This window comes from Sycon ciliatum, chromosome 1 (assembly GCF_964019385.1).
Source record: "Sycon ciliatum chromosome 1, ocSycCili1.1, whole genome shotgun sequence".
Lineage (NCBI taxonomy): Eukaryota > Metazoa > Porifera > Calcarea > Leucosolenida > Sycettidae > Sycon > Sycon ciliatum.
This window is the reverse complement of record NC_088643.1, coordinates 64,303,022-64,447,200: the sequence shown is the minus strand read 5'-3', so window position 1 is coordinate 64,447,200 and position 144,179 is coordinate 64,303,022. Positions and strand designations below refer to the sequence as shown.

The following is a 144,179-nucleotide window of genomic DNA, read 5'->3' as shown; positions in this document are numbered from 1 at the left end:
TTACTTATGAAGCTGCGTGATGCGTCCTACAAGATTTTAAATTTTATATGAATGTTTTGTCCTCACTTTCTTCAGAATATTTGAAATATATGCTGGCTTCATTCCAATATTCCCTTTGTCGCTGAATATGCCATATACGCCAACAACAACACCACCAGCAGCAGCGCCAGCAGTCTCCGCAGCAGCACCAGCAGTCGCCGCAGCAGCACCAGTGGTCACCGCAGCAGCACCAGCAGTCGCCGCAGCAGCAGTAGCGACAGTAGCACCAACCAGCTGGAAGCACAGCAGCATGATCAAGAGCAACAGAAACTTGGGATTGGCGCCACAATTAACGACTTCCTGAGCGCGAGTCGTGGCCTGTCCGCTGCCGCTGCCGGCACACCTGTAACCCCCCCCCTCTTCACATCCACAAACGTTCCTCTGCGGAACGGTCACCAGATTCGCTGCCGCAGGATGCAAAGCGAGCTGACCAGCATGGTGCGCAGCCACCCCAGCAGGATGCACAGACCCACGAGACCACCACCCAATGTAGGCCATGCACCAACCCAAATAATGCCAACGGTCACAATGAAAACTAAGGCCCCCTCACTCCGTCTCCTGCTCACGAATGCATTCAGCATCTACAACAAAATGGATGAGCTTCAGCATACTCTGAAAAGCCTGCATGTAGACATCGCTGTCGTCACCGAGACCAAACTATCGCCCGACAAGGCTACAGTTGCGGAAGTCTCAATCCCTGGCTATTATCCCCCAATACGTCGAGACCGGACAGCGCAAGGCGGTGGAGTCGCCATATGGCTGAAAGAAGGGATGGCGTACAAACAACTGGACATCAACTCTGAGTGTGAAACTCTTTTGATTAGTGTTGCTGCACCGTCAGGCATGGAATTGGGCATCTGTGCTGCCTACAGACCTGGGACGAGTGCAGACAGCGACTGCAGTATCTTCACCCAGCTGGAATCTGACATCAACAAAGCCCAGCAGTCCTGCTCACACATTATTGTGGCAGGGGACTTCAATGCCCACAACCGGGACTGGCTTGGAAGTCCACGCACCTCGGCTGCTGGAGAAGCTGCAGAAGACATGTGCTGTGTACATGGTCTCCGACAACACGTCACCTCAGCCACTTGTGGAGAAAACACCCTTGACCTCGTCATGTCAGATGTGCCTGGAACTGTGTCTACCACCACCCAACCACCTCTTGGCAGATCAGACCGTGCTGTTGTCATAGCCGACTTCCAGCTTACTGCATCTGTAGACCAACCCACCACTCGTACAGTATGGCGATACGAGCTGGCTGACTGACCCCGCCCCCTATCTTCCTCCGCACTACTGACTGGGACACAATAATCGGCGACGACCTAAACCTATCATGTGAGCTTCTGACCATGGGAATCACTGAGGGAATTCAACGCTTTATACCATCCAAGGTCTTCAAGACCAGACCGCAGGACCCAATCTGGTGGGCGCCAGAATGCTCTGCAGCAGTTGACAGAAAGCGCAATGCCTGGCGGAAATTCCGCGATGACCCCAGAAATGGAGCGCTCCAGTGTACATACAAGCTAGCATGCCTTGACTCAACAAGATGTCTAGCAAGAGCCAAAGCCAGACATCTCGACCATGTCAAGCAACGGCTCCGGACGGGCAGCCTGCAGGACAGAGAGTGGTGGAGCCTGATTAAACGAGTTGGAGGGCATGGCCGGGACAGCTCCATCCCATTCCTGGTTGACCCCGATGGCATGGAATGCACCAAAAGCCACGACAAGGCTAACGTCATGGGGAAGTACTTTGCCGAGAAGTGCAGCCTAGACGATGACTTTGCAGAACAGTCGGGGCCGTTCCCGCATGTCCGCCAGCGCACCGCAAATACGCTTGCAACAGTCCACTTCTGCCAAGCCACCGTACGCCGGACACTCCGAGCCCTGAATCCAAGTAAAGCCACAGGGCCTGATGCAGTACCCGCTAGAGTGCTGAGAAAATATGCCGACTCTCTGGCCCTGCCCCTATCCCAGCTGTTTACCCTGTGCTTCTGCAGTGGTCATCAACCTGCCATGTGGAAAGTTGCCAACGTCGTACCGGTACACAAGAAAGGCCCCAAGTCGAACCCCAGAAACTACCGACCGATATCACTGCTGCCCATAATGTCTAAGTGTATGGAATCCATCGTGAACCGCAGCCTGTCCAACTTCCTGAAGAAGAATGACATCCTTTCTCACAGGCAGTTTGGCCTTCGCACTGGACTGGGAACCTCTGATCTGCTGATTGCTCTTCAGCATGAGTGAAGCCTTGCAGCTGCCGGTGGAGGCCTCGTCAGGGTACTCGCAGTAGATATTGCCGGGGCCTTCGACAAGGTCTCGCACGACGGCGTCCTCCACAAGGCTGAGCGGTGCGGCATAAGTGGCCCCCTCCTTGCCTGGCTCCGGAGTTACCTGACAGACCGCCACATCCGTGTCGTCATAGGCGGCCAGTCTTCACTCACCCACCGAATCCAATCTGGCGTGCCGCAGGGCAGCATCCTCGGCCCCACCCTCTTCCTTCTGTACGTCAACGACGCAGAAGACCACCTGCCTGATGGGGCGAAGCTGGCTGTATACGCCGACGACACAACTCTCTACAAGTGCATCACCACCCGACTCAGACTGCCAGAAGAGACAGCAATTCTCCAGCAGGCAGTAGACTCACTGGCAGCATGAGGAAGCAGGTGGAGGATCAAGTTCGAGCCCACAAAGTCGCAGGCATTGACCATCAGCAACCACCGCTCGCCAACCCCCCCCCCCCCCCCCCGAAAGCAACACGCTTCCAAGGAGCAGTCGTGCCAGAAGTAGACGAGCTCAAGCTTCTTGGCGTCACCTTCGACAGGCAGCTGGCATTCCGCAGCCATATCCGACAGCTTGCAGTATGCGGAGCCCAGCGGCTCGGCTTCCTCCGTAAGGCATTGGCTGTGCTAGAATCAAAGTACCGGGCAATCGTGTACCGTGGCTTTGTCCGCCCTGTGTTAGAGTATGGCATGCTGGTGTGGATGAGCGCAGCCCCCACCACCTTGGCCCGCCTCACTGCCATCCAGCGCCGTGCCCTGCACATAATTGGAGATGGATCATACCTCCCGAGCCTCGACATTCGCCGTACCGTAGCAGGGCTCTGCTTTCTGTACAAGCTGCACTTTGTGGAGGGTCCAGAAATGGTGAAAGCCATTCTGCCACCATCAGCAGCCGCACCGCAATGCCGCATGTCTACTCGTGAGACAACCAGATCTGCAACACATCATCCATCACAACTCACCAGTATTCTTCCTCCTCAGTCACGAAACAACACGCTCCGCTCATTTCCCCACTCCCTCATCACAACGTGGAATCAGCTCCCAACTACCCTTCTGCAGTCTCCCCCTTCTCGCAGAGGTATGCACACGTTCAAGAAAAATGTCAACGACCACTTGCGGTGCAGCAAGGGGGAGTGGGCCACAGACAGGCTATGATCTCTCCATCGCAGCCAACACACCAGCCTAATTATACTGACCGCACTCCAGCTCCCTTCTATCCCTCTTCGATCCCCTTCGCTCAGCCTTAAAATCCGATTATCAGTTCTCTCCATCTTCCTACGGTGCACTGCTTTTACTATTGTTTTGTCCTATCTCAATCTCAAATTCTCCCCATTATCGTTTGCAAAGCCGGTGCTTCCCTCTTGGATGCACATGTTTCTTTTCTCCTATGTATCGACGCACAGGAGTAACGATGATTCCAAGACCTTGGTCGGAGGAGTTACTTTTGCCCCCCCCCCCCCCCTTCCACTTCCATCCAATATGCCACCGCCCCCGCTGTGCAGCATCTGATGGTACTGTGGTATTCAGTACAACAAAAAAAACAAAAAAATGAACTTTCTCACAAAAAAATGCGGAAATATGCGCGAGCATATTTCCGCATATTTTGTGAGACAGTTCACATATGGCATATTGAGCGACAAAGGGAATATTGGAATGAAGCCAGCATATAATTCAAATATTCTGAAGAAAATGAGGACAAAACATTCATATTATGGACAAAATGCGTTCAAAAATGCCTTTTATGGATGAATTTGGAATGGTTGAGGCGTTTGCTACATTTCCCATGGATGAAGACTATCGCTACGGTTGCTGGGGACACGCTGCAGCCATACTATTCCGGATATGTTTTGATTTGCACCATAAGCATGATAGCCGTGAAGCCAATGAATATTCCAAGGTTGTAATTTCACTGAACTGATCTACACTTTCTGCTTATGTCGAGCATATTTTGGCATATCTTTTTGCATATCTTGCTAAGCCTTTGGCATATTATGGACGTTTTCTCTGATATGCGACGAGCATAATATGCTCTCTTTTTTAGCATATTTGGTCGAGGCCTAGCCGAGGCCTACTACAAAAGCTCAACTGATGAGGGGTGAATTCCCCGAAACACTATGTATTGAGCAGGGTGTGGTGCTTTCTTACAGGTTTGCCGACTCGAAGGTTTGATGGACTTCTCGTGTTCTCTGGATGGCAGTCGTGAGAAGGTGCTCCTGACTTTTGTGTCTAGGCTAACCATATCTATGATAGTTTCAAAAATTTGTGTATAATTATGTCAGTTATAGTAGTCCGCAATGCTGCTTTTCTAATTCTCATTATGATTAGCATGCAATGTACTACCTGAAGTACTGAATTTACTTCTTTTGTATCCTATAGTCTAATGTATCTTCTACCTCTTCTCCCTTAGTTACGAACATACTTTCTCATTTTCCATACTTACTTAGGAGACTCCCTTCGATAGGCATCTACATTGTATTTGTCTCTGGAGGATCCGTGAAATAAAAATCAATCAAAATCAATCAAGTGAGTCAGTCAAGTGTCAAGTCAAGTCGGCGGAATAGCGCGAGCTCTGGTGTGGGGAGCGAACCCTTTCTTACAAATCATCGCCGAAGTCGCAACCACTATTTCGTACTGTTGTGCCCAGCGCGGGCTTGCGACCAGCTGGTTTGGAGGTGACAGCGTTGTGAATGACCGAGGGTCCTTGACGTCTGTTCTCACCGTCCACGAGCGACACTGACTCACGCTGCTATCTGGTGTTCCCGAGGTGTTTGTCGCGCTGGAAACGGAGCGTCTCTGTAAGTTTGTATCCCTGGAGAGCACTATATAAGTGGTGCTCTTCAGGCACGATCTTCCTCAGCCTACTCAAGCTCAACTGATGAGGGGTGAATTCCCCGAAACACTGTGAATTGACAAGGGAGTGGTGCTTTCTTGCAGGTTTGCGGAGTCGAAGGTTCGATGGACTTCTCGTGTTCTCTGGATGGCAGTCGTGAGTCAGTCAAGTGTCAAGTCAAGTCGGCGGAATAGCGCGAGCACCGGTGTGGAGAGCGAACCCGTTCTTACAAATCATCACCGGAGTCGCAACCACTATTTTAACTTCCCCTTTAATTATCCCTAGAACTACCGGAGGGTGGAGGCATCATATGATGCATTTGCGAATTTCAAAATGGGATTGCTGTGATATGGTGGGTCAGAATCTCCCCACATTTTGTGACTTACATTATTTTATTTTGTATTTTGTCAGTGGCAGTGGGCTGTATCTGCAAAATCTTAGTTCAGTTCCGAAATGCCATGGAGGGGGTGCTACCTAGAACTACCGCGCGGCATCATATGACTCCACATTCTACAGGCATCAATAAGAGGACGAATTTGGCTTAGGACCACACATGAATAACGTACAAACTCCAAAACTCGGGCAGGACTTCCTTCATGAAATTGTGTTCTCTGGCAAAGTTGGTAGACAGTGGGAAATGTGCAACCGGTTGTTGCTTCGGAAGTTTGCGGGCTTTACCGGGATATTCACAATTTTGAAGATGGGGCAGATGCATTATTCGCACTTATTGACCAGAATGTGATCCATGTCATGATTAAGTGGCCAAGGCAGGAAGTAAAACAGAAAATTGGAGAGGACTCTACTTTGAGTGAAGGCAATATCATGGCATTGGTTTCGCAACTTTTCGCAAGAGGCGTCCTCTGTACCCGCAATAATCTGCTGACGGCCCTTAGGCTGGATAGGAATCGACGCCATAATTATAATCAGGTAATATCCCTAGAAATTGTTTCCAAGAACTACTCTGCTACTTGAGGTTTGATCACAAAGGTGGTCCCCGACTCCCCGCTCACGACAGCGAACGGAAATTATTTATTTGCTATGAGTCGCGACACCACTTTCTACTTTCACTCGTAGAATCGTAGATGTATTTATCACATCAGTGACAGAATGACCAACCTTGCTCAAATATATCCAGCAAGATGGCGAATCGGGAGCCATTTCCGGGGTAATAGACTGAAATGTAGAGTTTGCAGGAGGATCATGGCAAACAAATGCTCTTTTTCCATAAACCGACAAGAAGTCGCCCTTTCGCTGCACGCAATGCCAGTTGCTGGCCTCCAAGGTAGTGCACCTGTGATTGGTTCTTCCTTTTAAAAGGAACCCTTTACCCCAAGGACTTCCATTTCCACACATATTGCCAAAAATAATACCAAGTAGGTATGTTTAAGTCCGGTGGAGTCATTATGATGCTTCCAGTAGTTTTAGGGTAGTTGAAAATTTTGGTAGTTCTGAGGGTAAAACTCTATGTCTCTTAGCTCCCGGGCGTGTATCCCTGGGTTTCTTTGCTCTCGGGGCGACTCGGGCGTGTATTCCCTGGGTCTATTGGCTCCTGGGTGTGTATTCCCTGGCTCTCTTCGCTAGTTATTTATTTATTTATTTATTTATTACAGCATCTCATAGCACAGTGAGAACACCGGCCAATACAAAGAGAGAGGGTGTTAACCAACCACGGCAAGGAAGGGAGAAGGGGAGGAGAAGAAAAAAAAAAGAAAAGAACCGGCATGGATTAGTAGTGATTGCAACAAAATGAGAAACACAAAATCAAAGTCAAGGCGCGACAAGGCTCTTAAAAAGGCGGAGGGAAGAACGGTCCTTAGCTTCTTGGGGAAGTGCCAGCCACGCAGAGTACACAGTGAAAAGGGGAGAGTGAAGTAGAAAGGAGGACTTGGGTTTCGGAAGGGAAAGGGAGTTTCTCGTGCTACGGGAAGAAAACCAGTTGAAACAGTGGAGGTGAGGTGGACACAGATTGAGTTTGAGAGAATGGATAAGGGTCAGGTGACAAGATGTGAATTACGTCTCTTAGACAAGGGGGTAGTGTCAGCAAGAGCATAAAAAGGGGAAGATGGGAGCATGCGGGGTTTTCGGAGGAGGATTTTTAGAACTTTTTTGTGCTGAATTTCAAGCTTGGCAGCACGGTTTGTGGAAATTCCAGCCCAAGCAGTATCTGCATAATCAAAAATGGGGCGTAGGTAAGCTGAGTAAAAGAGGAGTTTACAAGAGATTGGGAGATGGTAACAGTGAGAAGAGAGGATTCCTAAAGATGAACTTGATCGTTTACATATGTAATCGATGTGGGGTTCCCATGAAAGATTAGAGTCAATGAAAATGCCAAGATGCTTATGGCTGGAGACTATGTCTATAGGATGGGGGAAAGTGGGATGGAGGAGGGGCGGAACATCAGGCTGAGAAGGAAAGAGCATGATTTTAGTTTTAGACAGATTGGGCGATAACCGCCAAGACGACATCCAGGAAATTACTCTTTGAATCCCGTTAGCTAGGTTACTCATCAGGCCAGTGATGTTAGGAGATGCCCGTAGGAGCGTTGTGTCGTCTGCGAACAGTGATGTGCCCGGGACAGCTGCGGGCAGATCATTGACGTATAAGATAAAAAGAAAGGGGCCGAGAATGGAACCCTGGGGAACTCCGGATAGTACTGTTGTGTCGGCTGAGGACGTCCCATGTACCGTGACGTACTGCGTTCGCCCAGTTAGGTAAGATGTCAGCCATAGCAGGGGATTGCCGTCTACAGTAAATGATCCACGAAGCTTGGCCAAGAGCCCCCGGTGCCAGACGGTATCGAAGGCCTTGGCAAGATCGAAAAAACAGATCCCGACTAGATCTTCAGCATCCCGATGTCGACACACTAATTGCACCAGGCGCGTCAGCTGGAGGGTGGTAGAATCGCCTCTGCGAAATCCGGACTGAGCTGAACTCAAACGTGACGAGACATGTCAGTACAATTGGTCGTAGAAAACGCTCTCACAGAGTTTGGAAACACAGGACAGTAGAGATATCGGACGGTAGTTTGATGCTTCGTGGCGGGACCCTTTCTTGTAGATCGGTATAACATTAGCTGTTTTCCATGCAGAGGGAAAACGACCAGTGCGGAATGATAGGTTGAAAATCAGACATAAGGGGTATGCTATTGAGGGCGCAAGGGACTTTAATACCAGATTAGTGATGCCGTCTGGGCCTGGCGCCTTGTCAGACGGGAGCTTTCGAATGTAACGTCGGATGGCAGCAGTCGTAGTAAAGACAGATGTGAGGCGGTCAGCCTCACCCGACTCCTCGGCAATAGGTAGAGAAGGGTCATCAGGCACGGCCACTGAGGCGAACTGAGAGTTCAATGCAGTGGCTTTAGCTGAAGAGGTAGTAGCCTGCTGCGTAGAACTAATGGTGAGTGTCGGGATGGCACGAGATACTTTATGATTTTTTAATTTGTTCACGAACTGAAACTGTGATGGGCGGTTTTTGTCCTGCAGCGTAGCTTGTACGGACCGAATGTATCCCCGGTATTTCGATCGAGTCAGACTCTTCACCAAGTTCCGTTGAGATCGATATACATGCATGTTAAGCTGGGTTGGGTATTTCTTACACACACTGTAGAAATCGTGCTTCGCCTTAACGGCGGCACGGAGGGGGGCATCAACTCAAGGTGGCTGACCTAAACGTCGGCATGAGGGGGAGAGTGCTTCTCCATGGCCCTGCTAAGAATAGAGTGGAAAGACGAAAGAGCGTCATCCACGTGCGAGCTGCGGAGGTGACATTTCCAGTGGACATCAGCAAGTTCAGCATTCAGGTCATCCCAAACGCAACGCGGCACCAACTTGAAATTATAACCTGGGGGTGTAGGGGTAGATGTTGGGAGGAGGTGATGTTGTAGGGTTGGATTTTTGGACGTGACAGGGAGACGGACTCGACAGATGAGCTGCACGTGGTCAGAGCTACCCAGTGGAGCGGCTGAATCAACGGAGAGGAACTGCTGGGGTGAATTTGTGACGATGAGGTCCAAGCAAGATGACCGGCCATTTGGGCTTCAGTGCGTAGGGAAGGTGACCAATTGCTCTAATCCGGAGCACCTGAAGGCGGTTTCAAGGCACTGACCCACCGGGGTTGTCTGATCACCAGCCAACCAGCTCGAGTTATGGGTATTGAAGTCACGGGTGAGGAGTAGTGTGGATACAGATAGATTAAGTGACAGACGGCAGTCTTCCAGACCATCAGAATATGCCTGGATATCCGCCAGGGTACCACCAGGAGGTCGGTAGGTGGCGCAGACTATGAGTGGACGTTGGGGTGAGTTGGCTGTGCGAAGCTCAAACCAGATGGCCTCCAAGCCCGGTTGCTGAGGATTCGCCAGAGGCTTCACCGATGTAAAGGAGCCATCTTTCACCAGTATGGCTACCCCACCATAACCTCTAGTAGGATTGGCCGATCGAATATTAGAGGTGGGACGATCCCGTCGATGAACTGTGTAGCTTGCCAATGAGAAGAGATTGGCAGGGCACAACCATGTTTCACACAAACATAACCTCCGGAGAGTAGATGTTGCACATAACAGTGAGTTCCGCTACTTTGTTGACCACTGAGCGGCAGTTGAGGGAAAGGATGGTAAGGGCAGTATGGATGGGTGGATAAAAGGGACGGGCCAGTGGATTCAGTGTTCCAGTAGTGTTGGGGAAGACAAGGTTACTATTCATTGTGAGAGATATTGTCCGGTGGGCTGGTCAGAATAGAAACGCCATTCCCTCACGGTATGACCCATTGTGTTTGGCCAGAAGGTGTGCCGGCATACAGTATCAGCATCCTTACCCTCGACAGTCACTCTGGCGGAGGCAGTTCGAAAATACTCGGAGGAGTATATTAAGCACTGCACTATTTCAACACCGCGTTCCCTGCACCAGTCTGCTATACTCGCTGCCTCACAACCAAACGGAATATCTCCCAAGTAGAAGACCTTTCGCGGACTGCGGGGTGCAGCATCCAGAGACGGAACAGAACCAGGGACATTCTGGTTCGGTTTGGCGTAACGTGATGATACCTGGCGACGGATGGGATTCCTTTGTGGTGCTTCTTCCTTTGCCTGTTTGTTTGCAGGGAGTCCAACCTCTTCTATTTCAGTAGGGTGAGGTTGGGTCCGTGTCATCCTCCTGGCTTGACGGCGCTGATTCCTTGACATGACAGGCTGAAAGGATACGTCGTCCTTATCGGCAGTACTGGCACTACTAGAAGTTTCAGCCATGAGCCCATTTGCTAGAACTTGGGCATATGGTCTAGGAACGTCTGGTGTCTTGGCTAGCTGTCCATTCTCTTTTACTGTTGATGCTTTGTCGCTTTGGAGGGATGACGTATGTGAGCATTGAGCTGCTCCAGCCAGATCCATGGTCTTCTGAGTTCTGCAAGGCTGGACTGACACACCACAGCCAACAACGCTCTCCAACTGGTTTACCTTTTTTCCCGTGTGGATAGTAAATCATTTCGCAAGCTCGTTAGCTCTGCATCTCTGGTTGCTCAAACTGCAGCAAGTTCACGTGTTAGACTGGCGATGCAATCCTGAAGTTTCTCAAGGCAAGGTACCATTGATGGCAGGCACTTCTCACCACAGGCAGGGAATTGGCTGGGCGCCGAACCTGGGGGATAAGTGCCAATACCATTTTCGCGCAGAGTAGCAACCAAGTCTGGGCGTGCTAGGTCACACGAATTAGGTATGTCCTTCTGCTCAGCTAGTTTCTGAAGCTGCGAAAACTCCAGTTATGCAATCCATTTCTCACCCTCTACGAGGCGGCTTCAGTAAATGTCCATCTACATCTACTTCGATGTACAAAAAAATAGCTTACCTATGCTTGCATGTGTGTACATATTGCAAATAAAGGCTAGGCGTACATTGTTTTTAGACCTGTATCATTCTGACATAGGAGGGTGACTTATTAAAAGTCACAAGACTTTTTGGAATAGGTACTCAAAATTGTAGGGTGCTCGTCTCGCTAACCCATCCCCCGCGCTCCCAGTATTGAGAATGTAACCAAGCTTACGAGCGCCAGTGAAGCATAATCTCATCCAGTCTTCACTGGCCGCCAGGCACAATAACCAAATTGATTTAGATTTAGAATCTTTTCCACTTTGGGCTCAAAGGAAATGATCATGAAAGCAGCGTAGGGGTTTGTAAAGCTTTTCAACAGCATGTAAATCAAGACAAACAATCATTATGTACATCAAAGCACACAATGTTGACTGACTTGAACAAGAAGGATAAATACTACTTCAACGGCTAAGAAATCAGAGAGCACCAAGAATGTACACAGCCATTGGATGCCTGGCTATGCAGCAAGAAAGCGATGAAGTATTCCATAAATCAAAAATTATATACAGCTTTGAATTTGACAAATAAGGACTGCACAAGACCTGCCATCGTGTATCTCCATGGCAATACTTCTAACGTAACAAAATTTGTGTTTTGTACTACAGCAGCTATTGCACCGTTTTAGTTTGTGTTGCAGAAAGTTAGTTACTACCGACTGTACATATGGACAACACAGACAACATTACAAGTACCTTCGTAACTGACACGTAGTGGCGCAGTGCCAGAGACTTGATGCCCAGATTCCAAAATAGTTCAGCAGAACTACTTCTAGTACTTTTCTTTTCTTATAATTATGTAGTGATGTACTGCTGCGACGCTAGTACGGAGCAGAGTACCAAGAGGGACCTTGCATGGTTGGTGGTGCACCATGCGTTCCTGGAGCTTGCATCTGCATGGCCTGCTGCGGTTGCTGCATTATGGTAGAGGGTGGAGCGCTGCTAGCGGCAGCCATAGCTGATGCCTGGAACTGCATTAGCTGCTGTGCTGGCATTTGCATTTGCGGGATCGCTCCTGCCATAGAGACGCCAGTCTGTCCTTGGGCTACAGCAGCTTGTGCTGCTTGCAGTTGCGCCTGGCTGAACTGGTCCCCATAGAACATAGGATTTAGTCCATATGGTGCAACTGGCCGGGGCACCAGCGGTTGTCCATGATATGGGTTGGCAAGAGCAGCTGGTCCACCCATTCCTGTTGTAGGGGCAATGTGCTGACCATTGGCTGCAGCCTCCGTGAAGCTTCGCTTCCACTTGTATCGTCGATTCTGGAACCAGATCTTGATCTGGGTCTCGGTCAGTCTCAGTCTGGCGGACAATTCCTGTCGCTCAGGTGCGGATACATATTGCTGGGCTTTGAAGCGTCGTTCCAACTCGATGACTTGTTGGCGTGTGAACAGAGCTCTTGGTTTCCGCTTTTTCATGTTACCCGCATCGCCATTGGGTCCATCCTCTGTGGGAGTGGATGCAGCGGAATGGCTCTGTCCACCCTCCACCTTGACATCAGTTCCGGGTGTGACTGTCGTTGCCAGGGGCGTTTCTGTGGCATTGACAGGAGGGAAAGCTGCTGTACACAGAGAATTAAGAGGGAAAAACAGCAAATCGAAAAATCGGATAAGCGTTTCTGCTACAGAAAAACCTGTTAAATTCAATCTCATGATTTTATCACCTTCAGCTTGGCATTATCTCATGTTTGAACATATAGTTCGTTACCACAACAACAGCAACATCACCACCAATAACACCGACAGAGTGAACCATGCATCGGTGCAGCTGGTAGTGCTCGCCTACAGAAGGCAAAGTACTAGTAGTTTGCATCTAGAAACTCGGATGTTGAGCCATAAATAAATGTAGAAAGGAAAAGGATATATGGATACGAGTTAAGAGTAACTCTCCATCACTGTAACTGGATACTATATACAGTCAGAAAGTGCAATAACTAGGCACAAAACTGACAAGGGTACTGAGACATTCGACGTCCTGACACTTAGCTTCAACACATCCCCGTAGCGCTAACCGACAGCCTTCCAACATGGAAGGTTCAAGGTTATGAAAAGACCAAAGAGGGGAAGGAAAGCGCAACGAAAACGAGCAAAAGCCACAGTCCCAACGGAACAAAGAATGTCGATTGTTACTGGACGATGACGAGACCAGTACGATATTTGACAAAGCGGTCTAGGCTGTCGGTTAGCGCTACGGGGATGTGTTGAAGCTAGGTGTCAGGACGTCGAATGTCTCAGTACTCTTGTCAGTTTTGTGCCTAGTTATTGCACTTTCTGACTGTACATAGTATCCAGTTACAGTGATGGAGAGTTACTCTTAACTCGTATCCATATGTCCTTTTCCTTTCTAAGTTTGCATCTAAACAAACATTTAGAGAGGAAACACGGAAACAGATGTCAAAGCGATGCCTCACCAGCTAGATGAAACCCATTCCTGGCGGCGTCGGCACTAACGGGCGTCTCAGCATCGCCATTAGACGGGGAGAGCAGTTCCGGTGCGGAACCAAGCGGGTATGGCGGCGGAAGGAAGGTGCCCTTGTTGTCCGTAATCGGCGTTAGGCTAGTAATGCCTTGGGAAGGTGGAGCAATGTTGATGACGGGCGGCATTGACATGGTAGACGGGGGCTGGGCTATCCGGCTAGCGTTATTGCCAGTTAGGATACTGGACATGTGGAACGAAGTGCTGTTCTCCATATTGGACGGATCAAAGAATGCCATGGCTGAAAAGTGAAGTCAAGACGCACTTGATCAAATTCAGCTTCAGGACTTAGGGCCTGTTGGAAGGAACTGAGTGGTTCGAAAAGGACTTCTACATTTTATATGTTAGACCTGCAACTCTGATCTGGTCGTAGAAGGGGCTATCGGCGTAAGCGAATTGACATCAGCGTGGCAAAAGGCTGCCTAGAAAGGAGGCAGGCTGCCCTCAAACACATCTAGCACGTGCTTACCTATACCGTGCCCGCTAGGCTGGCTTTATCGCGCCGCTGCCTTATAGCCTACCAATGATCGCGCGCTCGGGCTGCCACGTCCACGGGGTAGGTTATTGCCCGGTGTTTGTGCCACGCGGCGTACGTAGAGTGAATTGCGAATACGTGTAGCTAAGTAAGTAGGGGATAGACAGAGGACAACACTTACATGTAGGGCCACATACTGCGAGGTAGCAAAAGTTCAACGGGGTCAACGCACCGTCCGACCTAGCTAGGACCGTCACTGATTGTAGTGGACTGGACATGTTCTCATTGGTCCGCCATCACACGGCAAGATCAGCTTCGAAGGCACGTCCTTCAAGACAGGAATCAGGTACGTCAATATCGTACTGTCTAAACCCGTACCGTTGTGTGTGACCGTTGGGAAGAGAAAGTTGCGGGTGTGGCACAGGGGGCAGACCCAGACGTGCTGGCGCTGTGGCACAACGGGTCATGAAGCACGAGAGTGTAAAGTAAGGGCGGGCAGAGAGCCTGAAAGTTCAAGTCGTACTAACACTAACAGTAAGGACGTTTAGCAACGCGAAAGTTCGAAAGAAAATTCGAGTCTGGGAATGAGTACAGAAACAAAGGTCGAAACTTCGAAAACTTGGACGCGAAGTTGCAGTGATTTGCGAAAGTAACTTTCTCTTTTCTCAGTACGCATTTCACTACAGGGAGTAGTAATTTTACAGCCCCCTGCTTGAGACTGAGCTGCATATACGGTACGGTACTTTTGAATTTCAAATAGCTTCGAGAAAAAGTCGTTTCGCATTGCTAAACCTCACAAGTTTTCTTTTTCGAAATAGATTTTCGCGAAATATCGCCACCACCAAAAGTTGGAATTTTCGCATTGCTAAACGTCCCTAGTAACTCTAGTTCTGAACCTTCAGATTCTGTACCTCAGTTGACCTGCGAACGTGGGAGTACCCGTACGAATTGCGTAGGTTCGAACTCTGAAGTGAACTCCAACACATCCCAGCACGGTGACAGTGTATCTAGCATACCCACTACCAAGAGTACATGAAAACCAGAGTGTGCAGCTTGGGGCCTTTTCTGCTATGGGTGTCTGCAAGAGTACATAACCCCCCAGAGTGTGCAACTCCACTATGGGTGCTGTCCCGACAGAATTTCAAGTTTACGTCATTTTGATGATGCAATGCGCACTGTACACGGATTATCAGACGAACCCGGAACCTGTGGTTGACCGAAGCCGATCGATCCTGTACAAATTATTGCAAAGAAAAACGTGTGCCTGATGCGTTGACACCCGTACAGATGTTGTAAATCACTGGTGCAAGGAGCATTGCGTCATAAATAATGACGTCAACTTGAAATTCTGTCGGGACAACAGGGTATGTGGGAGTTGCACACTCTGGGGGGTTATGTACTCTTGGTGTCTGTCACGGCGAAATTCCGTGATTACATCATATTTGGCCCAGATCTGAGGCGGGAAATGGCGTAGTGCGTACAACTGAGCTGCAGTTGTGCAGAAAGAGACCTGTTTGAATCCTGCTTGTACCATAATTGTACGCACTACATCACTAAAATGATGTAATCACGGAATTTCGCCGTGACAGCAACCCATCCGAGCTGCACACTCTGGTTTTCATGTACTCTTGCCACTACACGCACAAAAGCACAGCAACCTACATCTACGCTGAGTATGGCCAGTGCTACTGCGGTCCAAGCACGGAGGACGTCATCCAGGTACCTGAGGCGCTAGGCAGTGACAGTACGAGCTTCAGAACACCATGACACAGCCGTACCAGTCCCACCTGCCGCGGGACACGTAACTGAACCCGGAGGTAAAGGAGACAACACAACTCCCCGGAAACCTTTTGTGGCTGCATCTTCTAACGACCACGTGCAACACAACAATAGCCTTGCGTCCAATACAAATGCAGTACATGTAACCGGTACTGAAGCAGCTGTAACTTCCACTCCAGCTCCTGGATCTTCTGTCCCTACCCCGGTGCAAGATTGGCACGTCGCAGGGGTGGAAAGTGTTCTACTTTTTCTCCAATAGTCTTGCAACAAACCGCCTCCGCTTTTCCCTCTGTCGCCAACCGCTTTAGTGCGCTGGAGCACTCCATGGAGAGGAAGCGTCAGCGAGGAGCCAGGAGTGACGCATCATCCAGTGCCGACTTGTCCGCGAAGGCTGTCTGCCCGACCACCAAGACAGACGACTTCTATAGTACCGGGTCGGACTGGGAGGAAGAGTGTGAGGGTGACGACGGCCGCGGTAGGAGCCGTCATGAAGTGGTGCAGTGAACTGCACCTTGAAATAGTATGCTTGAACTGCCTGTGTATTTTTTGTTTTAGGTTTTGGATTAATTTCTAGATGTAGTTCTTCCTTATAGATCTATTAAATGAATCCACAATTACATAGAGCTACTGTCGGTCGACAGAAGTCTTGTAAACTTGCTTTTCTGAATGTATGCAGCCTTAGAAAGAAGTTAGGAGAAATCCAAAACTTCATAAACTACCACAATGTAGATATCTTCGGCATTGCTGAAACTTGGCTTGATTGTTCGATTTCTGACTCATCCATTCATATACCTCATTATAGACTCTTTAGGCGCGATCGCGGGCACAGACCTGGTGGCGGTATAGCTGTATACAGTCGAGATACCCTGGCTGTTTCTAGACACGCTTAACTCGAGAGTGACACAATCGAAAATCTGATACTCACCTTGAAGACAGAATCCGGTGAACCCATCACCCTCGCTACGTTCTACCTTCCGCCTTCCACTACTGCTGTAGTATGGCAAGACCTAGAAATCAGTCTGAACAATCTAACCTTGCGACGAAACAACCGCGTGGTCGCCATTGGTGACTTCAATGTGGACATGTGCTCGGGACACAGCCGGATGCACACCATGCTCCAGCGGTTTGATCTGGAAAACCACATCCGGACACCGACAAGAGTAACGGCATCAACTTCCACCCTAATAGATCTGCTCCTCGCCCCTAACTCTCTAGTTGGAACATGCACGGTCATCAAGTTTGACATCAGCGACCACTACGCATTTGTGGCCAACATTATCGTCGCCACCCGGCAGTCCGAACGAGTCGTATCTCGAAAGAGGCGAGTGTGGAGGATAAACTGGGAGCACTTTAACGCTGACTTGCAGGACTGCAATCTTGAGATTTTCAGCAAGTCGAATGATGTTGATGCAATGATAAGCGAATGGTACGCAAAGGTTTTTACTGCTCTAGATCGTCACGCCCCTTACAACCTCCTTGTAAGCCGAGGCGCCGACCTTGCCCATAGTTGTGTCCTGAACTTGTATCTGCTGTGCGTCAACGAAACAAGGCCCACCGACTTCTTTCACGCTCTCCAAACGATGTCCGCCTGCGAGAGCAACACCGCACTCTCCGCGCAGCCGCGCGCAAGCAAGATCGGAGGCTAAGGCAGGGGCGTCACACACGGTACGACCACTACGACCATGGTCGTACCACTTTTCGTCCAGGATGGTCCACCCAATTCATCCGAAAAAGCAATACAAAAATTCAAGGATCTTCGGACTTGTACAAAACATCGCAACTGTTACCTGGTTACTTTCATTGCAAGGAGCATACAGACTTGATGCCTAGCACTAGCAGCTAGCTATTGCCCAAGACTCCAGGCGGCTATCCATTACGATAGGCGGTTGGAGTCACGGTTAGAGACAACCAGACGATGGATTCCTCACGGACGCATTCACTGCAAACTTGACGGAAACAGAGCTGAGCTGGCGGCAATCACTGGGTCCAGAACTAAAAATTTCCAAGATCTACCATGTTACAATGGCGATCAGCACGTCAAGAGACACTACATGTATGTCACTTGTCAGCTACAACATAATAATTATATTCTTTCCACAACGACACCTACCTAGTACCTCTGGCTCCTGACGATCTACTGCAAGCGGATTCGAAAATGCATTACACCCGCGAACGCAGCGCTTGTCAACGGAAAAGGGAAGCGCTTCATTCTCCGAAGCTGAAAAGTGTTTGGACTGCTGCTCCACGGCGGCAGAATATTCTGCAGCTGTTCACCGACACGACCCGCTTCACCTATATTATAACGATTTACGATCGTTTCGTTCCCCGAGTTTTCCGGTAGCAGCAACAAGAATTTCGTCCGCGACGACAGGATGAAAGTCTCTCGCAAACTAAAGTCCTGTTGCCACGAAGACAGAGAAGATTCCGCAAGCGCTTTCTTCTGCTTCCATTGTTGTAGCTCTCCGGTCCACTGGCAGATCTTTCAATCCCACCGAACAAAAACAAAGGATCTTCTTCTCTCTCTAAAAACAACTAAAATTGTTTGCGACTGTCCAGGCCGGGCGTGTACATAGTGTACGCGACGCGGCAGACTTTTGCAGGACACGACATACATGTACGTTTTTGCATAGCTAGCCGCTGGCGCTAGAACGCTCAGCACGCTGGTACTTCGGATTTTGCGATTTTTTCGAGGGCAATGGCCCTGAATCATTGAATCAATGGGTTCCATTTCAGCATTTGCCTTGCTTGGCTACCTACGATGTACAGAAAATACCAAAAATCCATGAGAAGTATGTTTTTGGAGCTGGAGTGGGGTTGTCGAATAAGTGCTAGGGGAACCCTCCTTTGCGGCTGTAGAGTGCTAAAACGTGGTCTGTTAGCCGAAAAATCCTTATTTTTCTCTCCCCGGTCGTACCACTCCCAGCCACCCTGTGACGCCCCTGTAAGGGATCAGTATTTTCAAGCTCGCCTATAGTCGGCCGGAAAGGATGGACGGAAGCTCTGGAATACGATAAACGTGGTGACTGGACGAGCGAAAAGTTCAAGCCCACCACAAGTACCTGTTGGAATCCTCTCCCGAACTTTTGGCGAAGTTGTACATGACCCTGGACGACCAGACGCGCTGTGCGCCAACGCACCAGCCGAACGTGAAGCACCAGCATTCACGGAATTTGCGCCTGTTTCGACGGAGGACATTACGGCCCTTCTCCAGTCCGTTGACGCGTCAAAAGCAACTGGACATGATGACTTGCCGGGTATTGTCCTTAGAAACTCGGCATCAATACTGGCTCCCTCGCTCAGCATCATTTTCAGTACTTCGTTATGTCAGGGGTGTGTTCCCCGTCAGTTTAAAATTGCTAATGTGTCGCCGCTATTCGAAGGTGGCGGCCTTGACCCTTGTCAGCCTACTGCGTATCGACCTATTTCTCTACTACCAGTCGTTTCTCGCCTCCTCGAGAAGATCGTCAAAGCTCAGCTTACATCCTTTCTGACCGATCACAGTATTCTCCCTGACTCGCAGTTCGCGTACAGGAAGAACCACAGTACGGAGGACGCTCTTGTGCTAGCTGTCAATCGCTGGCTGAAAGCGAAGTATGAGCGCAAACTCACAGGTGTGATATTCGTGGATATGTCGAAGGCTTTCGACTGTGTCAAACACACCATCTTGGCACAGGAGCTATCCGACATTGGGGTCGGCGGTACTGTCCAGCTATGGTTCACTAGTTACCTGAGTGAGCGGCTTCAACGCGTTGTCGTGGGCGGAAATTGCTCGGAATACGTCGCATGCAGTCGAGGGGTGCCGCAAGGATCCGTCCTCGGCCCCCTCCTGTTCACACTATACATCCGTAACCTTTGATGCTGCTTGCCCCAGCAGGTCACAAACCAGGAATTTGCAGACGACATTGCAATTGAAGCCTCGGGCAGTTGCGAACAAGTGTGCTCTTCTCTAAGCACAGCCATCACTGGCCTGTCGCAGTGGTTGGAGGACCGCGGACTAATGCTGAACCAAAAGAAAACGCAAGTTCTGTTGATTACACCAAGAGGCCCAGCCCCTGACACAGATAACATTCGAATTCGCTGTGGGAATGCCGGCCTCGCAGTTGTGGAACAAGCGCGGTACCTGGGCGTAATGGTAGATGGGCAGCTCTCCTGGGAGCCTCACGTCAATCACACAATCCAGCAGGTGCGGAAGTCAGTAGGTGCGCTGTGGCGGAACCGCCGAAGCCTCACCCTGGCGTCAAAGATCCTGTTTTGCAGGTCGATGATCCAGGGTAGGTTGTTGTACGCTTCCAACGCCTTTTATCCGTCACTTCAAATTGGCAACATGGAGCCCCTCACACGTCTAACGAAGTGCGCTATCCGCGGCTTCTTCGGTCTGCCACCGTGGTCGCGCACGAGCCCGATCTTTGAACAGCTCTGCCTCACCACCCTGGAGGACATGTTTAACATTAAGCTCCTCATCTTTGTCCGTCGTTGTCTGTTCTCCCGAGCTAGCTCCCTCTTCACCAGCTTCTTCGTGAGAGTTACTGGTGACCGCACTCGGGGAGCAGCACATCACCTCGTTCGAGTACCATTTTGGCCCGGTCCTGCGGGTCGAGCGACCATGCAGTTCATCGGCGCAGTCCTGTGGAACCAGCTCCCGCCTGATCTCCGTTCCGAGCCCAGCCACCTTCAGTTCTGTGCCCTGCTAAAAGCACATCATGGCTCCGCTTAAATGCTTTTCGGCTAGTGTGTTTCTGTGGTATAATAATAATAATAATAATAATGACAGTTCGCATTTCACTCATTGCATGAGGTCAACGCATCTGTTAACAATTTCGAGCCAAGCAGCTCTATCAGAAGCAGATTGCACAGCATCCAGAAGCGACAGATTAATGCATTGTAAGTCTTTCTTGACAACGTCGATCCATCTCAGACGTGGCCGTCCTCGGGGTCGTCGTATGTCTGTTGTGTTGATCGACATTAGGAGGGCTTGGAAAGAGGACGATTCTTCGCCTTCCCTCACTACATGGCCGAACCACAGCAGTCTCCGTTGCCTGCAGACTTGGGATAGTGGGGTCTGCTCGGTTCTGGCATACAGCGCTGTGTTCGAGATTCGTTGTGGGTACGTGATACCAATGATGGTACGTAGTTTCTTCCGGTGCCATACATTGACGACGTCGGTTAATGTTTGCGATAAGGTCCAAAGCGCACAATTATACAGCAAGACAGGCAATATCAGGCAGGAAAACATACACAGCCTGGAATTCAGGTTGTGGCGTTTCCATGGAATGCCTGCAAATGCCCGATTTGCAGCAGACACTCTAGCTGCTATGTCTTCTGCTGTGCCTAGCATACTCCCCAGCAGCTTCACCGATTTCCAGGAATCATCTTCCTTGGTCACAGTGAAATATTGAGTTTTTGCCACGTTCAGCTTCAGATTGTCATCCGAGAAAACGGGTTCACACACACGGACGGTTTCTTCCACAGATGATCGCTCGTTCTGATGGGCAGTGTGGTATAGCGGACTGAAGAATAGTAAACGTGTTTTGCAACATATGTATGAAGCTATTTTGTATATAGTATGTTCCCATTCCGTTTTTGCTTTGGTGTAGCCCTGAGGTTGATTGCTTATTTATTTCTACCCTTCCTCTCTCCATACTTCTGCCCCCCCCCCCCCCTCTCTCTCATTCCTTCTGTCGTCCACATGTATCAAAGGAGGCGAAATCGCCTGTTTGCGGTGCGACGTTAAATAAACTTCTACAACAACAACAACAACAACATGTTATCAAGAAAGTCGTAAACCTACGACTTCCTGGTGCATCTACTTGTACATGTAGTTTTACTTATAGAACATGTACAACTGTATGGAATTATTTGATGCGAACAGGCAGATTATTCCAATTTATGTGGCGTAGTAACCACATGTATGATAGTTTCAATAGTTTGTGTATATGTCAGTTATAGTAGTCCGCAATGCTACTTTTCTAATTCTCATTATGATTAGCATGCAATGTACTACCCGAAGTACTGAATTTACTTCTTTTGTACTCTATAATTCTAATGTACCTTCTACATCTTCTCCCCTACGAACATACTTTCTCATTTTCCATACTTACTTAGGAGACTCCCTTCGATAGGCATCTATTTGCCTCTGGAGGATCCGTGAAATAAAAATCAATCAATAAAAATCAATCAATTTATGCGATTGGTATGCAATTCGCCTCGAATTATGCGATTATTCGATTTTGTTAGGAATTATGTGAAAAATTATGCTAGCATAATCCGTCGATGAAGAAGGAAGGGAGCATCTCAACTAACTACACTACACATTCCGTACGCGCGAGGAGTGGAAGCAAACTTAAATTGAGCTCCGATAGTGATAATAATAATTATTATCTTTTTCTGCAGAAACCCGCGATATTCATGTTAAAACAAAATGGCGTCACGATTTATTGAAAGTGGTATAGTTGGTGGTACGAGTGTTCAAAACCATTTGAACTTCGTACTGTTCGTCTTCTTTTTGACATGCTCTCTTTCCATCGTCCTTAGCTTTTGTTTGTTGTGAGCTGTTTTGGCTTTCTCCTGTACCTCTGGGGGATGCCAAGTGATGGTTTTGAGAGGCTGGTGATGGCTGTGAGCGAGAGTTTGCCGATCGGCGTCGTCCTCGCTGTAGCGATGAAAATACTAGTTACTGCGCACCTGGCAGATATCACAACACGTCGGAGCGTCCAGGAGCAAAGGAATCTTGGGTTTTCACTGGAATCTAGTTTCTCCAGCATCGTGTAGCCCACCGTCGGTGAATGGCGGTCCAGGAAGGTCGAACCTGGTCTTCTGCATGCGAGGCACATCGTGTACGCCTGCCATGTATTGTACAAATAAAACTCATGCAGTAGTGGACTCTACAGTGATGAGTCTCAGCCTATATGCTGCAAAAGACACAGGAAATGTGACTGGTGTCTGTACACTCAGTGACTGGACGCCAACACCCCAGTCTTCTCCTGCAGGATCTGTTTGACATTGACATTATGCAGTAGGTCAGCATTGACCTGGTTTGGCAGCTATCATAATAGTATCTGCCTGGTTGGATGTAGCAGGTTGGTGTTTGCTCGTCGTCCAGTCCGGAATTTTCTTGTAACTCACGGTGGAGTACGCGCAGGGTTTGTGATCATCCCTGTTCACTTCAATATTATCAAACACAACGTTCCCTTTGTCACTCATCTTATCCTGAGTACTGAATTTGCTGACAATATTGCACCACACTTATCACAACCTACCGCCACTGCTGGCGGTGGCGACTGGTTCCCTAATGGCGGTGACCAGGCTGACTGACTAGCTTCGAGACAGCGGCCTCGTTGTCAACCCAGCGGCAGCGTAAAGGTTGATTTTATCGATCCAGCCTCAGCGCCATGTTGACGATGCCCTAGTGACTGTGTGTCATGGATTGCCTTGCCATCAGCGGTCATTGCCGTCCACCTTGGTGCAGCCCTCAACAACTGGCTCAGCCCATGGGAGTCTCAAGTGGACAAAGTTGTTGCCAAAGTAGCTCAGAAGATTGGTGCATCGTGGTGTAGGTGAGCACATAGCTAGGACTTCCCAGCGCCTATTTGTCCAGGCTGCGATACTATGTGACATGCTGTACTGCACATTCTTTTCAGCACTGCAAGGCCGGCAGCTGGACCGACTGCAGGGGCCGCGCACATGCAGGCCACCTGTTGCCAGTGCAGCATTCTGGAACGGTCCTTCCTTCTGAGATCCGTGGAATAATAACTTTCTTTGCTTCAAAGCAAGTTGCTTACCTTTCTGTTGTGCTCCCAGTGTCCTTACAACAATAACCTACAGCAATGTTTTATTTTCCTTTCCATTCCCCAACCAATGAATACTACAATGTCGATTCTATTTCTGAATACTTTAGTGTGTGCCTGCGCACGCACGTGGGTGTGTGTGTATACCTCACTCACCACTCGAAGTTCTGTTCCCCATCACTGGAACACTGCCTGTTCTTTCAGGACCTGCCATCATCTGCGGATGGGCATTCAATGATTGTATTGTGTGTGTGTGTGTGTGTGTGTGTGTGTGTGTGTGTGTGTGTGTGTGTGTGTGTGTGTGTGTGTGTGTGTTTCATTCAGAATCAGATCCGCTATCGTTGCTTTAAGAGAAAATCTGTGGGTTCACATCCAGTGCATTTGTAGATTTGCGTGCTTTTCTCGCCACGGGCGCATGCATGGGACATTGTGTGTGTGTGTGTGTGTGTGTGTGTGTGTGTGTGTGCGTCTGTGTGTATGGGGATATTGTCTGTATCGGCTTTTGGTACTAATGTTCAGGTCTGTGCTTGCATGTGTGAACATGAAATTGTTCGGTTCTGTGCATGCTATTGCTATGTTGTATATTATTTTAGTACGTGTGCATTTCCACGAACAATGTAGATGAGCGTGGAGAGTGCATTCATCCCTCATCAACCACTTCCCCTTGGGCTTACGAGAGTTTTTTCTGCGTACCTCTCATTTTTGTTTGTTTCTCTCTGATACTGTATTGATGCCGGTACCTGTACCTCGATGTGTTCCTCTATCTGCAGTCGCCTTTAACCTCCGGTCAAGTTAACGTTAATTGTGCTCTATTTATCGTGCGAATCAAAATAAACAATAACACAAGTCGTGCTAGAGTGACGACATGTGCCGCCGTGTAGTAGAGTTGATGCGATGGGACGTTATAATTAGGTGGAACAGAACACACATTGAGCAGATTGATTGGGCATCATTGATTGTGCTCAGTCTAAACAGTGAACATAATAATTATCTCCAGTGACAGACTTTAGCGGCTAGGTAGCTGGCACTGGTCGCTACTGCTTGTTTGACAGGTGCCGCCAGAACCCCTGTTGTGTCATGCTATAGATGCACATGCCCTATTCTGGGGCATACTGAGGTACTTTGATTTTGTTGACTGCATGTAGACAGCATCCAATAGTAGTACTCGTAGACCTTGGCTCTTTGTAGGTCAACCACCATCGCATGGATCGATCGGTGACTATGCACTTGGAGGTTGGAATGCCTCGCGTTGAACAGATCTTGCCATGGCCCAGGGAGTGAACTCGCTTACTCGACTATCCCGGTTTTAGTTAACCAGCATGAGTGGTGCAATTTGTCCATACCATGTTGCGAGCTCACAGTTGTTTGGGCAGGTTTTGAGCTGCACCACGAAACAAAGCGAAATAACGGCGTGACTGTAGAGCAAGGAAGCGGCGAGACGGCACTACCAGGACGAGACAGGCAGTAGAGATGTGTTCACAGCACGAGCAACCTCTCAAACCCTGCCGGTACTCCACAGTTACAAGAAAATGTCGGACTGAACGACGCGCCAATGCAAACCTGCTACATCCACCCAGGCAGATAGCTGCCAAACCAGGCCAATGTCGACCCACTGCATACCGGTATGTCAATGTCAAACAGATCCTGCAGGAGAAGACTGGGGTGATATTGGCGTCCAGTGTACGGACACCAGTCACATTTCCTGCGTCTTTTGCAGCATACAGGATAGACTCATCACTATAAAGTCCGCTACTTCGTGATTTTTATTTGTAGAATACATGACAGGCGTATTCAGTGTGCCTCGCAGGACTGCGAGATGCTGCAGAAGACCAGGTTCGACCTTTCTGGACCGCCATTCACTGACGGTGGGCTACACGATGCTGGAGGAACTAGATTCCAGTGAAAACCCAAGATTCCTTTGCTCCTGGACGCTCCGACGTGTTGTGATATCTGCCAGGTGCGCAGTAACTAGTATTTTCATCGCTATAGCGAGGACGACGCCGATCGGCAAACTCTCGCTCACAGCCATCACCAGCCTCTCAAAACCATCACTTGGCATCCCCCAGAGGTATAGGAGAAAGCCAAAACAGCTCTCAACAAACAAAAGCTAAGGACGATGGAAAGAGAGCATGTCAAAAAGAAGACGAACAGTATGAAGTTCAAATGGGTTTGAACACTCGTAGCACCAACTATACCACTTTCAATAAATCGTGACGCCATTTTGTTTTAACACGCATACGGTCGGCGCATGGCATGGCATGGCTAGAGTGCGTGTAGAATTGTTATAACGATGTCTAGAATCTGTTCCATTCAGCTGAATGAAGGGTGGTCCTGGAAGGATCATGCATTTTTCATCAGACTTCTTCTGTCAGGTGGTGTAAGACCTGATGATATCAAGCAGGTGGATCTGAGTGGAAGGCGCGGATTCTGTAGAGTTTCGTTTTCCTGCACTGCCGTTAGGGACGAGGAGGTAACCAGACCAGCTTAAAGGGGAAGTTAAGGCAAAAATTAAAATTTCACCAGTTGTAGTCTTCGGGGTGCTGAGTCGAATGGTCGTGGTCCGAGGAAGCTGAGACGCTCCCTTCCTACTTGAATCCCAATCGAACTCGCGCACTTCCACCGAAACTGGGTGACTGCGCCCTACTAGATGGGGATTTGTATGCAAAATGTCACTAAAAGCGCCATTTCGTTCTTATAAAAGCACGGATGACCGCGATTGGCCCATATGTTGTAGTCTTTTGGACGCTGAGTCGACTGGTTTTGGTCCGAAAAGGCTGCGATGCAGCGTTCCTCCTTTATTCCCAATCGAACATGGTTGAACAAGCGGTCACGTGCTGCTGCGTACGCCAGTCACCTGGTCACCGTGCCTGCAGGGTACAACTTACTAGCCTGCTTGACCTTTTTTGGGTGCAGTCCCGTCACTCGAGTTGAACCTTGGTGTGAAAGTTGTCGCCTGCTGGCGTGGTGACCAGGTGATTTGGGCACCCAGGAGCACGTGACCGCTTCTTCAACCATGTTCGATTGGGAATAAAGGAGGAACGCTGCATCGCAGCCTTTTCGGACCAAAACCAGTCGACTCAGCGTCCAAAAGACTACAACATATGGGCCAATCGCGGTCATCCGTGCTTTTATAAGAACGAAATGGCGCTTTTAGTGACATTTTGCATACAAATCCCCATCTAGTAGGGCGCAGTCACCCAGTTTCGGTGGAAGTGCGCGAGTTCGATTGGGATTCAAGTAGGAAGGGAGCGTCTCAGCTTTCTCGGACCAAGACCATTCGACTCAGCACCCCGAAGACTACAACTGGTGAAATTTTAATTTTTGCCTTAACTTCCCCTACTTGAATCCCAATCGAACTCGCGCACTTCCACCGAAACTGGGTGACTGCGCCCTACTAGATGGGGATTTGTATGCAAAATGTCACTAAAAGCGCCATTTCGTTCTTATAAAAGCACGGATGACCGCGATTGGCCCATATGTTGTAGTCTTTTGGACGCTGAGTCGACTGGTTTTGGTCTGAAAAGGCTGCGATGCAGCGGTCCTCCTTTATTCCCAATCGAACAGGGTTGAACAAGCGGTCACGTGCTCCTGGGTGCCCAAATCACCTGGTCACCACGCCAGCAGGGTACAACTTTGACACCAAGGTTCAACTCGATTGACAGGACTGCACCCAAAAAAGGTCAAACACGCTAGTAGTAAGTTGTACCCTGCAGGCACGGTGACCAGGTGACTGGTGTACGCAGGAGCACGTGACCCCTTATTCAACCATGTTCGATTGGGAATAAAGGAGGAACGCTGCATCGCAGCCTTTTCGGACCAAAACCAATCGACTCAGCGTCCAAAAGACTACAACATATGGGCCAATCGCGGTCATCCATACTTTTATAAGAACGAAATGGCGCTTTTAGTGACATTTTGCATACAAATCCCCATCTAGTAGGGCGCAGTCACCCAGTTTCGGTGGAAGTGCGCGAGTTCGATTGGGATTCAAGTAGGAAGGGAGCGTCTCAGCTTCCTCGGACCACGACCATTCGACTCAGCACCCCGAAGACTACAACTAGTGAAATTTTAATTTTTGCCTTAACTTCCCCTTTAACAAGGAGCTGGGAACTGCTCACTGCCCTCCAGATGACAAGGGAGGCTTTATGTTGGCCAAGGGACGGAAAACCTTCAGAGTGCCAAAAAAACTTGTTGACTTTTCAGGAAATGAGCTACTGACCGACTCGGACATGGAACAGGAGGACATGGGTAACAACGAGAGCAACGTGACCTCGAGTGTGAGCTGGAGATGCTGTGGCTGGAGATTCTAGCCCCAGGTCGACCAGGCAATGAGACGGTCTTACTGGGCTGCTGCTATCGACCACCTGGTGAATCTGCGGGCTACTGGGATGGGCTGGAGTCAAACCTAGACACTGCCTGCAGTGGACCGCAGACCACAACTGTGCTAGTAGGAGACTTCAACGTAATGCTGTGACTCCTTTGCATCATGTACTCAACCAGTTTAACCTTCGCAACCACGTCACATCTCCTACCTGAGTGACCAGCAGTACTGCCACACTACTGGATCTATTCTTGTCTACCACCCCGATCCAGGGTGTTTGCGAGACTATACATTTGGATATCAGTGACCACTTTGCAATACTTGCCAGGCTGCCAATTTCAGCAAGTCACCACTTGCAGGGACAGCATCAGCGCAAGACTCGCTGTTTGCACAAAGTGGATTGGAATATGTTTACATATGACCTGGAGAAGACGCTAACTACCTGTGACTCTGTCTGTGTGGATATGCTTGCGTCGTCACTCACTGCGGGAATCCAGACCACTCTGGACAAACATGCTCCACTTCGGGAACGGCGCCGCAAATCTCGACGTCCTTGCCCCTGGATTACAGATGAGTTAGTGGCAAGTGTTCGTGAACGGAACCGGGCGCATCGTCTCTGGCTCCGAGACAAAACCGATCAGAACCTTCAAGAAGCACACCGATCAGCTCGCTCCAAAGCACGGAAGTTGGACAGGAGTCTGCGCAACTTGTACTTCACTAAGAGATGTGATACATCAGATCAACGGCAACTGTGGGCTGTCATGAACGATGTCACAGGCCGACAGAAGACACAGAAAGAACCTGAAGCGCGGCTTGAGTCACTCAGTAAATTGTTTGGAGACATTGTGCATGACCCTATGCGGCCACCTGAGCTGCATATACCACATGGTCCAGCCTCTGCATCTAGCTTCTCAACATTTCAGCTGGTAAGCGTGTCTGATGTTGCACAATGCTTGCAAACTGTGAGTCCTCACCAGGGAGTCGTAGATCTACTCAAACTAGGGAGGTGACACGGCACAGAAATCCGTGTCATAGGGGTTGACTCGCACCCGTGACCCCTCGTTGTTATTTTTGGAATAGTTCAGTCGAGTCCAGTCCGAAAGGTCATACTCGGATCGACTCGCCTTCTGTACTTCACCTCCAAGCATGCCGCATGAGTGTCTAGTTTTTGAAATTATTGAGGCAGCACATTTCGTTTACAGCCCATCACTCGCCAGTATTCTTTGAAAGACTACCAGCAATTGTTTTAGCTCCTGCCATGTCCCAACTACTTGATAGCAGTGATGGCAACAGCAGCAGTTATGAGACGGCGTGTAGTGTTGCGGTAACTGTTCAGAACTGTTCAGAGTCGTATCCTAGGTTAATCCGAATACTAAAAATTGACCCAACTATTAATTAATTGCACATAACACGAAGCTGGTTTTTGAAAATTGCAAGTCGTGTATCTGCCCCATTTCTTCTTTATGACTTGCACAATACACCAGTCTTCCTAAACAACACATTCATAGCAGGGGTTAAGTACCAAAAAAGAGAAGTACAGCCAGTGATATTGTCATGTTGAAATACTACAATTTAAGTCAATTTTGACACAAATTACGCATAACACGAAGCCAGGTTTTGAAAAATGTAAGTCGTGTATCTGCCCCATTTCTTCTTTATGACTTGCACAATACACCAGTCTTCCTAAACAACACATTTATAGCAGGGGTTAAGTACCATACAAGAGAGCTACATTGTACATCTAGTCATACTGTCATAAACAGCCAGCATTTTTCCTGCAGCAGTCACACCACCATCATCATTATTTCCAGGGAAATCCTCTTACATTGTCAGCTCCTACGTCGTTAGATACAATGTAGGGGGCTGTAGGACCGGCTCGTCAAAAATAGCGAACCTGAACAAGCGTGCTCGGGACGTCTCAGCAATCGTAGTATGCCTGAGCACTCCAATAAAAACTTGATCAATGGCAAAATCGTTCGCCACAGAAAAATCATACTCTGCTGGTCTTGCGTTGCACGCTTGGAGGTGAAGTACAGAAGGCGAGTCGATCCGAGTATGACCTTTCGGACTGGACTCGACTGAACTATTCCAAAAATAACAACGAGGGGTCACGGGTGCGAGTCAACCCCTGTGACACGGATTTCTGTGCCGTGTTACCTCCCTAGTTTGAGTACGACTCCCTGGTCCTCACAAAGCATCTGGGAGTGAAAACTTTCCTGGAATTGTACTGCAGCAGTGTTCAGACGTCCTGGCACCTCCATTTACCACCCTAGTCAATGCATCCTTGACATCAGGTACTGTGCCAGTGTGTTTTAAAACATCACACATTAGTCCACTGTTCAAGAGTGGCGATGCAACATCCCCTACTAACTATAGACCAGTGTCATTGCTCCCTATTCTGTCCCGGATTTTGGAGTTCTTTGAAAAGAAGCAACTCACAGCATACCTCACGCAACATAGCATATTACCTAGCAGTCAGTTTGCCTACAGGAAAATGCACTCTACCGAAGATGCATTAGTTCTAGCCGCCAACCGTTGGCTTTTGGCCAAACAAGAGCGAAAATACACAGGTATTGTGATGGTTGACATGTCAAAAGCGTTTGACCATGTCCAACATCAACGTCTGATTGATAAACTATTCACCCTGGGAGTCAATGGCAGAGTATTGTTTTGGTTGGCTAGCTATCTGTCTGGTCTTACTCAGCGTGTCAAGGTGTGTGAGGCTCTCTCTGATGCAGTCCTATGCTCAAGAGGTGTGCCCCAAGGCAGTGTTCTTGAGCCGCTTCTCTTTGTCCTTTACACGAGTGACATTTCCGACGTCATACCTTGCACTGTTGTTCATCAGGAGTTCGCGGACGACATCATCCTAGATTATTCTGATTCAGATCTGGACACTGTTTGCAAGACGTTGACTACGGCTGTGACACGTCTGTCTGACTGGCTCTCCGAAATTGGGCTTCTGCTGAATACCGGCAAAACCCAAGTCATGGTAATTCAACCTCGGGGACTCACTCACTGGCGACATACCAGTCGTGAAATGTAAGGATCAAGCCTTAACTGTTACCTCCACTGCCAAATACCTTGGCGTAACCATTGATGACCAGCTATCCTGGCAGCCACATGTCTCCAGTGTTGTGCAGAAGGCGTCAGTCGCCATCAGCCAGCTATGGTGCCATGGGCGATCTCTGCCCATAAGAGCCCGCAGACTTTGGTACATTGGCATTGTGCAAGCACGACTAACGTACGCATCCAATGCATTCTTCTCGTCGCTGACACAGCAGCTGCAGAGTCGTTTAATCAAATCCAGCAAATCCGGAATTCGTGCAATTTTCCGACTCTCCAGCCGTGCATCCACAGCCCCCCTCCTCGTGCGCTTATCTATTCGATCCCTAACTCACATTTTTAACTACAAGGTTTTGTTTTTTGTTTTCCGTTGCCTACATGATCTTGCAAGTCCTCTTCTCTGCACCTACTTTCAGTTGATGGCTAATACAGGCCAAGCATCCCGGGATGATCGCCGAATTACTCGAGGACAGGAACAGTGGCTACTGCAAGTGCCTTTCCTTCCTGGACCTTCCGGTCGTCAGTCATTGATATTTGTGGGAAGCACTCTTTGGAATGCCCTTCCCAGCGATATTCGCCTCCACAGTGCGGCGGTTGCCTTTAAGGGGGCACATCACCCGAAAATTCGCCGAAAAATCGAATTTGTAAATTCATATTGAGTGCTACGTCAGTTGAAAGAGCATGAATAGCTGCAAATTCTCTGAAAAATGTGTCCCTATCTGACCAGCCGTTCAAGAGTTATGGCCGAAAATGTGCCCTTGCAAGGAAAGATTTTTTTGTTGCATGCTGTCATTTGTTGGCAGCACTGTATTTGAATGTGAGCAGACCGTGCGCAACTTGTCGTATAGGGCTTGAAAGTGCTACGTCACAGCATAGCAACAATTTCAAAAATTCAAAAATTGGATCCACTTGGATCCAGTTTTTGTATGGATCCAAGCACATTTCAAGCCGTCTTACTCACAGCAAGATGATGTAACCAGTGAAACTGACTGGTTTGGCTACTGGGGGCGGGGTTACAACTGGTGGCGAAGTAAAAGTCACCCCTGCATACGACGTGAGTGGGTTGCTATGCACCCACATACTGAGGCAATAGCAAAGTCACACCTTAGTGGATCCAAAATAGAAATCTGATAGTGTATGGAATCCATCGTGAACCGCAGCCTGTCCAACTTCCTGAAGAAGAATGACATCCTTTCTCACAGGCAGTTTGGCCTTCGCACTGGACTGGGAACCTCTGATCTGCTGATTGCTCTTCAGCATGAGTGAAGCCTTGCAGCTGCCGGTGGAGGCCTCGTCAGGGTACTCGCAATAGATATTGCCGGGGCCTTCGACAAGGTCTCGCACAACGGCGTCCTCCACAAGGCTGAGCGGTGCGGCATAAGTGGCCCCCTCCTTGCCTGGCTCCGGAGTTACCTGACAGACCGCCACATCCGTGTCGTCATAGGCGGCCAGTCTTCACTCACCCACCGAATCCAATTTGGCGTGCCGCAGGGCAGCATCCTCGGCCCCACCCTCTTCCTTCTGTACGTCAACGACGCAGAAGACCACCTGCCTGATGGGGCGAAGCTGGCTGTATACGCCGACGACACAACTCTCTACAAGTGCATCACCACCCGACTCAGACTGCCAGAAGAGACAGCAATCCTCCAGCAGGCAGTAGACTCACTGGCAGCATGGGGAAGCAGTTGGAGGATCAAGTTCGAGCCCACAAAGTCGCAGGCATTGACCATCAGCAACCACCGCTCGCCAACCCCCCCGAAAGCAACACGCTTCCAAGGAGCAGTCGTGCCAGGAGTAGACGAGCTCAAGCTTCTTGGCGTCACCTTCGACAGGCAGCTGGCATTCCGCAGCCATATCCGACAGCTTGCAGTATGCGGAGCCCAGCGGCTCGGCTTCCTCCGTAAGGCATTGGCTGTGCTAGAACCAAAGCACCGGGCAATCGTGTACCGTGGATTTGTCCGCCCTGTGTTAGAGTATGGCATGCTGGTGTGGATGAGCGCAGCCCCCACCACCTTGGCCCGCCTCACTGCCATCCAGCGCCGTGCCCTGCACATAATTGGAGATGGATCATACCTCCCGAGCCTCGACATTCGCCGTACCGTAGCAGGGCTCTGCTTTCTGTACAAGCTGCACTTTGTGGAGGGTCCGGAAATGGTGAAAGCCATTCTGCCACCATCAGCAGCCGCACCGCAATGCCGCATGTCTCCTCGTGAGACAACCAGATCTGCAACACATCATCCATCACAACTCACCAGTATTCTTCCTCCTCAGTCACGAAACAACACGCTCCGCTCATTTCCCCACTCCCTCATCACAACGTGGAATCAGCTCCCAACTACCCTTCTGCAGTCTCCCCCTTCTCGCAGAGGTATGCACACGTTCAAGAAAAATATCAACGACCACTTGCGGTGCAGCAAGTGGGAGTGGGCCACAGACAGGCTATGATCTCTCCATCGCAGCCAACACACCAGCCTAATTATACTGACCGCACTTCAGCTCCCTTCTACCCCTCTTCGATCCCCTTCGCTCAGCCTTAAAATCCGATTATCAGTTCTCTCCATCTTCCTATGGTGCACTGCTTTTACTATTGTTTTGTCCTATCTCAATCTCAAATTCTCCCCATTATCGTTTGCAAAGCCGGTGCTTCCCTCTTGGATGCACATGTTTCTTTTCTCCTATGTATCGACGTTCAGAAGTAACGATGATTCCAAGACCTTGGTCGGAGGAGTTACTTTTGCCCCCCCCCCCCCCACTTCCATCCAATATGCCACCGCCCCCGCTGTGCAGCATCTGATGGTACTGTGGTATTCAGTAAACAAAAAAAACAAAAAAATGAACTGTCTCACAAAAATATGCGGAAATATGCACGAGCATATTTCCGCATATTTTGTGAGACAGTTCACATATGGCATATTGAGCGACAAAGGGAATATTGGAATGAAGCCAGCATATAATTCAAATATTCTGAAGAAAATGAGGACAAAACATTCATATTATGGACAAAATGCGTTCAAAAATGCCTTTTATGGATGAATTTGGAATGGTTGAGGCGTTTGCTACATTTCCCATGGATGAAGACTATCGCTACGGTTGCTGGGGACACGCTGCAGCCATACTATTCCGGATATGTTTTGATTTGCACCATAAGCATGATAGCCGTGAAGCCAATGAATATTCCAAGGTTGTAATTTCACTGAAATGATCTACACTTTCTGCTTATGTCGAGCATATTTTGGCATATCTTTTTGCGTATCTTGCTAAGCCTTTGGCATATTATGGACGTTTTCTCTGATATGCGACGAGCATAATATGCTCTCTTTTTTAGCATATTTGGTCGAGGCCTAGCCGAGGCCTACTACAAAAGCTCAACTGATGAGGGGTGAATTCCCCGAAACACTATGTATTGAGCAGGGTGTGGTGCTTTCTTACAGGTTTGCCGACTCGAAGGTTTGATGGACTTCTCGTGTTCTCTGGATGGCAGTCGTGAGAAGGTGCTCCTGACTTTTGTGTCTAGGCTAACCATATCTATGATAGTTTCAAAAATTTGTGTATAATTATGTCAGTTATAGTAGTCCGCAATGCTGCTTTTCTAATTCTCATTATGATTAGCATGCAATGTACTACCTGAAGTACTGAATTTACTTCTTTTGTATCCTATAGTCTAATGTATCTTCTACCTCTTCTCCCTTAGTTACGAACATACTTTCTCATTTTCCATACTTACTTAGGAGACTCCCTTCGATAGGCATCTACATTGTATTTGCCTCTGGAGGATCCGGGAAATAAAAATCAATCAAAATCAATCAAGTGAGTCAGTCAAGTGTCAAGTCAAGTCGGCGGAATAGCGCGAGCTCTGGTGTGGGGAGCGAACCCTTTCTTACAAATCATCGCCGAAGTCGCAACCACTATTTCGTACTGTTGTGCCCAGCGCGGGCTTGCGACCAGCTGGTTTGGAGGTGACAGCGTTGTGAATGACCGAGGGTCCTTGACGTCTGTTCTCACCGTCCACGAGCGACACTGACTCACGCTGCTATCTGGTGTTCCCGAGGTGTTTGTCGCGCTGGAAACGGAGCGTCTCTGTAAGTTTGTATCCCTGGAGAGCACTATATAAGTGGTGTCACTAACCGGCACAAACCCGCAAGTGCACAGTTAGGAGATGAGTTGATAACTGATTTATTTGCTCGGACTGAAAGAGAATTTATACGATAAGTGAACGTGGCAGTGCAACATCGTACGGAGCACGCGCACTTCATTATTTTGGGAGAGCAGTATGCAGCAGTTGGGAAAAATGCGAGCTCTGGCATTGCTGTGTAAACCTAGAGGGTCTGAGGCTACAAACTGTGCATGTGGCAGAACTTGCCGTACAGAGTTCACAGTACAATATTTACCGTATAGACTAAGAGAAAGCTACAGATTGCTGCAGTGCCGAAACATGAACTAAAACAGGTAAAATAGCAAAATTAAACTATCTCGCTTCGCGACACTCCCGCCGCAAAGATAAGTAACACATAATTTGTGTGAAGCCGTAAGAACCATGTTAAAAGACTAGAGAGCTGAAACAGATTTCCAGCTGGAAATACTTCAATACTTAAAGAACAAAATGGAAGAAACTATATCTAAGCAATTCGAAGTTCTGGAGCTAGTTTCATCATTACTGCTACAGTATTTACGGTATGTCACAACACAACCTTAATTAATAGAGAGCTAGGTTTGCATGATGGAAACTCAATAACTGAACCGTAAGCAATGTAGATATTACTATCATAATTAAATTTAGAAAAACATAACCAAGAACACTGGCAACTGTTCAAATAAGTACCAGGTTACATGCAGTTAATTCACATGGCTACTATACTTGTCCATCTTCGATCAGATCACGGGTGCGCATTGTAGCTGCTGTTGCTGCATTGCGTCGCGGGCGTTCAGGCAGTGGCGCAATTGCAGGCTCTGTCACTTCTGCAGTGGTTACTTCGCCTGATGAACACTCTAATGGATAGAGATGGCTTACCGGCCGGTTCATGGAACTCCCAGATGGCATACGTAGCGTCACTGATCGCACTTCGCCGTCTGTGCTTTGGTGTAGCTGCGCGATTCTTCCTATTTTCCAGCAGCTGCGCGGCCGATCAACATCCTTGATCAGAACAATGCAGTTCACACTTGGCTTGAAGCTATTGGAATTTTGTTGACTGTGTTGTTGTGGTCGTAGCGACTGCAAATACTCTGCCGACCACTTCTCCCAGAAAATGTTGAGACATTTCTGCTGCTGTTTCCACAGGTTGACGAGTTGTTGAGCATTACTGACATGTGTGATGTAGTCAGGGTCATCTGTAATGACAAAGTTAGGCTGACCAAGAGAACTATGCCCCGTTAAGAAATTGGCAGGCGTGAGAACATGATCGATTGTGAAGTCCTCACCAACGTATACCAGTGGTCTAGAATTGACAATTGCCTCAATTTCAATTAGCAAAGTTTCAAGTTGACAGAATGTAAGCTGTTCAGTTCCAATTGATTTCTTCAGAGATCGTTTCACAATACCAATCATGCGTTCGTAAACACCACCCATCCAAGGAGCTAACTCAGTGATGTATTTCCATTTAATACCATTGCCCGCAATGAATTCCATTACATCATTATGTTGAATTGACTCAAGCCAGAGAAGATCAATAACATTCTTAGACAGCTTGAATTGCTTGGCATTATCACTTACTATGTACTTCGGTGTACCTCGCCGTGAGATGAACCGTCTGAAACACATTAGGAATTGCTCAGTAGACATATTGCGAACTAATTCCATATGAATAGCTCTGGTAGTTAGGCAAGTGAGGATGCATACCCACACTTTAGCTGTTTCAGTTTCCGTTTTCACATACATTGGCCCAAAGTAATCAAGACCAACAGATTCGAACCAGGGACAAGCCGTTCCTCAGGCAAAGGTGCAAATGGTGGTGTTGCAAATGGCTTTCCATGATGGCGTTTACACAAAAGACATTCCTTAATCACCCGCCTAACCATTGCTCGACCTTTAGGCACCCAGTAATTCCGTCTCAATTCAGCCAATGTCTGACTAACACCCGAATGTTTAAGTGAGATGTGCTGTTCCATTACAATTAACCTCGTTAAGTGTGAACCATAAGCTAGCAATAGAGGAAATTTACTTTCGAATGGTAGGTGAGAATACTCCAGTCTACCCTTACATCGGATTAAACCATTATCAAGGAAGAGACCCAAAGCATCGACGAGCTGATGTCGCTTGCCTTGTTCTATTGCCTTGATTTCATTTCCAAAGTGCTGAGCTTGATGATACCGAATGATAGCTACTCTTGACATTGCGATTTCTTCAGCTGTGAGATTCGTTTCACTTTCCGACTTTTCGTGTTTGAGTTTCCGTATGAATCGTTGTACCCATGCGTTCACTCTCACAAGCTTAGAAAACGAGGAGAACTTCTCACAGTTGACTACCTCATTGTGTTCATTGCTAACAAAGGCCGATTCGGGAGAGGGACCTTCGTCCGCATTTTCCTCGCAAATTGGCATTTCACTTCCCGTCGCTTGCATTGCTGGAAACATACTTTCTGGATAGGAACCAGACTTCAACCACGTTGGACCCTCCCACCACAAGGTGTTCTGCTGTAAACTCGTTGCATTAGCTCCTCGAGAAACAATATCAGCTGGATTTTCTTTCCCAGAAACATGACCGTACATGACATTATTCACCTCGTGAATGGTTTTAATTCTTCTTGCAATAAATTGCGGCCGCTGTTGATTTCCCGTTACCCATGCTAGTGCACATTTTGAGTCGGTCCATATGTGCGTCTTGCTGAGCTCGAATGGTACTTGCTCTCTAAGAAATTTGACCATCTTTGTACCAAGTACTACAGCAAAGAGTTCCAACCTAGGAATGGATGTGGGCTTGGTTGGCGCAATGCGACTCTTGCTAAATATCAGGTCGACTGAAACATTATCGCCACAAGTAGTGAGTAGGTACGCAGCAGCACCATACGCATGTGCGGATGCGTCAGTAAAAACGTGTAGTTCATACTTTGGAGTTGAACCGTCATCACTTCGAGTACCCACAAACCTTGGCAATTTTATTCCACTAAGTGACAGCAGTGAATCACACAATTTCTGGCATTCTTTGCGTACATCATCTGGTAAGATATCATCCCACCCAAATTTTCTCTTCCAAAGCTCCTGCATGATGATTTTCGCCTCAACCGTGACAGGACTGACTACACCCATTGGGTCGAATACTGACGAAATACATTGCAGTAGCTGACGTTTTGTTTCGATCTCATGAAATGCCCTTGGCGGTGGTACCCAAATTACGTCATCCTCGGTATCCCAGCCCATGCCTAGAACTTTCGTGCGGTTACCTTTGACTTGATCATACTCCGGCAGTGAAGAGATGAACTCGTGGTCGTTGGACGCCCATTGTCGTAGATTCATCGAAGCTTCGTTGAAAATCTGCTTCTGCTGCTTGTAGTACTGCTGCGCTGATTCCGTATCTTCTGCACTACCAAGTACATTGTCGACGTAGATGTTTCGGGTGACCTCATCAGCCGTAGCTGGCTGTGTTTCTGACAAATGGTGTTGGATCGTTGCGGAGAGAAGAAAAGGACTTGCTACTACTCCGAAAGGTACACGACAAAAACGAAACGTTACCAGGTTCTCGCCGGTTGCTGGTTTGGTCGGATCCGCGACCCACAAAAATCGTGTACACTCCCGATCTGGTTGGTTTAGGCCGATCTGTAAGAAAGCCTTCTCTACGTCGCTAGAGATGGCTACCGGTGACATCCTGAACCGCAGCAGTATGCCACACAAGTCGGGCAACATGACGGGACCGCGATACAGTGATTCATTCAAACTGTGGCTTTGCTTGTTAGCCTTTGCGGACGCGTCATAAACGATTCTCATTTTGGTCGACTCGCTAGTGGATTTTATCACGCAGTGATGCGGGATATAATGCACAGTGCCCTCAGGCTCCTTTGATGTGTCGACCATTTCAATCACTCCGCTTGCCAATTGCTCTTGAATTGTGTGGTGGTAGGTTGTAAGTACGTCGGTGGGAAGACGTTTTACGAGTGCACGCAATCTGCCACTGGCGAGTTGTAAGTTTTCCGGTATGTTGTGATCTTCATGTTTCCAAGGCCAGGAGACAAAATACCGCCCATTTACAAAGCGCACACTGTTCTTGAATGATTCTAGCGCAGTGTCGTCTTCCGTTTCCATTTCTTTCTCACTGATGCCAACATTTTCAAGATTCCAAAAACGTTCCAAGTCGAATTCTTTCGGTGCACATGCTTCTGCCGCAAATAACGAGAGCGCCTCGTGGCACATTAGTGTGTGATCACCATTTCCGTTCGATTTCACCTTGCCTGCCACCAAAAACCCAAGAGTGGAATCGATCAAAATGAGACCATCTTGGTATTCCAATCTTTCGCTGCCAACAAATTGAAAGTATTGGTCTGCTCCAATTAAGATATCAATAGGCATTGCTTCAGGTGTATTGCATAGAGGCTCTGCTAAGATAAGCTTCTGTAAGCTAGAGTGCTTTGCTGTGCTCAAAGGTACTTTCTGTAGTGGACACGAAATGTTGTTGATAACATTCGCCTGTATGGAAGCTAATTCACCATTCTTCTGCTTGATGTGCAAATTGACTACAGGGTATTCCTTTACCGATCTGTGTGTTGCACCAAAGGTTGCAAGTGAAATTCTGTCACTTCCCTCTTGTTTGAGTCCCAATGCTTTGTTGACATTCTCACTGACGTATGTTCTCGATGAACCCGTGTCAAACAAGATCCTTACAGTCTGTGACCTGTTGCCTTCCTCATTTGTTGCAGTAGTCAAAGCAGTTTGCATTAGAACCCTGTGCCCTTGTGTGTGAGAAACCATTGCCTCATCTTGTGTTGGTTCAAATGTTTCTGCCATTGCATTCAAAGTGTGTGCCTGTTTTTGTCCATCACCATGATGCTTCCCATCATTTGTTCGCTCTTCATTTGACTTGAACTTCTGTGGACACAGACTTCTGTGGTGGGATTTGCGTTTGCAATGGTAGCATGTTGTAGCATTCATGCAAGCTCTTGCTCCATGTCCCGCTTTCAGACAGATGTAGCATTTCATACCCAACCGTGTTTTCCGTTCATCTAGCGATTTGTACATTTGACATTCATCAGAGTAATGCTTTCCATCACAATACATACATTTGATAGTACGAGCTACACCAGCACCCGCAAGTAGAGACTGCCCTGTTGATAGTATCTTCTTTGAGTGATTGGCATGTTGCCATGATTGTTGACCTTTGCATGCGGCTGGTCCTTCTGCATTCTCTTTTGCCTTTAGTAAGTGCGATAGTGCCAAACGCAACTCACTAATTGTCCATTCATCGTTCTGTTTGGTGAGCTCAAGTTGTAATTTCACATCACTCGGGAGCTTGCTTAAGATTATTGTAATGAACACCTTTTGCGATACATCCTCATCCTGTGCTTCAAGGCTCCTGAGGTGCACTTCAATTTTGTCAACACAAGACCTCAAACTTTCGATTTTTGAGGTGCAGGCCGACATCTCCATTAAAGCAGTGTAGTGGGCATCCACCGTAGCTTGCTTACTCCCGTACCTCTTCTCAAGCAGATCCCGGGCAACTTCATAATTTGCATTACAGATTCTTAAACCTTTCAGCACGTCTTGTGCTTTCCCTCCCACACATTCACGGAGATAGCTCAATTTTTCAACTGGTGACAAGGAGGAGTTGTCATGAATAGTAGCATCGAAAATGTTCCAAAACTCTTGGAACTCCATTATGTCCCCATCAAAATGCTTTAGCTCCAATTTGGGTAATCTGGCAGTTGTCTGGGGCTTCGATTCGGTTCTAGTATCCTGCTCTACTATGGGTCTAGTATCCCGCTCTACCAATCTCTTTAGAAGATTTTGGGTTGACTCTTGGGTGTTAGCTTGCGTCCCAATCAATTTCGTAATCTCAAGCAAGGTAGAGTCTGTCTGCATTGTAGGCTGGACGCCTGACTCCAATTCCATTTTTCTCAATTTTCTCTGGAGTTTGAAACCCTTCTCTAGTGTCTCTGTCCATAACCCAGCCTCATCCTCCAAACCATTCTTAATTTCTTTGTTTTCTTTACCCTTTGGCTCATATACCTCCACATTCTCAACAAAATCATCCAAGTTAGCTTCCGTTCTTTCCAACAATTCCTTTAAACCACAAAGAAACGGACTTATCTGGTTGACGGGTTTGGTTCCTGCTAGCAGATCTTCGCCGACTGTCGTCTCCTCCTGCAGCTCTTCATACAGGAGCTTGAGAGCACGCTTGCACGTCTGGATAGCCGTCGGCAATCTTGTGTCGCCCATTTTCACAACTCAAGCCTCAAACTTTCGACAAGTGGTGCTCTTCAGGCACGATCTTCCTCAGCCTACTCAAGCTCAACTGATGAGGGGTGAATTCCCCGAAACACTGTGTATTGACAAGGGAGTGGTGCTTTCTTGCAGGTTTGCGGAGTCGAAGGTTCGATGGACTTCTCGTGTTCTCTGGATGGCAGTCGTGAGTCAGTCAAGTGTCAAGTCAAGTCGGCGGAATAGCGCGAGCACCGGTGTGGAGAGCGAACCCGTTCTTACAAATCATCGCCGGAGTCGCAACCACTATTTTAACTTCCCCTTTAATTAACCCTAGTACTACCGGAGGGTGGAGGCATCATATGATGCATTTGCGAATTTCAAAATGGGATTGCTGTGATATGGTGGGTTAGAATCTCCCCATATTTTGTGACTTACATTATTTTATTTTGTATTTTGTCAGTGGCAGTGGGCTGTATCTGCAAAATCTTAGTTCAGTTCCGAAATGCCATGGAGGGGGTGCTACCTAGAACTACCGCGCGGCATCATATTACTCCACATTCTATAAGAGGACGAATTTGGCTTAGGACCACACATGAATAACGTACAAACTCCAAAACTCGGGCAGGACTTCCTTCATGAAATTGTGTTCTCTGGCAAAGTTAGTAGACAGTGGGAAATGTGTTGCGGCACCAAGCCGCAAGCCCGAACACATGCAACCGGTTGTTGCTTCGGAAGTTTGCGGGCTTTACCGGGATATTCACAATTTTGAAGATGGGGCAGATGCATTATTCGCACTTATTGACCAGAATCGGAATGTGATCCATGTCATTATTAAGTGGCCAAGACAGGAAGTAAAACAGAAAATTGGAGAGGACTCTACTTTGAGTGAAGGCAATATCATTTCGCAATAATCTGCTGACGGCCCTTGGGCTGGATAGGAATCGACGCCCTAATTATAATCATGTAGTATCCCTAGAAATTGTTTCCAAGAACTACTCTGCTACTTGAGGTTTGATCACAAAGGTGGTCCCCGACTCCCCGCTCACGACAGCGAACGGAAATTATTTATTTGCAATGTGTCGCGACACCACTTTCTACTTTCACTCGTAGAATCGTAGATGTATTTATCACATCAGTGACAGAATGACCAACCTTGCTCAAATATATCCAGCAAGATGGCGAATCAGCAGCCATTTCCGGGGTAATAGACTGAAATGTAGAGTTTGCAGGAGGATCATGGCAAACAAATGCTCTTTTATTTTTCCATAAACCCTTTCGCTGCACGCAATGCCAGTTGCTGGCCTCCAAGGTAGTGCACCTGTGATTGGTTCTTCCTTTTAAAAGGAACCCTTTACCCCAAGGACTTCCATTTCCACACATATTGCCAAAAATAATACCAAGTAGGTATGTTTAAGTCCGGTGGAGTCATATGATGCCTCCAGTAGTTTTAGGGTAGTTGAAAATTTTGGTAGTTCTGAGGGTAAAACTCTATGTCTCTTAGCTCCCGGGCGTGTATCCCTGGGTTTCTTTGCTCTCGGGCTAGGCACCGGCGGATTATGCTGGCATAATTATTGGCATAATTTGGTGGTTGAAAATTTGGAGCATAATTTGGCATCCCTTCGGAGGTAGGAGCATAACTACATAATTGTACCACAGTTCTAGTATGTAGGCTACATAATTGTGAACAATGCACCTGATCAGTGCTGGTGGTCTGCATGGCAAAGGATTCGGAGGTCATGCAGATACAGTTTTCAATGAAAAGCAGGGTGGAAATCATGGCAATACAATATTGTAAGCTCGAACTCGTCTTCTTCAAAATTCTTTCTCACACTGATACAGTAGATGTAGCAGAAGATGAGAGTGAATCGGCCTTTATGAGGTATCCTGGGGCGGACGGGATAGTGACGGGTAGTCCGCAAACCTCCGCGTACTTGTACATTATGCATGTTACGAAGTCTCATATGACCGCTGGATTTTAGCAGCCATGACTGTGCAGGTTATGGATATTGCCAAGAGTCCATCATGAAACAGTTTATGCACTCTTGATATTGCTCTACTGATAATTAAAAAAAATAGAGGTATAGTTGATGTTCGGTCATGATGGAAGAAGAGGTGGAGCTACGGGAGAGATGAGCTGATTATTCGCAGGGTGAGGGTGAGATCGGTTGGACGAGTATGACGATTACGAAGACAGTTGTTGAACATGATAATTTTCAAAGGTAACTCGAACTAATTTGGCAATGAAAAATCTTTTTACAAACGAAGTCAACGAATGAATAGAAGAAGTAATGTTTTCCCTTTTCCATGTTGATCTCTAGCATGCATGGACACCTTGATATGGGGATACTCATGTAACATTTTGTTGTACTTATGGCCACTTGCAAGTACGAAAAAGGCCTAATTTTCCGAACTTTGAGGCTCCATAAGTTTTTGAAGTACAACAAAGTGAATATGTATCCCCGCGTGCCCAAGTCTAATAATTATGAGGATTTTGTGAGCATATTGCGAGAGTCCACGAAAGCATGATTCCATGATATCGCGAGCATAATCCGCTGGAGCCTATCTCGGGCGTGTATTCCCTGGGTCTATTGGCTCCTGGGTGTGTATTCCCTGGCTCTCTTCGCTAGTTATGCAATCCATTTCTCACCCTCTACGAGGCAGCTTCAGTAAATGTCCATCTACTTCGATGTACAAATAGCTTACCTATGCTTGCATGTGTGTACATATTGCAAATAAAGGCTAGGCGTACATTGTTTTTAGACCTGTATCATTCTGCCAGGCATAGGAGGGTGACTTATTAAAAGTCACAAGACTTTTTGGAATAGGTACTCAACATTGTAGGGTGCTCGTCTCGCTAACCCATCCCCCGCGCTCCCAGTATTGAGAATGTAACCAAGCTTACGAGCGCCAGTGAAGCATAATCTCATCCAGTCTCCACTGGCCGCCAGGCACAATAACCAAATTGATTTAGATTTAGAATCTTTTCCACTTTGGGCTCAAAGGAAATGATCATGAAAGCAGCGTAGGGGTTTGTAAAGCTTTTCAACAGCATGTAAATCAAGACAAACAATCATTATGTACATCAAGGCACACAATGTCGACTGACTTGAACAAGAAGGATAAATTAATACTACTTCAACGGCTAAGAAATCAGAGAGCACCAAGAATGTACACAGCCATTGGATGCCTGGCTATGCAGCAAGAAAGCGATGAAGTATTCCATAATCAAAAATTATATACAGTTTTGAATTTGACAAATAAGGACTGCACAAGACCTGCCATCGTGTATCTCCATGGCAATACTTCTAACGTAACAAAATTTGTGTTTTGTACTACAGCAGCTATTGCACCGTTTTAGTTTGTGTTGCAGAAAGTTAGTTACTACCGACTGTACATATGGACGACACAGACAACATGACAAGTACCTTTGTACGATCGTAACTGACACGTAGTGGCGCAGTGCTGGAGACTTGATGCCCAGATTCTAGTTCAGCAGAACTACTTCTAGTACTTTTCTTTTCTTACATGTAGTGATGTACTGCTGTGCCGCTAGTACGGAGCAGAGTACCAAGAGGGACCTTGCATGGTTGGTGGTGCACCAGGCGTTCCTGGAGCTTGCATCTGCATGGCCTGCTGCTGTTGCTGCATTATGGCGGAGGGTGGAGCGCCGCTAGCGGCAGCCATAGCTGATGCCTGGAACTGCATTAGCTGCTGTGCTGGCATTTGCATTTGCGGGATCGCTCCTGCCATAGAGACGCCAGTCTGTCCTTGGGCTACAGCAGCTTGTGCTGCTTGCAGTTGCGCCTGGCTGAACTGGTCCCCATAGAACATAGGATTCAGTCCATATGGTGCAACTGGGCGGGGCACTTGCGGTTGTCCAGGATACCGGTTGGCAAGAGCTGCTGGTCCACCCATTCCTGTTGTAGGGGCAATGTGCTGACCATTGGCTGCAGCCTCCATGGAGCTTCGCTTCCACTTGTAGCGACGATTCTGGAACCAGATCTTGATCTGGGTCTCAGTCAGCTTCAGTCTGGCTGACAATTCCTGTCGCTCAGGTGCGGATACATATCGCTGGGCTTTGAAGCGTCGCTCCAACTCGATGACTTGTTGGCGTGTGAACAGAGCTCTTGGTTTCCGCTTTTTCATGTTACCCGCATCGCCATTGGGTCCATCCTCTGTGGGAGTGGATGCAGCGGAATGGCTCTGTCCACCCTCCACCTTGACATCTCCAGGCGTGACTGGCGTTGCCAGGGGAGTTTCTGTGGCATTGACAGGAGGGGAAGCTGCTGTACACAGAGAATCAAGAGGGAAAACAGCAAATCGAAAATTCGGATAAGCGTTTGTGCTACAGAAAATCCTGTTAAATTCAATCTCATGATTTATCACCTTCCGCTTGGCACTAGAGAGGTTGCGCACAACGAAAATTCGTTAGATTTCGCCTGTCCGGGTTCCAGTAACGAAAGTAGCTCCGAAGATCCGTCCAAACGTGACCGAAACAGAGCAGATCTACGAAAATATTTTTCGTTACCTGGAGTACTAAAATACTGATATTTTACAACTCCCTGTCTTGACTCTTCGTACCCGCGCGGCCGCCGCGTCGACCCACTACGAAAACGTTCACGCGTTGTGCGCAACCTCACGGTTTACGAATATTCGTTAGTTTTTTCGTTAAAAATATTCGTTACGGCGATACGAATTTTCGTTGTGCGCAACCTCTCTATTATCTCATGTTTGCATATACAGTGCGTTATCACAACAACAACATCACCACTAGGCACCACCAATAACACCGACAGAGTGAACAATGCATCGGTGCAGCTGGTAGTGCTCGCCTACAGAAGGCAAAGTACTAGTAGTTTGCATCCAAACAAACATTTAGAGACGAAACACGGAAACAGAAGTCAAAGCGATGCCTCACCAGCTAAATGAAACCCATTCCTGGCGTCGGCACTAACGGGCGTCTCAGCATCGCCATTGGACGGGGAGGGCAGTTCCGGTGCGGAACCAAGCGGGTATGGCGGCGGAAGGAAGGTGCCCTTGTTGTCCGTAATCGGCGTTAGGCTAGTAATGCCTTGGGAAGGTGGAGCAATGTTCATGACGGGCGGCATCGACATGGTAGACGGGGGCTGGGCTATCCGGCCAACGTTATTGCCAGTTAGGATACTGGACATGTGGAACGAAGTGCTGTTATCCATATTGGACGGATCAAACAATGCCATGGCTGAAGAGTGAAGTCAAGACGCACTTGATCAAATTCTGCTTCAGGACTTAGGGCCTCTTGGAAGGAACTGAGTGGTTCGAAAAGGACTCCTACATTTTATATGTTAGACCTGCAACTCTGGTCGTAGAAGGGGCTATCGGCGTAAGCAAATTGAAATCAGCGTGGCGAAAGGCTGCCTAGAAAGGAGGCAGGCTGCCCTGAAACACACCTAGAACGTGCTTACCTATACCGTGCTCGCTAGGCTGGCTGTATCGCGCCGCTGCCTTATAGCTTACCGATGATCGCGCGCTCGGGCTGCCACGTCCACGTGATAGGTCATTGCCCGGTGTTTGCGCCACGCGGCGTACGCAGAGTGAATTGCGAATGCGTGTAGTTAAGTTAATACTAGGGGATAGACAGAGGACAACACTTAAGGCCACATACTGCGAGGTAGAATGTCATTGTCTCAGAATCTTAGCTATACCACTAGAGCCGACAGAGCTGGGTACGTACACGAAACCATCTTCCCACACTGCCACCAACCAAGCACTGTTGCACTAGTGCTGATAGTCTCACACTAGCCTAAGCCACAGAAGCCGGTCAATTCAGCTGGCATTAATGCCAATATTAGTGCCAATAAGGCTAGCAGTACCGCGTACCGGACTATAGTCCTAATCAGCAGGAGTCCTCTGGTACACATTCACTGTTACGTGTACTAGTATGGGGTCATGCGTGTTGTGTGCACCAGCACTGGGAAAGCAGGGAATGACGTTACTGTGCTGACGGCATCTTGCAGCCATTACGATTGTGTGTGCAGCAGGTTCACGGTTTCTGGACAAAGCACCAACTGTGTTTGCTTTGCCTGTCACAAACTAGGCCAGGTAAGTTCTAGATTCACCTCCAACGTTTCTTGTTCAAGCTCTGTCGCTACAATTGTCACTGTTCTCCAGCTTTCAGCGAATCACAGTAGTACAAGGCCAGTTGGAAATAGGAATCAAGGACTCCAGGTTCTGACGCAATGATCAACACATACTGGATAACGGGTTGTGATTACTATGCGCACCAATGTGTTGACTTCCTGAAGAAACAGCACTCACGTCTTTGGCAGGTGTGGTACTGTTAACCAGTGTGGCGGGCCATGAAAAGCATTAGATCGAAACAAGGTCACTGCCAGTCCTCTACAGCTCTCTACACAATCCAGCAGTGACAGGGAGTTGATGGGTACAATCGGCAAGTCCTCAAGCCATGTCGAGCTTGGCCCGGCCTCTGTCTCTAAAGCAGATACAACTGTGCACGCCTCGATGCGCTCTGAAGCAAAGGCTTTCAGTATGAAAAGAAATGGCCGACGAGTTGGAAAGAGACAGCCGTGACACTGCACATGCAGTAGGACATGAGCCCGGTTTCACGTGTGGGCCTGGACAATCATAACTGGGCCATTGGTTTGTTCTCTGCTACACCCGAACAAGATCTACACTCTACATGTATATCCAGTCTATACAAATTCTTCAATGTAGGTGTTCATTGGACCCAACACGATAATTGCATTCACACATACATGTGCTAGTACTGGTGCCTGTGTGTTGCTTTCTAGAAATGGTGTTATGGTAGCACGATCATTCATCGTTCATTGCATTGCGATAGTCCGATACTCAGTAGTGATTCACACAGAGGTCCAAACACTAAGCAACCGTCCAATCGAATCGTGCATGTGGTGAATCAGCTTCTTGGGAGCGTGATTCACAACTTTCAGTTCGCTTCAGTAAAAATCAAGCCCGGAAAAACTGACGCAATAGAGCTATGTATACCAAGACCAAAGGATCCACATGTTCATTACTCAGCTGTGGAAAGTATAAAAATGTGCAGTGCTAGTACACGTATTCTACGGAACAATCTAAAAATCTGTTTCTATCAGGGTATTATTGATTTCTAAACTAGAGGTAGCAACACACAAATCCTCTATTGTTTGCAACGTTCATTATTATGCATCAGTTCTAAATAATGAAAAGGAAACGGTAAGTGAAATATAACTGTCACCACTGCGACTCGAACCAGTTCATATTAGTTTTAGGAAGTTGAAAAGAGGAGAGATACAAGTAATTCTTATTTATTCATGCATGACTAGGGTCTATCCCAATAGTTACTTTATCTTCACGAATGTACCATGTAAAATGTTGGTATCATTCCGGGGTTTGTATTGTGATGATGACGAATGAAACCCGAATGGCATGGATGGAAAGAAAAGGAGGCAGAACCTTACATTGAGGTGGTTTTTGTCATAATCCATTTGAAGACCGGGATCCGGTGCCTGTGCAGGGCAGAGCAGCTACTAAGCCCACCACCAACAAGTGTGAGATGTTTTGTGAGGTGAACCACCAGTGTTGGTTTCCGCTCCTCTGTTTTTGTCCCCAATCTTTTCGTGCCATGTTTCCTGGTCAGTATTCCTTCTCATAAATTTGATCTTCAATTCCAAACGCAATGGGACGTTTCTCACTCATGCGATGAAACAGCAAAAACCTCAGTTTCTAAATCTTTCAGATCCTGATTTCCCTTTTGGGCAAGACCTTCACGCTCAAGAGACTGGAGGAAAAACGGCGAAATAGGGAACGACTGCAGAAAATCATGTTGGGCTTGGTGCTCGCCATGGCTTCGCATTGACCGATCACCTGCCTGCAGCAGCGAGTCCACGGGAATGGAAAAGAACACCTCGAGAACCTACACAACTGCACCAGGGTCAACTTGCTTTCAGGATTTGTACTGGGCGTTTATTCTGGCAGCCCGCGGGGCATGTCAGATGCTTGTGCACAATGTCATCTTCTTTTGCTCTGCATACGTACAGAACAACACAGGATCAGACTCCCGGAGTAGAGTCAGTCCCCAGGACGTGGACCTGCCTGTACAATCATGTACCATTAGTACTGTCGTCTGTTTCCTTTTCAAAGCGTTGTTAATTTTACACTGATGCAGCCGCGTAAAGGTATGCTTGGCTACTTTAGAAAACAAGTCTAGCTGAAGAGATTGAACCCAGTGGAGCTTGCACTCCACAGCTGAAAACAGACACCAAAATACTAGTACACCCGCCATCAGAGATCATGAAGCGTTTCAACAAGTACAAGTTCAAGCTAACCCCAAAGAACAAACTTTCATCGCAGCCTTGAATTTCTCGCCGGAGGCCTATCGGTATCCTCGTGTGCAACTTGAAAGTTTGGCCTTTACTAGTAGTACTTCTGTAGGTGCACATCATACAGTGCAGTCCAGATGCCAAATACGACATCTCAAGGGCATTTCGTGTACGTACTAAGCATCCTGAGCATATGCACAGCCCTAGCTCTTCAGTCTTGTCCTGTTGCAATTGGTCAGATTGACCTGGCAAGAGCATAGCCAGGCTCCCAGTCCGTGACTTGGTCTTTTGAGTGTGCAATGAGCCAGATGAACACCACTCATGCAGTATTGTACTGATACGCCAGGCTGGTCGGAGGCAAACACAGTCGTCACACGAGATGCCCATAATGCCACGAAGTGGACAGCAATTGTGCAAAGAGAATAGCATGATTGTACTAGCAGGCACTCGATGGCCACCATACAGAAACTGCCATTGGTACTTCAATGGACTCTCTTCAAAACGCCGGAGAGCCAATCGTGGAATTTAGAGAAACACACACAGACGATAATACGATGGGAATCTACCACACCAGTGAGGATTGTGTTGGGATATTTCAAGAAGGACTTCATTATCGCTTAGGAACATTATGCCACTACTGTAGTGTTCACCCTCCACTGTACTAGCTAGCAGTGTGTTGAGTGGATGCTCTTAGGAGTCGCACTTAGAATCTTTGGCAGAACGAATTGTTCGCGATGTATGTACAAGAACTTCGAGCATCCTCTCATGTGCAAGTATAAAACAAGGAACCGATCAGCAATGGAAAGACAAGCAATGGAAAGACAAGCAATGGAAAGACAAGCAATGGAAAGACAAGTCTTTCCTTTCGTTTCTGGTCGTGATGCGTACAACAGTTCGAAAACATGAGGGCGATATGGAGTAGCTTGACATTGTGGCGGAAGATACGATCGGAAATCACTTTGTCTCCCGTCAAGAACTGTCGTGTCCTTTTGCTTGAAGATGCGCCAGTGCGTAGGTTCGTGTAGCAGCAGCATCAACGTCACCAGCAACAGAGTGGTGTGTTGTTGGTTTGGTAGTGTTTCGGCCAGAGGCGGCCAGGAGTCGGAGGTTTGCGCAGTGTACAACTGCTTTGCTGCTCCATGGGATGAGCCCACGTACAGCTAGAACAATGGTAGGGTACCGCGTACCGGTAACACCGTCAGCAGTTGCACTCAAATACAAACATGCAGCAAACCATCATCCAATCTTCAGCTTGTGCAGACCTGTCGTGAGCGCCGACAGCGCCGACATGGAAAGGCGGCTGCCCGTTTTCTTTCAGTCTTTCAGGTCTAACCGCACTGGAGATTTCCAGTGCATTAGCTAATGTCACACCGCTAGCGGGCATGCGAACACTGAGATGCAATGCAGCGTGTCGTTGCAACTACAGTGTGTATTGTGCTAGAAACAATAGTGATTCTTGTTGGGGACGACGTGATAGCCGATGACAACTTCCTTCCGTCCATTGACATTCAGTTTCATTTGTGCAAGACTTCTCCTACCGATTAGGACGGCCCCAGATCGGAAGTGAACGATAAACTCAAACATACACGTCAGATCACACCTGCTGACTGCTTAGTGCTGGTGAACGGGATTTGGACATGGCGTTCTACTGCTGGTTTTGTAACGCTGTTGTTGGTGTTCGGCCTTTGACTGGATGAGTCTATGCTCGCCAAGCTAGAAGACTTTGAAATCATTTGGCTGCTCGGTACCCAGGGGTCTTGTATTGCAAATCGATGGCTGACAGTTGTGTTTGGGTCGCTGTCAATCTACATGAATTTGACCTCAGCTTCATGGTCGACTCTCAGTTTCGAGACTGCTGACTTCATCTGCGACTACTCACAATACCACCATATCACCATACCATACCATGCCATACTCAACGCACTGAGACGCACCGGTTTGGACGTCATGTACATAACCAGCTATCAGGTAGTTTTGAGCTGACACAATGCACAAGCATAGCTATGTATACTGCCTGCATACTACGTACATGTACATACTACTACGTGCAGTTCGTACTACTCTTGAACCCTACAATGGGTCTAGTCGCAGTACAATGGCGGAGGTGACTCAACAATGTACAATAGTTATGTAGTTGAAGAAACATGGCATGGATCGTCCTCAACCAGCGATACGTTGCCCTTCAGTAAGCAAGACTTTTCGCGCTGCTTTCCACCTGCGGAAAACCAGGTCACTAACTTACAGTTCAGTCTACTGGATAGCAATACGCGCAATACCCGCACTTACACACGTATTCTTCTGCTGCTGGATTTTCAAGCTAAAATCAGCAATGCTCTGATGCTGATTGCGACAGTAAAGTCTCATCGTGTCATGATGTGGGTCGCCAAGAGTTTGTGACTTTCAATGTGCACGTTCTCTCTGTGAGTCAGTAGAATTAGCCTACTGTTACGTGAACTTACGTCTGAACACCTACCAGTTCTAGAAAAAATGGATCTCACAAAATGGGAGATGTTTCGATGGACTTGGCAAGGAAGCGGTGGTGGTGAGAGGGGAAGAAGATGTTCTGCCAACGACATACCCTAATCATTATTTCTTGCTTTGGTTGGCAAACCAGTACGTCGCTCGTTTGTCTTTGTATCTGCTCGAGGACTACACGATTTGAGTTGCAATAATAATTATTGCTTTCTTCTCTCTCCCCCCCCCCCCCCAACACACACACACACACACCACATGTGCACAATACGCGGCGGTACTGGAGTGTGCAGCACCTACATGATTGTACACATGCCCAACAGCATACATAATACAATATGTACATGAATGCTACTACTGGTACTTTCGTGGAACATTGTGTTGGAAACAGGGGAAACCCCGGGACAGTGCTGCCGAGTAGCACCATACATGTAGCACCATGCATGTAATACAGTAATAGACTGCTTGATTCGAGTGCGGAAACGACATTACGTGCACTAAGCTGTTATGGCAACGGTGTGTAGGGCAGTGTCCGGAAGACCATCCGCCCGTACCAGTAGACTAGATGCCTTGGCCTCTGGCGACATAGTGGACAAAGGGTATCAGGGATGCCGTGCCCTGAAGGAGGCTTCTTTCTAAATCAACTCAAGAGACCGCTCGTAATGGATAGCTGCGCTGCAACAGAATCGAACTGTTGCTGCGCCCCGCAGCGCTCGTTTACAAGCACACAACCTGAGTTTGAACTTGAAGCAACATCCGCATCCCATGGGCTTACACTTACAGTGGTTATCCTAATCCTTTCGCTGGATTTCATTATCATTCCAGGGATTGCAGACCGGAGTTGCTCCCAAGGTTCTATTCAGTCCGCGCTGTTTGCAAGCCGAGCACTCAAGAGACTGAAGAGGCCGGTACTTGAGGTCGGATGGCGCACTTGCCATTTTCTCCTTTCTAAGGATTCACCAAGTTGGGCAACAACACAGCTGCAGGCACCGGTAAAGACCCGTGGCTTCCAGGTTATATCACTGCATGCACCCTTGTCCTGCATGCACGGCTCACATCATGCACAGCACATGCAAACTTTGCATTAGTAAGCAACTGGCAACGACGTCTTCCTAGGCCCAGCCCCCAGCAGAGGATATTTGTGGGGGCACGCCCTGGCAAGGTTTGCAAGCAGCTAACAGCCTTTACAGGTCATACCGTACCCAGCCCTAGGACGGCTCTGCGCTGGTCTCTTCTGCTATCACTACAACTCATACATGTACATGGTACATGCCCGGTTGAATGCAGAGAACACGTGCGTGCGTTGGAGAATACGTGTGGGTACGTGCGTGCGGGGGCGCGCGCTTATATAATATGTGTGTAGTTTCAGCCGTTGCGGTCAAACTTTTAAACCATTATTGGCATTAATGTTTCTGAGCCCAGCGTCTACCATGCACCAGTACATACGTACTAGTAGTATCTAGAAGCCAAAACACTGCCACATACATGTATGCACTGCCATTGCCAATGCCACTGGCAAGTGTTGATGGTACTGAAGTACAGATAGAGGTTGAAAATAGCATTGCCCAACTACTGACAGTACATGCATTGGCGGAACACCAGGTGTTGATCATCACTCTGATAGCACTCTTACCAATACATCAGTACGCGGACCCCATCCCAGTCCCCAGTACACGTAAATGTACATGTAATGCACCCACCACCGTCTTCCTTTGTCCATATGAAGCTGGCAGTGCTATACTGACGTCATCTGAAATAAAGGATTATTATCTTGCTACCAGCTAGCTACAAGTACGTATGTACTTCCTCTGTGTGCTACCATGCACCATGCACCATGTATGCCGGTCGCAAGAAAAGCACGCAAATCTGCAAATGCAACGGATGTGCACCCGCAGATTTTCTCTTATACTTATAGTTATAGCAACGATAGCGAACAAGATCTGAATGAGACAGATCAAGACTTGCGTCAGATAACTATCTAATCCACACAACTGGCGCCCTGTGTGCTATAGTATAGACCCTTCCAAGAGAGAACGTGCCGTACTGTGGAGGAAACACATGACATTACGTTGCACGTGCAACCTTTCGCATCAGTACACCAGACTTTCCAGGGTTGGGTGGCTGTAATTACGTACAATCCACCGGAGTCTCATGACGTACTCAGGTGACTTGCCCGCCCAACGAATTCTACACAGCCAAAATGCATTATATTTGCAAAAGGCGGCTGCTAATTCCATCATCACGGATAGACACAAAAGGTCTTGCTCCACCGGCCTTCCCTTTCGGCATGCGTGGCCACGCTCAGTGCATGGGCTACACATTCTCGTACATCATATTAAAATGCTATCCCATTGTAGTGAGTGAGTTTGAGAAGGCCAGGTCATGATCAAAGCCTAACATGGTCTTGCAGGACATGCACTGTCCTTGGCGACCTTGCTGCTCCTGCACGTTTTCCACACTCAGTGAGTCAGTCGCCGCCACTCAGTAGTACAGTACTGCAACCGTGGAGATACAGCTACAGTACACTGTACAGCCAGGGCATGCAGTGACCAGGTGACCGCAGCACACTGCAACACTGCACACTGCATGCAGCTGTGTGTAAGATTGATCTAATTCCCCTTGACTTGTGTTCACAGTTTCACGCTCTACTGCCAGCACTGTGACTGCATTAAAAGCAGCTCTATTCACACTGAGGTCAATACTGCTGACGCGTGAAGCCGTGAAAGGCCCAGGGCAGAACAATGCGCATTCACACAATGCGGTGCGGATTGCCAGCAGACATCCGTTTGATCATCTGATCAGTTGTGCTTGAAGCCACCATGCATGGAGGAGAGAGCATCTTTCCGTCTCGTGCAGTTTTACTTTTAGTGTCTGTCTCTGGTACCTTACATTCAGATAGACATGAGCATATCCGTATCATGACCCACATCATGAGTCTGATGATTGACCAGCACCTATGTATGTGGGTAACTGCATAGGTTGAGTATCTTCAAACATGTACATGGCACTATGGAGTATGGACAGTACGGGTTTGCTTGCACTGTACTGTACTCTACACTAAGCAGTGGATGTATCACACTCAGGCTTGGGCACGATTCGCCAGTCAACATAGCACATACGCAGTGCATCATTAGTGTCACACTAGCCCTGCAGTCATGCACCGCCCAGGTAAGCAATGTTGGGAGAAGCAGCGCAAGAATGGGCTTGCGCCTGGTATTCACCAAAGTTGTGGTTTGTCCTTTGTCCATTCGCTCGCAGCTGGTGCCTGGATGATCCATTGGAATCTTTGAATGATATCGTATAGTACATGTATTGGTGTCTGTCACGTGGTCTGCCTCAGACGAATAGAGAATGCATTACCAGTGACTTTAAACAATTTACCCAAGTGATCCGATGTCAGACCGAAATAGGGCACGGATGGATGGCGGAAAGCATGACCGAAGTAGGGCACGGATCGATGGCGGAAGGCATGAGGATATTAAAACACAGTCTTGCCGAAACCTAAATGTTCAGGTCAATCTTTCAATAATACTTCGTAATTCAAAACGACCCACGCTCTTCTCAAAAGATACTGAACGTGCGCGACTGGTTCTTGTAAGAATGCGGCACAAGTCCACACCACATGGGATAAGCTAGGTTTTTACTCTAGATTACAATTTAAACAAGATCTCAGGCACCAAGGAGCAAGAACGGAATTCACAAAGTCTATCGAACAGACACACTCCATCAACTACGAGCGGAACCTGACTTCAGACGATGAAGTATTTATTGCTTTCGCCCAAGGCCATTCGGCATAGAGTTCCCAGCACCTTGTTCTTAGAATGGATGATAGTACCTCAATATCCAAAACAACCTTCTTCTTAGCTGACACGGGATGCGACGGGAAGCCTAGCAGCACTACAGTTCGGGAAAAACCTGTTCACCTGAACAACATGACGAGTACCATGTAATTCTTCAACTTGGTGCCCACTCAGTTTGAGTGATGGTGTCCACTCAGTTTTCTCTCTCCAAATCATCAAGCTAATCTTGAAATGTCTTCACTTCAGGCGACATGACATTCTAGCATGGAGATGAGATCAGGGGCTTGAGCGGCCTCTCTCCATAATGTGACTAATAACTCTAGAAGTGCATACAAAGTGTTCTTCTTCCTGATCTGAGTGATTGTTTGCAGACGGGGCAGAGGATTCAAGTCTAGCTCTGGGGACAAGAACTACTCAGGAACGATCCAGCCCTAACATGTAGCTTTCAATCAGAAAACAAACATCGCTCAAGAATACTGAAGTGCGGGTACCTCTTTTCAATACTGCAATTCAACCTAGGCTGCCTCTTATCTGAGGTGTCCTCCTCTCAGGCTCTCCTTCTCTCGTGGCAGAGTGTAACTACAGACGCACACCTGTGCCTCTCCAACAAACTTGGCCAAATCAATAACGGCAAAGGGCCTTCCTCTTTGGACATCTTTCATCTTGGCCAGGCACACTCACATTTCACCATCGGTTACCCTCTCAGGGGCCCATCAAGCCTTTCAGAAAAGGGCTTCGGATTCAGCGGGCGCTCAATCGGACAAGACATTTCAGAGGGCTGAAGAGGGCTACAAATACTACTTAAATTCAGTTGAGAGGGGAGCATCCAGAGCAACACGAGTTCGACCAGGAATGATGCACTCGAGTATCTCTCCACTCCAGTACAGTGCAGTCCAGTGCTTTGAAGAATACTCTATTCTACTTAGAAGTAGGAATAATACATGAACGATTTATCTTCTGTGCTCACCCTATCGCCTCAGTCTGCGTCTGCGTTTGCTGTAATGTACCATGTAAGCGCAGCTGGAGGTTGATCGGATTTACAAGAGAGTGATGTCCAGGACATCCAACAACGGTCCATAAATGGCGACCCACTTTGACCATTCCGACAATTTCCAGGTGCTAAAAAGCTAACTTAGGAGATGAAGAGTTAGCTAAATACTCACTATTGTACATAAGAGGGTGGTAATGTTCATACAAAGGAGGTGTGCTTAAATGCACCCAGGACAAAAGGAACCTTCAGCAAACCATTCAGGCCTGCTTTAAAAGGCATGTCGTGCCATTTCCAGGACCAAAAGAGTCTTTAATCTGTCACCTTGAGCCCACGTTCTATGCAGTGATGGGTTCAGTAGGGATAGATGACTAACGCTAGAACTCAAGCCACCATCCTGCTTTCCTGCCTTTTCTCTGCAGCCTACCGTTGCTCTAGGCTCAAGGACGAAACTGGGCATCCCGCTCAAGGACGAAACTGGGCATCCTGCGCTGTATACCTGGTATGAGTTACGACTATCAGGTTCAGAAAGCTATAGTGGAACCAACACGAACATGCATAGGACTAAACAGTGCTAGCAACAAGAAAGATGAGACCCGAGCACATGTCTTTATTATTATTGTTATTATTATTATTATTATATGCATGTTCGCGTTGATGTCAACAATGTTCACATCTTCGCATATGCCAGAACCAAACGATCAGCTGTATGATATTGTAGAAGGAAGAATGCATTTTAACGGTACAACACAACGGACAATATACTTTACTATGGTGATTGCCAGCATGGTCGGTGACTACCGAAACCTATGCGGGGAAATAATAGTCATGATGGAGTGGTAGATGCCAGCATACTGTGGCATGTCTTTAACCGGGCAACTACTAGAAACCAAACGTCCCTGGACCCCAGACATCGAACCTTATCCACGTACGGTGGATAATACGAACACTTCACAGGACTAACTCTAATGTGTGGCACTACACCAAAGAATATCTGTTATTTTGAAAGGTTCATGACTGTGCTAAACTCTGTGGTGAGGTGCGTTTTGCATTGCTGCAGGATGCACATGATATCTGCATTTATAGCCCCGTGGCCCGTGCACTGCGGTAGTTGGAAGTAATTACAGTACTGTACCTAGCATGTACATGTAGCTGCTCATCATGTCTATGATCTAACATATACATACATACGGTATTACCCGGTCATCTTATCAGCTCAGGAAAATGGAGAATTACATCCTTGCTATTTACAGGAGTAATACAGACTATCAATATGCAAAGCAGCACTTGAATCAATGCCAACTTGAACGGGACCACCCTGTCCTCATGAAAGACCACAACGCCATAGCCTATAACTGCATGCTGATGGCTCTGATTGCAGCTACCAGCGCTACTCTAGTAGAGTATGCTAGCATACTCTACTTTACTCTACTTTACTGTGCTGTACTGTACGACTCATGTGAGTAGTGAACACACAAATATACACACACACACACACACACACACAAACACCCACACTCACAAACACCCACTGACACACACACACACACACACACACACACACACACAAACACACACACACATACTGACACACACACATAAGCTTTCACGCGTGCATACAATGCACCTGACTTGTGGTTTAGGAGAGCAAGTTGATACAAACAAACTGGTCGTTGGGCAGCTACCGGTACTACATGTATACAGGTAGTACTGCTAGCATTAGACTTTCTCAATTCACTATCAAGTAACTCCTAGAATATGTCACATACAAAATGCTAATACTAGTAAGTAGTGGCTTGCAATGGCACATCTCTTTAAGGGTACACAATTCGCAAGTCATGTCCACCTTACAGGATGCCCATTGAAAGCACTTACCGTCTAAAACAGGCACTGTGCCCCGAAATGAGCCACAGTGCGTCCTTCAAGGGAAGAACTGCCAATTTGCAGGTAAGGAATGCAAGTCGGTGAATACCCGGAGGCTAGTTTCAAGAGGCTAGCGCACATGTGTCCTTGGCCGCTGTCTTGAGGCCAAGCACTGTAATCAGAACTGGTAGTCCCTGACACGACCCACGGCTCCAGCAAGGTGCCCAGCCTGACACACTGCACTCCTAAGCTAATTGGCAAACCCCGGCAAATTCCCAAGCGTCACGGATATCCCATACACTGGTGTACATGATCACCATGGACATTATTACATGCAGTAGCACTGATCACGTGCTAGTCAGGTTCCTCCGCCTCTCCCTCTCTAGCTCTCTCTATCTAGCTCTCTCTCTCGCTCTCTCTCTCTCTCTCTCTCTCTCTCTCTTTCTCTCTCTCTCTCTCTCTCTCTCTCTCTCTCTCTCTCTCTCTCTCTCTCTATCTCTCTCTCTCTCTATCACTCTCTCTCTCTCTATCTCTCTCTCTACAGTACATTGTACCATGCAGACCTGTCACAGGGTTGGACCAGGCGACGTGTGTATGTGTCTTTGTGTTTGTTGCGGAAAGCCATGTAGTGAATCGATTCCAGGAAACACAGCACGCGCCATGCACTCGCATGTCCTTAGACCTGTTGATTATATGTGCCTACTGAACTGAATGCAAGGGTGTCCATTGTATCCGTACACCATTGTACATTTTACTCCGGTATTTGGAAGTGTATGCAAGGGGAAGGGTGGCAAAGAGGCTGAGAGAGCTTGGTCGGCTCAGCTAAGCTTCCCCGGAAAATCTCATCACTGTGGACTGACCCGGTCCTTGCTTGAAGTTGAAGCATGCGTACACAGAAGCCTTGCTTGTAGTTATCACTGATGTACTCGTTAATTGCTACTACTATACCTGTCGTGTGTGGACATGTGCATTGTATTGTACTACTATATGTACTAGTTGTAGGAGACTAGTGTAACTTGAACTAGGGATCTCGAACTTTGTCCCCAACAATTGGCAGAAGTAAGGCTACGCGTGGTGCTCTGTGACACTTTTGATATAGCCCAGATCCTGTGAGCACTGAGAACTCTATCGAAACGGAGGACTTTGTTGGCTGCAGAAGTACTGATGTTAGTCATACAGTGCACGCCATATTCTAAAGGTAGTGTAATTATTGTGTGTGTCCTACACGTACTTGACCCGACGTACTGTAGCTACAGGCCCTTTTAAAAACCTTCCCTCCTGCGGCGGAAGCCTTCACAGACTTGCTCCAGCTAAACAGTAAACTGAAGGCAACGGTTGATTAGGTCACCACCATTGCTGTGTATAGGTGTGGTATCAGTAGCTGAGTAAGTGGCAAGATTAGACACGTAGCCGCGTAGGTCGACCAAGTCATGCTAACTCACTACATCATCACGATCACCACATCATGCCACAACTGCACGCGGGGCACAACTTCTCACTCAACATGACAATAGAGAGGTTAATATGCACGTTTTTTCCGACGTGACGCGAAAGTTCAACTCGCAGTAGAAGGTACTTGGCTCGCGCGTCGAAAAACAACGTGAGTTCGAGTGACCTGCAGCTCACGTCGAAATAATTGGAGTTTTACGCCAAATTAATATTTGACGTGAAATTGCGTGCCACGTCGGGAATAACGTGTTACGATTGCAAAGTATTAAAGTTGGGAGTCGTAAATAATAATAATAATAATAATAATAATAATATTCGCGGGATCCGCGTTAGCATCACTTGAATGTTCAGAAACACACAAGCTTTAGCCTTCGCTTCCGCAGGCCACCACTATGCCTTTACACCTTAGTGGCGAATGCAGACCTCACAAGTGAGTCAGGGGAGAGGAGGTGAGTCTCTCAACCAATCGGGCGTGTAACGGCCCATAACCCTGTAAACTGCATCCTTGTTATCCTCACTCGAGCTGAGTGTGAGTACCCAGTTGACCGTGGATGTCGGCGCAGTTCAAAACACGACTATTTTACGACTTTTTAAATAGTCTGCACAGTCTGCAATGTTTTTTTTACCAGCAGCATACATGTACGTTGTCTACAGTAAGTTGCGTTTGGAAACACAATTATACTAGCAGTCGGTGGTATTGTCTTTGGGCATACACGGACTTTTCTCCATTGCAGTAGCTATGTCGAAACCCAGTCTGGTAACTCTGCAGGTATCAGAGTGCAGGATACAAGCCACACGCCGTGCACTCCCATATCCTTACATATTCTGTTTTCACGTATTCGATGTGCGTACTGAACTGAATGTTCATCCTGCTATTTGCAACATCGGACCCATAACCATAATAATTATGGAAAGAGTCGTACGGCACGGCATGAGCCATCGAACAGCCATAGTGGCTGGACGATCTGTGCCGTAACGAGAACCCAGTCCCAGTGCACTTCACCTCTCCGAGTACCGAGTGTCAGTTAGACTCAACTAAATGTATTCCGGGTTTACGTCGTTGGAACCTTGGGATATGGTTGATAAGGAAGGCAAAGTGCTGTTTGTTCATGGCAAAACTTTGAAGGAGACAAGGAAGGGCCTGGGGGGGGGGGGGGGGGGGGAGGGGGGAGGCGGGCGGCCGGGGAGATGTTACGTTAATGCTGTTGTGCTACTTTAGCAGTAACTGTTTCAACATGCTACGCCGTGTCATTTGAGATTGATCTACAATCGGCATGTACAATGTCATGATTGTGCTACATGACTGTACATGTACGAAAGCATGTATCTGTGTACATGCAACCAACTGTTGGCGAGAACTACGTGTACAATGTAATACACAATCCTTAGAAGTATAAATGGCTACTAACAATTTGTGTTGGTCTTCAAACGCTGATCGCATTCCATATGCTACCCAAATTGTAACAGGAAAATGGTAGAGGAGGCGTGCTCTTTCCCAGATTTCTGCAATCTAACAATAAAAAATCTGTTACTAGTATGTTGTAATTTATAACATTGCAAGAGACCTAAGGTCTTCTTCAAAACGTGAATCTTCTGAGCAGTGAAACAGACTTGAATGGAGTCAAGTAGAAACCCAGAACTGGCTTGTTGTGAAAGAAACGATAGCGTGTTGTTGTTTGGTGTGGCCAAGGAAATACGTCCGGAATGTCTGGGTGTAGCAGTCGCAATTTCACACCGGATATCAGAGCATGGATGATGAAGACAAAGCCAAGGACCTCTCGAAGTCGGTTAGTAAGATCAAAAGAGCTATCTAGCTGTTCTGCTGCTGTACTTCCCGGGTACACAACACACATGTATGCATGCTACTAACTTACTAATTACTTGGGCTGAAGAGGCACAGTTCAACGCACTTGCAATGCCATGCACTCAAACATTCTTTTCAATACGCCAGCTTTTCGCTGTAGGAATCATCACGAGGAGAATCTGAATGTTGCATTAGTGAAAACTTGACTGAAAAGTAAGATTGAGGCCTTGTTTACACCACAACGATTGAAAAACGTTTTTTGTCAAAAACGTTTTCGAAAGAACACGCCGCCACAGATTTTGATAAGAGCGTTTACACGAGAACGCTGAAAAACGTTTCGAAAACGTTTCAAAGCAAAAACGGCCTTCAAAGTGTTTTTTCAATTGTTTTCGTTCCGTCTTGTTCTTATGTAAACGGTAAAAATGTTTTCGCTACAATGGAAATGCTGGGGCGGGAGAACCGGATACTCTTGTGTGCATCTGTAGTCGAAGAGGAACGTTTGTAGTGTACTGGTTCCTTTGGTTTTTTTCCTTGGAGTTGGACTGGCACGTCTGCAACACACACTGCTGTTGTAGGCGAGAGAACAATAATATCAGCAGAGAAACTGCATGGTGGATGTAGCAGTCCTCACCTGCTGTTTCACCAGCCTACGGTTACTCCACTGATTGTTTGGACAATGGAGTGCAGTGCATGTTCAACCTTCAACGTCTAGATGAGTGAGACATCTTGATGGTGCAAGAAAAAAAGGATGAAAACATGCCGTCCCCAGGCGAACACTTGCCTCTCTCTTTGCTTTCATGCTCCTTAGTTGAACACCCACACTATTCATATCGGCCATTGTCCTCACTAGTGTTGAGATGTAATACAAACACATTGTGCGGTGCCGTTGTGCGCACGTTGCAGTGGAACACCTAAAAACGCGTATCGTTTTCGTGTAAACAGCAAAAACGTTTCGAATACGCAAGAAAAACGGTTTTCAATCGTTCTCGTGTAAACGAGACCTGAAGCACGTTGACGCCATGTGGTTGTAAGGCTACATACCATATAACTCTACTTTCTTGAACGGGTAGCTTTAACAGTTTGAATGGGGGAGGGGGGAGGGGGGAGTAATTATTTCTACAAAAACTGGTATTTCAAATTTGGACTTCACGGAGAATTTCAAAGTTTTTAGGAAATTAGAGGCCACATGCCACCTACTGCTCTTTTCTCTCCGAAACTCAACACTTGCAAGCCAGATATGAAAGAAAGAAAAAATCATCAGACACACCACCGGGACTCGAACCAGGGACCTTGCTATTCGCGAGCAATGCTCTAACCAACTGAGCTACAGTATGACTCTTATCCACAGTGATGGTAAATCTATCCTTCTTCGATCAATTCATATCTGGCTTGCATCATGCTGGCAACTCACACCAATCAAGAGGGCCCTCGGCCATTCGCTTGATATCATGGGGAGCGCATCAAACTATGTCCACTGCGAGCAAATACAAATTGCAATTTCAAATTTGGACTTCACGGAGAATTTCAAAGTTTTTAGGAAATTAGAGGCCACATGCCACCTACTGCTCTTTTCTCTCCGAAACTCAACACTTGCAAGCCAGATATGAAAGAAAGAAAAAATCATCAGACACACCACCGGGACTCGAACCAGGGACCTTGCTATTCGCGAGCAATGCTCTAACCAACTGAGCTACAGTATGACTCTTATCCACAGTGATGGTAAATCTATCCTTCTTCGATCAATTCATATCTGGCTTGCATCATGCTGGCAACTCACACCACCTCTTGATTGGTGTGAGTTGCCAGCATGATGCAAGCCAGATATGAATTGATCGAAGAAGGATAGATTTACCATCACTGTGGATAAGAGTCATACTGTAGCTCAGTTGGTTAGAGCATTGCTCGCGAATAGCAAGGTCCCTGGTTCGAGTCCCGGTGGTGTGTCTGATGATTTTTTCTTTCTTTCATATCTGGCTTGCAAGTGTTGAGTTTCGGAGAGAAAAGAGCAGTAGGTGGCATGTGGCCTCTAATTTCCTAAAAACTTTGAAATTCTCCGTGAAGTCCAAATTTGAAATTGCAATTTGTATTTGCTCGCAGTGGACATAGTTTGATGCGCTCCCCATGATATCAAGCGAATGGCCGAGGGCCCTCTTGATTGGTGTGAGTTGCCAGCATGATGCAAGCCAGATATGAATTGATCGAAGAAGGATAGATTTACCATCACTGTGGATAAGAGTCATACTGTAGCTCAGTTGGTTAGAGCATTGCTCGCGAATAGCAAGGTCCCTGGTTCGAGTCCCGGTGGTGTGTCTGATGATTTTTTCTTTCTTTCATATCTGGCTTGCAAGTGTTGAGTTTCGGAGAGAAAAGAGCAGTAGGTGGCATGTGGCCTCTAATTTCCTAAAAACTGGTATGTTTACTTTAAATAGCTCTATCGAATCTACCAAATCGGAGGATTTTTTTTATTTTATCGCTGAGTTATACAGCAAGTACGGAACACGGGTTTCGGGAGGTTAGCCCCACGTAATCCATGTAGAACACGGGTTTCGGGAGGTTAGCCCCACGTAATCCATGTGTACTTTTTACGATTGTGTGTAAACACAACATTGCAAACACGAGTCCCCTGCATGAACTTTATGTGAGGCAACCATGTTTGCATATCCAGTTCAATGCCTCCTTTCAGTATGGTGTCCTTCCACAAGCATGGAGAGATGCAACAATCTCAAACCAAACATTTCCGGACACCAGCATCAACATAACTATCATTCTGTTATCTCTTCCTATCTCGTCCTGTCCTTTTCCTTTCTCTATCTCTCTATCTCTCTATCTCTCTCTCTCTATCTCTCTATCTATCTCTCTCTCTATCTATCTATCTATCTGTCCATCTATCTCTTCATCTATCCACCTCTCTGTTTAACATTCATCTCTCTATCCCATCATCAATTACTCTCTCTCTCTCTCTCTCTCTCTTTATCTAGTTCACACACTATCTCTCTCTCTGTCTCTCTCTCTCTCTCTCTCTCTCTCTCTCTCCCTCTATCGCTTCTCTATCTCATTATCACTCATTTTCTCTCTTTCTTCATCTAGTTCTCTATCTGCCTATCTGTATCTCTAGTGCTTCTCTCTTTCTCTCTCGCGTCTCTCTCTCTCTCTCTCTCTCTCTCTCTCTCATGACCTTTTAGAACGGCCTGACCAGTGATTAGCTGGATAACATCAATGTAGTAGTTCATCCACGTGCAGTAGTAGTAGTACCGGTAGTAGTTTTTAGTAGCAGTAATTCATGTTATACTTGTGTACAAGTACATGTACATGTATACCCAACAGGCCTGTGGCCTTCTTACAGGGTGTCCAAGGAGAAATTATAAGTAGGTGGAGCGAAAAAGCAGAAAATATATGCTGGGATCGTATGACAGCAGGCAGTGCATTTAAATGGTCAGCACAAATAGATGAGAGTCCAAATAGGCCTGGCCGGGACATGGATGGGAGGAGAAAGAGACTAGGGAATGTTTGGCGTTCGATATGGGAGGTAGTGCGGGTAGCATCATTGCTCATGTGAAGTGCAGCAGTGAAAGTGGAGTGGAAGGAACACTTCACACTGGTGTTCACTGTCATGCCAAAGCATTATCATCTGCTTCCAACTCATAGCCAACAAACTGCTGGACACCCCTCACTGATCAAATTTTGGACCGGAGCCTGGGAGAGGTGGGACAAGTGCTCTGTATCTCAGCTCGCACAAATTCCAGCTGGAGGAATAGTGACAGGAGTGGAAGGAAATTACTTTCAGTTTGAACAGGAGGGCACTCTCTTATTGCAGTATGGTGACTAGTGAACTGCAAAGGGGATGCAATTTCAAGGCTCTTGAACAATTTAATTTTAACTTGGAGTGCTGCTGACAACCCAGGAAGAACTTCAAGGATCTTGGAGAGTTGACAACCCAGGAGGAACTTCAAGGATCTTAGAGTGTTTTCAATCTAGACAAACAATGTCAAGCTCCTGCGCCTCAGTGCTATACTCAGCAAGTGATTGAGATCCAGAGCATTTGAAGAGGCGAATTACAAGTGTTGAGATGTGGAAAGGGTAGATAGAGAGGAACACCTCTCCCTCTTCTCCCGATGAGTGATAGGCATTCAGGATCACACCGATGGATGACTATCTCATCCTCAGGATAAGTGACAGGAATGGCATTGGCCTTGATATGGCAGGAATGACATTGAACTTCAATATGCCAAGAAAAAAGAATTCGACCAATGATGTAAGGAAGGCAGGCAAGTGTGTTCTTCAAAATACAATGTAGATAGGAAAGTAAGCTTAAGTAACCATCAATTTAAGGGAATGATAAAGGTTTTCACTGAGACTGAGAGAGAGAAGAGGCCACTTTGTTTTGTTTGTTTGGACTATTCTAACATAAGGACTAACAACAGCACTTCTAGTCACAGTAAATAGTAAGAAAAGATGAAGGTTGAACCTGCTGCAGGACACTCTTTAGTCATTGTTGCACTACTTTATAGCGTTTAAAAATCGTGGAGGATGCATCACGCAGCTTGGTAAGTAAAAAGGGGCTTGTGAGAAGCGGCTCACACTCAATCACTTCTAAGTTCTTTTCACAAATTCATTTCAGAACAAAATCAATTCAACGGTTCGGTCATAAAGTAACCATCATCAGGAATTTGTGAAAAGCAGTGATTGAGTGTGAGCCAGTGTTGCTCATAAGCCAATCACTTTTTTTACTTCATAGCTTGAGTATGGAGCATTTCGAGCACTCTTGGCGGGGTGTGCAGCTCTTTATAAAAATGCTTTGCTTCACGGAAACGTATTTCATTGCGAAGAGCTCCGCTTCGGTCCTCTGAGCTGTGCTGAGGAGCTCTAACAGAGCAAAACAGTTGCTGTCCACAGATTTGAGTATAGCTTGAGTTTAATAACGGGCCAGGTATCATCATCTACCACCCCCATTCCTCCCCTCAGGCACCATCCCAGGCGAGGATCCGACAGGGTATGAGGTAGGCTAAAGTTTCCCCAACTCGGCCCGATTTTTTCGCCCATTCGGCTTTTCGTTCGGCTCAAAAATACATCAGATACGGCTGCAAAATCAGCTGATTGTTCAAAAATGGGCTGCAAAATTGGAATATATTGGAAAATCGGCTAAAAGATTTGTTGGCGCATTGGCTTCAAAATTAGTGGGATATTGGAAGATTTGGTAGATTTTCGGCGATTCTCAAAGGCACCTTCCAAAATCGGCGAAAAGCTTAGCAATTTTTTGATGTCTCGTTTTCGGCGAATTTTTCGGCCGGCCCAGTTGGGGATTTTATTAGTAACGATCTTCTAATGGCGTATGTTTGTTTGAGAGGAGGTCAAAGGACACGAGTCACACGACCTAAATGCACTAGTACCACAAGTAAAGGAGAGAGCTCGAGCGGTCATTCTTGCAGCAACATCATTCGTTCCTACATGTAAACGCACATTGCAACAATATTTGGTAGATTTCGGCGATTCTCAAAGGAACCCTCTTAAATCTGCGAAAAGCTTAGCGATTTTTCGATAAGTCTCGTTTTCGGCGAAATTTTTGGCCGGCCAATTTGGGGAAACCGTAGTATGAGGGGAAAGGAGGGGGGGGGGTGATAGAAGATTTCGATGGGATGATAAATTAATTTAAACTCTGGAGTTCAAACCCCTCAACATATTATGGTTTGGGCACTGAGTCGATCAGACTAGGCCAAGGAGGCCGGGGGAATCAGAGTTAGTCTGATACTGTTGTATTCTACAATTCAAGGTGATGCAGACTTGAAAAGGCAACAAGAAAGCACCAAAAAAGCCCCAACGTTGGGGAACGCTTTTAATCGAGTTATGCTGTTTTGCAGCCGTTTCACCTCGACACCACTCATTTCTCCACGCACAGGATCACAAGTCCTGAAACTTTCATTCATAAAATACTTTCATGTCATCTTGCCATATATATTTACACTTACATATCGTCCTTTGTAGCGCACACTGCTACGCTCACGGCTCAACGTCCAGATGAGGACTGCACTAGTCATCAATTGTGCAGCATATCCACGGTGTTCACGTGTCAGCCTTCTTTTCATTATTCTGTCATTCTGACAACAGAACATTCCCAGCCTCTTGGGCAGGTGGTGAGGGGGGGGGGGGAGAGAGGGGGGAGGGCAGGACACTATCATGCAGTAGATCACCACAATGTTCTTATACACGAGTAAAATTTCGAGATTTAGCCTCTAACATATTACCTTTGATCATTCAAGCAACGCTGAGCGTTGTCGGTAAGAAGGCCGAAGCTTGTTGGGATTCCCTGCTCCAAGCTTAGAGAGGATGCATGGCTGATAAAACTAAACTCTGTTGTCGATTGGGTAGCAAGAGACTTGACACAGCAATCCCCATCCTTGCTGCATCCACCTCTCTGCCAACCGGAAAAATAATACTTGAGCACTTTGAACAGCACAGGCTGGAATGGATGGCTTCATTGTTCATTACGATGTTAGAGACTTTCCCATGATTTTTGAATTTAGCTGGATTTCAATTTTCTACACCTCCATACACCAAACATTCAACAAAGAAGATACAGTATTACTCCACCGCATAAATTGCGCCAAACATGTGCAATCCCTTCTCATCAAAGATACTAAAGGAAGTAGTGAAAATAGGCAACAGACAACGCGGCTCGCGACGAAAGATAAGAATTTCCAAATCAAAACAGGTGGGAAAGGAGCATATCCATGAGGCGGAATGCCAAGACGATGAACCATGGGGAGTCACACTGAGAAGAAGACAAGGATCGAAACAGAAAACAGGCCTGAGGCTTGTAGGCAGCAACATTGGAGGTGATATGGCCAAAGGCAGCGGAATCGGAAAGTCAACCATTGACCATCAAACATTGCCTCTTTCAGGTGCGTAGTGCTAGCTGTGGCAAGTGGCATTATGTTGCCCTCTTTTAACAAGCAGTAGTTCTGAGTAACATCTTTCTGTATTAGAAGCGTGTACATTCGGCGTGTGAACGGCTGCACCCTGTGCTCTGTGTGTTCAAACAGGATACTGTAAATAATAGATATACAAATTTTTGGCAGCTATTTAATTTCGGCTATATTCGGCATCGACCCAAAACGCCTAAATTAAAACGCCGATGAAAAGTTTCACAGCATCTGTTGCACTATATCATGCCCTCTACCCCACGCCGAAAATAAATCGCCGCCGAAATGTAAAAAATCGTGAAGTGCCGGAATTTTGTATATTTACAGCACTGTGCACTACCTGTACAGTCTGTGTTACCGTATGTTGCATTTGGTTCTCGTCAGGTTATGAACAATGTTCTTGGTGTACGTGTTTGAGCCACATTGTAATCATGTCACCGCCTTCTGTAATTGTAAATTCTACCATTTCCTATTCTACATAATAGACATGATGCCACCCTACCGGGCATACACTCTATGCATGCAGTGTAGACATTGCTGAGTTGGCAATGCCCGTGTGAGCGGCTCCTGGCACGTAACCAACCCTATATTGCCAGTACATGTAGTACCTCTTCCAGCTTTACCTTTCACTGAGAACATGTTTATTTTCTCCTCAGCTGCCTGAGACCTACCGAAGGATTGTGTACCCGTTCTCGAGAATGTGCCTACAGTTTGGATATGCATCGCCCGGGCCACTAGCACGTGCACAGCAGAAGTCTCTCGCCAGTAGCATTGGCTCTGGAGCCATCTTGCAGCACATGGTTACCATGGTGACATGATGTCATACGAGTCATGATATGACTGTATGATCTCATCAAGGCGACCATGACTGTGTGCCTGATACCGAATCAATCAGTGATGCAGACAGCCTCGGGTTGTTGTCCTAATACTAGTACCACCATGACAGGCAGCTAACACATTGCTCAGTACAAGGATGCAGCACAGTATCTGTCGTCGTTATTTGCACTCCAGCCCCTCACCCCCTCACTACCACCAGAAGTCCCAACTTTCGACACCACGCATTCCATGCCCCCCCCCCCAAAGGAACGACCTTCTATTGGCAACAATATTTCCAGGGGAGGATAAAATATTGTTCATAGCAGCGATTACTCCCTGGTTCCTAGCAGTTGTGATCGGAGGTCTTGCCATAATATTATTGTCACATCAGGGGCGTCGGAATTCGGTATTCTAGGGTGGTATGGTCAGCCACCTCAAGCACAATTTACTTGGGGGGTTGGGGTGGCTCCTCTGAAGATTGTCAAATTTTAGAGCCCAAATCAGTGCATCTGCTGATGGCCACATTTTGACTTCAGATAAGCAAAAGGCAGAGCGCGTCACGGAGCACTTCAAGGATTTATTCTGTAGAGATCAATCAGCTGCTATCCAGAAGCCAGTCCCTCACCGGCTAAGTGTGGCAGTGTCTCCAGTGGAGGTGGAAACAGCGATGAAACGACTCAAAAACGGAAAGGCTTGTGGGCCGGACAAAGTTCCTGGAGAATTACTGAAGTATGGAACATCACAACTATCCATCGTAGCGGCAGACATCATCAACCAAAGCGTAGCAGAGGGTGCTGACATGTCATCGTTCATCGGACTTGGCACACTGATTCCTTTACAAAAACCAAAAAAACCTAGAGGACCCGTGACTAGCCTGCGTCCCATTGTCCTCCTGAACACCATCCGAAAAGTTTTCTCCCTTGTGGTGCTCTGCCGAATCGCAAAGGACATTGCTCGTTATGTCGGTCCAACTCAATCTGGCTTCAGACAAGGCCGAAGTACAACAGATGTGGTATGGACACAGCGCTGGATTGCGGCCAAGGCGAATCGATACAACTGGGAATGCCACATGCTGGGGATTGACATGTCCTGTGCGTTCGACACGATCGATCGCACCGAACTGTTAGACGTCATGGCATCAGTGACTGGCCCCGATGAAGTGCGCATGATCCAGCACCTACTGTTCCACACACAGATATCAGTGAAAGTAGGAAAGGCAACAGCCAATCCGCTTCTCAGCACCATCGCCCCCCCCCCCCCCCCCCCCCAGGGAGATGGCCTGAGCCCTGTTCTTTTTTATTTGTTACCTGGAGGAAGCACTGCGCCAAGTGAGAGCAAACCTTCCCTAACGCCCCTTTCGCCGACCGTCACATACCCGGAGAAACAGGTTACGCCGATGATGTGACATTGTACTCAACCAGTGAGGAGTGGTTGAAGCGAAGCCTCCCCATCATTAGCGCAGAACTCGGGGATTGGTCCCTTACAGTAAACGAGACCAAGACCGAATTCTTGCATCTGACATCAACTTCAGAGTCCTGGCGGTCCAGCAGGCAGCCAGGGTCCCTCATTGGCGACAGCGAGGACTTGGAGCAGAGGAAAGACCTCGCTTCGAGTGCATATGGTAGGATGTATAGCCTCTGGCTGAGGCGTGGGAAGGTCAGTGAGCAGAGGCGCATCCGACTGTATAATGCCCTGGTTCTGCCCGTTCTTTTGTATAACTGCGGCGCATGGGGGCTCACGGTGGCACAAGCAGAATCACTTAACGTATTCCACCGGAAGCAGCTCCGACGGCTCATTGGCATAGTCTACCCAGCCAGGATATAAAATACTGAGCTGTATGAGAGGTGCAACACGGAACCACTATCTGACATCGTGGGCAGGAGAAGATGGCAGCTAACCAGCCATATTCTCCGTATGGACAGAGATGCGCCGCCATGGATCGCGCTGATGGGCTATTTTGCAGGAGATGCCAAGGCTGGGCGTGGACGTCCAAGGACATCCATTGCGACGCGCATCACAAGCGACTTACAGAGAAGGAACATCGACTTGAAGCACAGCAATCAGCTGGAGAATGTGAGGGCCATCGCTCTGGACAAGCCTACATGGAGAAATCTGGCCGACAATCCATGATCTGGCGTCACAGGTCATCATCAGTGCACCGTATTAATAATTATCTTGATAATGGAATTTGATCATAGGAGATAGGACAGAATTGGAACGTGTAATTATACTCACATAATTATATTATTACGCGTGCTGTGGTATTATTATTATTATTATTATTATTATTATTATTATTCCCGTAGCTATGCAGAGGACGTTACTTCAGTAACGTCTGGCGCTGGCCAGGGTCCACACAGCTTTAATTTGGTATTTGTGTGTTTGTGTCACGCCTGGCGCTATCCCGTATCTGTACCGTACCGTACCGTACCATCAAACACAGCTGGCCACATACAGCTGGCCGCAATATTCAAATAGGGCTTTCAAACGCAAGATCACAACGTGAAGCAACTTGGAAGAATGAGTATGAATGCGAAGTGTATTGGGGAATGCATGTAGGGCAATAGCGCGGTTCGAATCCCAGGTTATGCCTGAAAAAATAGGAGAATTGAAAAATTTATAAGATCCCTATGCTTTTTTTTTTGCCTAGGTCGGTAGACGGTGTCGTATTACCCTCGACCGTATCTGTCCCGTACCGTACCATACCATCAAAGACGGCTGGCCGGCCACAAACAGCTGGCCACGATATTCAAATAGGGCTTTCAAATGCAAGATCATAACGTGAAGCAACTTGGAAGAATTAGTATGTATGCAAAGTGTATAGGGGGATGCATGCAGGGCGATAGTGTGGGTTCGAATCCCAGGTTATGTCTTGAACAAAAAAAGGAGAAATGAAAAATTAATTTTTGCCTAGGTCATCAAGGCAAAAAAGCATAGCGTTGGGCCCAGAGCTTCCAAGCTCTCTCGTTATTATTATTAATCAGTGCATTTTGTTGATTCAGGGAGTACCCCGGGCAAAAGTGGTGCGGTCAATACCGTAGTGACCACAGCGTGTCCTACGCCCCTGCTCATCACCGTCCTTTTGAAAGCAATGTAATTTGCCGATGATCATGGCTGCTCTAGAACACTGATTGAACGACTCCATGGTATGCGGGTCATGTGTAATTGTAGAAGTACAAATTGTGTATAGCACGGCACTCGGCCTGTCCCTTGAAGTGCTGGACTCGCTTAAAACCGTAACTCCCTCTTTTTCAGACTCTTCACAGGACATTATCACATTCCCCATCAGTGTGCAACTCTACATACCAGTCCCTTTTCTATGGGGTACGCTTCCCCGCCGACGAAAACTCACATTGTAGCGCGTACATACTGGGTCTACTGTACAGCACTGGTAAACTGCACTGACCTGCTTTTACCATGGTAACAAGGGTCCATACTAGTACAGTCATGTATTGTGAAACGTTCTTCTTGACAAGCCTATACTTGCGTCTGTTTATTAGCCAATGCCGGGCTTATATCCAGGTACAACCTGGTGGGTCTGTTACCTTTATATGCACGGAATTACAGTACAGCATGTTGACCATGTTCCAGCAAAGCACGATTGACAATACTCAAGCCATGAGTTGACTGGATTATGACTTGTTGCTTGCCAGTGCTTGGTCTTGCAACGGCAGAACAGCAATGCCAGTCACAGAGTGCTGGGTGCTCCACGCTCTGTAAACCCAGGAAATTATTTTGAATATTACACGGTGCTGGAATCGGCGGGGTGAGAAGTACACGTGTGACGGAGCCTCGGTACGTTTCTCTGTCACTTGAGGCCAAGGAGGTACACCTTTTCAGAGTTCCACTGTAATCACAACCCTTTCCCTCCAACTCAATGCATGCCACTAACAAAACAGAGAGGTTCCGGGCCGTCCAATAGAGTGCTCAATGCCGAATAGCAGAGCTACTTCCAACAAGAAGACACAGTGTCGTCTGATGATTGCCTAGTGCGTGAAACTCGGAGTAAAAACACATTCTTCATCCTCTTCTCCTCGTTGCCTGCCACTACCATGTACCATTCAGTTGACATGCTTGATAGGTAACCATAGCAATGCCACAACCGTACCGGGGGGGAGGGGGGGGGGGGTGGCACTGTCTTTCCCTTTTCCAACCCTGTGCCTACTTACATCCACCAGCACAAAGGCGAATGATACCTTTTCTGTGGCGGTGCCGGGGATTAAGGATGCACACACTGTATAATCCAGAGCACGGCCCCCAGTTTTTGCCACGAAATACAGACATCCATCCTATTTATCACCGTAAATTTGATTATCGGAGTATAAGCTGTACCCCCCCCCCCCCCCTTTGGGTTAGTTTTGAGTGTTCAAAGTGCGGCTTATACTCCGGAAAGTACGGTGCACTGTACACCCATGCACTATGCTGAGCATATACCAAAAAATCCAGCTCAAACAGATACTGCATGCAATCCCAAACATCCGCCAAATAGTGAGGCTGGTCTCCGAGGGCCTCTAACTTCAAATCCTGGGACTGCGCAGAGTGGAAAAGAAAAAGACGGGTTTCTGAATGCTTGTCATTCAGACACCAAGAAAAGCTCTATATGTATTATGAACAACGCTTCTGCAGATTGCTCTTCTTTACACCGTTATTCTTTAATGCCGGTTTTGAGAAACCCAGTGGTTCTCTAAGGTGTAGGTATCGGCGAGTTCACTTCCCAACTGTGGTGAATAGGTCCAATACAAGCTTGCTTTTGTTGACTTCCAAACAGTGTGTGGTAAACAGGTCCAATACTAGCCTGCTTCGGTTTACTTACCAACTGTGGTGGATAGGTCCAGTGAAAGTTTGCTTTTGTTCATGGTCCCACCGGACGATGATGACGCCGAGGATGATGATGATGAGGCGCTGGTGGCAGTAGCGTGTGCCATTGCCATATACTTGTACTGCTGCTCTAGGTGATCAACGAGTGACTGGGGTTGCGAGAGTGGCAGCTTTCCAGGCACTACTACTCCTGATCTTCTCAAGACTATGTGGAACTGTAGTCAAAAACACAGAGAAACGGAATATAAACACTAAACGTTAGCTCTATATAGGAACTTTCCACCTGTTTCATGCTCATGAGAAACCCTGCCATACGGCACTCCAGAACTGGTTTGGATCGTCACCTTAGAAGTGAGCGGGGCATGGTGCATGTGCATTTTCTCCTAATTCAGAACAATCATCTGGTGAGGGCTTGTGCCTGCATACATGGATGCCGATGGAGTCTCCATATGAGGTTCAGTAAAATGACAGCTTCTGGGTCCGACACGCCATTTATTCTTGTCAGGTGCCAGCGTGTTAGTCCAAGCTGAATGGTGGGCCATTAAGGTGCAGAGTTTTGATGTACTGATGGCAGACGAATAATGATGACAGGCATAAACAGTAGAGAATAAGTTGCTGCACAGTAACCTATTCCAATAGAAATGTTGAACTGGTACTAGGTAATCTCGGTAAGAGTGATCTTTGGTCTTCCGCATGATGTGCACTTAGCGCAGACTAAACAACAACCTACTTGTACTACCATGGCAACCTCAATTTCCTGAATGGGTGCCATACCCCTATTTACACATGGATCTCTGTCTTCACAATGTTCAACACGTCACTGTATATGCTACAATTTACCAGCCTGCCAACCAGTCCACATGTCTCAAGCAAATTTTCTCGCAAGGCCAGCACTACCATAGCAACACCAGTCAGGATTGCCCAGTTGCCCAGTACTACAGTGTAGCCTAAAGGATTCCATGTTGCTTGCCAAATTCTTTCCCATGCACATGTGTACTGTGGCGATTATGATTGATTGTACAAGTTGTTGACCTCCCTCCAATTTGCTCACAAAATACCAAAGCCAGCATGCAGGTTGTGGGTGTGACTCCACTGGACATTGTCGCTTGAAGTCACTCTTTTTACACACATCGCCGTGCTGGGGGTAGGCTATAAAAGATATACTGAATAGCGGTTTGCTCCTATTCGTTCGCCTTTGGAAGGGGTTGTACGTTTTTCCATGATTGTGCTTTCAAGCAGGAAACCGTGTCCTGCACAGGCAGTTCCATATCCAACATTTCCTCTGCTCCACTTTCTTCTTCCTTATAAAGAGAGAGTTTGTTCTCTTCAATAGAGCGCTGCAAAACTGCTGAATGGCAGCGACACGAACTTCTAAAAATGTTTCAATTCACCCTGCTTCAATCCCTAGCTTTGTTTCCTGGTGGACCATGTGGAGTCCAGGCCATTGCGGTCATTGCGATGGGAAACAGCCATGTTGGAGAACTTGCAAGTGATGGCAGCCTGGGACGAAAGCATTCTTCATGCACAATCGCTTCCTGCTCGTATTCCGCCAAATCATTGGCCATTAGCACCTTGTACTGCAACCAAGGAAGTGATGCGGCCACAGCTCATACAGTTGTTACCGATATCCACCTGACAGACTACATCTGCCTTCCCATCCCTGTACTGTGCATATACTGGTGACAGGTTTCAACTGAGTAATACTAATAGTGCAGAAGCACAGGCATAATGGAGCACATCCGACAAAATACAGCTCATGGACTAAAGCTGAGGTATTCTATGATGGTGTGTCAATGTGTTCGGACTTTCACCCCTACTATCATGCCCACGCCTCTGCACCAGACCACCCACGTATTGCACCGCCTGACAGCTGAAATCATAATGGTACATCTTCAAAAGCTGAGAAATGATACTACAGTACATCACGGTATAATGCCAAAGAGACTGTTTAGAATTAGTAACAAACTATGTACTCCATTAATAAACCTGCCCATTTCCGAATTTCATCCTAGATATCATCACTGCCCTCGGCACAGCCCGCATGGCATACACGTGGACATAATCCTCACCTACCCTTACTGGAATTTCATAAAAGACAATAAAATAATAATAATATAAATTATACCAGAAGAAAGGTTGTACATTGTCTTCGGAAACGACAGCTGATGTGTTAATGGCTTGATAACTACGGTTAATCAAACGCCACTGGTGCGCCCTGGCCGATTATTCATCTTGTGATCAATAATTTGATTTCCCATCCTCAAACATACCAGCAATGCAATTAATATTCAATGGCTTGCCACAGCAGACTGTTCTGGACAATGGGGTGCCAAGAAAAAGGACGACAGCTGAACGTCGTAGTAACAAATTCCGTTCGCTGCATGACCTCAAAGATTTCATACCAAGTTTGTATTGCACAGCATGGTTGCCTAACAGACGACATTCTGAGTGTTTTCAAACTGTTGAAGGACAGGGTTCCAAGCCGAAAAAATTCTCTTTGAAAAGGCGGCGAGGTGACAAAAGTTTAAGGACTGCAATAAACAGCACAAGCTTAAGCGTCATTTCACAAAGGTTTTACACGGACTCTGTTAGATTTACTGAATGTCGACCTGTAGAAATGTTTCTAATGTCGGGATGTTGCGTACAATGTAGCGTTCTTGAGCCATTGTTTCTCTTTGTCCATCCGCACCACTTTCACTAGAATTTGTTCGTGACACCTGAATAAAACCTCCGCGAAATGACGCTTTAGCTGCTTCTGTTTACTGCAATCCTTAAATTTCTCTTTGCGTTGAGTTTACTATGCACATGGAGCTGATAAGCCAGTACAGTGAAGCCCTACTAAGGGTCTCCAGTCTCCAGTACCTTTTTACGTGACCACCACAGAAAGTCGTGACTAAACGAGTATCCAACACGTAACGGTATCAACAAAACAGTCATAACACACGGTAGGAAGAAGACGTACTCTTTAGGATTTGCGCACTTTGCGTGTTCGGGGTCCCAATTTTCTCACGGGGATGCTTCATATGAACCACTCCGCCTGGTTCACGTGATTCACATGGAAACAAAACCAACGTCAACAACAGAGCATTTGCGTGTGCACCATCTCAATCAAGGGTGGGGGGGGGGCACGGCTCACTGAACGATTAGGAATGTTCATTGTTGCAGTTCAGTGCTTTGTGCTTTACATGGAATGATGTTCAAAGAAAACCAGCGCTAGGTACGTGTGCGTGGTGGGAGCAGGCCAACTGCATCATGGCCCAGCTTTGGGGGGGGGGGGGGAGGGGGGGGGGTCCCACCAATCCTGTTACAAAACAGTACTGTACTAGTGAAAGTTGATACCCGGGCATGCAGTACTAGTATCTAAATAGCCAGGACTGAGCCACTGCGAATGAACCCCGGGCTATGCCCCTGGTACAAAGGTGCGCTATCATTGATACCCTTTGCATGTAAAAGTTCGCACGTGAAGACTCTGTAGCCCTTCTAATACAATACTGTATTACCAGACCAGGAGCCAGATCCCCAGGGGTCCCCCTGTGGTATGAAATCTGGAATTGGTGGAGACGGGTATGAACATGGGTCGCGTCCCGGGCGCTATACCAGTGGTGTCGGCCCTGATCATACACACCTTCACCTAACACATCTCCCATTGCACTGTTATACTACTGGTGTGTGTGTGTGTGTGTGTGTGTGACATCCGTGATTATGGAATTCGAATGCCACTTAGGATCCTTCACCATAACATTGCACCTGTCCTCCTAACTCTGTGCCCTGGGTGGTATCCATGCTGTGGATATCAGCACAGTGGTAGCCAGTCCAGGGGAACATCAAGAGCAATTGGGAGCACCAGAAACAGCTCACCCTCTTTTCTCCAAGAGCCTGGCATGCAGGAAAGACTAGGAGCTACTCAAGAAAAATGTGTTTGTTGCCACTCAGGCTAACACTCACACTGACACTCGCACCAACACTCACAACGCAATCTGTGCTATAAAGTGAATCTGGCTCTCAAGATTCTCCAACAGCTTGGCAAGGCCACCATGCCAGTTGATTAGGGACTCCGGCAGCTACCACCACTACAGGCCAGTGGGGACTGGGTATAATGGTCATGGTTAACTTAAAGACCAGAAACTGACAAAACTGATCTCAACTGCGCTGAGTACCATCTCAAGAGCCTTGCACTGGTCACAGAGTTCATCCTGTCCATGCTCTGACCCTGGCCTCCACCACTACACTAGTCTCGACCACTACTAAGTTACCGGTAGTTGGTACCAGGTGGCTGCATCATCATTTCGACATTAGACCAGAAGCTTGTCAAACATTCAAAAAGCAGAGTTCACAAACCTGCACGAAGTATATGGACCTCTTTCATAATATCTATATGGAACCATCATATTTTCAGAGAGCATTCTGCCAGACTCATCTTCAATCGGATACCACTTCTGATATCCTCGAGATCTTCTGCGAAGGGACCAGAAGAGACTAATCACTTGCGAAAAGTGCAGGATACATTTTCTCTATACTTCAAGGTAACTAACTTGCGGTCACCTTGATACTATACGCATACGCATACATGCCGAAATCAACGCCCTGATGCAGTGATGGTACCAAGGTCACCCATGCAGCATGCTAACCTGTCTTCAGGGGAAACCCAACCGCACCCTGTGGGTGGAAAACCCCATTTCAACATATTGCATGCTGCTATTCCGAAATGAGATCGCACCACGAATTCACCCCAACGCCACACAAGACCTGGTTCAAGTACTTGTAAGTAAGTAGTTGTCACTGGGAGTAAGATTGTGTTCCATCACAATGTGTATGCACTACGATTAGACCGTTCATGAACTTCGTTTTGTCTTGTTCTAGAACCCAGCCAACACTTGCCAGCACTTGTTGCAAGTTCACGTATGTGTGTATAACTAGAATGTGTACTAAACACACCCATAGATATACATTGTACTTGGAGTTCTCAACCAGGAACACGAAAGCACAGTACAATATGCACAGTATAATATGCAGGTGAATGCACTGTAGCATGCCTTCCCGGGCTATTTTATAACATGCCACGTTACTGTCATCTCGATCACAACGCCACCTCAAGTCATTTCTTTTCAAACTTCAAAATACAAATTAGGCCAACCGGCCTCCTGTGCAGGCCAATAACGTTATTACAAAGACCAACGTTCATTTGTCATCTTCTATGGCAAAGACGTAACATGCTCTCTGACCCTAGGGTAAGCAACTATGGCTGTCCCAACATTCTGCTTTGACTGGGTGTGATGAAGAAGGTTGGGAAATGTCAGACACTGTCCATCCTTTTTTTTCCTATTTGGGGATCGCAACACTAGGTTTACTAGCGAATGTTCCTGTTAACCTAGGGCATAACACAGCTTTCCTGACTGACTACCAGTACGGGATGGGCTATTGACCTTGTGTTACACATAGTCATAGCCTAAACAGGGGATTCCCTATCCTTATGCCTTCCTGATTTGCTGGGCAACAAAAATGTGTATTGCCTGCAACAATCTTTCAACTCTAGTCTGGGGGGATTGAATCACACGATTGCCACGACCTGTCACTGATCCAGCCAAAACCTAGCGACAACGGGGACGCCCACCAAATGTTTGCTCCGTCCCCAGCCCGACAGGAATCCAGCAGAAACGCCAGTGTAGTGCGCGTTTGCAGCGAACTGTACAACATCGCTCAAGACTAGTGCTTTCAAGTGTGCTGGTTCGTGTTCCTCTACACGAACACAAGTGCAGCTCATTGAGTTTCCAACACCTGCTTCAGTTTTTCATCGACCTTACTACAGGACTATAGAGGATGTCGCCCGCAAGGCGAACGAATAGCCAAAATACAACACACTTCAGCCAACTAAAAACACACACACAACATAACCTCACCTGCCAAAACTGTGTTAGTTGTCTTCGCTTCTTTCACTCAACGTCCGGAAGTCCGGCTCTGAACTCGGAAATAATATTTCTGGGTCGCTCTCCAAATTTTCAGCTGGCGCTGGATGCGAAGGGCAACTCTCAATTCAGCCTATTGTGGCTACAAGTAGTGCTGCGCGCGGTGACTCGAAAGGGCCCACAACAAACGCGTTTTCACGAAACAGCGCACTTCACTGGACACGAAACACAGATGGCCGACAATAGCAGAACACACGAAAGAAGCGTCCGATGGCTGATCAGATTGGCATCGACTGATCACTGAACTGTAGAGTAACACTAACACTAGTGCCAGTAGTGGGGCCTCACGCGTACACCTACACCATGTACACGGTACACCCTGCTTCAGCGCGGAAGTAGCAACACGTGCTATAGTCAGGGAGCCGACCTTCAAAAAAGTGGCGCTCCAGGTCGGGCGAGATGGAGTACAAGATCTCTTCAGCAATGGGTTATGGGTCTATCAGAGAAGGGCTTTCGAGTTCTTGGCCATCCCAAAGCTGTGCACGGACATCGCGAGGACGCATTTTGTTCGACGATCAAATTCACAATTGTCAAGCATTTAGGCGCAAATGTTTTTCGTTCTCAGCCGACTTCTCGGTTTGAGAAGTAGGTGCGCACGCTCAAAATTCCAAATCAGTGACTATGCGCCTGTCCAGAAGATGACGACGCTGCAAGCTTACTTTCTCAAAGCGTGACATACATTTTCATTACGATTTTGACTTTGAATGTGAGAATAGTATTGCCATCGTCAGGTCCACTAGTCACGAAGCATGGCGCTTCTGGACAAAAGCGCAACATAGAGTGTGTACCAGCAATAGTGCACAATAATACTCGCGCCTACTCCGGCAATTCTGCAACGCGTGCAAGCAAAGTTTCAAAAGTATATTTCCAGGTCTGACTGAGGTCGAGTCGAGCGAAGATTCCGGCAGAGTAGGCGAGATGTTGCTTGCTGACAAGTCGGCCTCCGCGTCCCTGAGTCCTGACTGCCAGTGCCACAGCCGTATGCACCAGTGACCAGTCACCGGACGTGCAAGATCATCATCACCCATGTCGGTACTCTGCCTGGCCTATTTATCTGCTGGTGGTGTCAACTCCGTTGCAGTTTGCCAGCTTGTTTGTTCCGGTACTCGTTCTTCACTGGTTCAGGTGAGCCTAGCTGCTTTTGCACAAAATACTTTGTGGATCCTGTGAGAGATCATGTAACTCGAAAACGAGACGTTGTTTGAAACAAAGGTAGAATGACAATCACTGCCAGTTCCACATGCACTTCTGACAGGAACTACGACAGACGTCTACGTGGCAGCACCAAAGGAGAGCATGGGATAGGCAACATCACAAGATAGAACATACATGCGCGCACGTACTACATGTGTGCGAGCTTGTGTACACGCGCGCACGCCCACACACGCTTGCAAGCGTGTACTCACATGTGTGCGAGTGTGCATGAGTGCACACACACGCACACACATGTGACTCTCTGTTCGCACACACACACACACACATACATGTGTGCGAACATGCGCGCATTCATCACACACGCGTGCGCACATACACACAGGTGGATGCGCACATGCCAATGCTCACACACACACACGCATACACGTGTACATGTGCACGCACACACACGCGTGCGCGCTTGCACGCACACACACTCGTGCGCGCTTGCACGCACATACACACAGGTGGATGCGCACATGCAAATGCTCACACACACATACACGCATACACATGTACATGTATATGTGCACGACACACGCACGCGTGCACACACAGGTGGATGCGCGCACATGCATGTGTGCGAGATTGTGTACACGCGCGCACGCCCACACACGCGCGCAAGCGTGTACTCACATGTGTGCATGAGTGCACACACACGCACACACACACACACACACACACACACACACACACACATGTGACTCTCTGTTCGCACACACACACATACATGTGTGCGAACATGCACGCATTCAACACACACGCGTGCGCACATACACACAGGTGGATGCGCACATGCCAATGCTCACACACACACACACACGCATACACGTGTACATGTGCACGCACACACACGCGTGCGCGCTTGCACGCACATACACACAGGTGGATGCGCACATGCAAATGCTCACACACACACATACACGCATACACATGTACATGTGCACGACACACGCGTGCGCGCACACACAGGTGGATGCGCACATGCAAATGCTCACACACACACGCTCATACACGTGTACATGTGCACGACACACGCGCGCGCCCGCACACACACACATGGATGCGCACATGCCGATGCTCACATGCATACATACATATAAACACACACACTCATGCACGCGCGCGTCATTATCTACGAATCTCAGAAACATGCAACACGCGGCCAGAAGTTAATCATCACCAGTGAACTTGCTGTGATTGTGGTACCAACAACATGCTGTGCAAGAACGTCACCATCATCGGCTGCTCTGAGGTAGCATTCCAGAATGGCAATTTACAAAGCCGCTGTCTAGTGCCCTACTATCATCTCCACGGAGCAGCAGTCGGAACCCAGGAGATAACTGCTCTGCATAGCTGCAAACATCGCAAAGGTTACAGCACTGGATGCTTCTAGTGCAACGGGTCACCCCAACCCTGTACTATACTTGCTGGTGCATGTCCGAATGTGACAACCCAATCATTAGCGCCCATGTTCTGGACCGTCGCTAACGCTTCCGCCCAGGGCCTTATTACGGGCTTTTACGGTACTCGCCGATGCATGTCCGAATGTTGCAACCCGCTCAGCAGCACTACACATGTGAGCAACAAGTGGACGTCGTTGGCAGCACAGAGCAGAGGATCGCAAACCGGATGAAGAATGGATACTGTTCTCCATGATGAAGGGATCAAAAACCGTTCAACACAGATATTGCGCTACATCGTCTTGCCTGGATGTATGCGGTGCCGATGCATATCGCGTCCAAGACACTGTTTACATATCTGCATTCAGCCTTTGTTCACATAAATATGATGCACCGTAGCTGTAGTTTTAAAATGATTATATTCTACATGTTACCGCCACATTTACTGATTGCGTTTGCGGAAATTCCTAAAATTAATATACTACGTCTACTACTACTCAATTTACCACACAAAGGACTGAGTGAAGTAGGGAAATAATCATCCCATGATCTTCTACAATGTGAATGCTTCCACGTACGCGCATGTCATTGTGCAGCATCCGAAACTTCAACAAAACAATGATTCAAAGAGACGTTATTCAAGATAAGTCATGCATTTCTACGTTCACTGGTATAATCAAAGATTCCGTTCAAGGCAGCTGCCATGGTGTGTACCTTACCACCTTTAACACACGTTGTCAGTCCGCTCATTGACTAGCATGAAATCGTTTGTAGCAGGAGTACTCTTGTTTGTAGTGAGGATCAATCTACAAAACACTATTGGTAAAAACAATCAAGAGTCACCTCGATGGAGACGGACAGTTCCTACGAGACCTGCCTGTCGACATCAGGGTCAAGTGGCAAGTCATTTAGCCGTTACGCACGACAATCTCAGGAACACCAGTCATGTCCTCCGACGACGAACCAGCTACTGTATGTTTGTCTTCAGAACTCAGAACGACACAATTATACAAACAGAATGAAAAATGCTTCATCGACGGTGTGACTTTGCGTTTCGCTTCGTGTTTCTTTGTGTTTCTCTTGAAAATCTAGCACAATTGAGTCATTCGCATGAAAATGTCTGGTTACGTCAGCGAAACCCGCTGATTTCCCCATTTTTCAAGCGCTGAATGGCGCAAAAACTGTGAAATCACGGCAACGAAATAGTGTTCGACGAGCGAACAAACCTCCTTGCACCGGCATTGCTGCACAGCTTCGGGACGGCCAAGTTCTCAAATCGTCCTCTAGAGACCCTTGCCTACCTCTGTGCGAAGTTTCAAGTCCTCCCTCTGAAGTGGCATACCCCGAAAATAAAAAGCATCCTACAGATTTCAGCTCCCGGACTACTAGATTCAGACAGAGTGTGAGTGGCTTGGCACCCGTAGATCTGCACTGACTGGGGACAGTTCGCGGTACGTCCCCAGATTGGCACGAGACAAGAGAGGCGAAAATATTATTATTATCATGATCACGTTCATTATCAGCTGATGGCCCAGGGGATGTGTTTAGTTCGAGAGTAGCTCATCAAACTACGTACCGGTAATTACATGAATTAACTATGCATGCAGTTGGACGGCGCTATCACAACCCGCTCCAAGAGAAAGGACGCACGGGCACGTAGGTCTACTACTAGTAGCGTGTTGCCTTTCCAAATGTCCACTTGATACTGTACAATGTCATGAACATTGATTGTACACAGTAGAAAGAGCGCAGCTTGGTGGTCGAGTGTGCATCACCATGACATGTACCACTACCACTACATGTACCAGGATACTTAGAACGGTTCTCTTACGGTTTTGTCAAGTGCATCCAAGATCATTATTATTGTGCGATAGCCACGACTGCTACACATAGCCTCAGCCTCTGGGTACAAGAGCTAGCATGGAGTAGGGGTGTGCGGATAATGCTCGAAAAGGTGGCAGATTCTGCTCGAAAAGCAGTGAAATTGGCAAAACCATACAAACCTTATGGTGGGCAATTCCTCGAATTCTGCTCCAATTCTTTATCCACATACCAAACATGCATGAAACTTACCAGAAAAAGTACCGAATTCTGCCAATTATTTTTCTGCCGGCATTATCCGCATATGCCTAGCATGGAGCCCGCGAACTTCTAGCCTTGAAAATAATAAGAACCGAGAAATGCATCTGGATAGTAACGCTGCCTGAAAACTAGCAAGCCCGCATGGGGTCGGTGAAGATACATTCCTAAAAAGGAGCGCAAAGTGTATATACAATGTACATGTACGTATTTTGACTATGAGGAGAACTGTTGAGCTCTTGGCCAAGGACGAGGAAACAAACCCTCGCGGTAACTACTACATGTACATGTGTTGTATGTGACTAGAATGCCACGAACATGTAGTCAAGTGCACTTGGTTGGCCGCAAAGGTTGAAGGGATGTCGGTTGGTCGGCCGCATCTGGTCAGGGGCATTCTTCCCGATAGACGTACATATACAACATGGTCTTGGGCACCGATGACTGGGACCGTCTTGGCTATCATCCTAGAGGATACCGTTCGATGTACATGTACTTGTATGACTTGTACCTCCAGAATTGACCATCAGTACAATCGTCATTGCAGTAACGTTAGCTTTACATTCAACCATTCTCAACAGGGTGCTGTGCACACTGTATGCTGAGTGTTACGAAACATCCTGGCCGACGGTCGGTTTGTCACATCATTGTGGCAGTGAGGAAAATGTTATCAACTCCAAAGCACGAAAAAGGCCAAAAACTAAACCAAGAACATATGCAATAACATGTTATTTATAAAGACAGGACAAGTGAATAATTAGTCAGTCCATTGTTCATGATGATCTCCGACGGTTACGTCGGCAAGCGAGCCTCCGCCACTGCCAAAGCAGCGTGGGCTCCGCAGGAGGGTGCAAATTTCAAACCAAAATTTAAACGCCTACAACCGCGAATGCACATGATACAGGATTTCAGAAGGCTGAAGGAAATCCTGCATCTAACAAATGCCATAACATGAGAGTAATGCTCACCCCTCTTCTCCGCCAACAGATGAGCAATTCGTTTGTACAGTGCTGTTGATGCTGGACCCATTCCGCCACTGGCTGACATGACCGCCGGAACAAAGGAGGCTTGCTCAACCTGCCTCACCCGCTCCTCATAGTGCCTTCTCTTTTCTTTTTCATGTCGCTGATACACAATAGTATGTGGTGCAGATCGATTTGAGCGTGAGTGAGGATTAAAAACCCGTATATCAATAAGTGTACGCTCAAAACGACTGCCCCACAAACCATTGGGGGGGGGGGGACATCCAACCGGGCACGGTCTTCCACATTTGCGGTCCGGTAGCGAAGACGCTCCCCCGTCAGCGGTTGCAGCAAGGGCTCGATGGACACACTGGTGCACACCTCGTCCAGCAGCCGGGCCGTGACGTCCCGAATACCATTGTGTCTAATGGAGGGAAACCCTCCATAGGGGCACGACAGGGAATGCGCGACAGTTGCCTCTTGGCCGCAAGAGCAGTGTGACGGTACCCTGGCCGGTGTCCATCCGTAACGGAGGCAGAGTCCGTCCCAAAACTCTCCCTTTGTTAAATTAAAATGATATTTCTTAAGTGGACGGCACGTCAGCCAGCTCGACGACCCTTTCTCCTTCGCGACGTCTATGACATGTCGTAGCGACTCCGACGCACTGCCCGATATCGCGTCGAATTCCAGTTTCTGATGATGTCGAGAAGATGCCTTGGCGTCTCTCTTGGCCGATCTGATTAACACTACCGAGTCACCGATGGAGTCATCCCCCGACAAGATTCTCCGAGACAAAGGGTTGGTCATCCGAACCGACGAGTCGTATTGTTGGCATAGGGACACAGGGTTAATCAAACCGAGCCCACCCAGACGACACGGCAAAGCCATAAGCCGTCGGAGGGTGTCGCCTGGGGGTGCACGGCAAGTTAAGGCGGGAATCAGTTCAGACTTCACAATGTCCTCCAGCGGTTGGAACATGGGTTCGGGTACCTTCATGGTACGACAGAGGAACGCCCATCTACCCCTGAGGCCCGTCACATACGCAGAATACGCAGCCTGCGGCTGGGTTTGTGCAAATACTGCTAGCTTCTTCAGTTCCCCCATCCATTCGTCCACCTTTGTTTTGATATAGCTTTGAAGAAAGCTGTCCCTTCCGATTGCTGCGCCAAGATATCGTGATCCCTCGTCCGTTATCATTACACCAGTGTCTCGAAACAATTCAGTCGCCTCCTGGTAACACCTTTCCTTGACGACAAGGACCGATTTCTTTGGGTTTACGTAATATCCATATGCCGGTCCTCTCTTGTCCATTATGTCCCACCATAGACGGAGTCTGCGAAGACGAGCAGCAGCGGATGAATCGTCCGCGAACCATGACTGCACCGCACCCGCCTCATCCGCCAAACGTATCAAGGGCATTATTCCCAACGCGTACATGTACATTGCAAGGGGATCACCCTGTGTTGTCCCTTCTTGCGACAGGATACTTTCACCGTCCACGTAGAGATGAGCTGGATCACGGTAGGTATTAATTAGAACGGTAGCAAGTGATGGACACAAGTGCCGAACATTTCTTAAGCAAGTCTGTCGATTTAGTCTGTTGAATGCATTACTTGCATCCGCCATCAGAATTCCTTCGGTGTCATCCAGCTCAAAGGCCTGCTGCATCGCATGTATTCCCGCCTCTATACCGCAATCCTGGCCAGCGCATAGCTGTATACACCCAACCGCCTCCTGAACGGCTTGGCCTACGACGGAGAGGATGGCATTGCTTATAATGCGTCGAGCGACCTCACCTATTCCAATCGGCCGGACACCGGGTTGCTTGTCCAACGCTATCAATCTGCACGCAGTGAAAGCCGACAAAGATGCTGGGTGCACGTACGTGGAGGCTAAACGCCTTGCACACGATGCTAGTGCATCGCAAAGGCCCTGGGAGGCGTCAGAGAAACTAGCGCAAAAATGCCTCCAGTTCTCGGCGTCAACACCACTCGGCCCCGCAGCACCCTGCGTACCGAGCGCTGCACTCTTAATCGACTGACGTCCAAGGCTGCTGAAATAGATCGGATGAGGTGGAGCAGGTGGATCACCACCAATAACGGCGTCCTCGCTCATCGGCTCTGCGGGTGGATGTTTGTCTTTCAGGATATCCCGGACAGTGCGTCCGTCAATCTTGTCGTCCAACTGATGCACGCCTCCATCATCACCGCTTGTCAAGCCACGGAGCGCCTTGCCCACTTTGCCCGCGGTGACATAATCTGCAAAACGCCTAGCAGGGTCAACCGACGGACCCACTGAATCACGTTTATGTTTGTTCTTGGACGATAGAAGAGAGGTCTGTATGGTGTCCGCTTCCCGTTGCAGCTCTGCAAAATCTCCCTTCGACCACTGGTCCATGCGGCGCTCAAGTATTTTACCATATTTATTATTGTCACAGTCCGGCTTCTGCAGCATTAGCATCTGGTAGACGGCTGCAATCTTGAGTGCGATCATTTCATACGATCCCCCATCTCCGAAACAGGAATAGAACGATGTCAAGGTAGTGATAAATCGTCTTCCAATATTTCCAGACGGCACAGAGAAAGCATTCGGGCGAAAGTGAACACATTTGTTATATGCAGCCTCTATGGCTCCAGCTGTCTCCGCTGCAGACAAATCACCAAGCCTGAACGACGGGTCGGAGCTAGCTATGGGTTCCGGCTGGGGCAGATCCAAGCCGGTCCGGACATCAGCTGAGCCCTGCACACGCAAGGTCGACATAGCGGTATTCACTTCAACAGCATCCCCGGACGTGTGCCCCCTGGTCCCCCGGGAAGCAGAGTGTAAGTCACTTGTGGCTGGTACCGAATTACCACGCACAGGTCCCCCAGGCAAGGACCCGGTGTCATACACGCCCGGCGAGCATACTGGAGCAAAAGTGTCGACAGCGGAATGCGGATCAACCGCTTCCTGTCCATCAGGTAAGTTGGTATCAGCTCCGGTTTTAAAGGGTTTGTCACATCATTACACCTTGTACATGTACATCGCCCTCAGCCCAAGCCGCCAGAGTGGCCACGGGTCACGCACGAGAACAGTAGCACAAATGACTGAAAATATCAGCCTGCAAGGTGTTGAATTACCGTACTAGCTTCTGATGTATATTTCTACAACAGCTAGCAGGAGGAGGTGGATATACATGAAAATTCAACAGTACTTTCCGTGGTGTGATTTCATTAGCCTACGCTAAGAGACCAGTGAGAGATTACACTTCGAAAGGTTGAAGAGAAAACACGACGTACAATGTTGATGAAATCTGAACAGTTACACACACACACACACACACACACACACACACACACACACACACACACACACACACACACACACACACACACACACAACACACACACACACAAAGGTAACAATAGTTCATTGTTGGTGATATTTGCATGTGTCACCCCAGTGGTTGCTGCCTTGTAGGAACTCGTAGTGACACAGGAAAATTGCTATTTCGTCGCCTCTCGCATGAAACAGCAAGTCAGGAAGCATACCAATTACATGTACATGTACATGCATTTCATACTGTATTCTTTATTCCCTGTCCTTGACACGTCTTTGTTTTTTGTTTTTTTTGATATTCTAGTCGTAGACAGGATTGATGCATGTAGAAACACAGCCAAATTTCTTTGTTCTCGTGATATGACATTAAGTCATACCTGTAGATAAAGCGAGCCGAAGTTAATACTCCAGTAATGGCACTTTGAAAAGGATGACAACTATGAGAATTGTGAACCATGGTAACCATGGTACTCTGCTAATACAATGTACAATGTCCTCTCTTGTACCTTCTTGCTATTATTCACTTAAATGTGGGGCTTTGAATAAAACAAGTTGAATGTACAATGTAGCTTCCGGTGCAATCCAGGTAGTACTGCACACTGAGACCGCTAGTCATGCAGAATTCGCCCATGGTTCTCAGTGTCGATATGCCTTTTACTAACCTCGAGATTTGCATTGTAAATGTACATGTACGTGGATATTAAAGCAAAGCTGATCTTTCCTGTGACGGTTAGGCCGTAGGAACATCCCAAGAGGAAAGAGGGAGGAAGAGGATTGTCAACCAATGCAATCGTAGACTTGAAGATAGAATTAGTTAGGAGACTGGATTACATGTCCAGGCTCGGTAACGGCTGCAGAAGGCTGTACTGTAACAAGCTCAGGCTCGGTAACGGCTGCAGAAGGCTGTACTGTAACAAGCTCGGGGCAGTGTAACTAGGAGATTGTCTAGTGCCGCTATTCAACAGACCTACATGTACATGACTGTACGTCCGCGGTCAAAACCTGAACGCCCCTGTTCTGACCGCGGTGTCATTCATTCTTACTTTCCGATCTCTTCTCATGTTTCCATGGCTGACTAATCACTCCCTCATTCATATAGACCGCTGCCATTGCAAGGTGAAGAAAACGCGTTGTGCAGGCAATTCCGTTCTGCTTCTAATAGTGAGAATAGCTACGCATACATAAGAGAAATAAACACTCAATCTCCAGATAAATATTCCTCAGCCTACTCAAGCTCAACTGATGAGGGGTGAATTCCCCGAAACACCGTGTATTGAGCAGGGAGTGGTGATTTATTGCAGGTTTGCCGAGTGGAAGGTTCGATGGACTTCTCGTGTGCTCTGGATGGCAGCCGTGAGTCAGTCAAGTGAGAATTCAAGTCGGTAGGAACAGCGCAAGCTCCCACGTAGGGAGCAACACACAATTCCCCACTTATCGCCGAAGTTGCACCAACTTCGCCTTCACATTGTTGTCCCCGGCGCGGGCTTCCGAACTAGATGGTTTGAAGGCAACAACGTTGTGAACGGCCAACGGTCCTCAGCGCTTGTTCAGCACCTCCATGCGCGACACTGACTCACGCTGCTATCTGGTGTTCACGAGGTGTTTGTCTCGCTGGAAACGGAGCGTCTCTGTAAGTTTGTATCCATGGTGATGTTTGTCACGCCTCGAGAGCACTATATACATAATTATAAGTGGTGCTCTTCAGGTACAATCTTCCTCAGCCTACTCAAGCTCAACTGATGAGGGGTGAATAACCCAAAACACTGTGTATTGAGCAGGGAGTGGTGCTTTCTTGCAGGTTTGCCGAGTGGAAGATTCGATGGACTTCTCGTGTGCTCTGGATGGCAGCCGTGAGTCAGTCAAGTGAGAATTCAAGTCGGCAGGAACAGCGCAAGCTCCCACGTAGGGAGCAACACACAATTCCCCAATTATCTCCAGACTGATAGCTAAAAGACGTAAACATGTGCTAGACTACGTGTAGTGCGATGTGGCTTCTACTTGCAATATAACCTTTCCATTCTGAACAAGAATACGGATGCATTATTAATTTTGTAGTTAGCTTTCTTCATTCCATTTTGCGCACATCCCCAAAGTACAATCATGTAGGTTAGAAAGAGGGGTTGCAGATTCTTGCTGCCAGGAAAGGCAGAGAATAGATGACTTGCACAAAGACTGTCTGGGTTCGAGACGGGGCAAGTGGACCTTCTGACTCTGACTTCCCCACCTTTTGAGTTCGTGACTTTCGAAGTTTCGCTTTTTGCCTGACGAACACTGAGCTAGTTTTTTTGGCTAGAGAGTACAGTTGTTTTGATTCGGCTTGTATCGTCATGCCGAAGCGCTGCTACGCTCCTGAATGCACTAGCAGACGAGAGATGGAACTGAGGCTCCCATTCCATACGTTCCTTTTCGAGCCGGCCGGCCGGGAGGCAGAAAAAATGAGGGAATATTATTTTAGTATCATTGGTGTAGGCTGCAACAAGCACGTCGTGGTCCTGAAGTGTGACTACTTTCCCGCAGTGGAAGCGAAGTCAAGCACAACGAAAGTTTGTGGACGTCTGAGAAAGAACTCGATTCCCTTCGATTCGGCTGCACTAGCTCCAGAGCGACCCCAGTCTCCTGAGGACAGACTGCGGAGAGGCCAGGAACCTGCCGAGTCAAGAGTGGAAGCCCAAACCACGAAAATGAGGCCCGGGGTGGAAGGACTGAGTGTGAGAGCCAGATGGCCTTTAGTAGTACTTCAAGTAGTATCTGAGTTGAAGGAGAGAACAAGTGTGCTGGAGAAACGCTGCGAAGCCCTCAGGCCTGATGTGTACTAGCTACTGTTGAAGTCTCACTTGTTCCGATATGAACACTTCATCAGCCCTTACTCTGAGCAGCTGTATCTAGACTTGGACTTAGGCCAGAGACATAGCATTGTAAACCTTACTGAAGCCATTATGTATCCAATGCCTGGCTCTAGTGAGAAAGCAGTTTGGCGCAAGCTCGCAAACTATGATTGAATCAGGGAGTGGTGGAAAGTCACATTATACCTCCCCATGATTAGCTGGTAATGACGACGATGCGGCTCCGGCTGGGTCTCAGTCTTAGAAAGGATTTGTTGGAGCATCATCAAACAGTGCATTTGCCTTCATCATACACTGGCTCCGTTGCCTACAGTAATTCACATTTTGACGGGGCGCGCTGGGACGATACGGAAGGAGCGGCGGGAACCATTGGAGTGCTCATGATGCTGGTTAGCGGAGACCGATGTGTCAGGAACGGGAACGCAACCGCACTACTGTACAGATCAGGAAGCGATGGAAGAGTTGAATCTGCTCAGCCTTCCATGCCGTGTACAGGGACACAAGCGTAAAAATGGCTACATTTCAAATGTGAACTGGCGATGGCATTGTGTGGCGACGAACACAACTGCAACTTTTCAAATTTCAGCATTTCGAACATTATGCTTCCCATGATAACTCACCGAATGGCTCACATGACGGAGTTGGACATTACCAGGCTAGGATTATCATTTGCTGTATTTATGGATAGTCCTTGAGTTTTCAGATAAAGTGCTTTATCTTTTACCTGTCGTTCCTTTAGTATGGCACAATGTCCATGGCTGCTTCCTTGTCTTCATAACAGCACGATTCTGCTTTTTTGAGAAGAAATAAAACTTTCCTTTCGGAAAGAAAGCCCAGAAACGTCAACCCCCATGGACTGTGCTTTATGACTCTCGTCCATTGACGTTAACCGTCGCAATCAAAATAATAGGAGATCCTCCAGATAGGCGTTAGCCTTTGGGTAATCCTGAAATAAAGATTATTATTATTAATAACTGCTGCATGTATGTTGTGCTGTGCGAACCGTACAAGATTTTACAGCTCACCCACGCCTACCCAACAGGCTCCTATATCCCGTACCGTTAGCGTTACATTGAATATGAACTAGGCTAGCACAGTTATCCTTCGTTCTTTTGATGGCGGCGGGTAGCATGGAACTTGACGTGTTCTTGGGATCCTCGTGCCACACTTGCTGTTCCCGGATGCCATATTATTGGGTGCATCGAGGTTGCTTCTATGCTCACTGTTGTTTAGTAAGGCAATTTTTTATAACTATTTCACCGAAGAATAAGGCAAGAGTTTTTTGGGTTGGTTTGGACGCCTGGCTTCTCTTCACATAATAATACAGTCATGTACTTCCACTCAGGGAGTAGTACAATACCTGCTTCCACTAACCCTGGAAGTGCACATGCATGACTCATGAGCTGCTGAAGACAGTGACGGTACTGATCATGTACATGTACATGCCGTGCACCGTTCATTCATGCTGACAAAAAAAAGTACACTACACTAGTCTACACTACAGACGATGTTGGGTGCCCGCAGTGTAGCCTGGGTGCACAGGGTGCACTTGCCCCGTCTCACTCGCGGCTCGGATCTTTGTGCAAGTCATCTATTCTAACTAGCCCTTGGCGAATAATGCTCGAACAATTGGCAGCGAGATTCTGCTCGAAAATCAGTGATATTGGCAGAACCATACACACTTTATGGCAGGCATGTCCTTGAACTCTGCTCCAGTTCCTTATCCACATACCAAACATGCATGAGCAAATTCTGCAAATTTTTCTGCCAGCATTATCCGCCTAGCGCTACTTCTGTATTTTTAATGGATTCTGACTACATCATCCTGTAAGTTCTAAGCGTACAGTATAGGCCAACAAGTAAGTGCAAGAGCCAGTAGATATCCCCTGTTTCAATGAGGCCTGCGTGGTGAAGGTGGTGCACATGCATCTCCTCCGACCCCATACTGAAACCCGAGTCGCACGACGACAGTACAATTATTTGGACACCCTCAATTACATGTACATGTAGCTGCTTAGGACAGTTCACCCACGCCAGGCCACGAGTCCACGAGTCCACGACCATACCTAATGTGCTTCCGGCGAGTACGTTACCTTGCCATGAAAAATCATGTAGAACGATCCCCTTATTAACTTCCGGAGTCATATCTATGATTCGACCACTGCTTCATCATGTGTGCGCTAATCCGCTAGCATGTACAATGGCCTCGGCTACTGGCATTTAGCAGAGGGTACACGACTTAGACGAAGGATAATGGTTTCATCCTGGAGAGTTTCCAGGACATGCATCATCCTGACCCTATTTGCTGATGGATCTTGAACAGTTGTACTTTATGCAACTAACACACTTAGCCTGCTCTGGATTGAGGCTCCACATCATGGCACATGGCAGTGTCCCATGCAGCCACCTCACCTGATTGCCCCATGCTGCAGCTTGGTTTGACAAGGCCAAGGCCAATGGGGGGGGGGGGGGGGGGGGCCTTCAGTGACTGTCGACACATTCCTTGATACGTTACAGCCACCATGCAAGGCCAGTACAGTGTTCAACGCTTTGTGCATGTGTCGTGCGCTAAATACTTCCACTTTGACAGGTTGAGAGCTTGGACGTTTGACATGGCACTCCTGCGTCTGTGACGTCACACGCACGTCACGGTTCACTCACAGCCTGAGTTTGTCTTTCAGAAAAAGGTTTGGATGGAAATTCTGACAAGGATGGCCTACCCATGTCTTTTCCTTCTATGGGAGGTGGACCCCAACTGGATTGGAGAGGTGTCAGGGAGCCAGACGGCAGTCCTAGCCAAGGCATCTGCAGCTATCCGACCACCATCACAATGGCCAGATCTTCGTCTACCGACATGCGGCCGGCTCTTTCAGCCTGGCTGTAGCCTATCGCCTGTACTGTGTACATGTACATGATGTCGGGCTGCATGCTGTAGGATCTACCATTGCAATGATGTGTACTGGCGTGGCAAATCCCCGCAGACCACAATACTGCAGGCAGCACACCTATCCTTAGACTTAGTCTCGCCTACGACATGTGTAGTGCAGCTACAAGCACAGAAGCTACTCACCGGGTCTGTCTGACGATTCGCGGATGCTGGAATGGTGCTCATGCAATGATTGGGTTGCAAGTCGCACATGATTTGGTCAGATCAACACAAACCCGCCTGTTTGCTTCTCGGACTTTATTTGACTCGGTAGCAATGAGCAATTATTCGCTGTGAGTAGCCTTTCTCTGTCCACCATTTACCTCATTTGCTGCATGCGCTATGTGACCGCGCGAAGAATACGTCCGTGGGTGCTGGTATTCCTTAGCGTCCAGCTACAATTGACGAGGCAGCTATGTCCACAATGAGAGGTCCGCGGTGCGGTTCGGAGAAGATCTTGCTGACAATTGGACTGGTCTGCTATCATGTACTTGGGGCATCAGCGCAGAATGGTAAGCCGGGTATACAAGTACTTTGGAATCCGAACTGTTTACATATCTGTGAACGACGCCGGTATGAGTGTCACTACCTCCGTGTCACTGCCCTCAAACTAGTGGGCACGTGTGTCCTTAGCCGATTCCGGCCAGCCTGTGCTCATTTCCGCTGCACACAATTAATAATACTAGTATTTGCATTTTTGAAGCAACTCCGGAAAATTCGCTTTTACGGGCCAAATACTGCTCCTGTGTTGTTTCTTGACCTAACTAAGTCTGTGGCTGGCTAGATGATGAAAGGGTGTGTGTGGGTCATAGCTGGGTATGAACTGGATAGAATACATGTACAATGTCATGTTCACGTTCTGTTGTACATTGATGTTGGTACTGTGCATGTGAGCGACCTTAGTTGGATTGGTACCACTGGGGTAGTACAATGTACATGCAGTGGCATGCTGCTGCTGGCATGAACAGTCGTGGCCAAAGAAATCCGACCAGCGAGTCAAAGGCAGCACAGTGTTTCCATTTCAGGTTCATTAGGCCCATACGAACACCGCAAAGGCCGCATCATCGGAGTTTGGCGCTGCTTTCGGTTCCCGGGTCGGCTTTCTCTGGCCACAACTGCAGTACCAAAAGTACGTCACTCAAGTTAGGGTGTGTAAAACTTCACCGATAAAACTATCGCAATTCTTTTTCAGAAGTAGGTCACTTTCCAAGATGTTATCCATTAAGCCTTTTGCGCGTTGTACAGATGTACGAAGTTCAGTACTAGGGCGTAGGTGTGTACAGAACCGATTGGGTGTTCATTGTGTGCTATGCATGCGCATTTGACCAATTTTAACCTCATAATTAATGGCAAACAACCTCTTTTCCAGCTTCTTCACTTTGGTTAGAACTAATAACTAGCTAGGTCTTTGTCAGCAAAGGTGTTCGTTTGAAATGCCTTCAGGCCCCATTTCTTAGTGGAAATAGCAGAAAACACAATAGGGTCCTGCACATTCAACACCCATTAGGTTCTACGGGATTCTACGGGATTTCGTGCATCTGTACAACGCGCAAAAGGCTTTTTGACTGTACCCGGGAGCGCACGGCACGCGGTCAACCTCAAACCTCGCCTGCATACATAGACCTGGTTTCATCATGAAATGACCAAATTCTGAAAACAAAGTCATGCAGCTACCCATGAAGACCTGCACGCTCTTGGGGGCACGTGCTCATGGTACTGTAGTACCAAGAGTACATGAACTAGAGTGACTGAAGCAGTAGCCGGGAAAGTGTATACCTCGCCATTTACATCATTTTGACATCAAGCCTTTGCAGGTGTGAAAAATGAATCATCTAATGAGTAAAATGATGAATTCCACTGTCCTGAACCCGGTATATCCAGAGCTTTGCACTCGGCTTGTACCAGATGTATACGCTTGGTAGAACACTGAGATTTGCAGAGCGAACACATGTAAGAATGTTCAAGTTGGAACTGCTCAGAAGATTTAGAATCATACCCAAAGAGCACTTCATCAATCTCCGGGAAAACATAGAAAAATGACTGAAAGATAAAGATATAGCCACGTAAGATGCCGTTTGTATTTACTCTTTAGTACCAGTAGACTCTTCACTGATAAAGAACACAAAGTTTTCATTGCGATCCACCCGTCCCCTATCCATCAACCCCGGCAGATGAAAGACATTTGACTGTATTTTGAAACGGGTACTAGTGTATGAGCACCAGGCAGGGAGTCTGGCTTAGCATACACTGCCATACATGGAGATGACACTGAAGAATGTGCCACTAAATGATGTGGATTTCGCTCGTGGGCAGCCTGTTACCGTCACTCTTGGGGGAGAGCCGAATCACTGTACTCGCTCGATTAGAGCCCTCTCTTGAAAAGTATCTTGTCTCGAATAGTGCCCTGTCCCGAATAGTGCCCTGTCTCGAATAGTGCCCTGTCCCGAATAGTGCCCTGTCTCGAATAGTGCCCTGTCCCGAATAGTGCCCTGTCTATGAGAGCCAATGAAAAAACATAGCCCTCTCTTGAATACTGTGCGCCCGCCAGCCAGGAGTAAACTTTAGCCTCTGTTATTCTTCTCCCTCTTTGTTTTTGTGCTGGATGACATAGATATACATGTACCAGCATGGAAATAGTGTTGCCCTCTCTTCAATAGTGCCTTCTCTTCAATAGTTCCCCATCTGTAACGGACAAAAATAGAAAATAGCGGCCCAGGGGCACTAATCACGCTAGTACGGTATGCAATGACATGCTCGCATATGGCATTACTTGTCCGGGCCATGCTCAGGATCAGCAGGTCAATCCTGCGATCACCATCGTGAGTTGTGTAGACCAAGGACGATGTACAGCTTCCAAAACCGTGGTCAAAACACACATCGTTTCAGGTACTATGATCCCATGCCGTCTCCCTGTATGCTACGAATCCCTGAGGAGTACTAAAAATGGAAAGTCTGGAACTGCTGCATAGCTTTCATTTCCCAGCTTACACACTATGCAGCATGACAATCACTTTTACACTGTCTTCTAATGACGGTAAGAACTTGGCAGAAGAGCCGTGAAATTCCATTGGGTAGTACTAGAAAATAGCGCATACAGCAATCGCATGCAGCAAACTTTGCTGGCATTTGAAAGGTGGGTTTGAGATAATAAAACAGAGATTGTGCCAAATTCGATGAAATGTGTTTTGTTTTTCCAATCTGTATGGCTTCAGGGTCCAGCTCAGGTGGCTTATCTGGTGGGACTGTGGCAGGTGTGGCCGTCGGATGTTTGCTGGCTGGCGTGGGCATTGGAGTGCTTGTCGACATGTTCCTCATACAGCGGGTCAGAGAGCGGAGAACAGCGGGTCCCAGCATGGGCAGAAAATCTGCCACGGATGACCAGCTCGCTGAGAGAATTGTGACGAACCCGTATGAAAGTAGTGCTGAGCGGGTCACGTTTAACAATCCAGCGTTTCACAGAGACTCGATGTCAGACCCATCTGACGTGGAGTCTGGATCGAATCGCAGCTCGCCAGGCGACTCTAAGGCATCATCAACATTGGGAAAGATGACCAGGCAGCCATCTGTACAGTGGCCACAATGGACATCAAGTGGTAGTCAAGGTGCCATCAAGAAACAATGGCGCGAGAGTGTGGCAAGCAAGAAGTCAGAGATAGGAGATGTTGAGGCTGGAGTGACAGATGCTGTAGCAGATTTACCCAAGACGGGATGGTTCTCGGCATTGGTCAAGAGGCTGCCTAAGTTCAAAGTTAGCATACCAGACTCCCCAGTTCAAGAAGTTGACGCTCTGGCAGCTAAAGTAGATGAGGAAGGTGTACTACCGGTCACCGATATGAGCGCTATATTGGATGAAGTTGATCAGCTAGCAAGAGAGATTGACAGCATGCCATCTTCATTCCCCTCACAAAAGCCAAGTGCTCTTACCGAGCAAGCTTTTGGCCAAGTTGCTTCTGCTGTACCAGGGAGTGATGCTATGGATTCGGCTATTGCAGCGCTTGTTGATGAGGCACCTCCACAATTGCCTCCGACGCCGGACATGTCGAAACTCGATGAGCGGGTCGAGATACCCAAGATAGCGAAACGTCCAAAACTGACCGCTGGCATCAGTAGCAGCAAGCTCACAACAAGCAGCAGCAGTATGGGCAGTGCAGGAGCAGCTGCTGCCGCAGAGACCAAGATTATACCGAGTGAGACCCTCTCTGCTGCTAGTTCAGCCATGCCAAAGTTTGAACACAAGCCACTCGACTCCAAATCAACGGCAAAGCTCATGGGCAATCCTTTCCTTGCAAGTGACAAGAGAAAATCACCAAGCAACACCGATGGCAAAATGCCTGAGATGAAGAAAAGGTCCAGTGGAACCGCTCATCTGGCCGATAAATTCAAGCAAGAAGAGGCCGCATTCAAACGACCCTCACTTCGCAGTGTGGCATCAACCAAGTCCAGTGGCAGCGACTCTGGCAAATCAGGAGAGCATTCTATACCCGGCAGTGCTAGCTTGGGCTCAGAATTGAGCCAAGCAGCTGGTCCAGGGTTTACAAAAGTGTCCTTGCGAAAGGTAGATCGAGGCAAATCTCCACCCTCTGTAGCCGATGCTTCTACAGCCAGTAACTCTCTTCAGCAGGCCATGTCAGGTCTAAAGAAGACAACTCCCGAGTTGCCTCCTGATCGGCCGACACCAGAATCAAAGCCTCCAGTCCCAGAGCGACTGCCAGAGCCCCTGCCCACAGAGTCAGAGGTTGATCTGATGGAGGCAACGGATGATATGTACTGTGATCCAGACCCAACAACACCGATTCCACGCTCAGCATCTTTCCCTGCGACACCCACCAGCATGCAACCAGCCAGCGTAGATCTAGCAGCTGTGACCGCCAGCCAAGATGAATACATCTTACCAGAAGAGGCTTCCCCGGCACAGCCGTACATGCAGGAGGATTACATTGAGATGGCCGAAGGCGTTCCAAGCCCCGCAGAGCAGAACCTGCCAAGCACACGCCAGCTGCCTAAGCCGAACGGCAAAACACCTGGCTATATGCAGTTGGCAGACGCAGTGACGGGAGACAACAACGAGTATCTAGATATGACTGGCACTCTTCCTAAAGCGCCCCAGGTCGCCAAGAGGAAGATCTCCGATGCCAGGTCACCAATGGCACAGCCGGGCAGCGCCATTTTACAGAAGGGGGCTAAGCAGGCCAAAAAGGCCAAGGAGGCCAAAACCGGTGGCTTCTTCAGTCGACTTTTCAAGTCCAAAGCAAAAGCACCCGCTCCAGCCAATGCAGCAACACCAGCCCAGCAAGCAGCTCTCTCTAAACTGCGACCTGGCTGGCGTGTGGCATCTACCTCGTCGAGTGTCAAGCATGCTGATCTACCCGTACCCGCCCCGCCGGAGTGGGTACAGCAGCTGCATCAGAAAGGGCGGCAAGCCTATGATGGCAATGACATCTATGAAGAGTACGGCGGCGATGCAGACGGCGACATGTACGAAGAGCTTAACACAAGCCCTCGGCAGCATACTGTCGACAAGATTGCCAAGCCCAGTGAGGGACGAATGCTGATAACAGCGCAGGCCAAGGAGCAGGCCATAGCCGACCTGCAGGCAACGCCCATGCCCAAAGGTAACGTCAAGCGACTCACCAGCCATTGGGTAAAGAAACAGGTGTGACGTGCATAGCACGGGACTCTTTGGCTTGCATGTGTGTGTGTGTGTGTGTGTGTGTGTGTGTGTGTGTGTGTGTGTGTGTGTGTGTGTGTGTGTGTGTGTGTGTGTGTGTGTGTGTGTGTGTGTGTGTGTGTGTGTGTGTGTGTGTGTGTGTGTGTGTGTGTGTGTGTGTGTGTGTGTGTGTGTGTGTGTGTGTGTGTGTGTGTGTGTGTGTGTGTGTGTGTGTGTGTGTGTGTGTGTGTGTGTGTGTGTGTGTGTGTGTGTGTGTGTGTGTGTGTGTGTGTGTGTGTGTGTGTGTGTGTGTGTGTGTGTGTGTGTGTGTGTGTGTGTGTGTGTGTGTGTGTGTGTGTGTGTGTGTGTGTGTGTGTGTGTGTGTGTGTGTGTGTGTGTGTGTGTGTGTGTGTGTGTGTGTGTGTGTGTGTGTGTGTGTGTGTGTGTGTGTGTGTGTGTGTGTGTGTGTGTGTGTGTGTGTGTGTGTGTGTGTGTGTGTGTGTGTGTGTGTGTGTGCGTATGCCTGCAGTTGAGTAGCTGACCACCTGGACATGAGTATAATTGATTGCTATGCATACAGTTTCCCGGGCTAACATCCCGCTGACTTCGAGTTATAACTCTTATTTTATAATACAAAATTAATAATGATCGTGTTCACGTTCCTGGATCAGTCGAAGCACAGGCTAGCTTTATTGTATAGCTGCAGGAATCCATAGAAATAACAAGCAACAACTTCTTCATTTCTCCACTCAGGAATCAATGACATGGCTTCTGCTGTTGCGTTAAAAGATATAAATGCAGTTGCATAATGTCCACAGACTTCTTAGTTATCACTTTACATTGATTATAACATAATATTAGTACGTCTAATGGCATAGTAAATCTTGGAAGTTCTGATGGACCTCGTTCCATAATAATTATTGATTTGGCTCATTTGGGTTCAACACAATGCATATGCTTCAAGGCGGAATTAGAATTCATTGACTATAGAATAAATTATGGCACAAAATGATAATGTAGATCGAGACACCATGCTGGCACAGTGTTGACATCTTTTACGAGGAGAAATGAGAATAACTTTGGCACGGCGTGGTATGAACTTGAAGGAATGAGTACTAGTAATTGAATGTACAATGTACGTGTGAGAATGATCATCACGGCGTATTATGCCGCATGCCACGGAGCACGCTGCTGTGGTAAGCGGTACTGGCCAAGCTTCTCTTTCCGGACATGTCGTCAATCATGCTTTCCAGTCATCATGCCATCTTATCAATCATCATCCATTCCACTGAATCAACTGCTGGTCTGCCCATCAGCCTCCACCCGCCAAGCACACACGCCTGAACAAGAACAATAGTATGGAGTGTGTGCATGGTTGCGTTAGCCCGCGTGTGAGTGCATCCATTCACCAGTGTGACGTACATGACAAAACAAGGTTTACCTAATACAGGTCTGCTCTCGATATAACAACTCTTACTTGTACATAAACCTCGCTAGTACATAAAAAAAATCAAATCCCGCGCCGAAACAGCATCACTCCCATACAAATGTTGTTCTACACAACATAAACCTCGACATAACACACGCTACGGCGGTCCCCGACGTGCGAACTCTCGATACAACATAAATTCGCTTGCACGGTACGATCAAGCGGTAGCTGTAGCTAGGCAGTTTAGGCCAGTTTAGTCCTACATAACGTAAACCTCGGCATAACGCACCCTATGGCGCAGTCCCCGACGTATGCACTCTCGATACAACGTAGATTCACGTGCGCGGTACAATCAAGCTGTAGCCGTAGCTAGCCAGTTTATCCTTATTGTGCATATATTCTGCGGCATTGATGGTATCTGATGTCGATGGTGGTACAGTGTGTATATGTTTGCACGGTTGAACCCGCCTTGTAATACCCTTCATTTTGAGGTGCATCTTGTATTTTACACACGGTTTTCTACATAACATAACTCTCGATATAACATACTTTTTGCGTGGTCCCAGAGATTACGTTATAATATTTATGGAGAGTAGACCTGTAGTAATACCATGATGAGCACCTGTAGGTATATGCAAGCATTGCTTGATAGCTGGCATCGTCATACATGTAACCTACATGAGTTGCGGATTCCTGATAGCGAACCTTCTCTGTTTCTTTTGAAATTTCACAAGGGCATGTATACGTATGTGCACTATGGGGAAGTTCGTTTGGGATCTACAGGTTTCAGCAGAAACTACAAGTACAATGTACATACACTTCTTAATCTTTTCGTAGATGCGTTCCTTTATTTTCTGCCCCAAAGGTACATGTATAATTATTATATTACTTCATGTAGTATACTTTCCTCTACCGGCTCTGCCAGGTTTGAGGCGTATAGAAGTTAGTTGGTATTATCAAGAATACAATAAGTATTACTACATAACCTGGGGGTTATGTACTCTTGGTATTATTATAGAGATAAAAGCACATGACTGTACAGGATTTCAGTACACCGGAATCCACCCTGATTTAGCTGCTTTCAAAATATAATTACTATTAATGGTTGTAGTCAGGAGCACTGTGCGTCCTCACCTTGTAACATGCTGTCGACGCTGTACTGTTGCAAAGATAAGGCTGTGCATTGACGATCTACCAACATAATTATTAGTGAGGTTTTGCATTCCGAATTTCGGTTCGGCGCTCTTCGGTCATTTGTCGAACATCAAAATGTCGAATTTTCGGACCAACATTTGTTTTGCAAGTCGAAAATGATGTGTTTTCATTTCGTGAGCCCTAGCATCAGCAACGTCCTGTTCCGTGCTCCTATTCTTGCTGATTCCAACGAACTTTGATCGCCCTAAGAGCCGAGGGCCAAACCTGTCTCCTCAGTCGCCTCAGAAAACCAACTCCATAGCCAAGTCAAATTTTATGAGTATCGCCATAGTCTTTTCAGCCACACAGATGACGGTGAGGACACTCCAGGCGAAAGAGAGGAGACAAGCAGTGGAGGAGCAATCAGAGGTAGCTGACGACGCTGATGTCGCCTGGGCCGGGAAGCGATGCCGAGATAAGAAACCTCTTTGAATAAATCACGCTCTAGCGCTAGCGCTCTTCTACAGAAAATTCATCCGAAAAATATTTTCGGCAAAGTGAGCTTTTTCCGAACAAACATGCCGAATCTTCGCGTGCATTTTCGACCTCGCTCCCGCGTGCCGAATCTTTTTGCCGAATTTCGGAATGCAAAACCTTCGGAATGCAAAACCTCGCTATTATTAATGATAATTTTTATGCTCGTAGATCGTCAATGCAAAGACTTGGAGAGGGGGGGGGGGGGGGGGGGGGGGGCGTTCGTTTTTGACCTACAGGTTTGCATAGAAACTACTTCTTTCGGTAGAGGTGTTCGTTTTTGAAAAAAATTCTACTCAAAAGGGTAGATTCTGCTTTTCTCTACCAGGAAAAAAGTTGGTAGAGCGACGGGATTTCCAGCAAAATCAAGGATTTGTACACAACTCCATAGAAAAGATAAACATTTCACGTACGCTCGTACATATCGTGCAAACCAGGGAGTAGTACAATACGTATTGTACTACTCCCTGGTTTGCAATACGTATTGTACTACTCCCTGGTGCAAACTACTAAATCCAGTAGAACAGCGTTCGTGCACTTACCTCTACCATCTACCTCTATCGGTTAAAAACGAACGCAGCGTTCGTGCACTCACATGTGCTGTTATTCTGTACCAAACCGACATACTGTACGTACAGGCATAAAATTTAGTCGATCAATAATTTCATTGAGCAGCATTGTACGTAATGTACTTGGTTGTCGTCCCTGTACACATACACGTAATTGCATTGCACGTACAGTAGAGTCGCACGCTGAAGAAAGTTGAGCCCAAGAACGCCCAGCCTGAAATGCTAAGAACGCCACAGCCCAAAAGTTAAGAACGGAGGTGTTGGCTTTCCGGCAGCTTTTGGGATAGATATGATCCAGTACGAATTGTTTCTAAGAACATGCTATAACAAGGCAGCCAGATTGCCCAACAAAATAAGAACACCCCAGTCTAAACCCTTGGGAACAACGGTCTTGGACGCGGGACTCCACTGTAGTATCGCCAGCGTACATGTTCATCGGCAACACGACTCACGCGCTCACCTACCGATTTCACAAGGGCATACGAGTGTGGAGTGTGGACATATTTGCTCTTTTATACAGGCCATTATATGCGGCTTTAAAATCCAACCGCATCACATAATCAACAATTCAATACGGAGTAACGGGAAGGGGGCATGAAAGCACTGCACCAAGCAAGAACAATAATTATTTTATCACTGCAGTAGCTTGGTGAGTGCCAGTGGTAGAAATATGTTCAACAAAAATAATGCAGAATCTATAAAAAACAACATACAAGAATAACCAGTGATCACAGAAAAAAGCAGAAAAGTTACGGGCTATTAGCATTTGGGCCAGCTGGGAACCTGGGTTGAGTGCTTCAAAATTCCTAGGAAAGTGGCAGTAGCAGTGCTGCCGATTTCAAACCTGCAACACATGGCGACAAAAAGCAATAAATACATTCAACAATCAGTCAAAACTACTTCGAAAAGCACAGCAGCCTACAAAGCACATATTTACAACAGGCAAATTGCTAAACGTCAAACACTTGACAACAGTCAAGCCAGCCAGCCAGCCAGCCAGCCAGAGAGAGAGAGAGAGAGAGAGAGAGAGAGAGAGAGAGAGAGACCCAGTAAGGTTCAATTTTATACGTTGGAAACTACACTAGTACTCTATCACCAAGAGCCCATAACCCCATGAACAGGCAATTGTGAACATGGAGTATGGTGCACCGCACTGCCCACATCAGGCAGGTTTCACTCTACGTAATTACGTACAGATCTGTACGTCGTACCCGCCGGGGAGCGAGGGCAACTTTTATACATAAATCTCTCTACGGATTTCCGTAGGAAAGCTCTTTCCTACGTTCAGTCATCTGTAGGACATTTTGAAATATTTGTCGCATTTTCCAGATTTATCCATGGCAACGTGCAAGCCGCGCAAAACACAAGGCACACATCACGCGTGCTTAGCAGCTGTGGAGAAATCAAGTAGAGCAAAATACAACAGTGCTGATTTTACGCAAATGACGTGCTGCTCCTATGTCATTTTCATACTTAATAGCTACGGACTAGGAAGTCAGCTGGGACATTGCACCATTATTGATCTTCTACGGTTTCCAGCTTGAAGCTTCTATCCATTGCGTACAGGCTTTGCAGTACGTTACACAAATACAGGTGGAATCCTGATAAATCGAATACGGCGTGATTAGAAGTTTTTTCCTGGCATTTTTGGGTTCGAATTATCAGGATTTCACCTGTGTACTGCAATACAGTGCAGTTATGGGGCGGGTAGTAGAAAATATGTCGGTATTTTTTTTTAATAAATTCGATATCTGCAAAACGATATACACATTTTAGAGCGTACAGATGTTTACTGGTTTTGACAGCCAGAATTTATTAACATTTCACTTTGGTAAACAATAATGCGGAATGGCGTAAAAATATGCGGGCTTACAGTACATGCACCGTAAAGTACGGCCACCAGTCAGGGAAAGGAAAACCGTATGGCAGAGTGCAATGAATTTGCACGGTGCGAGAACCCGTGTACTAAGTTCACACTTAGCAGGTTATAGTGTGGAGCTCGTGTCCGCTCGAAGATAAACTGAGTACGGATTGACCACATAACGTGCAATGAGTGTACAAGGTCCATGCCGTACGACCTACAGACAGGACACCACGTCAACCATACGACCACCAAAGGACGAGATGGTGGAACGCTCCCCCAGTACTTAACGGTACTAGTACCTAATTTTGGCCAATGGTGTTATCAAAGTGCAACTTGCTCAATTTATTGCGTTCGTCTTCACGGAAACATTTCTTGTCTTAAAATAAAAGAGCACAGTGGGTGGCAAGCGAAATCCTACCCCAGGAGCAGTGTGACTACACCGACATCCAGGAATGGACAGTGCATGCATGCGTACAAGCGTACCTGTGTTTGCATTTGTCATGTATCCACAGCTGTAGGCACGATGTGCCAACCACCGTGAGCCATGTGAACACCGTGTTCCCCACCTCATATGGGGATGCATACAGACTACATACAGTGAAACCTGTCTAAGACGACCGCTCAAGGGACCTTTAAAGACTTGCGGCACATATGGATCAAGTGCTGTGAGCGTTTGCCATCGGACACTCTTGGGGCGTGTGCACTACTGATATGCGTAAAGACTCTGAATTTAAACCAAGCAGACACAGCTATAAATCGACAAACTCACCTGCAAATAATAGAAAGATCATGCCGTTGGCTACGGTCATCTCACCGTACCAATGGGGTCTGTTTTAAGTGAAGGAGAATACTACGCATACGCGCAACATCCTTGGTGTTCTTGCTGTTTTTCGGGTTGAAGTCGACGAAACGCGCTACCCGTTCCCATTCAGAACCAGGCGTGTCCTCGTCACGTTCACGAATAAATGCTTCCTCTGCAGAACTGCATGTTTGTGCAACATTCAAGCACACAGACAACACAGAAGAGTCGAGTACTTAGCATTCACTAATAGTGAGCGAGTTCTACCAACAGCAGGCAAGTAGAACACAAACATGGCATCTTGTCAACACATCAAATGAACACCAAAATCACCAAGACAAAGGCACCACATGTAAGGCACCACATGTTTCAATGCAGAAGTAGATTGGTGACCTGAACACGTGAACACCACATGACAGTTACATGTATGTACACGTTTGCTGACTTCCATTTTGGCTCCCCAGAGGAGCAATAGCTGTTAGCATTACAGGCCTGAGCCGGTCTGGACCGATGTCAATTGGACATTGTTCTGACCATGGCTGCCAGCAGACAAAATGCAGTGAGCTAACTGAGCTTACAGTAGCAGAGCCATGGCGCACGCGCAACTCACCGATTATCAGATTTCGTCTTGTCCAGCTGTTCATCTTGCCGTGCTTCCCAGTCGGCAAGATCTTGTTTTGCCTGGTCTAGCAAAGATTGGCGCTCTTCTTCTGCTTGGCGGTCCTTCTCGGCCAAAAGCTGCTCCTGGTCGGCACGCCATTTCCTGGTACATGAAACCACAAAAACACACATTTAGAAAAGCGATCCTGTCAGCGTTTCTATTATTGTGTAGAAAATGAATTAGCATTTGCAGTTTCCATTCTGGTACAATCGGGACATGTCCTTGCTGCCCCGGTCTGCTGCGACCTTGAGCAAAGAGGGTACTGTCATTCTGTGACTTATTCTGGCATGTCCTCCAACATTCACATACAGACACATGTACGTGCTGCTCATTATTCACGGTACTCGAGCTTCTGGACACAGGGTACTGTAGGTGATAACTTTTATATTGTAAAAGATACTGTAGATCACCGCATTTGCAGGAGTATAGTGTGCATTTTAGATGCACTATTTCAGACTCAAGCTGGCAGGTGAGCACTATGCACAGCTTATGAAATACATGTACAGTCAGTGAAACCTGTCTAAGACGACCGCTCATAGGATCTTCAAAACGTGGTCTCTGTTACCAGGTGCTCTCCTTATCCAGGGTCATTTGACTGGAAATAGCACCCCTTGATCTTGCTTTCAGTGGTCTTCAAGGACAGGTGGTCGCCTTATTCGAGTGGTCGCCTCGACAGGTTTTACTGTACTACAAAAAAGGTAGCACAGTGGATCAAACTGGTGCGAGATTCGCCACAAGCCACACCCTACACCATTTGCTGGCTATGCAAATTGAGTCTGTATCTAATATCTGTCAAGCTCCGTATTTTGCTTAGGAAAGCAAGCAGCCAGCCGAAGCATTGCCAAGACTACCACTCAGGTTGTGCATTGTACTTCGAAGAAACCATGATAACAATTATGTTGGTCGGGGGGGGGGGGGGGGGAGGGGTGCAATATACTCCGGCAAATTATGGTATACGTCGTACAAGGCTCTTCGAGCCAATGGCTACACAAGAAATTCCAATTCATACTACTTCAGACCACCACACTTCACTCAAGCACAACTTTATTGCAAGAACAATTTAATAACAGTGCGATAAACAATTGGGAATGCGAAATTGGCCGATAGCCTTATCCAGAATGAACTTCACCAATTGCCCAACTAGTCAACATCATATGTGTAGCTACAGCAGTGGAAAGTGTAACCCGGACTAATGAGCCACTTTCTGAGCCACAAATGATTTTGATGAATTTGTCTGTTTTGAGTACATGTACGTGTGGTGTAGAGAGCTATAGATAGAGGGAGAGGGGGAGAGGGGGGGGGGGGGGGGGGGAGGGGAGGGGAGAGAGAGAGAGATTGTGTGTGTATGTGTGTCGGCCAGAGTAACCAACACAGACCGTAGCTCCTTCTGCATCGTTTGCAATTGTGGTCGGCGTTTCAGTAGACCACAGGACCTATCCCGTCATCGCCCCTACTATTCCGAACCTGCCTCACCCCCCCCCCCCCCCCCCCCCCCCCCCATGGGGTCCGCATAGCCAGAATACGGCAGCGCGTCCAAGGCGTGTGTGCATGCCGTGGCCGTTGTGGGACATCTGTCCGGATTTTATCTCTCATGGATGTTCCTGATTATAGTTTACAGAGTCCCTGTACCGCTGTATGCCTTCCTTTTGTGGCTAGGGCATTTCGTCCGGGCCTGGAGGCCTGAGATGTGTAGGGCCGGTTATTACATTACACCAAGTCACACATTATTCGTTTGTGTAAACTAGCCCCAAGTACGAATCTATGATGGTTGAGAGCTGTTCAAGTGCATGTAATGGTATGATTCTATTGAAGGAGAAAGACTGGTTAGCAGCGTCCTCAAGAGAAATGTGAGCTTGCATTAAATCCTGACACCACTGGTTATGTAGCCAACAGGTAGTTATTACAAGCAGTTGCTGTACCGTCCACAATAAAATGTTGTACACCAATGACAGGTCATACAAAATATGCTTGAGAGACGGAGGTCATTATAACAGAAACTGTGTAGTGTGTGAATCCATTACCAGTACAATGAGAATCTTACCTAACTGCTTCGGGCTCAGTCGCAAACACGTCAGCACTCTGGATTGCTGAATAAAGATCATTTGACTGAGGCTACAACAACAGGGACAGGACAGCCATGTTCCAAGAAAGCTATACAGGTCCCTGCATAACCAAACCGAACTAACCTCCTCTTCAGCCTGTTCGGATGCCCCAAAAGCATCGCCAGCCTGTGATATGCGGACAGGTACAGGAAAAACTCGGATAAGTCTCCACAAACAACTACACCTATCAGCTCAACTCAGTAAGTACCGTGGGGGCTGCTCCTCCAGCAAACGTTAAATCGTCATCTCCTAATTCTGCTAGGGCTCCCTGCTCCCTCTGCAAGAAATCAGCAGCTGGATCGCTCTCCGTATGCTGGGGAGATTCAAAGTCTAGATCCGCCATCTTCTCTTGCTACTGGGGAAGAGGAAGATAGTGCGCATGCGTGAGATGTCAAAAATTCAAAGAGCTTGAAAAGCGGCACTCGCTTTTCTTTGCTCTGTGTTTGAAATTTTTGCATGCGAAGAGCTGAAGACTTGGTCCGTCGCCTCGTGTTGTACTTGTAGTGCTATGTGGCATGCTTTCTGCCAGTTCGGGTTTGGACTTGGAGTACAGTAATGTTTCGTGCAAGGAGATGCGGCTAGTATAGGTGTGACGGCCGAGTTGAGACTGGATCATGCAGTACAAAACGATCGAACGAAAATTTTGCACGTGGTCAACCTCCATTTCACGTCTCAGCGGACTTCTCGTCCTGTCGTAACTAATGTTACTTGTCAGGAATGGACTGACGTATGTCACTCTGTGCTTGCTCCATGTACTCCAGACCCTCTCTTTGACCAGTTTGGACCACCACCAGTGTATCCAGCTTGAGAAATGACTATGACCATAGCAAAAGTACATCAACCATTTTCTGTAAACTACAAGTAAGTTACAAGCTGCGTGTGTACAATTACGCTATGTACAGTCCATTTCAAAACTATACTAGTAGACGCGTAGGTTTTTTGAAATATTCCAATATTTGGCTGGAACTTTTTGAGAATAGTTTTCGGAATATTGCTCAGGACCGCTCCACAATTACTCTCATAATTATAGTTTCTAAACGATTGGATAATAGGCCATTCACACGACGTGCAAACATTTGCACGCGTGTGACCAAGATAACACGGGCAAACCGTGATCCAGTTCACACGGTGCTGGGCAAACTTTGCAACCGTCAATGTATCCATAGTGACCTCCCCAAAATGCCGGGAAATGTTAAATTTTGAATTTTCCTTTGTTCAAGCACTGCATTTGCAGTACGCACTTTCAACAACCGACACTTTTCCTGGCGTGCAAAGATAATCGCGAGCCAAAGGGCCTCGGCCAAGATAAAAAATCAGTTGCACGCGTGAGTCCAAGTTTATCGTATCCGAGTAAATATCCTTGGAAACAGTACGATAAAAGTGAGTTTGCTCGTCGTGTGAATGGCCTATAACAGACGCTCAATTTGGAAAATTTTATGCACAAAGTGATCACAGATTTTATGTGGTATACTGTAGAGGCAGAAAATTTCGTCGGTCAATAATTTCGTCCACCTCCAAAGAAAAGGAGTTCGTCCGGTTGAAAATTTCGTCCATAGATCATAAGAGTGTATAGAAACACTGGACAAATCGATATTCGTCCTACATTTAATTTAGTCCAAAAGCTCCTTGGACGAAAAAGACGAAATTAAATTCCAGACGAATGTTTCTGCTTATACAGTAGATGCTGGCATACCGGTTTTTGCCTAGGTACGCGTCTATAGTTTTGAAATGGACTGTAGATGCCTGTACTCACATGCTACTCCCAGTTTATCATGCACTTACTTTGGTCAACCAAGAGGACATACGCTTCCAGGGAGCTTATGAAGTTATGTGCTCTTGCTACTACCAAGAGTATATCTGTATAATCATACCCCCCCCCCCCCCCCCAAGAGTGTGCAACTCCTGATTCACTGGCTGATACCCTTGCTATGGCCCGGGGTACGCCGACGGCAAAAACTCGCATCACGTGGTGTAGTATCGCAGTGCCAGTTGTACGTTTCCACCCCGTTTTAGCGAGCAGCGGAGTAATAAAAAATGTATGAAAATCCGTATGTCGTATGCGCCGGGGAGCGAAGGCAACTTTCATACGTTGAGTCCTCCGAGGGATTTTTGATTGAATTTTTTTTTCCATTTTCCAGATTTATCCATGGCAATGTTCCAAGACACGCGAAACACAAGGTGCACACACCATACACCACGTGCAAAATAAAATGGAAACGCGGTTTTTTTCTTGGTGCATGCGGTGGGTGCAATTCCTACGTTATTTTCATACGTATTTCCGTAGATCGAAACCTCCCTAATATCGATGATGAGCCAGCAAATTTTTGCGGCAAAATATCAGAGGTTCACTGGCAAAATCGGGCTTTGCCTAATCATGGCAGCAAGAGTCCATAGAGTCCATGTTTATGCACTCTTGATGACAGATACAATGTATTCAAATTGCGCGCACACAATTCTTCGTTTGTGCGTAGTACGAAACGTACCTGAGACACGTGATGTGGGAGTTTTCGCCGTCGGAGACCCCATATGCAGAGTTGCACACTCTAAGTCTCTTGGTGGGGGGGGGTTATAATGATTATGTATACTCTTTCTACTACCAAGAGTACTAGTAAACAAGAGTGTGCAACTGTCATCTCTTCTGCACAATCTGCAGATACCCCTGCCCACGGCAGAAATTATTCTGGACGTCACCTTTTCAGAAAACGCGCGCATTTTGCCGCGGAGCAGTGTCAGAGCACGTACTTGGCGCCGACCTTGTAATCTAAAGCCCGGCCAAGTCCACGAGGCAAAACTTAAAGACTCGCAGCGAATGCTTCGTAGAAAAGATTACGTCGACAAAAAAGTTCCCATCCGCGAGTTGCACACTCTTGTTTATCTACTCTTGCTACTACACATGAAGAAAATGTTTGAAAGCAGGCTGAGTAGCGGTATAGTAAATTTCAGTCACACCACGACTCCACAATACGCTCTCGGCCAACTCATTCACTTATACCGAAAGCGTATCTCGCTCATCGTCATCACCACCATTTCATAGCAAGGACAATTCTGTTGAGATACTGTAAAATATGATTGTTATTTTCGGTGTAACTTTAATTTCGGTTTAGAAACCAGGCTGCAGGGCACCTAAATTAAAAGTACGCCTAACTAAAAGCACAAGACTATGTACTGTATGTGATGGGAAAGCTAGCCCCTACATTGCACCCGAACCCTGTCAGTTCCCTGGCACCGAAATTTTAATACCGATACACCTAAAATCACATGGTTTACAGTACTAACATTGTATTGATATTGCAGACCCTCCAGACAGATGTTTGGCTCCAACCATGTACCAGGGAGTCGTAAAACTTAACGATATTTCACGACCCCTGGCTCCCACCTATCCACATGGAAGATAGCTGGAAAAAAAATTCAAAAAAATCTTAGGAAATGCAGACTGGGAATGAGCTCGGACATGGGATGGCGATCTTCCGCGAGTTCAGCTCAAGTGCAAGTGTGATTTTTTCCAACTGATGAATGTCACAAGAAACCATGTCAGCACGTTTCCCTGTCCCCAGGGAAAATTGCGGAAAAAAATCGCAAAAAAATGCGGCATAATATGGCATAATTTGCAGTAAATATGCGGTAAATATGCGGTGAATATTATTGATATCATCTCGCGGCGGCAAGTCTGCAGTTGATATGAGGCAATTTTCAGTGAGTATGTAGTGAAATCAATCAGTTACAAAAGGGAATTTTCTAGAACCGCCCCAACCGGTTTTCGACCGGTTGAAATTGTTGGCGACCGGTTGAAAAGTTACAAATCAGTTCCAACCGCCCGTACTTTTCTGTGGGTGAATGGAGCTGTGAATGGTCAAACGCGTCAAATTGCTGTCAAGTGCCATATTTGGGTTGTATTTTAAAAAAATTTCCGGGGGTGACCCCCGGACCCCCCGACTCTTAATTGGACCGTAACCGGTTGGAAATTCGTCCTAGAATATACCCTGGAACTTACAAGTCTCTGGTGTAAGCGCTCGTCATATTTGAGTACAAAGCCGCCACCGGATGAGACGTTGCTGACCGAACAGTGCACTGTGTGTACGTGTAGTGCAACAGAAAAGTTCAAAAAACGCGGTCTTATAAAAAATCGCAAAAAACGCGGCCGCGGAATCGCAATTTCCCCCGGGGACAGGTTTCCATACACAGGACATCCCAAAAGCCAGCAAAATACGTAGTTTCACGTGCCAGGTGTGAACTCAGCTTTACAGTAGTCGTGGATCCTAGGGGTAAGCCTGGGGTGTTCTTATTTTTCAGCAATACGGCTGCGTTTAATATACATGTATAGGGGCCGTCCGTAAATATCCTGTCCCCCGTGAATTCCGCGGCAGAATATCAGAAATTCCGTGCAGAATTCTGCAAATCCTTCTATATTCTGCGAGGAAAAAGAGCGTAAAAACAGATCAAATTTCCGCAACCCCACCGAAGTTTGTTATCCCTATATATTCTAAACCAAAATTATGCGTACTCCTGGTAAAAAAATTGAACGCTCCAAAATATGCTGCAAGTTCTTTTTGAAAGTCACAAGCACATTGTAGTGTGTTATTGGCTTGGCTGTGAACATACATCGAAAGTCTCCAGAAAAAGCAGTTTTCTCTCTTTTCTGCAATATTCCGCGGGATTTTCTGAATTCTACGGACACTACTAGATTCTGTGGAAATTCTGCAATCCGCGGAATTCACGGGGGACAGAATATCGAACTTTTTTCACCAAACGAATTACATAACGAAACTATTTCATTTTGTGAAGAAAGTTCGATATTTATGGACGACCCCTTATTATAGTTATAGGATGTTCTTACTCTACTGTATGTGAATGGTATTTTGTGAGTTCACATTGCAGTTTGGCGTCGCATCGCCAAAAAAATGCTTCTGCGAATCCTATATAATTATGAGAGTGTACATTGTACGAGCTGTAGCTAGAAACCCCCAGTATAAACTCCCCAAATCCGGACGTCCCTAATCCAGGCACTTTTCTGACCCATCTACTATCTAGAGTCACAAAATAAACATTAATTTTCACGAAAAGGCCCCCAAAACTATTGACTGGCGTAAAATTTAATAGTGTTTAGGGACCATCGCAAAAGTTCGCAGAAGCCCCCGAAACGAAGACCGTGAGTTTCGGGCCTGACCCCCCTCAAACGAAACGACAGTCACAATATGGGCTTCATTTTTTCACTTGGATGCTCACACATAATAAGTATTATCAAGAGTACATAACCTTTTTTATGTACTCTTGGTATTATAATACTACACAAGCATTGTTGTATCAGTGTGTAACAATGTACAGCACTTTATAAATGCAACGATGATATCACCTTGCAGTGGGTGATCTAAGAACGAGAACAGCTAGAGCTATGCAGTTGTATCCTTTGAGCATTACAATGAACGTTGATTGGTGTATATTGCTTTCACATTCCCCATACGCGTCCTGACAAGCGATCTACGCCGGCTGTGATGGCATGCTAATCCTACAGCTCCTATAATTATGTCGTCAATACTTTTTTGAATTGAAGCCCGGTTTGCGATTTTCGCACCGACTCCCTCCCCCCCAAACGTATGCTCTTCGTTTCAGGGGCTTCTGCGAACTTTTGCGATGGTCCCTTACATGCATTCAGTCATAGAACTGAGACAATTTCATTGAAGTGGAGGAAGTGTGTGTTCGACTCTACACATTCAACGAGGGTGATGGATGTGTGCATAAAGCGTGATCAGGTGAGCCACATTCCAGGGGTTCAAAACACACAAGAAAGGGCATGCATACTCAACAAGAACTGTTCCACAGCATGTCCAACAAACAGAGCAACTGCAAATACATGGTTTTGTAGCTCAAATACTGGCAGACACGAATAAATAATGATCACAATTGTATCTACTGCTCGTCCTCTTCATTCTCTTCCTCCTCGTTGTTGATCTGGAAGTAGCGGAGTTCATACGACGTATTACCGTTGGCAACAACGCGTAGCCAGTCGCGTAGGTTGTTCTTCTTCAGGAACTTTTTGGTAAGGTACTTCAGATACCTGATCAAGATACAAAGCAGACAAGAAAACAATGCGGCAATACTTTGAACAGACATTCTCCAAGAATGTTTCCCCGGTTAGTACTTGTATAGTGCATGGAACGGAAATTCTGCAAAAGGACTCAACCAACAGTCATAGGAAAAAAATGTGTGTGTGTGTGTGTGTGTGTGTGTGTGTGTGTGCACCAGTACACCTACATCAGGGTGCCACTGCCATCTACTATCCTAGCTCATATAAAACACACCCTGCCTAATCAAGATTGCACACACACACACAGAACTCGCCAGGCACGAGCCACCACACAAACCTGAATACAAATACATGTACTGTATTACAACTTTCAATACCATGTCTGAAACAAATTTACAGTATAAAAAATGAGCGCTGAGTCTTGATTCAAGGCTGCGTCAAACAAAACAAAAAACACAGCTCAGCGCCGTATGCACAGCTTGGTTCACACATCACCAGTATACACCGGGCTGGAGCCCGGACGGATTAAAGGCAGCACGCCCACACATCACCAGTATACACCGGGGCTGGAGCCCGGACGGATTAACGGCAGCACGCCCACACACCCAGCCTGGCATACTGCATATCCGGTACGCCTACACGGCGAACGCAGACCGTATGGTGGCCAACTAGGCAGGCCTAACTCCAATTGCTACTGTGGACCACCGGCGTACACGACTAACATTTCACTGCTATCATACGGGATGTACGCGGGTGGGGCCAGTGTTGAGACTAACTTGAACATTGCTCGACTCCCAACCAAAATCTCCCGCACAATTGCAGTAAACAGTTTTACTGGTTTGCACTGGATCTCACCGGGACACGCCATAATAAGGTGCAGCCCTAGAGAATACTGGTGCATGTGAACCATGCCTTACTGTCAAAACTAAACTATCGCACTCACGCATGCCTACCTCTTGGAGAAGGGAACGTCTGCGACCACGTGAATTCTCTCTTTCTCCCTCGTGATAGAGACAGCATTGCCAAGATTTCCGATCTTGCCTTGAACCTTGATGCGCTCATGCAGGAATTGCTCCTAAGGGGAAATGGAGGAGTTAATGTTAGGGAAGATAACCCTAACACTTTAGGGAAGGTGACCCTAAGCTCCTTTTACTAGGGAACTAGCCCTAGAACAATTATAAGTGAAAAGGGGCAGAGGAACATCAGCGCAATTCACTCCAAAATCCAAATATCGGCACAGAAATCATCGAACTACCACGACCCACTTACAAATGCTGAAGCGTCGAGGATACCATCCTCTACTGGGTTAGTGCAATCTAGCACAATCCTGCTCTGTACCTTCCTTTGAGATTTGCGCTAAACGAAACATTTCACACAACACATCACAATTGTTTACTGGTCAGTATCTCCCATGATATGAGTACCTTCGGAGGGCTAGTTACTCGGACTTACTGCGGCAGGCATCTTGTTTCTCTACAGTGACGACCTACAAGTAAGCTACAAAAGTCTGGCCTCGGACAGAATGATTTCGACCAAACAACAAACTGCAATCGGATCAACTACAACAGAATCATTTTTATTTCGGGCAGCATATTCTAGCAATAGCATGGCGACTTTGCTAACTAATTTTTTTTTTTATGTTGTTACTTTTTTCCCCGCAAAATCGTGGCCATGGCGCCAGAAATCATTCATTATTATTATTATTTTTTAATCACAAACTGTTACCGTGGTTACTGACCAAGCATGATGAAAGGCTGCAGCAAAGATCCAGTCTACGAGTACAGACTGACTTGGGATATAATTGGGAAAGAAAGACTTTCCTGCCATGTAATGGAGTTTACGTCGATTACGGAGCACAAAACGTTTACCATGCGTTTTTGTTTCGCTCTGTAAAGAGCACTTAGGGTTCCCTGTAACAAGACGGCAACGTCTGTACTGTAGGGCCTTCCCTATCAAAATAATAAATTCTACTACTACTACTACCATGCCATGGTTTACGTGCAGCAGACTATGAGTCAAATCTGCCTGGCTTGATTAGGTCATGAAAAATAATTATAATTGTTTATCGTCGACGCGTCAGGTTTTCCCCCGAGAAATTTTATTTTATTTTTTATTTTGCATGTATGGCTGTATGGTCACGTCATCAAGTGTTCGCAACCGTTAACCCCTAGTCTAGACATGCCTTTTTCTTCACTTTTCTTTTGAAGCCATTTTGTGCAGCATGAGATAAATCCATGTGATGCAGGTGAATCGCCAGCCTCGAATAACATCTTGCAAGATAATTTTGAGGATACGAATATGGAAAAGTGAAACAACCAACGAAGGACAACAAAGAAAATCAGGCATCTGATAATCAGTCTCTTTCACTTTTCAAGCCCATAGCACCTACATTGTACATGTAATCTGCGGACTTCGCCTTCCAAGATCCACACTGATTTGAGGCCCTATACTAGATCGCAGAACATTTACCGGAACTAAAAAAATAAAATAATTTGGGCCGGAGGTCTAAAATTCGGGGCGGGCCCTGACGAAACAAACAACCCATGTTTTTTTGTACTTGGCCTTATGTACTACATTTGGCTTGCATTAGCAGCAACACCGAATAAGTCCAGGCAGTATCGCACCTGCATACTTGCAAGTACGGGTATGCATTTACGAAGTGCATGCCACAAGTGTTCACCAGTCTGCCAGGATTCAATTACACGGTTGCAAGTGTACCTGGCTACATCACTGTTGTCTTAAAAGTTATGCAATGACTGTGTTGATCGCCACTAACAACCATGTCACTTATCCGGCGGCTAAAGCGACAAACTTTCGCGGCGCGCAAATTTAGCGTTTTCATAAATTGAGCTGGTTCACGATGAGAAACTTTTGCGATTCTATCTCCTCAGCCGGATCTTGTACTGTCTGCAATCAATGTACAGAGAGGTTTGCGGCGATTTATATTCGCGAATATGTGATGGTCGCGAAAATAGCGAAATTTAATCTCTAGCGAAAGTTTCTCACTTTACAGTATCTGGCTCCCTACAACCCCATTCCCTATAGGCCCTGCAGGCTGTGATACAGGTGCATGGGTCGGTGAAGAGCGCAATGCGGTGCGGGTTAGGTGGCCCAGTGAAGCTCCTGAGTTTTACATCCAGCCAAACAAAAAGTAACTAACTTTTCTAACTTTGGAGTTTTCCACATCCGTAGGAACGACACGATCTTTATTAATAAACACAGGATAAAAGCAGGATACTAGCAAGAGATTTTATCTACTCTTGATACTACTATACATGTACATGTAGATGCAGTACACGCAGTACACGCAGCAGCCGTATGCACTCATCCCTGTGCAACAATCTACACTTTAGGACAGGATTGCAGGTGTTCCTGATTTTTTGACAATGATCCGAACAGCAATACATACTTCGAAGTGCCTAATTTGAATTGGATAACATTCGCAAACTAAAAGGACTGTCTCCAGGCCAGCTGGTTTAGACTACCATGTCCAGACTTCATAAAAAATGATTTGTAGTAGCTGACCTTGAAATATACACTGTATGTGAATAGTTGACGAGATGATCAAGGGCACAGTGGGTAAAAATAGCCATATAGGATAATATAACAAAATATACCAGATTCTTGTAGCATGCAAAGAAATTTCCAATTGCACATAGATATTGCTGAAGAATAGCACATTTTAGGAATGAAAACAAATAGTTTCCAGCAGGAGGAAAACCCCAGAAGTATCGTGCAAACATGACGGCACTACCACACTTGCTTCTTTTGCAATTTCCCCGGCGCAGTTCTTTTGCGTCCCTTGCTGACTGTCACAGTGGCAAAGCCATGCTGTCCGTGCGCCAACTGCTTATCCAGTTGGTCCCTATTCCCACTCCTGGCAGCACTATCAGCAGTGGGAGCTGGTCTACTGCCTGCGGCACCAGCCGGATCTTCCTGTGGGGCAGCTGTAGCCGTGGAAGCAGTTGGACGGAATGGAGTCTTCGCTTTGGATTCTGGCTCGGCCCAGCGTCGAGCAGTACCGCCATAGTTCTCAATGGTGTTCATCTTCCGCAAGAGAGACCTGAACAGAAAGGAAAACACTGCTGGTTAGCCGTGTTTCTTGTGACAAAGAAATACAACGGAGAAAAGGTACACCAAACTCCACAGGCCTAATCAACTACTTCGGAGTACATTCAGGATGAGTGGAAGATTAATCCAACTCCACAACAGTGTGTTTACCGCCATATTGCCAGGTGTGTCTTTACCACCATATTTATCAACCACAACAGTACATGCTGAAAATACAAGTACAGCAAGGCCCAACCAGTGTAGTCTCATTGCGCTACTTACGTAATCTTGGTCTTGGTATCTTTCAAGTCGCCATGCACACCCATACCCGGGGATTCCTTGCCAGTGCCCTGCTGCTGTAGCAATAACATTGTGTTGTGACAGAAAACATGCAGTGTCAGACATACGAATCAAAGCAGTATACGCGAGTAGGAAGACAATGGCGACATTGAGGCTGCAGCTTTCGCCAAAAACAGCTTCAACAACAATGTTATCAACAGAGCGTTCACAAGATAACTGCATAGCGAGTAAGGGTACGTTGGTCAATCCAGATTTCAGATTCACTGGAGCAGTTGAAACAGCTGACTCAGACAGGCATAACACATTAAAAAACCCGTTCACTCAACACCCGCTTAAAAGTATCTAAGTGGCAGGAGAAATTCTCAGCTGTTGGCTCTGATGAGGCCCGACTAACTGTTATGTGGAGAATGCTCAAACTCTATTTTTTCATTCGACAGCGTGTGCTGATAGCTATGTGAGTGTGGAGACATGCTTGCCTGTTTCAAACCCATGCAGCATGACCATGTCTGGCAGTGTTGAGCACTCTTCACTGGAGTAGTAATCTGTGTGCGTGCTTCGAATGATGTAAGAGCACGAAAACTATGTTTCGTTCGTTTTGCACACTGTTCGCTCCAGCCCTGGAAACAAACAAATACTGCAATTGAATTCACCGTGGCCCTAGTCCTTACTGGTATGTCAAAGGTAATCGGAAAGCGCATGGAGAATGCACCATGTGAGAAGATGATAACAATGTTGTTCTGCAAGCACACACAAATGTATCCACAAACACAAACACACAAGCACATAAGCCAGAGTGTGCTATGCCGTAGCTGGTCTGGTCCACGGCTGACATTTTTGTGTCGAGGTAAACTTTTTTTCAGAACGCATGACGCATGTCATACAAAGCACATGCAAAGTGCCGACCTTAATCGCGAGTTCGTGTTCGGCTGTTGGAATTTTTTAAAACTTTTTCTCCCCCTGCTGTAGCTTTTTATTGTAGCAAAAGTTTAGCAGGTGTGAAACCTGACCATGAAAAAAAGCTAACGCGACCATGGACTTGTACTGCACGCCACCTCGTACGGACGGTATGAATCACGATGTCCGAAAAATCGACATGAATTTTAATAAAATAGAAAGGTGAAGAAAGGAAAAGGACAAAATGTTACGAGTTATGACAAACTGTCCACCAACGTAACCAGATCTTATACAGTCAGCGAGTGCGACAAAATGGCACAAAACTGACAAGGAGTACTGAGACGTTCCGAGTTCAAATAGAAAGGTGTTAGAAATACCATCAAGATACAAGTGCACTAAAACCACTAGCGGAAACGCAAAAAGGTAACAAGATTACGTAACCAAAGGTGAGAAGGCACTGAACGAAGTGTCAACCTACGAATACAACTTCAGTGCAACAACGTGCTCTTTCTGCTTACAAGCTTAAAAAAAGTTGTAAGCAGAAAGAGCACGTTGTTGCACTGAAGTTGTATTCGTAGGTTGACACTTCGTTCAGTGCCTTCTCACCTTTGGTTACGTAATCTTGTTACCTTTTCGCGTTTCCTCTAGTGGTTTTAGTGCACTTGTATCTTGATCAATTTTTTTTAAATCTTGAAGGACGCTTCACGCAGCTTCATTATACTTGAATCGTTTGCAGGCAACCTGCATCTTGATGTTATTTCTAACGCCTTTCTATTTACAGTACTTAACTTCAGTTTCTTTGGTTGTATCCTTTAATTTTAATAACAAAAACAATACTGCTATGGGCCAAACAAGCTGAGTTGCATACCGTGTTATCTCTAATATAAGCACGGTCCTTTAATTTTTTCAATGTACCTCCGCCCCGTGCTATTAATGGAGACGTTCCTTTATTGGAGACTGTTCCATTATTATTTCAACCTCATTTCAGAGGCATGTTGCCATGCCAAATTCATGTCAGACACACACATTTCAGGGTTTTTTTTCCGCCGGTACTGCATTTTAGAGATAATACGGTACGTGCATTTTTACCAGGTACCGATAGACAGTGTGCTTATAATGGAGACTGACCACTTTATTTTTTGAATGCCGACCCAAGGTGTTCTAATATTGGAGACGTGCTATTATTGGAGACTGTGCTTATATTAGAGATAATACGGTATTCTGTTTGTGAACTCTTGCATGCACGCATAGATACTTAAAGTAGTGATAGAGAAGGTGCTAAACGGTTAGACAATATTGTATGTTCCACAGTCCTGCGCTCCAAGGATCATGATCATATACAGCAGCACCATATCAAGCGTAACCATGGTTGTTGCCATGGCAACAAGAGCCAGAATCGCTCTGTCCAGAACCATTTTCATGAGAATGATGCCGATCACGACACTAATTTACAGTACAGCTGAAGTACTCCCATTCAAACTGAAACACTCCAGACATACCAAAATACGAAAGGAATTCCAATACAGCGATGACTGGGTACGAGGTCAACGGCGCAGATACACCGAAAAGCAACTAGGCTAGCCAGTACATCGGGAAACGGCCCGATTAGCATAGAGTTGCATCTCTGAGAATCACAGTTGTTTTTGAGTAAGTGTGCAATTTACGAAATCAATGGCACTGAACATAGATTTCCTGTATTAGACATGGCCAGCCAGTTATGGAGGCAGCGTCCTTATCGAGGTTGAGTATATTGTCCAAGGAACGAAAAGTGAGGGCAATGTGCTAACACCCTGATTACAACTATTCGAGTCGCTTGTCAACACAAGCGGGTCAATTTTTGGAAACCCCTTATCAAAGTTGAAATGAAAAGGAAGATGATGTGAGCCGCAATCAGCGAAAACGACCCTTAGAGGTTTCGTAATTTTTTCAAGAAAAATGTCGATTTGTGACGTTCAACGATTTTTTGATCGCGCTGTTTACGAGTTCTTCTTGATCTCCTTGCTTGGATTTATTTGAAGTTAGTTGAAGTGGTGTCGAGTGGCGACTCGAGTGTTCCTTGATCTTGTTGCGATGGCTGCGGACGCCAGAGCTGTTTGCAGAGCACACGCGGCAGTCATTGTGTACAGCTAGCTCCAGCCTGGTGGGGAGTGGATGCTGAAGTAGCCGCTGAAGTTCAGAGTGAGGATGAGACGTTCTTTGGTTCCGACATCGATGTCGACAGCGAGGCGGAATCGCAGCCGTCATCTCCTGCTGCGTTGCGGCTCAAGGTGGTCGATGACTCGTCAGAGTCGGAAGATGAGGAGTCATCACCTGAGATAAATCTGAGTCTGGGGCTAGTGACGGCAGCGACGTCGTGTCGTCACCTGCGCAGGAAGAAATGGAAGACATTGCGGAACGACTCCACGCAGGATGCAGCTGCAAATAAGTCGATCATGTCTCCGCACTCTTCCGCTATTCTTTGTCATTCTAGCTGCTTACTGGCAATACTGCGCTATTTCAAAGGTATTCAAGCTGCCTACCCACCTAAAAATGCTGAATATTTATTGTACACATACATCGTATACATACATTGCACCAATTTGGAGTACATCTTGTATATTGGTGTATACACCCGTTTTGAATCGGAATATTGAACTTTTTCTTGGCTGAGGTCCTTCAGTAGATAGATGTGTTTCAACAAATTTCTAACCAAAAAGGAATTTTGAAAAATTTGACCCTAAGGGCTGTTTTCGCTGGTTGAGGCCCATGTTGCTTTTTCTTGAAATCTTTTCCAACTTGCTAGCATACATTGCAGCTTGCATATAACAAAGTAGCTACGGAGCATCTAAACATTGTAATAATTATTAGAACGTAGCAGAAGTGTATACTGATTCCTGTACGTTGCAATGCCTGTATGGAGGTTATGCGAATGACTTCATGTGTGGATTTTCTAATGGGCACCATGTATGCAGCGTGAGTTGCTAAGGCAAATACTTAGGTGTTGTCCGGTAGTTTTCGTATCAGTCTGGGTCGGTAATGCCATTACCGGTATGTTTCCCGCGACCACCAACGGGAGGAGATTGCTTGTAATGGCAAGGGTGTATCACTGCTAGTCGGCTGCTTCTGCTAAGCTGCAGCCTAGAGTAGTAACGGAGGTGGATGGTAGCATTGTTGGCACACATACTCATACTTACATGTCGGACACAGCGCAGTGACACGTGATTGCTCAATGCCAGGCAGATGGGCTGGAAGGCTGGAGCATGGCTCATTGGTGATACATGCCGGGGCAGGAGCCACGACCTGAATGCAAGAGAGACAGGTCACAGAACTCGTGAGAATACAGCAAGCTAAGTATCATGCTTGCACATGTACATTGCACATGGGCGCAAGGGTGCGTGCAATCATGCCAATTGCAAGTGCTACACCAGATTCGATTTCATCTAAAACCGGTTCCTTCAACAGTCCACAGCATAGCCCCCCAACCAATGCCGACTCACCACCGCCTCTGCCTTCCTTGATTGGCTTGATCAAAGACAACGCCTCCCGTGCGATCGAGCAAGACGCGGATACTCCCACTCGGGGTGTAGCAACACCCGTGAAAGATGGAGGGGCAAAACATAGCCAACATGGTCGGATCATCACATTGACCGCTCAAACAGGGCTACATTGAAAACAAGGCACAAAGAAAATAGCAGGTACAGGTTAACAGCAAGGAACAAGTACATGAATTGCTAGTCGTACAAGAGAAGAACTAATACTTGATGTACTCAGTAACTTTACGAGTCAGTAATGATGCACTCGTGCGCGAAAAAAATATCAATGGGCCTAGGCTAAAAGGGCATTGGATTGAAGATTAAGTTAATTAACAGAAGGTCAGTTCTGCTATCTTTCGGCAAGAAAAGGAACACATTCACACGAGCTTCACCCATCCACGCACTGACCCGCCCAGTCACCCATTCACCCAGGCAAGCACACTTATGTGCAGTGCCCCCCCCCCCCCCACACACACACAAGGAAGGCATCACAGGGTGGGTACTGGCCTCGTAGGCATATGTGCTCATACCACCATCTTTAGAGAAAGACGTGTACACAGCTATACTGCCATTCGGATAGCTGATATGTAGAAGCTAAGGAAGTACTGTATTCAACTCCGTATACAACATCCCACTCAGTAATACCAATTCCCATTGAATCTGGTCGAAGAGAAGGAAGAAGAAAACAAGCTGACCACTCGACATACCGCCACGTACCAAGCACTTTTAAAAAAGGAGCACTTCTACACACAACTGTCTCAGACGGAAGAGAACAAAGTAGGAGAGAGAGAGAGAGAGAGAGAGGCAGAGGGAGAAGGAGAGAGAGAGAGAGGCAGAGGGAGAAGGAGAGAGAGAGAGAGGCAGAGGGAGAAGGAGAGAGAGAGAGAGAGAGAGAGGGGGGGGGGGCAAGATGACATGGCAATCGGCATCTAGTGGAAGGATACAAGCAGCAGCTAGTTCCATCAGAGAACCGCGCAGCGAATAACTCTCCCGAGTTGTAGTGACGGATGAATGGCTTAGGATAGTCACGTGACAGCTGAATGGCAGTACAGGAAAGGAGAAGTAGAGATGAGTGACTGCAAGGACAAGTGGCATGTGCTATGAATACAAATGCCTAATACTGGTGGCTGGACTAACACGAATCAAGCAGAAGCTGGTGTGCTGGTATAAGAGCTTGCAGGATTTCGAGTGTAGGGTGTGATGCAGACAGGTTATGTAATGCTTGTTCACACTTGCACACTCTTGGTTATGGACTCTAGCTGATATACATTCTAAAGTACAAATACACAGCAGCAGCAGCAGCAGCAACAGTGCAAACCGAGTAATTATGTCATTGTAGTACCTTGCCGTGTAGCATGTCCGTGAGAAGAGATAACGGTGCAACTGCACCACTAGCGGCAGCTACTAGGCGATTCTTCGGTAACCGTGGCAATGCAATGGGTTCACTGGGTGGCAGGGCAAGGCTCAGGTGACGCGAATGCTCAAGGCCAAGCACATTCTGACTAGGGATCGCAGAGGTAGTGTTGCGTCGCATTCGTTCGCTTTGCGTGCTGACCAGGGATAGCATGGACGGTGTAGCCTCGGTACTGGTGTCCACTTGACACAGGGGATTAGTCCGCCGCTCGCTTTCTCTCGAGTCCACACTCGGATCAACTGAAGCGACGGACACAGGAGAGGTTCGGACCTGGCCATCACGTTCAATCGTTGGTAGCTTCGCCATAGCCCGTGCTCCCAGGTCATGTGGCTGATCAACGCCAGTCGCGACTCCCAGCTTGCGCTTGACAGCAGACTTCTGTCGCGCTGACGCCGTCGGCACCATGCCTTGTGCCACACTGGTGAGAGTAGGGGCGTGAATTGATGGCAAGACCTACAAAAGAGGTGCACACACACGACACACACAACACACACACACACACACACGCATGCGCGCGCGCACACACACACACACACACACACACACACACACACACACACACGCACACACAGCCGTGCAATACAACTCAGCACACTAAGGTCACATGCACAACAACAGTATTGTGCGAACTGAACACTCTTTGCAGGCCTCCGAGCGCCAATGCCCTTTTTGCTGCATTACAGCCTGTACGGTTCCTGTCCATATGCACTGTCATACTGTTTTCTACGAGCACAAATGTCAGCAGCAAGTACATGTAATATTTAGGCCTCAGAGGCTCAGGTTATTGATATACAGTACACAAACACCAAAAAGTAAAAAACTGAGATCTAAAAAAGAGAAAAAAGAAAGAAAAAGGAAGATACTAAGAATGCCACATACTGGTAATTCGCTTGCAGTCTCCGGTGCGGGCTGAGCGCTTGCTTTTCGCCGTGGATTCTCCTGCTGATCCTGATCTTCATGCTTCAAGCTTGGCAAGATCAGAAGTGACCCACCCAGAGTATCGGAATACGACCTTCTGCGGTCAGACCTGGCTGCTTCTGTATACACACAGCGCGCGGCGCACACATACACAGACACACACACCTTAGTCGGACCTTCTAAACATCTAGAAAGCGAAAACACGGAACCACAAAGGTGCTGCACTGTACATGTATACTTCATCGGCCAAGGTGGGAACGTACATGTTTCACAGCTCTCACAATGCAAAAGAAATGTCTGCCTGATTGTATTCCGCAGCTGGACCAGATACCTAAATGCACCGGTACCCGTTGCTATACACAACTCCATTTGTAGAGGGCAACGATCAACAGTCAGCAATGTAAGAAACAGATCAAACTGCGAAATGTGAAAGTTCAAGCAGCGACATTGCGGACCAATGAACGGAGGACTAGCGGGACGTACTCTTCTCAGGGTCCGCGTCAGCCATAACCCAGCCTTTCGGCGAGCGTGCTTGACCGGCCAGGGAGAATGACACAGTCTTCCCTTTCTTCACTGCAACAGCAAAGGCAAGAACAAACAGATACGCAACATGGCAAGGAACTGCTCAGACATGCTACAGACATGCTACAGAACAATAACAGTTGCAATGGCGGACTACTTGCTCAACTTGCATCCACTGGCAATGGCCATAAGCAAAGAGAACAAAACTGTGATAGCTGCTGGCCCAAAAACCAATACTATGGTGACCACGAACAATGCAGATCAAAGATTTGCAACTCACATATATCATTCAAGTGCAACAGTCAATCGCAGCAGTACATACTGTAGGACCACAGTTTGCGTCACAATGTGCGTACGCCTAGAAGCTGCAAGGCACTGCGAGTACGTAAAGCACGCAGGCTCGGTTCGGAAATAGTCCGAAAAGTCATTCACATACAAACAAATGCAGCACAATGGGAACACAGTGCTACTGCTCCCCACTGCCTAAAGCTACGAGATTCCCAGAGATAGGATTGCATCATTTCACTCTCTTTCTGTCATGACAATAGAAACAGGGCTAACTCACAAGCATAAAAGCTAACTGGTCCAGTTTTCCCCTTTCGCATGTGTTCGCGCATGATGAGCCTAAAATAAAACACCACAAACACCACAAGAAGAATGTGCATATCGGTACATGTCCACCAAAATCTGAAGTCCGAATACGTTAGCAGGAACACCACCATCATTGCTGCTGCTGTTGCTGCTGCTGTTGCTGCTGCTGTTGTTGTGGTTGTTGTTGTTGTTGTTGTTGTTGTTGTTGTTGTTGCTGTCTTCATCTTCGCCTTCATCGCTATCATTATCAAAAAGCCTCTTTTACGGGCAATCATACTAATCATCATCCTCACCATCATTGTAACAAATGTAATACTCGCGATGTGTTTGGTGGTCGATATGAATCTGTTGTCAACCGATAAAAAAGGTCAATAATGAAAAATATAGGAGAAAAAGACATGGACGCGAAATGTGTTTCGAAAGAAATCGGGCGTCACCACCGGGCGGACATTTTGAAGTAGTCTGGCACCCAGACGAGGAAAAAACTGGCCCTTGTGAAGAAGAACAGATCAGCCACCCATTAGTGATGGAGGTTTGAGCTTTCATAAAAAAAGATCCATAAAAGAAGAAGGATTTTTTTCTTTACACTATTTCTTCCTATTTTCATCATTTTATTGCACATTGTCTCCACCGTTTTACATTGCATGAATAAAGTATACACAAATTAATGTGGATTCTGCTTGTCTTATTGATTGCGGTTATCATAAAATAAGAGTGCAAAAAACTCGCTCAATTTGAACTTGAAATGCAAAAGAAGTCCGAAGGTCAAGAAATTTGAGAACGCAACATGTTTTTAGACGTTGTGTGAACACGACCACCACGGTTCTGTGTCGTGCTGTCGCTTGGATGTGGTGTGAGCACGTCTTTAGAGGTCACACGTTTCTGTGGCGTCCAATAGGTTACAAATGCATAATGCATTTCTCCCAGGTCAGGCATGATATTTTTCCAAATAATGTTCTACTTGTGCATTTCATGGGCCACAGCCAGCTAAAACATGTCTTAGAGCGAAATTTTCAAATTTTTATTCCAGAAAATTGTCACTTTGCCTCACCAGCTGCCTCTAAACTACAGTCCATTTCAAAACTATAGACGCGTAGGGTTTTTGAAATATTTCAAATTTGGCTGGAACCTTTTGAGAATAGTTTTCGGAATATTGCTCAGGACCGCTCCACAATTACTCTCATATAGTTTCTAAGCGATTGGATAACAGACGCCCAATTTGGAAAAAATTATGCACGAAGTGATCACAGATTTTATGTGGTATAGATGCTGGCATAACGGTTTTTGCCTAGGTACGCGTCTATAGTTTTGAAATGGACTGTAGACCGTCAAACAAGTCTGACAATGAAGTTTAACAAGACGCTATCTTGCCACTGGTTGATGAGTGAACAACAGGGTGAATGCACTCGAAAGAAACAATTCTTCATTCCGTCATGTCTCAAAATAATTATGAAACCCCAAAGACATGTTGACATGTTTTAGCTGACCGCGGCCCATTTTGGCCTACGTAAGTCAGGAGAAGGATACGCGCTGGAAGTACGAGCAGCGAGTTCGGGGCATCGAACATGCCTCATTTGTGCCGGAAGTTTTTTTTACTACTGGAGGCATGGGTCAGTATGACGTAATTTTATGTAAACCAAAACTTTGCCTGCACACCCTCTTCATACCGTATGAGTCATATTTTCCTCTGTGCCTTTGGCCCAGTAATATTATTACTCAGTATTTACCGATGGGGTGATCTACTGTATAGCAGGAAATTTTCGGAAGGTATTTATTATCGTACGATTTCGTACACAGCCTCTTTTGTACTAAAATTAATTCCGTTCTAAAATTTGTCCCTGTGAAGTTATGTACACTATACATGCGAACACGTGCATTTGCATTCAGCACTGTACGAAAATAAAATCCGTACGAAAGGTCGAAAATCGGCTTTGTCCGAAAATATTTCCGTCCGAAAATTTCCTGCTATTATATCTTATCCCGCTAAAAAAATGAATGGCGGGAAAATGATGCAAACATCCCAATGTGTGAAGTCATGATGTGAGAGCCAAAGTAAAAAGACAACCCAAATTAGGCAATGAATAACTACTGCGCCGCTGCACTGCTGCATGCAGCGAGAACAGCTGCACTGCTGCATGCTGCACTACTGCACTGCTGTACTAGTACTACTGCACTGCTGCACCATACTACTCCACTGCTGTTTTGCACTATTGTAACGTTGCACTGCTGCACTGAACTGCTGTACTGCACTGCTGCACCCGGGGTACCCATATTGGCCATCCTGGACTGGAGTGCAAGATTACCGTTTTTCAATACTCTCTGGTGTACACAGTTCAGTGTGCTGTGCACAGTTGTATGCGGTTTGGGAGGGTACACAGTTGTATTCATTATTGTAGATCACTGTGGGAGAATAGGGACCTTTCGCATCTGCTGCGAATCAAATGCGAAACGAAAGTTTGATTCGGCTCGTCCTCGTTTCGTTGAAAACAGATTCAGGTTTCGCAAGTCGTCATGGCAACTACGAATACGACCGGTAGCTTGGCGTACGCCTGTTTACACACACGTGCATGGATGATGGAATCAAGGGGAAAAATGTGTACCTAGTACCTGGCGGATTCGGAGCGCGCCACGAATGAAGAGGCTTCCATTCGTGAAAACGAGTTCTCTGCAGGGACTCTGACGAATCCTCAAACCCAGGTGACGAAATCAAAATCAGCATTCGTTTCGTATCCGTATGCGTGGTGCGAAAGGTCCCTAATGTACAAAGGCTGTGTTTTACATGAGACATTTTGAGTTCAGCCCGGGTTGAAAGTCTGTACGATAGACAAAATAGGTGAGCGTTTACATGAAGACAGTTGACCCGGGTCAAATACTGATATGCTGCCAAAAGTCCACTTCTAGAGTCCTGTATGGTCACGTCAAGAGTACATAACCCCCCCAAGAGTGTGCAACTCCCACATACCCTGCTGTCCCGACAGAATTTCAAGTTGACGTCATTATTTATGACGCAATGCTCCTTGCACCAGTGATTTACAACATGTGTACGGGTGTCAACGCATCACACGTTTTTCTTTGCAATAATTTGTACAGGATCGATCGGCTTCGGTCAACCACAGGTTCCGGATTCGTCTGATAATCCGCGTATCCGTGCATTCGTGCATTGCATCATCAAAATGACGTCAACTTGAAATTCTGTCGGGACAGCACCCATAGTGGAGTTGCACACTCTGGGGGGTTATGTACTCTTGGTCACGTGAATACTTTCGCGCAAAATTTGCATGTGCAGTGCTATTCAAACCTGGCGCGAGATACGCACAGAAGTACGTTCGTACGATTTTCTAGCCCCGGGTTGATTTCAACTCTCTCCCCCCCCCCCCCCCCCGGCGAAATTTCAACCCGGGTCAAGCGCAATGCGTCATGTAAACGCGCCATTCGTTTTGTGTACATGGCGGGTTGAAACGCCTCATGTAAACCCAGCCAAAGTTGTATTCTTGGGTCCGCTCCTGCTGCAGCACCTGCTGTTTGGGCTGAGCTAGTGGTTGCGGAAGCTGTGTTCATGTCATGTGCCTGTTGGCAGGTCGTTGCTAGGATTAGACCAATCAGAGAAGCACCGTACCCATTATGAATGACCCTCTAGTACGCACGTACTATGGAGGAGTATGCGCACTACCTGCGGTTTCCTGCTTGCCGCGCAGTATATGAACGTACGGTAAAATCCATAAACTGAATGGCAAGAAGGAAACTACAGGTAGTACGCATGATCCATAACACGCACGCAGAGAAGAGAGACATATTGCAAAAGGAGAAACCTTATGCTAAAGGATATACGCGAGAAAGCCGACACAAAACTTCACTTACACCAACCATTGTCTACGTGCAACTGTTATAACAACTCTTACTCACCAAGGTGTTTTGAATCGCAGCATAATGGCCATCACCGGACATCGGAATGCCCAGAGTTTGACCAGCTATAGCAGGCCATCGTCGAATCAACAAAGAGGAATGGCATCAGTGCTTGACCAGCAGTTAAGCCCCTCGACGATCAGTCAGCCACCTCAGCAAGTTAGTCCAAATGAGGAGCTAATCATTCCTGGTTTGCCGGAATTGTCTTCTGCCGAAGTCGAGGAAGTTTTCGCGTCACTGGATGACGAACTTCTGCCACTGCCAATGAGCACTGCCCAGTCTGCAGATCCTCCCAAGCCGATAATTATCAACATGGCTGGAGCCAACTTGTCCGGTGCCTCTTTCACAATTAATATCACAAAATGACTGTAAGAAGGCGAATAAAGTCTGTGATGCCAAACTTGTTGTCGCTCCTTTTGTGGTGTATTTGAAACTAAAGGATGGTACAGATACCCTTTTTGGGGTGCAGTCTCTACAACTAGGCACGTGGCATGTATAAATAGAATAAACACATCTGTCTTGTGTTTATGGGAATATAAACACTGCTATAAAAACCTCGGCTGCGCCTCGGTTTTTATAGCAGTGTTTATATTCCCATAAACACTATGACATCGGTGTTTATTCTATACATAAACACTACGACATCGGTGTTTATTCTATACTTATCCCATAGTACGGTACAAAATCCCTGTTTCAGCCAATCAGCAGCCTTCCTCAGCGGGGAATATAGCACGATATTCCCCTCCAATATTCCCCGCTGTATAGCACAGTACACACTTCGTACCACCTTTGACCCCAGACGTTCTGGCATAGCGCCCCCCCCCCCCCCCCCCCCCCCGGCATATAGCACGGAAGGAAGAGCGAGATGGACAAGGCAGATCATACTTTCGATTGACAACCAGTTACATACAGAAGAACCATCAGTCTGCCGATGTTGTTTCGGATGGCCGCATCACTGATCTTCATCAAGTCACTGCCGTGAAGATGCTGATATCCAAACTACCACAAAAGTGCAATCGGCTGTTCCAGCAACCGTTCTTGAGATATGATCCCAAAGACCCTGTTTGGTATACGGCCAAACCTATGGGAAGAACCAGCAAGGCGGCATTAAAGGAAAGGACACGGTGTCTGATGGGATGATAGTGTCCGACTGGCAGGCGGAAGCCGTCCTACTCCTCACTTCAAAGTTGTCTGTAAGTCCAAGCGACTCTTTCAGATACCATGTAAACATTACCAGCCAGAGGATTCAGAATGGTACACAGGCCAAGTGTTTGGTAAAAACAAAATCGATGGCATGATGAAGAAGATGAGCGAAACAGCGCGACGAAGCCAGACCTACACCAACCACAGTGTGCACACCACCGCCATTACGACCTTGGCTAAGCAAAATGTGAGTGCCTACCATCATGCGTACTTCCGGCCATCGGAATGCCCAAAGCCTAGACTCGTACTTGCAGCCAAGCGAGCATGACAAGTTGAAAACTGCTCACCTGTTGGACGTAGACGCCATTGATGAAGCACTGCAGTGCGCGACTCCGGAGGAACTGCAGGCCTTGGAAGAGCCTCAGGCACCTCCCCCGTCAGCTTCTGTCACTACCATTTCATCCACGGTGACGTCGGAGAATAGCGCAAAATTCATATTCTCTGGCAACTGTGAACGATGTGAAGGAACTGCGCTGAAGTTGGCTCGTTTCTGCAATGCAGTGTTCCATTTACAATTTACAATACTCCCATTTCAATCAACTCTTCTATTTCCACTCCTCTATACTTTTCCTTCCTACCCTATGCTTTACCTAAGTTCAAACTAAACTCGGTTTATTTTATATTAGACAGTGCGATGTGGGAATGTAGTTGTGTAGAAGTAAGAGCACGAAGTACGGTACACATGGTGTGTAGGGTCATATGTGATAAGTAGAGTATCACCCTCGTAGCTCGGGTGATACCGTACCCTCATATCAATCCCTTCTGCTTCGCAGTCGGGATTGATATTCGCCGGTATCATCCTCGTACTCATGAGATATTCTTTACGTACCCCCCTCGTACTCATGGGATAACGCATACATACACACATGGTACAGATCGGGCATGATGGCTGATTGCATGCCCGCGTGCGTAGCCCTCGGTCGTGCACCGTAGCCCGCGGGCCTGCGGCCCTTGGGCTACGGTGCACGACCTCGGGCTACGTACTAGGGCATGAATCAGCCATCATGCCCTCCATACCATGTGTGATTATATACTTTTTCATTTCACGGAGAACGCGGAGCGCCCGAACGTGCGCCGCATGATTTTTTATATTTTTTTCATTTTTCACTGTCAACTTGTCCAGGGATCATCACAGTTCAATCATAAAAAGATGACACCCTAGCTTTTGGCCATAAATGGGTCAAAATTGGAGGTTTCTGACAATTTTTTAGGGGTGAAAGTTGGCACTGATGTCCCGAGTTCGAGTACTCTGATTTTCTCCGATCGAATATTCGAGTACTCAGATGGTGAGCCAAGGAAAAAATGTGTAACATGGAAATTGTGGGCACAAGTTATGCGATCGAGTCCACCAACTAAACCAGATTCATGCCGTGGAATGTCTCAGTACTCCTTGTCAGTTTTATGCTAGATTGTGCACGTCTGACTATTCAAAATCTGGTTTAGTTGGTGGACTCGATCGCATAACTTGTGCCCACAATTTCCATGTTACAGAATATTCAAGTATGTACCTTTTTGGACCCTTTTTCAAGATTCAAATTTCGCGGCACTGCACCGTGTGAGATAAAATCACGAAAAATCACCAAATACGGGAGCTCGCCATGCCAGATGTAGAGCCAGCGCTCATCTTTTTATGAATGGACTGTAGGCTGTGATCGATTGGTCGAGTCTGGATCCATCAAATTTTGATCTGAGCAGCCCTGCCCCAGATTAGGGTTGGCAGGGTTTTTTTCTCTGCAAACAAGACACTTGAACAGGCATGTGCTTGGCGGGTAACCATCATTGCAGCAGATGATGCGCACTGGATGCAAGAGTTGAGACACCCCCCCCCCCCCCCCCACCACCACTGGGTGACGGATCCTTACTTGTCAATCATGCGGCGTTTGGCTGCCTTGCGGGCTTCCTTCGATCCGTAGTGGCTGGATGGAGCGATGTCGATCAGCACAGGAGCCAGCTTGGAGGCCTTCTCATTCTCATCCATCCATCGCAAAAGCATGACCTTGCACATGTGAAAATACTGCTGGCAACAGTACTCACCCCTCTGTAGAGACGCATAGCACATAGCACACAGCTTGTGATTTACATGTACATTTCTTTAGTCCTGACGATGGTGGTGAAGAGTTTAAAATTTGTATTTTATCTTGCAATAAATAATAGAGGTTGGAGGCGGATAATAATTTCCAAATGAAGGTAAGTATTAGAGAGATTCTGCTACACGGAACTACGTACCAAACTTCGTGTCAACTGCAGTGAAGGTTGACACGGATTTTTCGTACGTAGCGCCGGTTCTGCTGTGCGTAGCATGCTCTAACTTCCCGCCACATGTACTCTGTGTGCTCAGTTTTCACACGGAGACCTGATCCCGTACCGCGACGAGGTTTCTACACGTACTTTGGTACGTTTTACCGTGTGGCGGAAACTCCCTATTACCGTAAAATCCCGCCAGAGCGCCCCGTCTCTCCCATGCGCCCCTCTCTGATTTCTTGTCAGGGAAGTGAGAATCCTCGTATGACTGTGAAGTGTGATGCTGTATCGCACTGTAGACGCGAGGTCGACCCCAATGGAAATGTACGCAATAGTTCACACCCTCTTGACCAGGGGTCGCACAAATCCTGGGTTTTGATGGGTCTTTCAGGTTTTAGCGTACCGTGTCGTACGGTTTCCTAGGGTACAGCCAATCAGCACTGCTCACGTGGTAGGCTTTATTGAGCGATAAAAGGCCTTGGCCAAATTCGTTGCAAATAAAGCTTGTTCACGTGAGCTCTTATAGCCAATCGCAGCTGCACCAGGTTTGTACGGCGGGACTGACTGCGCATGCCCACGCCTGCGCAGCCAGTCGCCACCGTCCATTCCTGGCACAGTTGCGGTTAGCTTGACCTTACCTTTTTGGACGTGTAGTTACCGCTTGTGATTAGCTTGACCTTACCTCGTTTGCCGTGTAGCTACCTTTCGTACGACCACGTCTGAGATGGATCGACGTCGTCAAGAAAGACTTACAATGCATTAATCTCTCGCTTCTGGATGCTGTGCAATCTGCTTCTAATAGAGCTGCGTGGCTCGAAATTGTCAACAGATGCGGTGACCTCATGCAATGAGTGATATGCGAACTGTCATTATTATTACCTTTTTGTACCTACAAGATTGCTAATATGGAGCCATCTGCAAAAAGATTCCCTGCGGTCAGTGACAAAGAGATCGAGGAATTGTTGGCGGCACGTGTGCCCAAATCAACAAAAGAGACAACAGCATCGTGGATGCGAATGTTTGATGAGAATCTGAAATCGCTGAACATCACCTGTGATCTACGGAAATGCACGAGGGAAGAGCTAAACGATGTGCTATGCCAATGCTATGCATCAATGAAGCGGAAAGATGGCAAGAAGTACCAAGAGCCAGGCTACTACGGGTTTCGAAGTGCAGTGCAGAGGCAACTGCAACAACACGAGCGCCAGTTCAACGTTTTCACGGATCCAGAGTTTGAGAAGTCAAACAACGTGCTGGACGCAGTTCTAAAAAAGAACAAGCGTGATGGACATTGCGCCCCAGTTTTACACAAGGAGCCAGTCTCCGACATAGATCTCGGCAAGATACGGCAGTACTTCAACACTCACAAGTCTGCTGTTGATCTTGCTCTGCACGTGTGATTTTGCCTGACGCTCCACCTTGGTCTTCGCGGACGTGAAGTGCAGGAACGGATTATGAAAGACGACATAGAAATGTGTCAAGACGAGCAGGGTGAATTTGTGCGTTTGCCTGCCGACCTTGCCACGAAAAACTACCAGGGTGGCAAAGGAGCGCCACGACGTGACGCCGGAGCTGGCCGGATCACTGATCAAGAACAAATAATCAGCATCAAGATGATGATGATGATGATAAAGCATCTGCACCCAGACTGCAATAGATTATTCCAGAGAGCACGGCCTAACTACGCTACACGAGACGCGGTATGGTTCTGCACTGCCCCTTTGGGCAAGACCACCCTAACCGGGATGATGCAAGATATACCCAGAGTGGCAGATTTAACAACTACTTACACGAACCATTGCTTGCGGGCCACTGTAGTTTCCATGCTGTCGGCACGAGGTGTGGAGGAGCGCCACATTATGGCAGTGACAGGCCACCGAAATGCCCGGAGACTCTCGAGCTATTCTCGACCAACGGTGGCATGGCAGAGGTCAATGTCAGACATCCTGGATGGGAAAAAGATCGAAGCACCAGTGGACGGTCCACGTAGTATCTCTGCTCCCCTGTTCACCGATGCAGAGGTGGAGTCCATCTTAAACATAGACGACTTGCTGAAGCCGGAGTCGGAGGCGGTGGATGACATTGACTCTCTGTTAGAGACAGCAACGCCTCTGGAGGATCAACTTCCGGCATGCCAGTTTCGCCGGTGCATCTATCACTTTCAATTTTAACTACTACATTTTTGTAGTATATTGTATGACACACCCTCTTGACCAGGGGCCGCACAAACGTGGGTTTTGATGGGTCTGTACAACTCCTGCTCTTGACCTTTGGTGGGTGTACGAGTCGCACGCACAGTTTTCGCAGGGTGAGTACTTTTATGTAGTACCGAATGCGGCACGTAGGACTCGCCCATCCGCCACTCCCCACCTGGACCTACTCGAAGGGTCTACGAGTCGCATGCACAGTTTTCGCAGGGTGAGTACTTTTATGTAGTACCGAATGCGGCAAGTAGGACTCGCCCATCCGCCCCTCCCCACCTGGACCTACTCGAAGGGCCGCGGAGGTAGGGGCACTCTAGCAGGATTTTATGGTAGTTCGCAAGTATGCATGCAAACAGACACATCCAGTCAAATAAGGGGTCGTCGCAACAGCTTTTTGTCATCTCTGAAACGAACATCATTCTTTATGGGGCGAGCCAAAATGGCTAGTCGATCAATACTGTACACTGTACATGTACATGCATGTGATTTTTGTCGTCCAGCCTAGCAAGATGCGTTCATTTCAGAGGGAGGGGAGGGGGTCTGAGCACGGAGTGAACGAAGTTCATTTCAGTGATGACAAAAAAAACGTTCACAACAACCCCAAGGCACTTGTCCTATAGTATCCGAAGGTTTTCGTTTCCTTCTCATCAAGGAAGGGAAAGGAAAGGAAGGGAACGGAAACGTTCGGAAACCATATGACAAGTGCCTTACTGGATTGGATGTGTGTGTTTGCGTGGATACTCGCGAAGTGCCTTATTGGATTGGATGTGTGTGTTTGCGTGGATACTCGCGAACAAATACACACCCTAGTCGCCAATAATAACATTTAACAAAAAATATTAATGTGTGCAGAAAGAGAACGTGTTGGCTTTACAGTTGTTTGGCCCTATCAGTCGTGAATGTGTCACGAAGAGTTCTTGAGGTGTGGTGTGTTCTCCTGCATTCTCCTTGGGCTTTTTTTTGCGTCTATCGCTGTAAGTATTGCTACTGCTGACAATCTCACCTTGACATTATTTTGTTTTTTCTTTATCTCTCATTTAATACACCTCGTTGACTGATGCAGTTTCTCACCTTATTACAGTATTTCGATAAGAAGGAAAGGAAATGTCCAATAAAGATAATAATGTCTTCTTGGCTGGTTGTGCGAGATATCTTTGATGCATGCGTATACTACACACTAGAATAGTTAAAGGGGAAGTATACCCTAAAAATCAAATTTTCACCAGTTGTAGTTTTGTATGCAAAAGTCACTACAAGCGCCGTTTCGTTCTTATGAAAGCACGGATGACGGCGATTGGTCCATATGTTGACGCTGAGTCAACTGGTTTTGGTCCGAAAAGGCTGCGATGCAGCGTTCGGCCCATATTCCCAATCAAACACGGGTGAGTAAGCGGTCACATGCTCATCTGTACACCAGTCGCCTGGTCAGTGGTCACCTTGCCTGAAGGCTACAACTTTCAAACCAAGGTTAAACTCGAGTGACAGGCCGGATCGCTGTAAAAGTGGTATCGTGCAGGCACGGTTACCAGGTGACTAGTGTATGCACGTGATTGCTTACTCACCCGTGTTCGATTGGAAATAAGGGCCGAACGCTGCATCGCAGCCTTTTCGGACCAAAACCAGTCGACTCAGCTTAAGTGACTTTTTGAATACAAAACCCCATCTAGTAGGGCGCAGTCACCCAGTTTCAGTGGAAGTGCGCGAGTTCAATTGGGAATAAAGGAGGAAGGGAGCGTCTCAGCTTCCTCGGACCAAGACCATTCGACTCAGCACCCCGAAGACTACAACTGGTGAAAATTTTATTTTAGGGTATACTTCCCCTTCACAAACACCACTGGGCACTGAGAGATCTGTAAGACAGTAGGGAAAATATACATACGCCTTGAAGTTGATCAATCTCTTCCGTGCTGGGAGCTGGGAGTTTCTGGCCCCTGACAACGGGCCGGTTGGCCACCAGCTCCTTCGGTCCAAATTGCAGCTGGCCGCAAAAATCACAGGTCAGGTTGGCTTTGTTCTTGACCGGCGGCAAGATGTAGCACTTCAACTTCTCGTCATAGACGAAATTGAAGCGCTTCTCAATGGGCTCGGGAGGAGGGACAACCTCGTTGATCTACAATATAGAAAAGCAAGCAGGGAAGGCCGATAGCGGATCAGTTCACCTCAGCTACACTTACACCTTCCAGCAACTAGACGTAGGTGAATGCTGTCAGGGCTGGACAATTCTCCTTCTCGCCTTCAGGCGATCCAAATCCAATCAACACAAAGCTAAATTCAGCATGTGCATGCATGAAAGGTGTTCAAGCCTAACAAGAACCTGAGAACTTCTGAAAACACATGCAAACATGAAACGATAGTTAGAAACCTAGAACGACATCCTCACACGATAGATACATTGCGCAGCTATCACAACTTGACCGTCAGCTAAGCACGTACCTCTTGAGTCTCGCGGCGGTACTGAAGCAAGCTTGGTACGTTTGTGTCAGACATGACCGACATCACGTCCAGGAGAGCCTGGTCATACCCTTCCGGCGTCACAACCACATTCTTGCGAACAAGAGCGAGCAAAGTGTCATCATCACTGTCACTCCACGAACCCAAGCTGCCAACGGATGCCTCAAGTTCGCTACTCTCCACAGCCTCGTCCTCGTCAACAACAGCCATAGCAGCTATCTCTGCTGCATTGCCATCAGGCACTTGACTAGCTTCGGAGGTGGACTCCCTCGCAGTTTGCAAAGCTTCAAGGCGCTCACAAACAGCGGATAGATCTAGCATTCCCAGCTCTGAGCTGTCTTCATTGCAGCCACCTGTTGGAGATCCGAGGGAACTGGGTGGTGCACTAGCTTTGTCAGTGCTTTCTGTACGCAAACTATCACTTGGATCATGGCCACTAGCATTGTCACTGCTACTAGACATTGGCATCGGGGTATCCAGCTCTGATTCATCTTCAATGATCAGCTCAGCGTCCTCATCGATCATGCCGAGGCCCTGGTGGTCTGTTGGGCGTACAACTTTCGCCAGCTTCCTCCTGGGCACGGCGTTTTGACCGGCATTCTCATCGCTGCCCGGTGATGGGTGTTCATCCATTCCGCACGCAGGGGTCGTCGTACTACTGAGGGGAGGTCCCGTGGCTGGACAAGCACATTTCAAGTCGCATTTCCCTGCAGAGAAGAACATCATCCATGGCACACAATGTGACACACTAGTTACACTCCTGACTATGAGCGAGAACAGTAATGCACACCACTGAAATCGTGAACTTTGATTGCCGGGAAGCAGCTCGTAATGTTATCCCCCATCAATACAATCAAATATTGATTGTACCCCAATTTACATGTCACCTGCACATCCTGAAGGACAGTTTAGAGGCTTCAGGAGTGCATAGACCATTGGACGCCCATCGCCAGAGGCGATGATAGCGATGCTACAGCAGAAGCCATAACAGCTTGTGCTGGGATTCCACCATTCAACAGCTTGCAAGGCTGAAGAATTGACCGCCACTATTCAGCCTGGTCTACACCACACAGCTATGAAGTGGCTTTTTTTGGCCAGTGAATCCCTACTTTTTGGTCTTTTTCATTTTTTTTCACGCACATACATCACACCACATACTCCGGCATGCACTGGCTGTTGGTAACCACCCAGGAGAATGAAAGAACAGTCAGGTGAAGTCTGAGAAAGAGAAGAAAGACGTGTGTGACCATAATCGTCGGGAATCGAACCCGCAACCTATCGATTGGAAATCGCTGCACATACCACTGCACCATATGAGTGCATAGACATGAGTAAAGGAGTGAATTCAAGTGTTGGCATCCTCCTCCCCCCCCCCCCCCCCCCCCCCGCAACCACACATAAAAGCACGCGCACAGCACATCTTCTTGACGCTGAGTTGAAGAGTAAGGTCGGAGAAGAGAAGCTCCACACAAAAACCTATTTACTAGTATTTAGTGTGACCTTAGTCCTTAGTACAGTGAAACAGCTGTCTAAGACGACTGCTCTAGGGACTTTCAAAGTGTGCTCTCTGTAACCAGGTGGTCTCCTTATCCAGTGCCATTTGACTGGAAAAAGCATCCCCTGGTCCTGGCTGCAGTGGTCTTCTGGGACAGGTGGTCGCCTTATCCGAGTGGTCGCTTCGACAGGTTTTTCTGTACACTAAGCTTCTCACACCGTACACAATTCTTTGCACTCTGCCATACGGTTTTCATTTCCCTGGCCGTAAAATCAAGGTGGGGGCGCTCTCGTGAGACGGGGCGCTCTCGTGAGACGGGGCGCTCTCGTGAGACGGTGCGCTCTGGTGGTACTTTACGGCAAGCCCAAGCTTAGTCGCCCTGGGCTTACGGTAAGCCCTCCTAGATAAGTCACTCATTAGTTTTAGGTGCAAGCTTACATGATGTGGCAGGCTTGCTCAGTTCACTCAGGCTGAACTAGCCCTACACCAAGACCCCGCGCATATCATACGCTCAAGGCTTATCTTCTTGTGGAAACACAGAATATGGTTTTTTTTGCGAAATGTTCTGTTTCGCAATTTTGCCTCTTGAACCTGCGAGTATTTCGTCATGGATAGTGCAGAGTCGTGGGCAGGGCGATCGCGCATTTTTTAGTTCCTGCTTTTGGCTTCTGTCCAGATATTACCTTCACCTTCTCGGGGAAAGAAGTGAAAACTGGAAAGGCAGCAAGGACGTGATCAGACACTTCTTGGTCCAAATTTATCGTTCACGAATACTTACCATGGTGTTTGTGTGCGATTTGAAAATAAAATGCACGCAGTACTACTTAACTTGCAGTCTCCCACCTGGAGTCTAAATAAATAAGCCAGAGGCCAGCACAAGCCTTGGGCTTATTTTTCTCGTGTAGCCCCCCCCCCCCCCCTCAGTAGTTAGTGAAATCGACACCAAAAGACCAATACTAGAGACTTGATAGCCGCGTGCCGGGGTTTCGTGTTCTTTACAATGTACCGTAGTTCTTTGTTTTTCATGAGGGTCCCTGAACCAATGTGAACGTCCGAAGTCTGCGTTGCGAAACACTTGCATGCAGCACATGGGGCAGCTTGACATTAAGATTTTTACAAAATACGTGTCCGTGGAATGTTGGAATGATTTCAGGAAAGAACTTATCTGATCACACTTCGCATTCTTGATATTGCAGCTAGCTAGCTACAGCACAATAGCTGGCCACCACGCGCCAGTTTGGCTATACCGGAAACAATCAATTTGAGTCCATTCTTTTACTTACCAATCCATCACAGGCTGCAGGGTTCAACATCGCCATGGACTAGAGTACTGGGTAAGTGATAGGCTTTGAATTATTTGAATGTGACCAGATGCAGATCGTTATTATCCGGATAGCATCAATCGTAAATCAAAGGACATAACCTTTATTGTTGAAAAAAGTCAGTAAGGATTGCATGAAACATACTACTGCTACTGCATTCTACTAGCTAGATCAAGAGGGGGCGACACCATTGCACACATTTGCACAGGCACAGCGTATTTCTTCTTGCCGAGTTATCTGTTCACACACAGTGACTTTCTACACTAGCCTATGGCTATCATCGGCTACACTCTGTAGTACAGCAGCAGCTGTAAAAAAGTGAAAGGATGACACTTGACATGTCGACGGTACAAATCAGGGAGTACTAAAAAACGGTTTTTAGTATTCTCCTTTTTTATTTTTTTTATTTTTTATTTACATGTAGTACTCGCGGTGCGCACGTGCATGCACGTAGATCTACGTATGTGCACATCATACTGCGAGCTACATGTAGCTGCGTGCTCATACTTCATGTCGCGTACGGGAAAGCCATCGCGCGACTGTCGCGCGATGACTTTCCCGTACGCGAAAATAGTTGAGCTCAGATCAGAGCAACCAGCACAGCCACAACCAGGGAGTACTCCCTGGCCACAACTGGCGCTGGGCCGCTGGCCATGGCACAAGCTGCGCTGGCGCTCGGCCAAGCCAGGCACCATGGCCTGGGGACCGGAAACGCCGCTCGAGACATATACCGGTATGTGTAGCGAAATTCCCGTATGTCCTACCTCACGACTCGAGTCATGACGACATGATCTGAGCAACACTTGCACTAGCACTAGCTAGTACATGATTGTACTACACTACTACAGTGCTGGCAACTGAAATCCGACCCCCTGGCCTGGGCGGCGCGCCGCCTAGGGGATCAAATTTCAGTTGCCAGCACTGTACTTACTAGTACTACTACATGTAGAAGTACAATGATGTAGAAGTAGGTGCTTGCTCGTAGAGGGTATAGCAAGAGTGCATAAACAGTTTTTTATGGACTCTTGCTCGTAGCCGGCCGTAGGGTCTACAACTCGTCTACGTGGCTACGACTGTTCTTGCGCATCATACGGGGTATCCGTATTAGGGTACGCGTACACCAGGAAAGTAAAAGTACGACAATTAATATTTTGGACATGTGCCGAGTATGCACCAGCAAAAAGGAACGAGATTGCGTACCAATTCCCTCCAAAAACAGAATTTTCC

The 144,179-nt window shown here is 47.2% G+C and overlaps 6 protein-coding genes and 1 non-coding gene across 11 annotated transcripts; 2 read left to right on the top strand and 5 right to left on the bottom strand.

The window, feature by feature from the left end:
• Positions 1–11,243: 11,243 nt before the first annotated feature.
• LOC135804849 (homeobox protein Nkx-2.2-like) lies at positions 11,244–13,768 on the bottom strand. The gene is made up of 2 exons (XM_065318815.1): positions 13,414–13,768; positions 11,244–12,564 (listed from the first exon to the last, which is right to left on the bottom strand). The coding sequence occupies exons 1-2, from the start codon at positions 13,715–13,717 to the stop codon at positions 11,825–11,827; spliced, it is 1,044 nt and encodes a 347-aa protein (XP_065174887.1). The 5' UTR covers positions 13,718–13,768; the 3' UTR covers positions 11,244–11,824.
• A 30,439-nt stretch (positions 13,769–44,207) lies between these two features.
• Positions 44,208–80,634, bottom strand: LOC135804848 (homeobox protein Nkx-2.1-like). Of its 4 annotated transcripts, none has more exons than XM_065318813.1 (3): positions 80,384–80,634; positions 74,482–74,701; positions 44,208–45,527 (listed from the first exon to the last, which is right to left on the bottom strand). In XM_065318813.1, the coding sequence occupies exons 2-3, from the start codon at positions 74,597–74,599 to the stop codon at positions 44,791–44,793; spliced, it is 855 nt and encodes a 284-aa protein (XP_065174885.1). In that variant the 5' UTR covers positions 74,600–74,701; positions 80,384–80,634; the 3' UTR covers positions 44,208–44,790. The 4 variants fall into 4 exon arrangements, with proteins under 4 accessions (XP_065174885.1, XP_065174886.1, XP_065174884.1 ...); XM_065318814.1 differs by having other exon boundaries at positions 44,208–45,524; XM_065318812.1 differs by lacking the exons at positions 74,482–74,701; positions 80,384–80,634 and adding an exon at positions 46,160–46,573 and having other exon boundaries at positions 44,208–45,524.
• Positions 80,635–95,280: 14,646 nt separating this feature from the next.
• On the top strand, positions 95,281–100,952 carry LOC135804847 (nascent polypeptide-associated complex subunit alpha, muscle-specific form-like). The gene is made up of 2 exons (XM_065318810.1): positions 95,281–95,683; positions 98,384–100,952. Exons 1-2 carry the CDS (start codon positions 95,587–95,589, stop codon positions 100,828–100,830), a joined length of 2,544 nt encoding a protein of 847 aa, XP_065174882.1. The 5' UTR covers positions 95,281–95,586; the 3' UTR covers positions 100,831–100,952.
• Positions 100,953–104,972: 4,020 nt separating this feature from the next.
• LOC135804846 (clathrin light chain A-like) lies at positions 104,973–110,293 on the bottom strand. The gene is made up of 6 exons (XM_065318809.1): positions 110,119–110,293; positions 109,995–110,036; positions 109,850–109,920; positions 107,758–107,910; positions 107,118–107,330; positions 104,973–105,328 (listed from the first exon to the last, which is right to left on the bottom strand). The coding sequence occupies exons 1-5, from the start codon at positions 110,251–110,253 to the stop codon at positions 107,159–107,161; spliced, it is 573 nt and encodes a 190-aa protein (XP_065174881.1). The 5' UTR covers positions 110,254–110,293; the 3' UTR covers positions 104,973–105,328; positions 107,118–107,158.
• Positions 110,294–115,755: 5,462 nt separating this feature from the next.
• LOC135804839 (large ribosomal subunit protein eL22-like) lies at positions 115,756–117,540 on the bottom strand. Its single transcript, XM_065318799.1, has 4 exons — positions 117,385–117,540; positions 117,202–117,288; positions 116,886–117,007; positions 115,756–115,962 (listed from the first exon to the last, which is right to left on the bottom strand). The coding sequence occupies exons 1-4, from the start codon at positions 117,394–117,396 to the stop codon at positions 115,815–115,817; spliced, it is 369 nt and encodes a 122-aa protein (XP_065174871.1). The 5' UTR covers positions 117,397–117,540; the 3' UTR covers positions 115,756–115,814.
• Positions 117,541–119,275: 1,735 nt separating this feature from the next.
• LOC135804841 (uncharacterized) lies at positions 119,276–143,226 on the bottom strand. 2 transcript variants are annotated; one of them, XM_065318802.1, is made up of 15 exons: positions 142,914–143,226; positions 140,118–140,842; positions 139,564–139,794; positions 135,102–135,277; positions 128,108–128,166; positions 127,504–127,593; positions 126,982–127,139; positions 126,031–126,555; positions 125,633–125,724; positions 125,196–125,268; positions 124,653–124,816; positions 124,350–124,455; positions 120,951–121,019; positions 120,265–120,335; positions 119,276–119,995 (listed from the first exon to the last, which is right to left on the bottom strand). In XM_065318802.1, exons 2-15 carry the CDS (start codon positions 140,766–140,768, stop codon positions 119,683–119,685), a joined length of 2,778 nt encoding a protein of 925 aa, XP_065174874.1. In that variant the 5' UTR covers positions 140,769–140,842; positions 142,914–143,226; the 3' UTR covers positions 119,276–119,682. The 2 variants fall into 2 exon arrangements, with proteins under 2 accessions (XP_065174874.1, XP_065174873.1); XM_065318801.1 differs by having other exon boundaries at positions 120,265–120,338; positions 142,914–143,225.
• Positions 122,902–123,021, top strand: LOC135807244 (U4atac minor spliceosomal RNA). The gene has a single exon (XR_010551533.1). It is a non-coding gene; the product is annotated as a U4atac minor spliceosomal RNA (small nuclear RNA).
• Positions 143,227–144,179: the final 953 nt, after the last annotated feature.

Bases quoted from the DNA above. Each gene is read 5' to 3' on its own strand.
- LOC135804849 (XM_065318815.1), bottom strand. From the start codon at position 13,717: ATGGCATTCTTTGATCCGTCCAATATGGAGAACAGCACTTCGTTCCAC. The intron at 12,565-13,413 runs GTGAGGCATCGC...CTCTGTGTACAG, and splicing joins GAATGGGTTTCATCTAGCTG to CAGCTTTCCCTCCTGTCAAT.
- LOC135804841 (XM_065318801.1), bottom strand. From the start codon at position 140,768: ATGGATGAACACCCATCACCGGGCAGCGATGAGAATGCCGGTCAAAAC. The intron at 127,140-127,503 runs GTACGTCCCGCT...GTGTGTATACAG, and splicing joins TGACGCGGACCCTGAGAAGA to AAGCAGCCAGGTCTGACCGC. The intron at 121,020-124,349 runs GTAAGTATGAGT...GTGTGCTTGCAG, and splicing joins CACTGCGCTGTGTCCGACAT to AACAACATTGTTATCATCTT.
- LOC135804848 (XM_065318811.1), bottom strand. From the start codon at position 46,460: ATGGCATTGTTTGATCCGTCCAATATGGATAACAGCACTTCGTTCCAC. The intron at 45,528-46,159 runs GTGAGGCATCGC...CTCTGTGTACAG, and splicing joins GAATGGGTTTCATTTAGCTG to CAGCTTCCCCTCCTGTCAAT.
- LOC135804839 (XM_065318799.1), bottom strand. The intron at 117,008-117,201 runs GTAAGTGGGTCG...ATTTCCCCTTAG, and splicing joins TCCTCGACGCTTCAGCATTT to GAGCAATTCCTGCATGAGCG. The intron at 115,963-116,885 runs GTAGGCATGCGT...TATCTTGATCAG, and splicing joins GACGTTCCCTTCTCCAAGAG to GTATCTGAAGTACCTTACCA.
- LOC135804846 (XM_065318809.1), bottom strand. From the start codon at position 110,253: ATGGCGGATCTAGACTTTGAATCTCCCCAGCATACGGAGAGCGATCCA. The intron at 107,911-109,849 runs GTAAGATTCTCA...TTCATGTACCAG, and splicing joins ACTGAGCCCGAAGCAGTTAG to GAAATGGCGTGCCGACCAGG. The intron at 107,331-107,757 runs GTGAGTTGCGCG...ACAAACATGCAG, and splicing joins AAGACGAAATCTGATAATCG to TTCTGCAGAGGAAGCATTTA.
- LOC135804847 (XM_065318810.1), top strand. From the start codon at position 95,587: ATGTCCACAATGAGAGGTCCGCGGTGCGGTTCGGAGAAGATCTTGCTG. The intron at 95,684-98,383 runs GTAAGCCGGGTA...GTATGGCTTCAG, and splicing joins TGGGGCATCAGCGCAGAATG to GGTCCAGCTCAGGTGGCTTA.